This window comes from Phycodurus eques, chromosome 17 (assembly GCF_024500275.1).
Source record: "Phycodurus eques isolate BA_2022a chromosome 17, UOR_Pequ_1.1, whole genome shotgun sequence".
NCBI classification, from domain to species: domain Eukaryota; kingdom Metazoa; phylum Chordata; class Actinopteri; order Syngnathiformes; family Syngnathidae; genus Phycodurus; species Phycodurus eques.
The window spans coordinates 15868578-15989903 of NC_084541.1; the positions used below are offsets into that span (position 1 = coordinate 15868578).

The window sequence follows — 121326 nt, forward strand, 5'->3', positions numbered from 1 at the left end:
GCGTTGATAAATAACATTCCCTCCATTAACGTTCCTGCCTCATTGCATTATAGGAACGTCCTCTCAGATGCTCAAATGGGCTCAAAGTGGTTTGGCGCCAAGAAAATGCTGAATGCTTATCTTCTAGCCATGCATTCTATGGATTGACGTTGCACCTGTACCAAAATGGCATCCCTTAACACATCAGGAAGTGTCCGACTCGGGATCTACTGAGTAAGTGATACACAGTAGTTGGATATTGTAGCATTGAGACAGACATACGTTCCAGCCCCACAAAAAACAAAAATGTTTGTAATGTGTTTTTTGTTTTTTTTTTAAATAAGAAAAAATAAGCCCTCCACAGTATTGTACTTTATTAAAACATACATAAAATGTAACAAAAACCATTTGTGCAGCATGATTTCATGCTTCAATGCCTATTGACGTCCTCCTTCTGGTGTGTGGATCTTGGCCACCTGGGGGCAGTATAATACTTAGATAATAAATACTTGAAAAAGATGGCCTCTTCTAAACTTAGTAGGCTGCAATAATATTAGTAATTTTTGCAGAGGATAAAGAATATACACCTGTGATTGTCGTTATACTGTCTGGCCATGTGTATTGCGGCACTGTTTGTGTTCAAATATCCGTTGCTATGTTATCTTAAGATTCCCACTTTATTTCCCCGAAAATAGCCATCTTTTTAATGCTTACGGCATTTAGTGGTAAACATGGTAGTTAAGTGGTGTTAGGATTATGAGGGAATCCTTGAAAAATAAATTCCCATCTAAGAGGTCCCTGGCCTGAAAAGGTTTAGAGCCCCTGCTTTAGAGTGTAGAGCTATAATGCTATTGTGTTTTTATAACAGCTTTGGCTTGATAACACCAAGTGATGGACACGCATGTGGTAAACGGATTTGCACTCAGCTCTCACTAATCTGCATGCAAATGTGGTACATATGGCAGCATCACTGGAGCAAACTACGCTGTGTGTGGCTATCCATCCATCCATCCATCCATCCATCCCTTTTCTGTAGTGCTTATCCTCATTAGCCTCGCTGGTGAGCTGCAGCTTATCCCAACTGACAGGGTAAGAGATGGGCTACACCCTGAATGGGTTGCCAGCCAATCGCAGGGCACATATAGACAAGGAACCATTTACATTGACTTCCAATGGACAATTTAAAGTCTCCAATGAACCTTACATGCATGCTTTTGTAATGTGGGAGGAAGCCAGAGTACCTGGAGAATACAAACGCACGCACGAGGAGAGCATGGAAACTCCGCACAAGAAGGCAACAGAAGTTGTCTCGGGGCACATTCCACATGGATTATTGGTCATCCCACTCTTGATTTAATTAAGGCATGCCCAAAGGTTGCTTAACTGATTAGTTTGCTCAGGTTTCATAGCTAGGTCGAGTTGTGTGTCATCAGCAAAGCAGTGGAGGTTGGTAGTGTTTTTGATAATGCCACCTACCCAAGGGAAGCATGGAAAGACTAAATAGTACTGGTCTAAGTACGGACCGTAGCTAACTTTTATACGCATTGAGTCTTTGTTATTGATATTTACAAACTGTAAGCGATATGACAAGTATGATTTAAACCAACACAATCCCGCACACACACAATCTCTGTATGTAAATGTCAGTGAGCTGGCCAAGTGACTCTCATTTGAATGAGAGGTCACCTTGATGACACATTTGATTGATGGTTTCAGTATCTTCCACTTTCTGCTTGTAAAACCCTCATTAGAAGTGAAAGTTAACTTTCTTCCTTTACACAGTACTGAGTCGTACACACTCTTCTTCTCCTCCTTTCTCCTTCTTGACTGCAGCATTAGTGGCTTCGAGGATTGCAAATCTTTTGTGGCTTCGAGGATTGCAAATCTGCAGGCGGTTCCTATATCGACATGCACGCACATTGTTGTCCTATCAGTGCATGTGTATCTTTGTGTGTGTGTGTGTGTGTGTGTGTGTGTCTATGTGCTCCTGATGTCAAACCATACAAAGGAGGCGCTGTGAAGCTCTAGGCCATAATCTTGATATTCCTTCCACGCTCACACACACACGCACACACACAAACACACATACACGTGGCTTCTTTCCCAGCAAGTCTCTGTCAGCACAATTTCAAATTAATTGCAGAAAAGCCTGTTTAGCACACCGGTATTTATGCACACACGCAAACACACACAGCATTATACTTTCATTACCACACAAATGGCTTTTTGGAAGCAATGAATGGGGCATGCAGAGAGGGGAAAATTCTGCACAAATGTATTGTATTTCTTAATAACTCTGTCGTCAAGGATTAGTGTGCCTGTTTGTGTGTGTGTGTGTGTGTGTATTACAATGATTTCTTATTTATTTATTGTTATTTTTGTGAGAATGGAACCAATTAATGGCCTTTCCATTAATTCCAATGGGGAAAGTTGATTTAAGATACGTGTTTTCAGTTATGAATTTTAGTCACGGAAAATGTTTTACTCTTAAGTCAAGGCACAGTTGTTTTTAAAAACAATCACCCTTAATGATTGATAACAAATGTAGTACACACATATGGCGACGGAATCTTTTGGAGTAACTGTGATAGAAACATTGATCCCACAAATGATCATGTACGGTATTAATAAACATTCGTTTGATGGATGCGGCATTCCTTTTTTACACATTTAGTTTAGGCTCTTGTTAACAGTAGGTTTACTGTGGCCGGCTCTGCAAAGTAGCAGCACATCATAATATTGCTTTTCTTCACAATGTCAAGTGCATCAGATAGCGTGTGAGGAGCGGACGGCGTCTAAAAATTATATGCGAAAGAAAGCTGCAACGCACATAAATATGCTTTGGCAGAGCCGCAGTGCAAACACAGCCTGGCGAGTCGACTCACTTCCAGTATAATAAACACAGCTGCGCTTTGACCGGGACTCATTTCACATCTTCAGTTTACATAGAAAATGAAATGATCACTTTCGTTTTCTAAGTTTGACACAGGTGTTTCTAGCCCATTTTGAGGGGTACTGATGAACCCCTAAAATGAATCCTAGCACCCCCCAAAAAATGGGGGAAAAAAGCCAGAATCTATGCAGACTGTCGTTTGTTTCTATTGTTAAACCTCCAATTTTACGTAATCCTGGTTTCTACTATTGATCTTGTTCTCCATGATTGGAGGGCAGAGCATCAACCCTCAGGCACAGTGATGCGATCATCATCATCATCAGACACACGCATACACACAAGTTCACATGACACATAAGTTGATGTGAACAAAAGGCCACACGTGATCGCACCCACACGGGCTGAACAATGCTGTTCCTAAGCAACTGATCCTGGCTGTGTGGGTTTTGTGTGTGGAGGAACTGTGGAACGCTGCGGGGATCCCACTCAACGCAGCTGTGGAAGCAAAAAAATCTCCAAAAAGCCCCGCTGTGAACTGTGATCAAGGCTGGTTAGGAGATTTGGGAGGAACGCACAGCAAGACATTATTGCTTTTAAACAGGACGCTTGGGAGAGCTTCATCTTGATTCGGGTAAAGTATTGTAACAAGGCAAGTCGAGATCTGGCTACTGGGTTTACTTGTAGTTTCTTAAGCCACTGAACACTGTGTTGGGATTTGTGCTCTCGCATGCCCTTTTTCGTGGCAAATCCTCAAAATGAGCATAAAACGCTGACACTGTGCTCCGTCCGCATTAAATGGCATAGGCAGAAAAGCTTTAGAATTTAACATTGACCATCTGTCTAGGATAAATGCTTCCGATTGAGGTCCATTTGGGAGAAGATCACTGCTTCAAACCAAAATAGATGACTTCCTGTTGAATTTTGGGCATGGGTCCTTGAGACTTTTCCATGCGCCCTCCTATGATAGACGTCCACCCAATTTCTTGTTGAAAGTGGTGTGGCAGGGCTCTTTTTTTCTAACTTTCCAGGCCACTTTTTCATTGAGTTTTTTTTGTCCAAAATGGCTGCTTCAAACCAACATGGCTGAAACCATGGCTTGTTCAATTTTGGGTATGGGTCCTTGAGACTTTTTTGTGACATGCCCACCAAATTTCATGTCGATCAGCGAAACCTGTGTCGGGGGACTAATTATTTCTTATTTTCAAGGCTCCTTTTTCATGGAATCCCCCCCCCAAAAAAAAAAAAGTCTGCCTCAAACCATCCATCCATTTTCTGTACTGCTTATCCTCACTAGGGTCGCAGGTGTGCTGGAGCCTATCCCAGCTCGAGACCAATTCCTATTCAATTTCATACATGTTCCTCAAGACTTTTTTTGTGCAACCTATTATTACAGACAGGTTAACCAAATTTCAAGTTAGTCGGTGAAACTGGTCTTAGGAGGATTCCTTTGTTCCCACTTTCCAGGCCCCTTTTTCACAGTTCTGCCCCTAAAATGGCTGCTGCAAACCAAAATGATTAACTTCCTGTTCGATTTTGGGTATAGCTCCTTGAGTCTCTTTCGTGCATCCACGTAGAATTAATCATGTGCGCCCAATTTCATGTTGATCACTGAAACTGATGTCGAGGGCTAATTTCTTTTAAACTTTCCAGGCCTCGTTTTCATGGAGTCCACATATCTTTTCCCCGATAAGTGTTTGTTATTGATGTTTTTCTAACTACCCGTGACATCACATGATGAAGTACCGAAGACTGCCTGCTTTTAGAGGTTATTTTCAGCCAAGCAGCAGATGCAATTTAACTCTTGACTGATCTTCAATGCTGTCATGTTAACACTTTAAAGTCTGCTGGAGTGGCTGGTCTCAAGGTACACCAGTGCCACCTACAGGAAAAGTCAAAGGTACACACTGTGGTGCCTGCTCCTTTTAGTTAGGCACCCTCATTTTCATCTGTCGATCTGTTTTCCATAGCGGTTGACCTCATTAGGTCGGGAAAGTCGGGAAAAACATGCAAACTCCACACAGGAGAGTTGAATTTCAAATCCAGAACTGTGAGAAATGATAACCACTAACCGTGCTGGTACCATTATTATTATTATTATTTTTTTTTTAATACATTTCCCCCTTTTTATTTAGATTGTTTATTTTCATAGAGGACATGCTTGTAAGGAAAAGACAAATACCGCAAAGTAAATGCGTAAGCATTATTCCACCTGTGGAGGGCGCTCACGTACCCCCACAGTTTGGGAACGTTTTGATGTCGCTGCTGCTTCCAAACCAAATTCATTCAAGCATACGTTTTAGTTCAAAGAATGTGTGCCAACATTTGATGATAGCTCATTACGCAAGCGAAAATATCACCTCATTATACCAGTATCATTCAATACCAAAACTTGAGTGGCAGGTTGTGCATTTGGCACCTGCACCTTAATGAGGACTAACCTGATTTAATCGAATCCTCAATAACTACCAATGATGATTTGAGATACAAGTGTTTTGGGTTATGAACTTGGTCACGCAGGCACTATTGTATTTATCTAATAACATGACAAAACAATTAAAATCAATAAACTACATCATACTCGCCAGAGATGCTGATAATGAAATGTAGTCTTTAAATTTTTGCAGATAGCTACAGATGTGTTTTGCTAGTTGAAGTTGGCAGTAACAGTTTTGCTCTGATCAACCAATCAATGGATGGAGAAATTCTGATATTATTGTGGGCCAGCTAGAATTTGAAATGTGATTAGTTAAAGAAACAGTCTCATTGCTAATATAGTTTATGTTATATGTACCAGCCCTACTGATTCTGAAGGCCTTGGGCAGGTTAGATTGACATGGCAACATATAGAGGCTGAAATCTGGTTGGACAAAAAAATAAAATAATCATTTAACATCCACATACACTTACTTGAAGGAGTGCAACCAAGTGAAAGCCTATGGAATGAAGAGATCAAACTGTTGGGAATAACGTGACACAATTGCACTGAATAAATATTTGAATTTAGGTTGTAAAATTAGCCCAGAGCTGCTTTTGATTGTGTTTAGGCCACCAGAGAAGCTGCAACACCTTATATGCACAATATCGATATTTGGATCAATCTTCCCAACCACGTCAATCTTAAAGTATTCATCTCTCCTTTTGAACTGCATGAAACTGGTTGGCAGGTGATTTTTGACAGTGAGCAGCTGTCTTATCTGAGTGGAAAACTACAGGTGAGGCACCCTTGACGGGACTAATGGAGACGTCTCTGGCTGGGTAGTGTGGGAACAAGGAGGGGGGGGGGTCTGTTCGGTTAGTGGTTGGGTTGGATGACGTTTCACGTTAAAGGCAACATGGGGGTCGGTGCTCTTAAAGCTGTCACCGTACCAGCATGACGACGTGACATCCCCCCAACAACAATAACGCTCATACTGTCACTTTCTTCCAATGTGACCTTTACTGGTGACATATTATGTATTTTCCCCCACAATTTAAAACAGTTCCCATGTTTCTTCATAACATATCAGTGACATGCTTTTGTCAAACTAGCCCTGAAATGCTGTAATCAGCACCATGGATAATTTAGACTCGGCAGCGAACCGAATATCTACCGTGGTTAACTTTTTTTCAATACTTGTATATGATAAGCGGAAGAAAATGGATGGATGGATGACAGTTAAAAATGGTACAATGTTGATTTAAAACATCGCCTGTACAGAATAGAAAGGATTATGAAAGTTTGAGAACAGATTTCTTTCCCCTGTTGTTTCTCATAGGAAAAATTGCTTCTGAATATAAACAAAGACCAAATAGCATCCCCCAAAGTGGATTGTGTCCAACCTCAGAGGTTCCGGCTCACAATTTACTACGAGAAGAGTCTCATCCTGACCCCAAAATATTTTAATTTTTAATTTTTAAAATTTGTTTTAATAAACATGTTCCATTCTATTGGTTTATAAAAGGAACTTAGGTACTAGCAGCGCCTTGAATTAAATGTAAAATAATTTATATTCTGAATATTCCAATAGTGGTGGTTTCAGTTTGTGAGGTTACTGCAAGTCTCAACAACTCGAATGCGTATGCGTATGCGTATGCGTGTGTGTGTGTGTGTGTGTGTGTGTGTGTGTGTGTGTGTGTGAGATACATGCAAATGTAGGCCTGCCAGCCATCAGCCTGGCAGTTAGCAGGTCAACCACACACATTACAATTCTCTACCTGCCCTCCAGGGATCCTCCAGTTTTACAGCAGGATTCTATTCATGATGTAGTACAAACTAGCCATCTTTATACACACTTACTGAAGTGATTACTAACATTTTCTTAAATTTATGACACCAATTCCTTACAACAAAGCAGTGAAATTATGGGGTTAATTGAAATTAAAATTTATGTGTGCGTGTGTGTGCACGCGGGTTGTTGCATAAACAACATAGTTATGTGATCTTGGCTTGACAGCTGGACTGACACAAATTCTTTAATGTAAAGACAAATAAACAAAAGTATAGTTGCTGTAATGTATTTCAAACGTGCTACCTTATAGCACTTTAAATCCATCTAACTTGCATTTACAGCCAATTAAAGGGCGTGGAACCAGTATTTGGTAACTTAATGTAAAGTCAATCATCAAGAAAGTTAATACTCACTGGAAACAAGTGCAAGCTATTACACCAGTATATCATGATTATAAAGTGTTTTTCTTTATCTTTTAATGTACCTAATACATAGTCTTTCCTGGGTTTAATAGCATAAGATTATTACACGCTAGGCTTGATTTTGAGGCTGCTACTCGTTGCTAACTTCCAACCCTGATTTGTGACAGATTTGTTGAATTCTCGAGAAGTATTTAGACTTCGAAACCCAACGCAGTGGAACTCGAGCAATGCTAATAGCGAGAATGCTAACAACGAGGATGCAAACAATCTTTGGGAACATGCCTCATTGGATATGTACTAAAAACCCTGCTGAGATAGGTTGAAGGCTGACATGCTAACAGTCTGTGTGCTAACATATAACAAGATAGCAACCTGAATAAAGTTTCCATCATGCCCTTTTGATGGGTTCCATCTCCAATCATATTTGATCAAATGCTAACATGTTCACAAATATCAAGACAGAAACCTGAGTACAGAAAGGACTGTGGCAGTTTGTGAAGGATTTTACATCATGAATCAAGTACTGTTTAACATGCTAATAGTTGGTATGCTAACATAACAAAATTATTGTTTGCAAATACCACCCTAAGTGCAGAAACCACTTGGCCTACGCCAGATCGATAAGGAATTGATCAAGCGCAAACATGCTAACTGTAGTTAGGCCTGTGCTAACATGTTACAATATTTGTTGCTCGTGTTTTTTCACGTTTGCATCCATCTTTAGTTTCTGGAGGACTGTACACTCCATGTACTATAAAACGCTTAAGTGAAATTAAGTGAGTCGTAACGCAGGACACCAGTGTGGACCTCAGGGGGTCCTCCAAGGCGCAGCGAGCACATGCGGGCTATAAACAGAGGGCACACTCTGCCGATTGTGTTGTAAACACTTGTCGTCTCTCGGCCGTATTGATCTGCTGATCGTATCAGCGCGTCTGCGTGTGCCGCCTATTTACGCACACATCCACATCAATGGAATGACGTGATGGCTAAACACATGGCGTGCAGACACGCACACCCACATAGAGCCCCGTGGCGGCGCACACCCACATAGAGGCCTGTGGCGGCACACACCAAAAGTGGGATGCGGATTCAAAGGGGGCACTATCAGGACCCTATCCAAAACCCCACAATCACTATCACGATCATGACAGGCCGCATCATTGTGTGAGTGCTGTCAAACACCAAGCATTCACATTCAAGTAATGTCTTGTCAAAGTGCATTGATGGTGTGAAGATAGTGTTCAAACTGGGGTTCTCGAACTTTTTGGGTCTAGGGGGAAAACATTTTTCCAAGGACCCCTCATAATCCTAACACCAATTAAACGTCACGTGTAAGCCTAAATCCCGGTGGGACCTTCGGGGAACTGAAGCCTATTCCAGTTGTGTCAATATCACTATAATGTGCCTTTGGTGTCTTCATCAGAATCATGAAAATGTAGCAGAATAATGCAACTCTGAGGTATTATTATAAATGGTCAAACAAGTCTTGCGTTTCCTTCATTTAATACCATTTTCTTCATCACATGTACATGATTTATAAATAGCCGACTAGTTCCACACTAGTCGGCTATTTATAGTGTCTTTAATTAAGTGGTAATAAAGCTTTTTTAAAGTCTGCTTTGAAACCAGTCGCGTAAAGTTGTAGTTTAACATTCAGTGGAAATCTGTAACATGGATTGTCATCATATCATCAAAAAAAAATTTAAGTCTGGCATTTTGTCCTCACCTCCAATCAAAAGACAATGTCAAACATTTCACATTCCACAACTAGAAAATGACCCCAAAAAATACCATTACAGAAATAATTGTGAGTCATTTACAGTGCAGTTGTTCACTCCCCACTCTGTGACAGAATGAATATGAGTTAATTACCGCGATATTGCAAGAAATTCCAGGTGGAAAATTATACTATCCTTAGCCAAATAGCATAATTGCTTAAGTTATTTTTCATTTACTGTTACCAAATCAATAAAAAGTACTAGTGTTTGCTAAAAATGTAGTTTTCTTGTTTTACAACATTGTTCAATTATGACTTGGCCAACTACGTTATTATTGTATATTTACCAGAAAAATCTGCAATATAGTGGGGGATTACTGTATTCATTGAACAATATGTGGGCAGCCATGAGATTATTGCGGTGGCACTTCATCGTACTGAGAGCTGTTCCTATTATTATTACTATGGACTTTGTAATCCTAAAAATGCATATATTGTAAACTAGTTGTAGTCTGTTTACATTTGGAAATGAATGATTGGAGAACACATTATTTATTTTATTTATTTTTATTCCAAACAAAATTTCACATGCAGTTTTTAACTTATAAAATACATTAAAAAAACAACAATAATAAATAGCTATTAGCACAGTGGCACACATTTTAAGGCATCAAATGGATGTTAGTGTATCTGCTTGATAACTAATGAGTCAAGGGGCAGCTCCTCCATGAGGCCCCCCAAGAGGTGAGCCTGGAAGGGGTCCAACTGCGGTGGTTGCTCCTCGTGGAACTCCAGCAGAGAAGCGCACGTGGTCTCCAGGTCAGTGTAGAGCGACGACGGCGAGAAGGGAGGATGGCTTAATTGAGAAGAGGGGAAGAACACGGCAGGAGCAAATGAAGGAGGAGAAGGAAAGGAGCTACAGGCCTCCCACTGAGGCACCACGGCTCCTGGCGAGTAGACAAACCCCTGAGAAGGAAGAGCAGGAGGAAGCAGGGAGGACTCATCTGGGACCTGCATGCACACGGAAGACTGAGGGGAGATACGCTGGTCTGACAGGGCAGGAAACTCCGAGCTGCAATGCATGTTGGGACATTTGGGGCTGGGCTCAGACGAGGAGTCAGACGAGGAGTTGCGACATTTCTTGGCGGATGTCAAGGTGTCGGTTTTCCTCTTCCTCTTGCGGCAGAAGTTGCCATTGTCAAACATCTTGTCGCAGTTCGGGTCCAGAGTCCAGAAGTTTCCTTTACCTGCAGCATGAAAGATGAAGGTAAAGAGTGGGGTTGCAAAAAGTTGGGAAACCAGGAATTTACAAAACTGGGTTGGCTCTTGGTAGGGAACTTCAAAATAGTTCTAGTGCAGTAGTCCCTTGACTTCCAAGTGCCCTCAAGTTTTTCGAGTATGTGTTGTGAGCCAAAATTTGAGGTACAAAGTAAGATTTGGATACGACGCTGATTTGAGTGAAGCAGCAGAATACATTTCTATTAAATTACCCTTAATTCCCAGTTCATTCCCCAAAATTCCCATAATTCCCTGCTTGTGGTGGTGCGACCGCTGGTGGCCATCAGGATCCCTCTCTCAGGATCAGGATGTCCCTCTCAAGATCTGGATCGCTCTCTGAGGCTCAAACTCAAAACGTTCAGGTTGGGAGTTGACCACTACCAGCTGAGCCATGCTGTGGCTGTTATTGTCCCCATTGCTCTCATCCCTCAAACAGTCTATCCTGTTTTATCTGTATCTACCCTCTGCCCATCTACTCTTTCTTAATCTCAACCGTACAGGTTGAGTACTGGAAACTCTCCACCATTTTGCAAGCCTTGTTCAGAGACGCACAACATCACATCACCTCAACTCACCAGGATTGTTCTCCTCCCGTGGAACCTTGCGGAAGCAGTCATTGAGCGACAGGTTGTGCCGGATGGAGTTCTGCCAGCCTGCTTTGTTGCGGCTGTAGAAGGGGAAGTGCTCCGAGACGTACTGGTAGATCTGGCTCAGCGTCAGCCGCTGCGAGGGTGAGGTCTGTATGGCCATGGCGATGAGGGCCGAGTAGGAGTACGGCGGACGGGCCAGGCCCAGCATCCCGTCCGCAGAGTACCAAGGCCCGCCGGGGAGGAAAGGACTATGGTGGTTGTAGAAGGCGGCTCCAAAGTTGGGGTGTTCTCCTACAGGCCCGGAGAACAGGCCGAGGTCTGGTGGGAGGCACGCCAGTGAAGAGTGTCTGGGCTCGGGTGGAGGTGGAGGGCTGTAAAGGCTGAAGTCAGAGGGATCCACGCCCAGAGACGGAAGGTCCTGCTGGGGAAGGCCGCAAAGAGGCACAAAGGACGCAGTGGTGGACATGATGATCCTATTGAAAAAACACACACACACAACACTACACACCTACACTTGCACTTATACTCGGCTGCACCGCCCACATGCAAGCTGATTGGCTGCTGGTACACACGCACATACACACACTTATTGGTTGTTTTCAGTAAGGGCATCTTGAATTCCTGCCCTGGGCCAGATGACAATGACTGATTGAATCTCTTTTTACGGTTTCAATCGTTGCTCATCACCTTAAAATTACAGATTTTTTTTTTTTAACACTTTGAACGCCCTATCATTAATATATCATTCATTTCACATGTAAATCACATTTTTGATAAATTCTTTACGAATGTGACAGAACTACTATCACTGTTATCTTGCTCACTTTTTGGTATTTCATATATTTTCTGGTGTAAAGTTTCCTAAAGTATTTTCAAAGTAAATAAAGTGTTATTCTTACTGTTTTTTTCTTTACTCAAGTGGTACTCTTCTGAATACCAATTCTAGTTTGAAATTACAATTATAAATCCATAAACTAAATATCAATACAATTAACACAGCAGAGGTCAACAGATAACAAATATCTAATTGTAAATTATTCATTTATTTCTGTTTATAAATTTATAAATTGTTGAGGTGACTGGTTAGAGCATCTGCCTCACAGTTCTGAGGACCGGGGTTCAATCTCCGGCCCCGCCTGTGTGGAGTTTACATGTTCTCCCCGTGCCTGCCTGGGTTTTCTCCGAGCAATTGTCAATTTAGAGTTGTCAATTAACCTACTGGGCACTCTGGTAGGTTAATTGACAACTCTAAATTGCCTGCAGGTGTGAATGTGAGTGTGAATAGTTGTTTGTTTGTACGTGCCCTGCAATTGGCTGGCAACCAGTTCAGGGTGTGCCCCGCCTCCTGCCCGATGATAGCTGGATAGGCTCCAGCACGCCCGCGACCCTCAATTTAGAGTCTCCAATTAATGCATGGTTTTGGGATGTGGGAGGAAACCGGAGTGCCCGGAGAAAACCCACGCAGGCACGTAGAGAACATGCAAACTCCACACAGGCGGGGAGAACATGCAAACTCTACACAGGCGGGACCGGGGATTGAACCCCGGTGCTCAGAACTCAGGCTGACGCTCTAACCAGTCGGCCACCGTGCCACCTAAATCCGTTCCTCCCCCCCAAAAGAAAAAAACAAAAATGTAACTTTTTTTTTTTGAAAGAAGGAAAATAGCACTACAATGTTGTACACACATAACGTATAGTAGTAATGTAATTAATTGGATACAAAGAATTAAACAGTTTTTGCATCATAATTCATTGTGACTCTTCGGCTCCTTCTTTTTTGTGCACTTTGGCTACCTGGCGCAATATATTAGACTAATACAGACAAATGTATATTCATTACACAGAGATGTTCCTCAGTAAGCTGCAGTTAAATCAGTCGCTTTTAGGAAACTATGAAGAATATATGCCCGCCATTGTTGTTATATTGTCTGTCTCTCCACCGTTTGTGTTGAAATGTGCGTCACTTAAAGCGTTACCACCACAAAGATGCCATTTGTTTGCCTGTCTATGGTGTTTCCAATTATGTGTTAGCATTAAGATAGCGGACTTTAATGCAGTTATGTGATTGCTAGAGAATGTTTAATTCTCTTTATTTTCTTTAGTTTGACGTTAAACTTCAACCGGGAGTTGCATTAAACAGCTTGAAGCCGCTTTTGGGAATAATTGGTTGCTGTCTGCTAATCTACTGCTTGTTGTGAAGTTGAGTTCTCTGGGTCATAGCAGCGATTGACAAATATAATACTTATTACTACTTTTTAGAAATTACATTAAAATGGTAGCAATAGTAGTAGTGAGCAAGATAATACAATAGTTAATAAAACTCAACTCTGATCAGTCGACCTACTAAAAAAAGCAGTCGCAATGTGGTCTGTGATCAAAGAGCGTATAAGGTTTGATTTCTCCGACTGGCGTGAAGAGATGCACTCCCCAACACACACACACACAGTTTCCCAACTAAGGTGACCTACTTTTAATGTATTGAATTTTTGTCTAAAATGTAAATTAACATTCTCATGCAGATGATTACAAACGGACAAATCCACAAAGTCACGAAAGAACGAGTCGCAGAGAAACAACAATGACTGTATTGATAATAAAACAGAACATTTCACATTCTGATCTTGATATGAGAGCAACATTTTGGACTAGCCCCTAAATCTGTGAGCACTGACGCGTGACCGGTGCTGAACTGTAATCCTGCAGACAAAACCGATGCTTCGCCTTCTTATCAGTTCATATTCACACCTGCGTCATTGGAGGGGACTGTCTCACACTCCTTTTCGGGGACCCTTAAGAGCCAACGACATCGTGCGTCAGTTGGCGACAGCGTCGAATCTGCAGCCGACGCAGACAAAACAAGACGGGCTGAGCTGTAACTGATGACTGGGATTATACGGGTGGCAACAATGTGGGTGTGTGTGTGTGTGTGTGTGTGTGTGAGTGAGAGTGAAATTTATGAGTAACCACTAGACTAGAAGTAAAAACTACATTTATATCCACCACCGCTGCTACTACTACATAACAGTTCTAAAACAACATTTTGTATTCATGTTTTTGAATTGTTTTAAAACTGCAATTACGTTACATTTGTCAAAAAAAAATTAAACCCATTGGTGCCTTGAGATATGAGGTTAATTTGTTCCTTGACCACGCTCGATTGTACTTTATAAAAACATGGCAGTAATATTAGTCATTCTTCACTGAGAATAAAGAATATCTGACAGTGAGTATTGTTGTTTTATCTGTCTACATGTGTTGCTGCAGCGTTTGTGCTCCGCTATCAGGTGTTATAACACACGCCACTTTGATGCTAATTGTTAGCAATAAACAGCTTGGAGCCCCTTTTTCGATGAATATTTACTGATTATATCTGCCAAACTGCCGCTTGTTGTGAAGTGCTCGTATCACAAGTTTGCCCTCGCGAGTCAGAGCAAAAAAAAATAATTTAAAAAAAATCTGCCGATTGACGTCTTGTATCTCGAAAAACTCGAAGGTCAAGTCACCCGTATGTCAAGGCACCACTCTCCAATCTTGACTCTTAAGCGCTTGGACGAAAGGGGGCCAACAAATTCAAGGGAAAAAAATCTACATGGACAACAACTAAACCAGTTTGAACCAGAATGGGTCTAAACTGTTTTACTCCAATATTGTAAGGTCTCAGTGGGATCCAGTCATGTAAATCCCTGCTGGCTCTGACAGCAGACACTGGTTCTGCTGGCCCAAACAGCGCTTCTTGGCGTCGATGAGGAGCAGATGACACTGGGAGTGGTATTTGATCATATCACACACTGAGGGAAAGGACTACACAGACACACATACACACAGGTGGCACTTTAATTCTTTAGACAATAATTTAGAGCATCAACTGTGCTTTTCGGTGTAATTACCTCTTGGGCCTTGAGTCCGGTTCCGAGTTGGAACTGCTGGTCCTCATGGCGGATCTGGATGTTGTAAACTTTGTTCTGGTGGAGGACCATAAGTGTGTACGGCTGGTTGGAGTGCTGGCGGGAGCTGTCCCGCACTAGGTACGCCCCGTCCTGTACGCACAAACACAGACACAGACGTCATTTCTGTGGGCTCAAGCATAGCAGATAAAACAATTTCGAAGCTGTGTTCAGGTGAAATATGGGAAATATGAGTACAAAAAAATGGAGGCCTTTGTGTGAGTGTGTGTGTTACCTTGCTGACTTGTTTCAAGTAACCTTCTGCTTGACCCCTGGTCACTTTACCAACATACCAGCGAGGGTCCATTCCCTACACATGCACACACACACACACTTTCTATGTGTAACATCATAGATGGATTGTCACAAAAAAAGGTTATTTAAATATTTACATTGATTTTTAAAATGGGACAACTTTACCCACAACACAAGGGTTAAACCTAATTGTACATTCATTCATTATTGTGGAGAGAAACAACCATTCACACTCACATTCTCACCTATGGCATATTTAGAGTCTTCGCTGACACTAGCATGAATACTTGGTGAATGTGGAAGGAATTCAGAGTACCCGGAGAAAACACACAAGCGCGGAAGAGAACATGTAAATACAATGAAACCAAAAAATTAAATGTGATATTAAGGTAAATGTTACCTGTTTGGATGGAGATTTCTGTGGTGGAGGACGAAAGCGGTCTGATCCAGCAAAGTTGCTCCTGTTATCCGCATGGGCTGCGCGCGCGCGCACACACACACACACACACACACACACACACACACACACACACACACAACATTCACACAAAGATGACACTTTGTCGTAATGTCCGAAATAGTTTTCTGTCACTAAGCCAACGCAGTAGTGAAGTTATAATTAAATATTTAATCACAAGTAGGCCATAAATATTTAAGAATCCAATGGGGTGGAAAAAAGAAGTACAGCGGTAACTGAGCGTTTCAAAGCAGTTCACTGCGCGTCTGATAAATTGTTCTCATGGAAAAGGTTGCCCCCTGGTGGCCGTAGCAGCAAATGAGCAAAAAAAAGTGGTGATACCCTGTTGAAATTCCTTTTTGTAACTTCTAAATATTTGTAAATATATTGTATAAATATTGTTGTTTTCTTACCAGGATGATTTTTAAGCGGGAGTGAACTGACAGAAGTAGCATAAGGAGGCAAACTGTTTGGTAACAAAAAAGAAACAGTTTAATACTGCATATATAAAATTGTTAGTGGTTGTAAAAGGTCTACACACCCCTGTTCAAATGCCAAGTTTATATATATCCATCCATTGTCTGAGCTCCATATCCTCACAAGGGTCGCGGGAGTGCTGGAGCCTATCCCAGCTAACTTCGGGCAGGAGGCGGTGTACACCCTGAACTGGTTGACACACATAAACAAACAACCATTCACACTCACATTCACACCTACGGGTAATTTAGAGTGTTCAATTGACCTACCATGCAGGTTTTTGGGATGTGGGAGGAAACCGGACTACCCGGAGAAAACTCGCGCAGGCACGTGGAGAACATGCAAACTCCACAGGCGGGGCCGGGATTTGAACCCCGGTCCTCAGAACTGTGAGGCAGTTGCCCTAACCAGTTGATCACCGTGCCGCCGGTTTATATATAAATATATATTAAAAAACGAATTTGAAATAATATGCTGTTTTTGAATAAAAGGGTGGAAATGCAAAAATGCATCAATTCATCAAAAAAAAATTAATCGATTATTAAAATAATCGTTAGATGAATCCTTACTTAATTCTGAACATGGCCACATCACCAGTTATGAGGGTGTGCACACTTGTGCAACCACATTATTTCAGTTAAATGAGGTATCTTGGTGTAATTCTTTTTCATAACACAAAAACCTGGCATTTGAACAAGTGTGTGTAGACTTTTTATAGATACCATAAGTGACTTTCTACCTGTCTCCATGGCGACCATGGGGTGCTGGCCGAGGGGCCAGATTGTTATGAAGGGGAAAGGTTTTGCGTTTGGGCGTTAATAAAATGTCTTGAAGATTGAATGGAAGTTTCTCACCATCACTGTGTATTTGCTAGAAGGAAAAAAATAAGATACTTTCTTGCAAAGAAAATATATTTATTAAAAGTTTGAACTTACCTCCCTCATTCCGTCAAACCTGTAACACCGAGCCAGCAAGAAATGATTAGATTATCATCCAATAACTGTTGAATTACGAGTGAAGGGTTTTTGGACCTACCTGCTGGGAGGAGGAGGCCCGACGGAGGAGTTGCTCCTGTCGACGGAGGCCGACGAACAAGGAGCGGGGCCAGGAGGTTTGGACCTGGCGGGGGGATCCGGGTCGTCCACCTGAGGCCTGAAGAACAACACGCTCGTCAACAAAACACAACAAGTTCGTAACTCTATTCACTCATTTTAAGTTTCCGATGACAGGATTTCCAGTCAAGATGAATGAAGTCTTATCACATGCTCACAGTGACAGTTTTTACAAGCACAAATGTAACTTTTTGCGTGTGTCTTACCTTCGAGAGTGTGCAAGTGGCTGTAACATACAGAAATTAAATTATAGGATGAGAGAGGATAATTAAGAAAAACAAAAACATTTTGAGCAAGCTGCTTTAGGTTTTTTTACAAGGCACTAATTTAAATTCCAAGCTGTAACAATTCATTTCAGTATAATTGTGTAAAAAAGAGGCTTCAAGCTTTTTATTGCCACTCCCAGTTAAAGTTTACTGTCAAACTAAACATAAAACAAAGAGAATTATGTTGCGTATTTAAAAACCACATAACTTAGCCTCAATAAAATCCTTTTAGTTTAATGCTAACAATTATTGCAAAACATTATAAATGAACTAATAACTAGCACCTATTTAGTGTTATAAACATTTGCACAACGGAGGAGCAACAAATATAGACAGACAATATAAAGATTATTATTATTATTATTATTATTGCAAGACTCGCAAGCTTAAATTATTTGTCCTTTGTACAAAATGATGCATATTACTGCAGCTTACTGAGTCAGTTTTGAAACTCTTCTTCATGTGTGTCTGTCTGCATTATACTGCCCCCTGGTGGCCAAAGCATACACGCCAGAAGGAGCAGCACAATGTCCATTGAATTGAAGTTAAAAAAAAAAAGCCAAAAACAATTTCATTCTTTACATCCTACTGTATGTTTTCATAAAATACAATATTATAAAGTTGTATTTTTATTGTACCCTATGAAGGGTTAGCACAAATGACACTGAGATTAATACTAATTTGCCAAAATGTCCTGTTCATGTCTTTAAACGAAAGAAAGAAAAACAAACAAAAAACAACCACCCACCCTCTCTTCTGTGTTGTGACCTAGAGACAAAAAAATAAAACAACAAATGATGTTCAACACAGTAACATGTTACTTTACCTGAGCAATGTATACAGTATTCTGGCTACTCAATACCTCGAATGGGAGACGAATTTCGGCCTGGTTTGTTGCAACGGAAAATCTGCGGTGGCCCAGGAAGCACTGAAGAACAATAGCGGAGTGGAACATTAATGAGATTTATGGTAAACTGATCATTTGAATAAAGTGATTCAAATCGTGTATCAACAGTGACGGCTCACAGCAATTGTTACTCACATTTCCCTGGAAGTGGTTGTCCGGCACAGCGCGGGGAGTGATCTCGACCGGACAATGACTCACCCAACTACAAAATACACAATAAATATCATACATAAAACAGCATCCTGTTGTACTGCATATACTCAGCAGGATGAACATGACTGTGGAGTTTTTGAGTATGAAAGTTCAAGACTCACTAAGCGGGGCGACAGAGGTGGAAGCGAAGAGACCGGCGGGCGAAGACTAACTGGCGGTGGCGGACCTCTCAAGGACACATGTTTATCAATGTTATCTGCGGGAGGAGGTACATAAATCACAATTAATTTCAGAACAACACTTTGAGCAGATGTTGAAAATCATCAAATAATCCCAAAGTACTGGTTACAATGGACATTTTTAATTGAGTCCTCTCTTGAATGGCAGCCTGTGCCAGAACCCTCCGCCCCCACCCCAAATACATCATTTACAGACTATTTCAGTCTTTTTTTTCTTTTTTTTTTTGAGGCGTGTTGCTGACCATCGCCCTGTGCGCCCACGCATATTGCACATGCCATGTTCAACCACTGCTAATAGCGAAAATCTGCGAGTAATTCACAGCCACTTCCCTAAACAGGTTTATAATTGCCAAGAAATATCAAAAGCTAATGGAAAAGCTCTATTTTTGTCTAAATGAAACTACTGAATTTACTTCTACATAGGTCCTTGACAGCTAAGATGGCACAAGATTACAATTAAGCAATACTTTTTTTTTTTCTTTGCCTGCTTTGACCGGAGCATAAAAAAGTGAATGTGTGAGTTTAGAGCTGTGACAAAAAAAAGAAAGAAAAAATAACAGCTAACGCAACCATAGAAATTATTCATTCATTCATTCATCTTCCGTTCCGCTTATCCTCACTAGGGTTGTGGGCGTGCTGGAGGTAGGTCCCTGCAATCTTCGGGCGAGAGGCGGGGCACACCCTGAACTGGTTGCCAGCCAAGCGCAGGGCACATACAAACAAACAACCGTTCGCGCTTTAAAACACTATTACATGTGTCATATACATGTAACATGATATATGAGGGAACTGAATGGTAGTTAGCGGTTTTTACCTCAAATGTCATGCTAATCGCGAATGCTAATCGTTTAGCAAAGGCTAATTTTGTTGTCACAAATTATGTACAGAGTTTATAGTGGACACTCACTAATAACATGCAGTTTAAGTCTTTTTTTTATTGGGGGGGGGGGGGGGGGGGTGACATTACTCGAGTACAAAGGTTCCCCCCCAAAAAAATCAGCAAATTTGGAATGCCAAACGGTGAATATGTGGGTGGGTTCACTTTCTAGGAAATGTGCCGTGACACCAAAATGCTAAAAGATGGCAGCAAAGCACCACTTTTGTTTCAATGGAACTCTTCAACATAGCGCATTGGCACCTAGAAGCCACAAGATGGTGGCAAAGCACTACTTTTGTTAAATGAAACTCCTCAACTTACCTCCGCATAGTTCCATGGAATGCAAGATGCCACAAGATGTTGCCAAATCGCTACTTTTTTTCTAAATGAAACTCCTCAACATAGTTCCTTGGCACCAAGATACCACAAGATGGCAATACTTTGTTGGGTTTTTCAACAAATCAGAGGATGAAAAAAACAACAACAAAAAACACACAAATAGTTTGCCGAAGCACAAATATGCTGGAGTTCACTATAGAGCCCAGAACACAGAGATCATGTCATTTATTCTTCAATTTTAAATCCATTAAATCTACTTTAAGCATCCTACCGATGTAATCGGCATCTCCGCTGGGCAGGGCGGGGTACAGCCTGTGACTTGGCGCCTCCGAGGGTTCCGTAGGAGGCGGTTCGTAATTGTCGGCCCAGTCCGTGTCGTTTGACGCGTCGTCGTCATCGGCGCCCTTGCCGCTGTCCTCGCCGCTGCTGTTTGGATTCTCGTAATCAGCATCTTCGTCATCCTGAAACATTCAAGGTAGAAGTACAAATACTTCATTAGTGTACGCAGTGTGGAGTTTTCAGGTGTCTGTATTTTAATTGAGTATTTATTGTACTCACAAACTCGTCATCATCCCAGCCTTCAACATCGGGAGCTGTTGGCGAAGAAACCAGCTTGTTTGACAGCACGTAGATGTAAAGTGATGCTTGCGATCATACACAATTTGCAACTTCTTCATGAAAATTTTCTTAATGTGTTCATCCATCCATCCAATTTCTACCGCTTATCCGAGGTCGGGTCGCGGGGGCAGTAGCTTTAGCAGGAGAGCTTTTGCCTCTCCCCAGCCACTTCATCCATCTCTTCCAGGGGGATCCCGAGGCGTTCCCAGGCCAGCCGAAGGATGTAGTCTCTCCAGCTTTGTCCTGGGTCGTCCCCGGGGTCTCCTCCCGGTGGGACGTGCCCGGAACACCTCACCAGGGAGGCGTCCGCGAGGCATCCGAATCAGATGCCCCATCCATCTCATCTGGCTCCTCTCCTTGTGAAGGAGCAGCGGCTCTACTCTGAGATCCTCCCGGATGACCGAGCTTCTCACCCTATCTCTAAGGGAGAGCCCGGACACCCTGCGGAGGAAACTCATTTCGGCCGCTTGTATCCTGGATCTTGTTCTTTCGGTCACGACCCACAGCTCGTGACCATAGGTGAGGGTAGGAACGTAGATCGACCGGTAAATCGAGAGCTTCGCCTTTCGGCTTAGCTCCTCCTTTACCACAACGGATCGATACAAAGTCCGCATCACTCCAGACGCTGCACCGATCCGCCTGTCGATCTCCCGTTCCATTCTTCCCCCACTCGTGAACAAGACCCCAAGATACTTGAACTCCTCCACTTGGGGCAGGATCTCATCCCCGACCTGGAGAGGGCACGCCACCCTTTTCCGACTGATGACCATGGTCTCAGATTTGAAGGTGCTGATTCTCATCCCAGCCGCTTGACACTCGGCTGCGAACTGCTCCAGTGAGAGTTGGAGGTCACGGCTTGATGAAGCCAACAGAACCACATCATCTGCAAAAAGCAGAGATGCAATACTGAGGCCACCAAACCGGACCCCCTCTACGCCTCGGCTGTGCCTAGAAATTCTGTCCATAAAAGTTATGAACAGAATCGGTGACAAAGGGCAGCCTTGGCGGAGTCCAACCCTCACCGGAAACGAGTCCGACTTACTGCCGGATATGCGCACCAAACTCTGACTCAGGTCGTACAGGGACCGAACAGCCCGTATTAATGTGTTTTTAATTTAAAAAAATAGCACTCTAAAATATTTTAATTTATGAAAACAATGAACAATAGAATCATTTCAATTTCACTTCAATAGATTCATAAACAAAATACACACATTTTAATTATACCTTAAAATACCGTTCAGAATCCTGGGTTCCCTTGCAAGTAACTATATAAATCAAAGCCATAATTATGATTTTTTTTTCTTTTAATTGGTACTGAATGACTTCTAATAAACTATTCTTACCAGAAGAGACATTGAGAGGCAGTGGCCTGACGGAAGTGGCGCCAGGAGGCAAACTGTCGAATAACAAAAAGAACACAATTAATTTATTCATTTAATACTGACAGTCTGAACCTTAAGTGGCATATTGTGACTTTCTACCTGTCTCCATGGCGGGTGTGGGGTGTCGGCCGGAAGGGCAGAGCCTTGTGGAGGAGGGAGAACGTGCTGGGTTTGGGTGCTGGAAGAAAATAGAAAACTTTTCATATTTAATTTGAAAAACAAATCACCTGGCTCGGTTGGATTGAATGAAAATGAACTCACCATCATTGTGTGTATGCTAGAAGGGAAAAATAAGATGATAAGATGCTTGTAACGCAGAGATAATAAAACAGGAGTAAAAATCCAACTTACCTCCCTTATGCCATCAATCCTGGAACAACAAACCATGCCGAAATTATTAGACTCCAACAACTGACCGATTAGGAGTGAAGGGAGGCCAACCTACATGCTGGGCGGAGGAGGAGGCCTGACGGAGGAGGCCGAGGAGGGAGGAGGCGGAGCGAGAGTTTTGGACCTGGTCAGACAATCCGGGACGTCCGCCTGAGACCTCCAAACAAACATAAGAGAATATTAACCAATGCATGAAGAAACACAGTAACACAGTTTTTGTGTTTATGCGTGCGTTTACCTTCGAGAGGGTAAGCCTCGCTGTAACACGTGAAAAATATCATTAGGCATTCAAACTTTTAATACAACAGGTAGTTGTCGCTGTTAAGCCATAAGACTCATTACGCGATGTTTGACATATTCTAAATTATTATTAATACCTATTTATTTAATATAGAAATATACATTATTACATTACATTTAATATATACAGTTGTTCAAATATAAATAACACATACTGCACAGTATATACACTGTGTGTATATATCGATGGTTTGGAATTATTATTCATTGATAAATATACACTGATTATACAAATATATAAAAATAGCACAGATGATACCTGGACCAAATTAATAGAGGGGGGAAAAAATCATTGTGTTAATGTGTTTAAGATTATTCAAAAATATGTATACTCACCCTCTCTGCCACATGAGGACCTGTGAAGAATTTAGTTTTGGCTTCATTATGATGATTGAAAGAGAAAGTATGTCATTAAATTATTCAACACATTTTGAAGTTTTCCCATACAGTTGGGAAATATCAGAGGTTCCTTGAACGCAGCGCAACATCGGGGTATACCTCGAATGGGAGATGAATTCCGGCCCGGTTTGTTGCGACGGACGATCTGCGGCGGTCCTGGAAGCACTAAAAATCACGACATAATGACACCCCTGAGAACGACCAATCACAGCACAGCCAAAGCTGAACCTCTTGACTAAGATTAGGATTTTTTTTTTTTTTTATACTCACACTTCTCTGATGCTCGTCTACTAGAGTGTGGCGAGTGATCTTGACCGGACTCAACTGGCTGCGGAAACAAAAAAAACCCAAAAAATAAATCTATAATCAATATTTGTGACTGACTGCTTTAATAAAAAGTTCAAGGAAAAGCTGAACTTTTTGGGGTCAAATGGGGACGCCTCAAAGGCACCTTATGGTGATAATGACTTTAAAATGACGTCAAAACATTAAAGGCTCACTACCCGAGGCGACGGTGCAGGACGTGATGCCACAGGTGGTCGAGGGCAAACAGCAGTCGGCGGACCTCTGGATGACGTGCGTTTATCCCTGGTATCTGCAGGGACACATTCAAGTCAAAGGTCATGCTGGTCCCCATGGTGGCAGATTGAAATTCACACATATAATATGCAGCGACAGCAAAAACGCATCAACCTGAATTCATATTACCAATGTATTTGTTGTCTCCGTGGTGTACAGCGCTGCGCAGCTTGTGCGTCAAGTCCGTCCGAGTGTTCTGAGGGTGGAAGTTCGTAATGCTCCGCTTCGGCCGCGTCGTCGTTGGGTTGTTCGTAGTCACTGTGGCTGCTCTCCTCGCTACCGCTGTTGGGACTCTCGTAATCGTTGACATCGTCGTCGTCCTGAGATACAACGTCCGCAAAACGTTCTTGAAAGATTAGCCGGTGAGGATGGATAAACTGGTTCAATGCATATTATTCATCCAGGAAAAACATGAACTTACAGAATGATTGTCACTTGAACCTTTAACATCACAAACTGTCAAAGATAGAAGAAGATATCACATTATTAGCAGCTTTAAAAAGTCACCAACATGTAGAAAAAAATTGGAAATGCCAGGAAAAAGAGGCCTCTAAAATCGCACAAAACCTCAGCTAACTGTTAGCCTGTCAATGGTGTTTTGCATTGCTTGTTAGCATTAAGCTAAGCAGACTTTCCTAAGGCAAAGCTTCTCTGTGGTTGTTTTAAATACACAATGGGTAATTCTCTTTGTTTTATGTTTAGTTTAACAGTAAACATCAACTGGGAGTGGCATGAAACATTTTGAAGCTTCTTTTTTGAAGAATTGTTCTATATTTGTCAAACTGCTGCTTCTTGTGAAGTGAGCGGAATTGAGTTCACACGACTTCTTCACATGCCGTTCGGCATTTACTCCATGAACGGCATATTTTTCAAAGTCTCATTTGTTTTTACACTTAAACTAGACAATTCAGTATGTTTTTGATTGAAAATTAGCAGGACTGGAACTAGAAACGTGGACTATTAAAAGAGTTAACATATTACATCCCCATGCAGCAATTCGGAATTTTGGAAACATTTTCAGAAAGAAATACACCTTTACAATCACATAAACGTAGGAGTCATGACTGATTTGACTATTAAAAGTGGTTCACTTCTATATTCACTATTAAGACAATTCTTGTTTCAAGAATTCAGCTCAATTTTTTCGCCAAAGTCAAATTATTTGTATTATTAATTAATGATTTTTTTTTATTTCAATGGTTCCACTGTACTATGCAAAGATGTCCCTAATGGCTGTGAGAAGTATGAGTATGACGTCGTCACACCAGGGCATCATTACCTATTGTGGAACATAAAAATGAGTTAGTTCTAGTTACGAGAAGATTTTACCTGGTTCATGAAATTTAGGTGTCATGCTTCTGTGATGGAAAGACATTCAGTTAATCAGCTTTCTTTGTAAAAACAAAATAATGTCATGACAGTAACATTAGCAATATTCACAACTACAGTGGTGCCTTGATTTACGAGTTTCATTCATTCTGTGACCATGGTCCCAACTCAAAACGCTTGCATCTCAAGTCATCTTTCCCTGTGGATATTAATGGAAATGCCATTAATCTGTACCAGCGTCCCCCAAAAACACACACACAAAAAGAATTTGTAACATAAAGAAAAATAGCAATCTTATACTAATCTTATACTTTATAAAAAAAAAAAGTAATAAGATAATGAAAAAGAAGGTAACGTATTAAACAGTTTGTGCTGATTGTGCGGCTTATTCTAGTGTGTGCACGTTGACCATTAGGGGACGGTATAATAAATGCAGACATTTTACAAGTAGATTTGAAAAATTGTTCACTATCTGCCAAACTGCTGCTTGTTGTGAAGTACGCCGCCGCCATAGCTAGCGGTCATAACTCAATTTTTTGCTTGCAACTCAAGACAAAATAATCGGCCGAGAAACGGCTCGTATCTCGGAAAACCCGCAAGCCAGGTCACTTGTAAGTCGAGGTACCACTGTATGTTTCTGAATCGTATGAGAAGACAATTTATTTCTGTTTTACATGTTGACCGAAACAGGAACCCACTTTTTACAAAAGAGGCTTCGTTTTTCTTCCTTCTTGCTGATGTCAGCACTCATCTTTGAAATAATCCTGTGAGGACACACAAACACAAAACGCCAGGTAATAGGCACATACTTGATTGATCAGTTAAGTTGTCACATACACACAGCGTAGTGTATGAAGTACTGCTTCCTTGAGTGCAAATCCTAATATTGTTTATAGGTGCGTTTGCAGTCAAATAAAAAAAAATCTTACGGGGTAAGAAGTTTGGGGAATTTCTGCAGGTCGTTCTCACTCAGGTTCTGTAAACGGAAAACCGACGTTACCATGTTTACAGCTATTAAAACAATGTCATCATCGGTTTTTCCCAGCTGCCTTTGAATCCAACATCAACTGTCGCCACGGAGCCGATCAATCGCATGCACAGCAGATGAGACAAATTGCCCGCTGGCCGTGGCGAGAAGCAACAAATAAATAAACTTGCACACGTTTTTCTCAACAAGCAGTGTAAGTTGAGTAAAACTGTTGGTAATGTTGCCAATTTATGACAAATTCAGAGGTAACATGAATGTTAACGAGCCAAGGGGTTGTGCATCTCCTTGTCTGCAGAAGAAACTCACCACAAATCGCTTCCCATTGATGGAGTTCTTCAACACAGTTCTGTCACAGTCGGTCAGATTCATCTGGAACACATACAAACACGCACACGTGGGGCAAATCTCCCAACCTTTAAATCACACTTTCCTTAACTTTTGTCATCGGGTCAAAGAGATGAAAAGGTGCTCCATTTAGAAACGATCAAACAATAACAAAGTTAAAACAATGAAAGTAAATTAATAAATAAAGGGCAGAGTCTACAGTTGTGTTAAAAGCAAAGGAATAAAAATGGGGTTTGAGGCGGTTTTTAAAGGGGAGCTAAATCCAAGATGTGAAAACTTTTGTTATATTTTAAATGTGCTTATCTTCTTTATCTGATGATGTTTACTTTAAATCTACGAGGTATTTATTCTTAAAAATACATTTCAAACATTGCATTTACCCACCTCCGGGGGCCGCCATTCTTACGTCGTTACATGCGCGAAGTCCCGGCCGGGAATGTGACGTGTGAGAGTGGTAGGCTGCCGACAGCTTTTCAAAGACACTTTAATTGGCGAAAACGAATCTGCACACGTACTTTTGATGCCGACAGCCTGACACAGTTGCAGTCCCTACCGATCCAATTTCAACAAACCAGACTCAAATGTGTCGTAAACAAAGCAACGAGGTAACTGTACTGGCTGACTCCAAAGTAAAGATCGTTGCAGTAATCCAACAGATATGTGAAGACGACAATGAATGTGAGTTTTGGCAAGCGTGGTTGCACGTAATTGACTTTCTAGCTTTTCAGTTTTAAAAAGTGAGTCTGACCTTCCTCAAGTGGTCGGCGAGCTGCTGAGGGCTCCACTCCACGACCTCTGACCGGGATGGCACTCGGCCGCCGCTCATCCTGCGTGGTCTGCCTCGCCGCAGAAGACTTCACAGTACCGTAAGTTGTTTTGAAGGGGCCTCGGAATCGAGCTCCTGTGGTCGCTCTTTTCAGATGCGCCCTCTGTAACAATCTAAACTTCACTTTCATCCAGTGGTTGGACTTCCTAACTGAAAAGTCAGTGAAAACTGATCTCAAGGTTTCCCGTCGTCGCCTAGGCCGACATGTCAAAGTGGAACCAAGATGGCTTCCTTCGTGCTTCCTGTCGCCTTTACTTGGTGTGTTTGTCAGTCTCACTCTCTCTCTTCCTTAACCTCAGAGGAAGTGACTATGCAGACGGGAGGACGAGGGGAGATGAAGACAGCATCTCCCTCCCCCCGAGTCACAAAGCGGAACAGCCGGTGGTGACTTTGACGGCACTGAGTCAGCGGCCGAGACCCATCACATGGCACATTTTAGCTTCATTTCCACTTAAAGTTTCGGCAACTTTTAGTTCTTTGTACCATTGTGTCAACATACTGTATATTATTATTGGAACCTATCCTCCATTGTTAGCTAAAAATATCATCTATTCACTACTCAGGCCAATGCAATAGATTTATTAATTTGGTGCCATCTGGTGGAATACCGGTGTTGTTGTTAGATCTAAATCAGTTTTTGTTTTCTTTTTTTTGTCTCCGTTTGACATATCCTGTTTTGTTGGCTAGTATGTTTCTCTCCCGATGCAGCTACTAATAGCCTGTGTCGTCTACTTTGTAGTTACAAGTTGCTTCCATTCCCCAACATTTACTATTGTGTGGAAATCCCAAACGGCTCAATACCTTTTGTGTAAAGTGCATGTGCAAATATTTGGTTGCCCTTTAACTACACAATTCACAAAAAGTTAGGAATATTGGGCTTTCCTGTGAAATTTCAGGATGAACCTAAAATTTACTGAAATTGTTACAGGTCAACATAATTTGACTTTACATAAACTTTTGAGTCCAACTAAATCCCGCAGTAATTTTCCGAGGACATCCAATTTCATGACTTTCTGTGGCTCTTCCAGTCTCTTTGTTGCAACCTGCTGATGACACTGTGCATTCAAAGGTTTAGAGGTCAAATTAGTACATCTACAAAGGGTACAGTGCATTTTGGATTCATCCTGAAATTTCACCTGAAAGCACAATATCCCAAGGTTTTTGTGCATAGTGCCACGTATATTTAGACAATAGTCCAAGTTCCTAGATCTGGGATAAAGTTCCTGCAGTGGAAAAAGCAACACTTGTCCATTAAGTTTGACTGATATGTATATCATTTTTAGTTTCATGTCTGCTTGTTTCGTTCATTCTAGAAGAATCAATCCAACTTAGGCTATTATTAAATATTTTTCAATATTATTCAGATTAATTTGTTACAAATGGTAACCTCTCATTGCTCACTGACTGTCCGTGCTATGTTTTTATGACGTAAAAGTATATTTTGTCAGTGGCTGTCTGTTGTCGTACTAGAGTGGCTCCAACTATCAGAGACAAATTCCTTGTGTTTTTTTTACTTACTTAGCAAATAAAGATGATTCTGATCAAATAATTTAATGTATTTATTAGTAGTAGAAGTGTTATTAAATTAACCATTTTTGTATTTAAATGTTGGTCTACTTTTACTCGAGTCAGACTCAACGACATCCTGAAGTGAGAGGAAATATACCCCCCACCCAAAAAATCTCAAGAATTAAATAGTACAGTATACTGAATTGAATTGCTTGCGGCTATGTTGTTTCCCACCGGTGTTTGAACTTGCGATTGTGTTGTGAGTCATGGGTGTCATTGTCAAAAAAAAAAGATGACTTGAACTTTTTTGCTTCGTTTACACTGAAAGGCACAACCAGTATAGACATTCAAAATGAGTTGAGCTTGACTACATAAAATAAACACGCAGCCTAGCTTCCTTGCTCTTAGTGTTATTTCTAATCGTCTGGAGTCCATTTTCTGTACTAAAGTCGCAATTGGCAGTAGCACCCTACTAAAACGGTGGTTGATGGAAATTTCCAGGGAAAGTCAAAAAGTACTGTATTGACAAGTCATGTCATTGAGTCAACAACTAATTTAAAAAAAAAAAATATATCTTGTTTATTAAAATTAAAAAAATTGCTTGAAGCAGAAGAAAACCTGACAATATACAGCAAATAAGTTTTTCTTGATGACAAATGAATTTTGTATTTACTGACATCCATGTTTGCAGCATTATGAAGATAAATACTGTATGAACAAGGTACTTGGTGAGAATGACTTCTTATGAAGGACAAAAATAAATTCCAATAATTTATAGAATGTTGGCCTATTTCTGTTAAACTTGAGGAGCTGCCCCTACAAATGAACAGTGTGTTCAGCTTTGAGCTAAAAAATTTTCAAAATAACAAGAAAATTCATTATGATGGATCAAACCAGCAGAACAAGGAAATATAAAATATTTGGAATCTGAACATTATGGAGACTACTAACTGCCATCTGTGCAACAGGACTCTATTGCCGCCCTTCATCTCGCGCCTGCCTTCTTCAGGCAGGGCTCTCCTCCCTTGACAGGTATTACCAGATGTGCTGACTCAACAGCGGTGATGTACTCGAGCCGTCAATGACTCTTTTTAGATGACCCGAACCCAGAAAAACCCATGACGGCCGCCATTTCGTCGTCATCCTCGAAGTCGCCGTCATCCTCGGCCCGACGCTTCCTCTCTTTCTGTTTCTCCTTCTTGTAGGCTTTTGCCTTCTCCTCCTGAACATACACACACAATTATGTTATACTTAACTATAATAATATATAACTATAATCCATTTTCTATGCCTGCATATCTTTGTTAGATTTGTGGGTGAGCTGGAGCCTATCCCAGCTGACTTTGGGTCAGAGATGGGTAGCTGTTAGCTGTCACACGTTACGGGTGACTTCATCCTCTCCTGACCTCTTCTCGCAGCTCCTTCATGCGCTCCTCAAAGTCGTACTCTTTCTGCTTCTCTTCCATTTTCTTCTTGTTCACCTCGAAGCGCTTCTTCACTTGATCCAGGGACGACCGTTCAACCCTCATAGACATGCCGAGGTTTCTCTGATCTGCACACACATATATACGCATGTTTGCAGATGGTTTACAAATATAAGCTTGAATAGATTTTTGCAGTATGCTGGCTCACGGAGGTGCCAAGTAACCCTTCGTTACTGTACTTAAGTGGATTTTTCAGATATCTGTACTCAACTCGAGTATTTATTATTGTGAGGACTTTTTTTTTTTTTATATATACATAATGCATCAGAAATTCCACTTATATTTATTTTATTTTTTTTAACAAAGGGGCTTCTATTTAAGTACAAATTGATAGTACCTCAGCTGACTTGTGTGTGAAAGGTACTCACGTTTCTTGCCATTGATGTGATCCAGGAAGTTGATGGAGTCTTTCACCACGCAGTCACACACGTTGCAGTAGTAGCTGAAAGAAGAGGAGATTGCAACGGTATCAAGAAAACAGCAGGATTACGTATTTTACCAGGACCAAATCATAAATGTGTAAATCCGTTCTTCAATGAGGTGATTTAACTCGACGTACCCGCCCATCTCTGCCTGGGGGGTCGTCTTGGTGATAACGATGGTCTTCCCCAGTTTGGACTCCAGGTCCACTTTGTAGTCTCGATGCCGGAGATTCTCCCGCTTAACCGGCGGCACGATTTTCCCTAAGACGCATGATGAGTTTGTACAATTTTGATGATTCAACAGCAGTGTCCGACTCTGAACGCGGCAGGATTCTCTGCAAATAAGTTGGGGAAAAAAAACAACTCACCATCTCTGCTTTCCTTTTCTCGCTCCTCGGCGAGACGCTTCTGAGCAAGATTCTCATACTCGTCTTTGTCCCACTTCCGACGGAAGTCATTCTTACTCGGCTGAAAGAACAACATGAGCCTCAGTTATAAGAAGGTAGGCACAAGACCCCCCCACCACCAAACTCCCCATAAAAACGCCATTGATTGACATTTTCATGTATTCTGGCTCACTGAACACTACTGTCCACCGGAGCGTAACTGTTCGGTATTTACATTTACAAATACATATTATACAGACGTTATACCATTACATAGGAGAAAACAATTTCACATAGCAATTTTGTGTTACGTTTGGGAAACCTGAACACACGAGATGAATGAATGCCAAATTTGGCAGTTATTTTACATAATTTAAGCTGCAGGCACGTGAAGCAAAAGTCCCTATCCTCTTCTCGTGATAATAAATATTGTTGGTGTGGAGACTCACTGAGCACAAACTGAAATGGTTGATTGTCCGTATTGTAGAGCGATTCATTCCACACACACAAACAGATTCAGCAAGTACACACGATGCAACTAAAGTTAGCGACTGTCCTAAATTGTATACATAGCGACAAACTGCAGCTACTAGCGGAAAACATTTTTATTTCGATATTGAGTGTTATTGTTTCTGTGGGGGCTAACGCTATTTTGCTGTCGGCAGAACACGTTTCGAGACTCAAATTGAGAGAGAAACATCTCACCAAAACTCGTAAACAAAGGCAAATGGTGTCATTATTAAAAAATGACTAGTTAGCCTATTAACAATACAAAGAAAGCAGTATAAAAAATACTTACCCCGCTGCCAGACGCCATGTTTGCGATAATTTCCGGTATGGCGAGGTCAAGTGTTTACATTTGAGAGCACAGCGCCATCTAGTGCATTGGAGAAGCGGTAGAAAAAGATAGCATGTCAACAAGATTGAAAGCAGCTCCTCCGGTGCAAACGTACGTAAATTATAGAAAATAAAATGAGTAGAAAAAATACAGAATATGAGGTATTTACAACATAAGATCAGTAGCAATGCAAGAAGATAATGAATAGAATTGTGGTATAAATAGTAGCATTTCACAGTATGGATTATTATTAACACAGACACATTGAATATTGCACAGTATTGTTTTAAAGACCTTTGAATATTGCAGAGTAGGTGAATAAAGGACACCTGGGGGTCAGGGTTTAGACTCTAGTGTCAGTGTGAGTGGCTTTGAGGGCAACAGCTATAACTTCTGGGGTGAGAGCTGTCCTTAATGTTGTTTGCTTTGCTGAGGCAACGTGAGGTGTAAATGTCCAATTGCGTGGTGCATGTTTCTTAGGATTACTGTGCACAGGGGTCCTGGGTTTACGACTCAGTATATACAATGGCAACGTAGGTCAAATTTGTACCTAAGTCGGAAGGCACCATTGTCTATCACTGACCCACGCTAACGGAGTAGTAAAGCCATATTTACAGTAAATATTTACACTATATGAAAAACACTCTAAGGTCATGACTATAAAAAAATCAAATGAAAAACTAAATAAGATGTGAACTGAGTGTGAAGTCTAAACAATCAAATGGGCTACATGACAATGTATTCTTACGCCACTCCGCCATTTGTTGGGATTGTTGTAATTCAGGGTGTCCTCGCCCTGCGTTGATTATTTAATTGCTACAGAATGTGAAAAAAAACTATAAATAGGATAAACTCATATAATTAGGGGAATGAAATAGAAGTTGGAAAATTGTGGGAGAATTGTTTTTTTAAATAAGTAAATAATTGTCCATCCATCCATTTTCTGAGCCGCTTCTCCTCACTCGGGTCGCGGGCGTGCTGGAGCCTACCCCAGCTATCATCGGGCAGGAGGCAGGGTACACGCTGAACTGGTTGCCAGCCAATCGCAGGGCACATATAAACAAACAACCATTTGCACTCACATTCACACCTACAGGCAATTTAGAGTTGTCCATTAACCTATCATGCATGCTTTTGGGACGTGGGAGGAAACCGGAGTGCCCGGATAAAACCCACACAGGCACGGGGAGAACATGCAAATAACTCCAAACAGGCGGGGCCGGGGATTGAACCCCGGTCCTCAGAACTGTGAGGCAGACACTCTAACCAGTCGTCCACTGTGCTGCCATTAAATAATTGTAAAATTAGAAAATGTAAGTCATAATTTACAAATCAAGGTCCTATTCAAAATGATTCAAAAAGAATACTATTTATTTGTTTTTGTTTCTTTGACTATTTATGCACTAACATAACATTAGTTTGTCTTCTTTCCAGAGCATAGGCTAACAGCTAGCCTTGCTTCTAATTGTATTACTTCTTCTTAGTATTTTTCGTCAGTCTGGTTTGGTTTCCAATTGGCACCATGCTGCCCCTCACAGGTCACTCTTGGTACTACTACAAACAGCACACATGATTTTCGTGTGTTGGGTCTCTCATATTTAAAAATAAAATCTTTAAGATGTTAAAAATTGTTGTGAGAGTACGTCGCTTAAGATATTTATAGTTTATCTTTTTTAAAGGTGCATTTTTACAACTACAGTAGGCCACACCCCTTGCAAGGTGCGTCTCATTAAAGACGCCACTAAAATGGAACATGGCGTCTGTTCGTCCAAAGCGAAGGCGCCAGATTCAAAAGTGGCGACATGTCACGCAGCGGAGTGGAAACTGCAGCCCACAGCCCGCTCCTCTCCTCCAGGTCGGTAACGCACTTATATCAATTATATTATATAGCGCTCTCTTTGCTTATGTCTTCCACTAACACAGCTAGGATAACCCGGAAATGTCAGCAAAGCTAGCGCTTAAGTCGCCGTGCGCCACTGACACACGGCAGTTGAGACTCTCAATTTCAGACGTGAAATCCCCTTAAAAATACTTTAACGGGTACTTAATAATGTTCTTTTTAAAAAAAATAATAAGTAGTTTTTCAGGTTAGGCTGTTGTGACGACGGCGCGCGAGCTCGAAAGGCATTTGTGAGCAAGACTAATATGACGACTTGCGCTTCCGCTCCTGTGCGCTGTCTTTTAATGTGAAATCCTCCGGGAAGTCCTCTGACGCGACAGGCGACAAAGCTTTTAATCACATTCAAGGGCTGACTAGGGAACTTGTTGGACGCTCAATGTAAAGCAAAACCTGTTACAGTGCACATGTATGGATAAGTTGTCACATTTGAAGTTGACCACTTTGATGGGGGAAAAAATGTTGATGCAAGTGTGCCTCTGGTTGGTCTTTGCAAAATGAAGCATGAGCGGTTTTGATATTAAAGCAAAAGTTGCATTTATGTATATTTTTCTCTCAACTTTTTGGGAAATTGCAGTTTATTCCTAACACACTAAATGTGCATTTCCAGTTTGGGGGTTTGCCATTTCTTTGTAGTTTTGACATCTGTGCAGCTAGTCTGACTCGAGTTCTGTTCTCAGTTTCTGTTTTAGCCCACGGTCATGCGTTTGTGCGAAGGGCTGGTCGACAGCCATGTGGAATGGCCTCCCCGAGCCGCTTCTGGCTGCTGCTGCTGGATGCTCTACACCTGAGCCTTGGCTCCTACCTGGCTGCAGCTCTGTTTTTGACAGCCTTGTCAGGTTGGTCATGTACATTGGTACCTTTGCTTTGTCCGTGACCAAGCTCCAAACTCGACTCACCCGTATATGAACTCCAGTTTCCCCATTGAAATGCAGTTAATCTGTATGTTCTGGTGTGTTTTAATGAAGAAAAATAGCACTGTAGCCTATCTTAAAGGGCACATCCATCAATTTTCTCTACCGCTTGTCCTTACTAGGCTTGCGGGTGTACTGCAAAAGTGACTTCAATTGCTTGTATAGTATCGGCGGCTGTTCAAGAACTTGCCAACTCAATATTTTCTATGGAACCTAATTTTCTGAAAAACTCAGCTATTTTGTGCTTTCTCTAATGAAAGTGCATATAAATGTGTGGTTAAATTAGCTATTGACCATGTATAGCCTTTTAGAGTTGACCCTCCTTGTCCTGGTTGCAGTAATGTTTCTCCGATCCCGATGTCACCAACAGCAATCGGCCCGCGAGGAGGGGAGAGATCTGCCACCAACAAACCACGCAGGTTTAATTGGGTTTTGAGCTTCAGGACTGCTGCTGTATAGCTTTTCAAAGTATATTAAATGTTATTTTTTTTGGGTGCAGGACATCCATCTTGGAGCGTTGCATCCTTAAAGTGTCGACCAGCAGCGTCGCTGTGGGAACCGAAGATCTGGACAAGAGGTGTGATAACACAGCGGCTTCCTGCGCCCTTAATTGCTTATTATACCCACTGTCTAATAAGCCAACTTTATCTCAGCAGGGCTTCGCTCGCTCGCTGCTTCCCTCGCATCCCAGACCCGAACAACACTGAGACAAACGCTGCGGTTCTCAAGCGCAGACAGAAGCAGATCCTGTACGGCAAGACTACGAGCGGCTACCAGAACTACCTGCAACAAGTCCCAAAGTACGTGAGCAGTGGTGCCAGGATGAGTTCTCAGCCAATGATTCCACCTGCTTGACCACAACAAAAAGCTTTCTGATGGCTCTAAATGGTGCATTGGCAAATCCAATTCTCACATAGTCCTCAGCTTCCATCACTTATTGTGGTGGATAAATTGGATGACTTCAAAAGTTCTGAATCCGATCTGCTTGGATAATTGTGTACTAATGGAGGTTTATTCATGATGGATATTGGAGAAAGTCCGACTGCGATTGGAGTCCTAATTAAGCGGGGTACAGGCATACCGATAATCGGGCCAAATTTGAGCATTTTTCCAACGTTCCGATCGAAGTCTGCAGTGGCACGATTTATCGGCTGTCTTAAAGATTATAGCGTAATGTGGAGTTTGTTCTGGGTCTGGGCTGTCAGTGGGGAATTAAGTGACCAATCCAACCCTAAATACCACTGCTATCATGCTGCAATTTTACAAAATATAAAAAACACTACAGTATAACAATGTGGATGGAGCATTACAGCGAGAACTTGGCTACATGGCATATTTCACTACTTGTGTGCAGCACTTCAGATTGTCTCTCTTATTTTGAAACTCCAAATTGCAGCACTTCCGGTGGCGGACTCCAACTTGGCGATCACCACACGCTAGTAGGTTTCACTGATTGTCACACAAAAACTGCAAAGAGCTGAGTTTTCAGAAGATTGGTTTCCCCCCCCCCCCCCAAAAAAAATTTTTAAGTTTGCTGATGCTGAACAGCAAATATGCAGGGGAGGGGGTACTTTTTTTAAAAGACGGGGCCCAGATTTCACGCAACTTGTTTGGTGCTTTGGGTTGTTTTTCCTCATGTAGCACGTATGCTGCGGCTCAAATGCCAACAAAAGAAACTCTAAAGATGAAGTCTTTGTCACGCTGTCAAAACTCCCCTCAGACACTTGAGAGACCCAAAGCTCCACCCGTCCACCCCCAACAAGTACAGGAAGTACAGCAGGCGCTCCTGGGACATGCAAGTCCGTCTGTGGCGACGAGCGCTGCACCAGTGGGACCCGCCGAGCGACGCCCCCGACCTCGCTCTCGACCCCGTGGAGCAACTGTAGGTGGCTCTCACCTTTTAGATTCTGAGCACCACACTGACGTCATCATTGAAGTGGTATACGTTGTGCTTGTCAGTGCTTTTTATCTCGGTCTGTGAAATGACATTTTGGCAGGCAGAACCAGCTGGCAAAGATGACCTCTGACTTGTGTGACGATGGAGGAGCGAAGCAGAGAGAGAAGGAGACCCTGGCGGCCCCGAAGGCCTCCTCTGTGTCCCCCCTGTCGGCCGACATGTCGCCGGAGCTACCTGACGCCTGGAACGTTCCACTGTCACCGGTAACGTCATGCGCTTATTCCTTGCGCTACTCGCAAAAAGTAGGGGAAATTTCATGGACATAAATTGCGCAAAGATTTACAGGAGAACTTAATTTGACCTTTTCTGAACTATTGAATGCACATGTTTAAGTAATCTTTGCACAACTGGCTGTTCTCTGACAAGGACCTGAATGGCAAAATTCAAAACAGGTGTTTGATCCACAAATGGACCAATACATTCCCTTGTTCAACTAGAACTAGAATTAAACAGTCCATCACTCTGTCCAGTTTGACATGAGAACAAGGCAAAGCCTAACGATTGAGCAACAGTGCCTCGCCATTGCAAGCCGGATGTTCTGAGGAAATTGGCCACTGAGCACAGACTGTCATCAGCTGGTTGCTACAGAGAGACTGGAAGAGTGACAGAAAGGCATAGAACTGGATATTAAGGACCTCTTTGTTGGAGAATTAAAAAAAAAGTACTGAAACTTTGAACAGTTGGGCATGGGCACTCAAATGTTTCGAGAAGGTCCAATTAAGATCACCTAAAAGTTGTAGTGCAATTTAAGTTCATCTGGAAATTGCATCCCTAACATTTTGTGAGCAGTCTATTTAACCTGGTTCTTACAATTTCCCCACTAGGAGCCCGAGAGGAGCCGCCGACCACCTCGGGCCCCTCCTGGCCTCAGCTGCTCATTCAGGATTCAGCTGACCAACAACAACATGGCCGACTGGCTCCACCTCCAGCTGGAGGACGAGCATACAGGGGGTGAGGGCACGAAAACACTTCTTACTCTTATCAGTAGTATGCACTTTTATCGTGATGGGGGAAGCAAAACAAGTTCCCCCATTCCCAATACACTGTTTTACAGCAATAGTTTACCATGCGTATAATTTCGTGTGTACCTGTGGCTAAAAAGTGAACTATGGAGTCTGTTTCTGAAATGCACAAGCGCTTTCACAACAAAAACTGTTTCCGGGAATAAAGAGAGATCTGGCTACCTCCAATCAGTGTGTATGTGTAGCGCTGGCTTAATAGTATAATCGCCCGAGCCTTTTTTTAACTTTCTGTCACAAAATCTAAATGCCTATGTGCTTGCTTAAAAAATAAAAACTTTAGGTAATTAGGCTAATGTGCTATATATATTGGGTTTTACAGTTCTTTACTACTAATTTATAATGAATCTGTGCCTGAAAAGTGAAGCGTGGAGAGTCTGTCGTTGAAATACACAAACTCGGTCAATAAATGAGGAGATTGTTGCCAACAACCTCAAATTTATTTATTTTTCGCAATTCCTCTTTGTATTATAATATATAGCTAAAGTGGCCAGGGAATCCACTTCTTCCTTGACAATCCGTTATATGTGCAACTACTTCCGCATTCGTCAAAGCAGGTCGAAACGATTCCTCGAGTGAAGGGGATTTTGGCAAAGCACCCGTAGAAACTTAAAACGTCTGCCATGCCTTTTTATTTAACACAAGAGGTCACCAAATAGGACAATAGCTGGTGTTTAGGCATTATTCGCGTTTACTTATATTTGCATAAATACAGGATATGCATTTGTTTGTCCAAAGCTGTCAAAACATTTTAAACATTTGCTTGATAAAAGAGTGGTGCAAATCAGATTAGTTGATTTCAAATGGCTCAATCATAAGCGTGAGGTTTTTAACCTGGATTTAAAAACATTCAATAGTATACTGCATGTGGAGCCACAATATTTTCAATCATTTAGATTTTAATTTTCATTTTATTTCCAATACAATCAGGGCCTGCAGTTTTTGCATTGCATCTGTGTGTGCTGGTCAATCGGCAGATGTGATTCACCAAATGCATTTTGTTTGCAATTGTTCACTTTGCTCAGTGTGTGGTAGGTCTTTCGTGCATCCTATTGGGGGAAATGTCCCTTTTGTCAAAACATGCATGGAAACACGGTCCTGAATAAATTTACATCTTAATGTTCAACAATTTGGTTGCAAGTCGGATTAGTAAATTAACGCAGCGACAAAATTGCCATATTTGCAACACTGACTGATTTTGTAAACTCCGTTCTCATCCATGTTGGTGTGTAAACTGAAGGCTCCATCTGAGACCTTTGTTCAAACAGCTACCTCTTTGCGTCTCGTTTCCTTGTAGATTTCGGTGCCGATGACCAACAGGTCCCAATGGTTTCGGACCAGTACTTATGGAATCCCTACTGATCGACCCTCGCTGCAACTAGCCTGGTTCAGTCATCACTGAGCAATGTCATCATCAAGATGCTGGATTACGTCGTCTGCACTTAAATCTTTGTGTGTGTTTCCGGTATATTTGGCTTTTTAAGAACACTGAGGATTTGAAATGAGCGAGGGGACGATGTGATATATTTTTTTTTTTTTTTGGGGTCCTTGAGCTTCTTTGCTGTTGTTGTACCCAGGAGGGAATTGATGAGGTTTCCCAGCTGCTCTTAAAGGTATCCCAGTGTTTAACAGACAGAGGTCGACTTGGCACTTTGACCCGAGCATGTTTCTATCATTTGCACTCTTGTGTTAACCGCACTTTGTCACCTGCGCCGTGTTCTCAATGTCCACAAAACGTTCGTACTTAAAGTCACCATGTGTTTTTTTTGTTGTTTTTTTTCTTTTCTCTGTCACTTTCTGGTCTCTGTAGAGGCTGTTTTGTTTCGTTTTTGTCCATGTTCACCTCTGTTCTGATAAGGCTGCTTCCACCATCTTTTCCTTTTTTTATTTGTTACATAATGTGTGCTGCTTTGAATATTGAAAGCGTAGCTGAAATTAATAAAGATGTAAATAAAGTGTTAAAGCTTGTATTTATTTATTTATACTGTATAGCCATCCGTTTTATGCTGTGGGCACACAAGGAGGAGCAGCACAATGGCCATTCGATTGATGCAGTGTGACAACTCTAATGCTGTCATAACTGTTTTTATAAAGTACAATATTAAGGAGTGCAATTTTTCCTCATTAAAATACACCCTTGGGGGGGACGTGGGGCTGGAACAGATGAATGGCATTGTCATTATTTTCAATGGGAAAAGATCGTTTGCGATGTGTTTTGACCACCGTGGTCACGGGATTAAACTCTTATCTTAAGGCACTGCCATTTTATTTTTATTCTTTTATTTATATATATATATATATATATATATATATATATATAAAAGAAGCTACGTCAGTATGTTTTGTGCTCCAGTACCCGAGGGGCTTAAGCACCAGGGACCAAATTCCTTGTTTTGACATACTTGCCCAATAAAGATGATTCTGAAAGACATTTTCTTGAGTGGTTCACATGACTTTTCAATGTTGGTTTTTAAATCTAAAATTGGCTCAAAAAAATGTAAATGGCAGGTGCTGGTACTGAGGAAGGGGGGGTGTAGTCCCTCCCCTCCTCCCCTGCCCTCCCTCCTCGCTGCCACCGTAAATGTTATTTATGAATGCCTCGCCGCTCGTGTGCACGTACAAATCCGTATCATTATGTTTTAAATAATCGGACGACACCGGTTATCGATCGTACCGCACGCCTGTGCCACGCGTGCACCGACGGTAATTGATTGCGGTGGCTGCCTTTTGGATGCTGAGCTCGGCGGCGGTGGTGGCTGACTCCTGAATCACACTGGGTCAGTACGCCGAGTAACCGGGGGCTGACCGAGGCACCGGGAAAGGGGGGCCGTCCGACGAGGTAAGCCTGCCAGCCATCCATCCGTCTATGCGTCCGCGAGTGTGCAACGTGCCCGCTTGTTTTGCGGTTCCGTCTGGGGGTGAGAGGAGGGTGGAGGCGGTGGCGATGGAGGGGAGGGGGAGCTAACAAGCCCGGACACATCCATCCCGCAGCATCCCACCGTGTTGTTCTCCTCCCTCCAGCGTTCATTTTGAACCCAATATACGAGAAATAACACTAAGGGCGCGACGCTAATTGGGAATATTTGGCGTTTCTTGACACATAAAAACGCAGAACTCTCTGACGGGTGAACGGGAACAGCCCCGTCGGATATTTACAATTTTGGCTAAGCACTTGCTAGCTCGGTGCGGGGCTCGCACTGGTTAGCGGCGGGTTCAGCTGCATTGCTAGCCCCGCAGTGCAGCGGCCGGCCGGCCGGCCGGGGCGTGTTGTGGCAGTCAGGCCGGGAACAAGTCGAAGCTCGTCGGCTTGTTTTTCCAAGAGCTTCGCGGGCGAATATAACCCAGCGTCGACCTTGAAAGTTATAACGAGATGACATGTTATTTATAGCTAGTGGACTGCTCGGCTGTGTATTTGTGAGTAGTACAAACGTCAAATGAAACCAATGAAATGATCTCAATTAGGAACCGTCATCTCCCGTCAAGCTTGTATGAAAAAGCCCAAAATGACAGCGTCGCGTTGACGCTCCTCTTGAACAACAACTGGCAAGCGGTAGCCTCCTCCATTGAAAACAATGGGAAGCGTTAGCATCGAGCTAGCTGTGGCGGCCTCAATGGGGCGGCCTCAATTACACCCCAGCAAAAAAACACACACTGTGTTTGACAATATTTGGGTAGGCGTCAACATCCTACACTGATTTTATGTTCTTGTGTGACCAAATAAGGCAGCGCGGATGATTAGTGGTTAGCGCATCTGCCTCACAGTCCTGAGGTTTGGGGTTCGAATCTCATTTGGATGTTCTCCCGGTGCTTGTGTGCGTTTTCCAATGGCTTCTTCTCACATTCCAAAAACATTCTTGGAGACTAATTTATCCATAGGTGTGAATGTGAGCATACTGTAAATTGTTTGTCTATATGCCTGCGATGGGCCGGCCGAGTGGTTCTTAACCTTGTTGGAGGTACTGTACCGCGCAAGTTTCATACATGCATTCACAGAACCCTTCGTAATTGCAAAAAATAAAATCTGCTTTATGTCAAATTCAAAACGGGTATAGATCTTATTTGTGCACAAAATCAGCCTTCAACCAACAAAACATGAATTTCACACAAATATTTCAATTCAATGAAAATTTACTGTCAATCAATGTGAAATTTGCTATTGCCTTTCACCTTGGCAAGCGCCACCTTAATATCATTTTCACAACAAAGTCTGATCCTTAGTTTTTGTGTCTACAGTCCTCGAAACGATTGTTGGCTGAGATACGCTTGGTGCAAGCTTGCCTATATTTGGAAGTGGTTGAAGTAGCACGGATGCTTTTCCTACTTGTCGGTCTATTGCTATCTTAGATATGAACAAACGGTAGATTCAACTCGCCCTTTAGAGCCGCGTGCCTACAGCGACGCTAAGCTAGTAGAGGCAAAGTGTCAGCGTGCCTCCGCATTGTGCTGCATGCGCTTTCACACAACGCCGTACAATCCCAACAAGGGCACTGTGAATAACCTTTCATCGGTAAGAATCTTTTTGGCGCCCTTTTTTCCAAATGTTCTCTATTAACAGAACATGCTTTGACGTTGACAAAAAACTTGAACCTCATGAAAATCGGTTGAGAAATGAGCAAGCTCATATTTATTTCCAATGTCCATGCATTGCCTTGGATGGGAACGTTGCCCTCACCACGTAGGCACTGAGCCATGCTGCTACAGCGCGCTGTAGTATGTAGGCTTCTATTCATGCCTGGAATCATTCACGCATTCCCTACTCCTACTAGTGAAGTGCGAGATCAGGGGTTTCAGACTCATTTTTGTCACGGGCCACATTTGTTGTTATGGTTTCCCTCAGAGGACCGTTATGACTGTGAAACCGTAAACAGTAAATTTTTCATTGTCTCATCATAGTATTACACACAACAAATAAATTGGATAACTAGTTTTGAAATCAGAAGTCAAAGATAATTGTTTGTTCAGCTATTGTTCAAGTTACTGTAAAAAGAGGTAGGGAGATACTTTATTCATCCCATAAGGGATGAATATGAATATGAGGATTTGAAATTTTGGTACACATTTTAACAAGAATCATGGAAGTTGACACATGATTTGGTTTCGCGGGCCACATAAAATAATGTGGCGAGCCGAATGTGGCCCGCCGGCCTTGGGTTTGACACCAGAGTGCTAGATGTTAACTCGTAGAATTTTATGATGTAGTACTTTTGATGTAGTAATTTTATGATGTAGTATTTAGCATGCAGTTGCAACTAGTGCTCTCGCTAGTAATGTAGTCGTTCTACTAGTGCGCAGAAATGTCATACAAGAGTGGAAGACAGTAGTGGGGGAAAAAAAATCACAAATAAGACATAGTCGTTCTACTTATATGCAGAAATATGCAGAAGTGGAAGGCAGTAGTAGAAAAAAACATCAATACTAAGACACATAGTAGTCGTTCTACAAGCGCACCTTAGTCATTCTACTAGTGTGCCTTAGTTGTTCTACTGGTGCACCTAAGTCGTCCTACTAATGAACAGAAATGTCAAACATGAATAGAAGGCAGCTGCAGGAGTGGAAAAAAATGTCACAAGTAAGAAATCGTTCGACTGGTGTGCTGTGAAGGTTTGTATAAACGTGACGATTTCCTCCTCGCAGGCAGGTTCCTGAGGCCGCCGACGGACGAGACCCGGCCATGTTGTCCTCGTGAGGGTGGGCGGGGCAACCTGGCCCGCAGGTGCAAGGAGGAGGAGTCTGCAGCTCTTAGCCCCTGCCCTTTTCTGAGACAAGATACACACAAGCGGGCGTGTCCCACGCCTCCCTCCTCTTTCTCTCCCTCCTCCCCTCCTCCTCCTCCGCCACCATGACGTGGTCGCCTTGCTGGTGGAGAACGTGAGAAAGTCTGGAAGGCGACCCTGCTCAGCCGGGGGACTCGGACCTGGTAAGTGGACGTGGGGGCGGTGTCATCCAAACGCCACGACACACCTAAACCCTTCTCTACTGGCCTAAATGCTATCGAAATTATAATATTTGTTCCACTAAGTTGTAATGATTTATTCCCAACGGTCTACTCTCTTCATCTTGTATTATTTATGTTGGCTACACTACTTCCAGTTCTGTAAGTGGATGTTTTTTTTTTTTTTTTTTTTGTCCAATCAGATTTCACCCTTTATCTGCTGCCATGTCAATCTGTCCAGGGCCTTCAGCAGTGTTGGCCGATGTAACTTGAACTATAGTAGCAATGGGATGGCATCTGATTTCAAGTTGGTTCTCATTGGGCCATAAAGCTGGCCCTCAATGATATCCGCATTATTCCTTCCTCCTCCTCCTTCCTTTGAGGGGAGCCATGATTTTTTTCCACACAAGGCCCAGGTAGCTTTGAATATTCCCCCCCCCCTAAAAGCCCAGTAAACTCACCCAAAAAATGATGGCAGAAAAACTGTAGCCCGAATAACACATAACACATCAGGGAGATTTATTTTTTGAGTTATAAGCAAAGTTTGATGGCTAACTGCATTCTGTAGTGATAGAACTAGATCGTTCTTGTGAAGAACGAAGTGTGAATTATGCCGAATAGCCACTGCATAGAAAAAGAGCGCTTGGTAATTATATATGGTAGCTATATATTTTATTCATTTTTACTTACATGATAAACAGACTCCCAGAGTTCTATAATAAATCTAAGACGCTTAACTGAATAATTGTCACATATTTAAAAACAAAGCTGCGTGTTTCAAAAGGAGAACAAAATCAAAACATCGTCGTCTTCCCCCCCGTCATCAGTCTTCATGGCAGTCAACAAAAATGAAAGCCCACAAGGAGTGACCTTTGATCGCCGTAACATTTGAAAAACATAAATGGATTTAAATAGGACTCTTAGACTTTCAACATAGTTCTCGAGCGACATTTCCAGTTGTTGCGCTCCAGTACAAAGGTGATGTCCTAAGAGGAGCTCAATGTGGGGTGTTATGGTGATGAAAAAGCATTTACAAAACAGAGCATGTTATATTACTCATTCATTTCCTTTTTTTTAAATTTTTTAATTTTTTTTTGTGTGTGTGCGTCTCTTAGTCCCTGCTGGACCCGAAAACCCTCGCAGCGTGCTGGTCCCCAGATGGCTTGATGCCTGGTGAGTCTGCTCAATGAACAAAGCTCTCAAATTCCCTAAATAATGATGTCAGTGTTACAAAGTGGTATTCAGGCCTGGCTAAAAAGAGGAAATTGAAATTATACAAAGAGAATAATATCGTAATCTGAAATGAATTCAATTGTATTTTATTTATTTATTTTATTTTTTTAAAGTCATAAAATGAAGCGAACAAAGCAGTATTTTTATCTTTTTTTGTAATGTTATGAGAATGTAGTCATACTCTTAAGAGAATTGTTGCATTCTTTTGAGGGTTTTTTTGTCTGAGGAAAAAGTTGTGATTTAATATTAGGTTTTTGTCTAGAAATATTTTGTTTATTTTCTGGGAAAAAAAATAACAAGGGAATACATTTTGTATTTTGGGGGAGAAATGTTGTAATCTTAAAAGAATAAAGTAATTGTGTTCAGATCGCAGTCATAGTTTTTTTTAATGAAAAAAGTTCTCAAGAGAATAACATTGCATTTTTAAAGAACAAAGTCATAATGTTTAGGAAGAATTTGTCCTATTTTTCATAAATGTGATGTTGTTCATGAAAAGGTCTAATTTTTCAAGAAAAAAGCCATACTTTTGAAGAAAAAAAAATCATATTTTTTAAGAGAAAGCCCTATTTAAAAAAAAAAATAATTCAAGAAAATTTTTCAAGTGAAAAGAGACTAGTTGGGTGTCGATTCTTGAAAGTAATCTTATAAGAGTGCAAATTTTTTTTCTTGTAATCTTCTTCATCTTCTAATGTTTCTTTGTAATATAAATACTCCATGGTAAGAAGTAATATGAGCTGTATGTAAATGCTGTGTGTGCACGTGTGTGTCCTCAGAGAGCAGCTACTGGCAGCTCTGCCCTCCCTCTAAGTCCAGCCTGCAGGGGGGGTTGCTGAGCTCTAGTTTCCCTCCCGGCCCCGTTCCCCTCGTGCCGCCCGATGCCCACCTTCAGGACGGGGGCGACCCCCTGGACGGCCCCCACTCTCAGCCGCAGCAGCACCGGCCTCTGGCACCCAGCACCTCGGCGTCCGAGCTCTCCCTCCCCGGGGCGGCGGCCCCTCCCGGCCCGGCCCCGCCTCCCCCTCCTCCCCCGCCGCCCAAACGCCACTGTCGCTCTCTGTCGGTCCCGGAAGACCTGTCGCGCTGCCGCTACACTTGGCGGCCCAGCGCCTCGAGGGTTTGGACTCCCGTCAGTCGCCAGCAGTGCCACGGAGGAGTGGGCGCCGCCGGGGCTGCAGGCGCGGCGGCGGCAGGCGGCACCTGCCCGCTGCGCGCACCGAGCTCCTCCCTGAACTCGTCTCTGCACTCTTCGTCCAGCCCCACCTTCTTCAGCCTGGCGCTTTCCCCCGACTCGCCGCTGCCCTGGAACTTCCCCTGGGACCCCAGCGAGGCGGCGGCGGGGGGCGGCGCCTGTTGCTGTTTCTTCCCCTCGCCGTCCTCTTGCTCCTCGTCACCCTCGCCGCTCCACCCGCCGCCGCCTCCCCAGCGGCGTTTCTCCCTCTCTCCCGTGCTCATCAGAGACTCGGCGGCCGCCGCCTTCCTGCCCCCGCCGCCCGTTCCCAGCCAAGCGGCGGCGCCTCCGCCAGGCTGCTGTGCGGCCGGCGGTGCGGCGGCGGGGGCCCCGGTGCCCGCCTCGCCCTCCTCTGCGTGCAGCACGCCGTCGTCCCTGCGCCGCAGCCTGCCTCCGCAGCTACCGCGGTGCCACTCGCAGCCCTGTGACCTGCTGCTGCTCAAGCCTGGGCTGAAGAGGCGGCGCGACCCCGACCGCCCCTGCGCCCGCCCCGTCCTCGACTTCACCAAGATGACTCAGGTTCGTGTGCCGCTCATGATCACTTGCCCCTTTCGCACGGACACCAGCTCTTTACTTATGATAAGTTGTACAGGTGAGGCAAGGCGACCTCGCCAAAATATCGGCGAGTTGATATTGGCTTGGCTGGTCCATACTAAAAAATCCTTCCTGTGAAATACAGCTTTGTTTAAAAGGAAATGCCGGCAACACCCGACACATTTCCCGTCCCGTTGTGTTGAAAGCACGGCTTCTTATCATATCTTTTGTTACAGCTGTGACGCAGCAATTTTGCCGGATGTCTGTGTGAAAAAGTTGCTTGTTCTCTGTCCCGCCCCGCAGACCCGCAGCATCGACCCGCAGTATTTTGAGCGCGGCGGCAGGCTGGCCTGCGGCGGCGACCTCTTCATCGGCATGGAGTCCTTCATGTCCGACTTCCGGGGCTCCTGCTCGCCCGCCGAGTGTCTGGGCAGGTCCAGCATCGGCCCGCTGAGCGAAAGCGACGAGGAGTGCCGCGAGGACGACGACGACGACGGCGAGGAAGACGAGGACGAGGACGCGGACGAGCGCGAGGCGGCGCAGCAGCAGGCCGTCTTCGAGAGGGATTGTACAGAACTGGACTTGAATTTAATCGAAGAAAACTGATGTGTTTGTAAATGGAAGGCCGACCTTGTTTTTTTTTTTATTTCATTTTATTTTTAGATCAGATTGCTTTGTTATTAAAATTAGAACAATCCCCCCCCCCCCCCCCCCCCCCTCCCCCGAAACCCCCACCGTGCAGCCACTCAGCAAGGCTTTCAGGAACACCTCCCATTGGACGAGCCGGAGTAAGTCACAGCGGATTGACGATGATGGTGATGATGCGACTACTTGCTGGAAAGACTCATCCCCTGCTGTCGGAAAACCTTCAAAGTGAGGACGAGCCGGTCGCCGGCGGTCTGTCGCCAGATTTTGACCGTCCGGTGTCATCCGCGTCCCCACGTCTTCCGCAGCTGCCGAGTCTCCCGACAGGCCGCTCGCTTGACACGCTGCGGCGTCCACCTGAAACACCGCCAGGCCGCTGTCACGCTTGCTACATACCGACAGAGCGGCCGTCCGTTGTTCCTCAAGGCTCAGGTCAGACAAATTAGAAGAAACTTGCTTAAATGCTGCATTCAAGTCTGCTTGGCAGTAGGAAATCTCATGCAGCGCTTACTTGGTGTCACCTCAGAGAACTAATATTACTGCAAGTCACTTTGACATTTTTCACAGTTTGAACCTTAACACTGTGCCCAAGTGTAGGAAAACTGTACTAAAAAGTTATATACAACGGAACTGTACTTGGACAGTGATTCTTTTTTACATACCACTCGAGTGAGCCCGTGCACCACACTTTAATAATCTGATCTAGAACAAATCAAGTCTTCATTAAAGCGCTTCACCACGCAAGATGGTCTCTTTATGACAGGTGGTGTAATTCTTTAAAAAAAAAAAAATTACGCCAAGTACCACCTAGGAAATACTTAGATCTCCGGGTATTGCGACGCTTAACTTGACTTGCATGGTCGGCCTAAATATTAATCAAAAACGAGACAGAGGTTTTACTCCTTAAAAGTACACTTATTGTAAGGCACTGTAATCGTATGGACAGTTGAAATACTGAAAATATATATATTTTTAAAAAAACTACTTAGTGATTCGGTTCAAATGTATTCCACATAAAAGTTAAAAACTGCCCTGAAATGAATTTTTAAAAAACGGTTATTAAAGTTGTAATGCAAACGTATGGAATGTAAAAGTTAAATATAATTGAACTGTACTCACGACAGGGACTACCACTAGAGGGAGCCCACTCACCACACTTTGGAATCACTGGTCCACTAAATCTGTTGAGCGCAATATGTACAGTATTTGATGAAGGTAAACATACAGAAATTACATCTGGCATTGCACTTTACATAGATCGGAAGTCTTAAAGTTATCAGTTGTCGACGATGCAGCTTCTGAAATGCGATATTATGCCTAAACTGTGTCTAAATGCAGTCGAGATTGCAGCACATTTGCTCTAGTTTATCTTAACTGAGCCTCCAAGTAGTTCATTCAAGGAAGTTCAGAACATGTTTGCACTGATAACCACATATTCAAAAAATAATAATAATAATAATCAGCAGCAGCAGTTGACCCATATGGGTGTGGCGATGTGTTCGGGTGCACCACGGAGCTGTGTCGGCGTCGTCCTGTCCCTTCCCAGTAGCCACTGATGCTGTCGTGTACCTGAGTGTTCGCACTTTCCTGTCACCTTCACTGTGTGTGTGTGTGTGTGTGTGTGTGTGTGTGTGTGTGTGTGTGTGTGTGTGTGTGTGTGTGTGTGTGCGTGTGCGCGTGTGTAAGGACAATCATAAAGATAAATTGTTGGGAATATCTTGGTATGACTGTATCTTCTTCTTTTCCTTTGGGCTTGTCCCTTTAGGGGTCGCCACAGCGCGTCATCCTTTTCCATGTAAGCCTATCTCCTGCATCCTCCTCGCGAACACCAACTGCCATCATGTCTTCCCTCACGACATCCATCAACCTTCTCTTTGGTCTTCCTCGAGCTCTCTTGCCTGGCAGCTCCATCCTCATCATCCTTCTACCAATTTACTCACGATTTCTCCTCTGGACGTGTCCAAACCATCGAAGTCTGTTCTCTCTAACTTTGTCTCCAAAAGATCGAACCTCGGTTGTCGCTCTGATGAGCTCATTTCTAATTTGATCCAACCTGGTCACCCCGAGAGCGAACCTCAACATCTGCAATTCCGCCACCTCCAGCTCTGCGTCCTGTTGTCTCTTCAGTGCCACTGTCTCTAATCCGTACATCATGGCTGGCCTCACCACTGTTCTATAAACTTTGCCCTTCAGCCTATTAGAGGCTCTTCTGTTACATAACACACCTGACACCTTCCTCCACCCATTCCAACCTGCTTGGACCCATTTCTTCACTTCCTGACCACACTCACCATTGCTCTGGACGGTTGACCCCAAGTATTAAAAGTCCTCCACCCTCGCTATCTCTTCTCCCTGTAGCCTCACTCTTCCCCCACCACCCTTCTCATTCATGCACATATATTCTGTCTTACTTCGGCTAATCTTCATTCCTCTGCTTTCCAGTGCATGCCTCCGTCTTTCTAACTGTTCCTCCACCTGCTCCCTGCTTTCACTGCAGATCACAATGTCATCTGCAAACATCATGGTCCACGGGGATTGCAGTCTAAGATCATCTGTCAGCCTATCCATCACCACTGCAAACAGGAAGGGGCTCAGAGCTGATCCCTGATGCAGTCCCACCTCCACCTTAAATTCCTCTGTCACACCTACAGCACACCTCACCGCTGTTCTGCTGTCCTCGTACATGTCCTGTATTATTCTAACATACTTCTCTGCCACTCCAGACTTCCACATGCAGTACCACAGTTCCTCTAGGTGTACTCTGTCATAGGCTTTCTCTAGATCTACATAGACACAATGTATCTCCTTCTGACCTTCTGTAGTTTTCCATCAACATCCTCAAGGCAAATAATGCATCTGTGGTACTCTTTCTAGGCATGAAACCATACTGTTGCTCGCAAATACTCACTTCTGTCCTGAGTCTAGCCTCCACTACTCTTTCCCATAACTTCATTGTGTGGCTCATCAACTTTATTCCTCTATAGTTCCCACAGCTCTGCACATCACGCTTGTTCTTAAAAATGGGCACCAGCACACTTTTCCTCCATTCCTCAGGCATCTTCTCACACGCTAGAATTCTACTGAACAAGCTGGTCAAAAACTCCACAGCCACCTCTCCTAGATGCTTCCATACCTCCACAGGAATGTCATCAAGACCAACTGCCTTTCCATTTTTCATCCTCTTTAATGCCTTTCTAACTTCCCCCTTACTAATCATGGCCACTTCCTGGTCCCTGGTTCCTCTTCGACTCTCCTTTCTCTCTCATTTTCCTCATTCATCAACTCCTCGAAGTATTCTTTCCATCTATCTAGCACACTACTGGCACCAGTCAACATATTTCCATCTCTATCCTTAATCACCCTAACCTGCTGCACATCCTTCCCATCTCTATCCCTATGTCTAGTCAGCCTGTATAGATCATTTTCTCCTTCTTTAGTGTCCAACCTGGCATACATGTCATCATATGCCTCTTGTTTGGCCTTTGCCACCTCTACCTTTGCCCTATGTCGGATCTCAATGTATTCCTTTCACCTCTCCTCGGTCCTCTCAGTGTCCCACTTCTTCTTAGCTAACCCTTTTCCTTGTATGATTTCCTGTACTGTGAGGTTCCACCACCAAGTCTCCTTCTCTCCTTTCCTGCCATACACCAAGTACTCTCCTGCCTGCCTCTCTGATCACCTTGGCTGCAGTGGTCCTGTCTTCTGGAAGCTCCTCCTGTCCACCGAGAGCCTGTCTCACCTCTTCCCGAAAAGCTGCACAACACTCGTCCTGTCTCAGCTTCCACCACATGGTTCTCTGCTCTGCCTTTGTCTTCCTAATCTTCCTCCCCACCACCAGAGTCATTTTACACACCACCATCCTATGCTGTCTAGCCACACTCTCTCCTACCACTACTTTACAGTCGGTAATCTCCTTCAGATTACATCGTCTGCACAAGATGTAATCCACCTGCGTGCTTCTACCTCCGCTCTTGTAGGTCACCCTATGTTCCTGCCTCTTCTGCAAAAAAAGTGTTCACTACAGCCATTTACATCCTATTTGCAAAGTCTACCACCATCTGTTCCTCCAAGTTCCTTTCCTGGATGTCGTACTTACCCATCACTTCTTCATCACCCCTATTTCCTTCACCAACATGTCCATTACAATCTGCACCAATCACGACTCTCTCTCTGTCTGGGATGCTCAGAACTACTTCGTCTAGCTCCTTCCAGAATTTCTCTTTCACCTCTAGGTCACATCCTACCTGTAGGGCATAGCCACTAATTACACACACATTATGCATAACACCGGGTGTTTCTCTTCCCATCTACAACATGGTAAAATAATTTCAACCCTGCCCCTAAACTTCTAGCCTTACTGCCTTTCCACCTGGTCTCCTGGACACATGATATATCAACCTTTCTCCTAATCATCATGTCGACCAACTCCCGAGATTTTCCTGTCATAGTCCCAACATTCAGTTCTAGGCTCTGTGCTTTCCTCTTCTCTTTCTGCCGAAGAACCCACTTTCCACTTCTTCGACCCACAGTAGCTGAATTTCCACCGGCGCTCTGCAGGTTGAAGGCGCCGGTGGCGGACGTTGTTAACCCGGGCCACGACCGATCCGGTACGGAATTCTTTGGATGAACGCTCATATTTGTTTGGCAAAGTTTTAAGCCGGATGCCCTTCCTGACTTACTAGTACTTTGTATGACTGTATAAGAGAGGCTAATTTAGTAATACATTATTGTTGTTACTGTGTGGCTTTTGATTCTAGATTTTCAGTTTTTGGGAAAGTACTAAAACGTGCACAGAATGTTCAGTAACACACACACACACCACGCGCGCACGCGAAGCTTTCCACTTCTCTCCTTTCAGTCAGTTGCTCTGCAATGCCCAACGTGAGCCTTAACAAAACATTCTGTAAATCAAAATGTGAAAATGGAGGGGGGGGGGTGGAAAAGAAAAGGAAGCGTGTTTCCGTAGCTGTCCAAATTTCCTCTAGTCCTTAAGTTGATTTCAGACGTTTTGTTTGGTTTTATTCATATTTCTCATCGGGCATATGAGGTCGTCAACATCAAAATGGGACGCTTGAGCACGATGGACAATGAGCTGTTATGAACAAGTGAGACGAGAACACGTCTTTTATTATTATTATCATTATTGTTATTATTGTATGTGTTTAAAAGAAAAAAAAAGAAATGGCAATTTGAAAAGCAGTTTGTGAATAAATTATTGAGAATTATTTTACAACGAACATTGGTGTCGTGTTTATTGTCATCGGTAAATGACGATTCAATGGGGGGGGAATATGTTTGAATGGTTTTAATAAATTTCTATACAAAATATATGTAGATAAAATATATGTAATATTTTATGAATACAGTGGTGACTTGACACATGAGTTTAATTTGTGATGCTCGTAACTCAAAACACTCAATCTTTCACTATTGAAATGAATGTGAATGCAATTAATCTGTTCCAGGCTAACAAAATTAAAAAATAATATTTTCCAATGTTTTGAATGAGAATACCAGTACTCTTTAATATATTTTATAAAAACATACAGTAATGACAAATTGAATACATTTTTGTCACTCTGCTTCAATGCACCTTGTGCTGCTCATTCTGGGTTGTGCACCTTGGCCACCTCGGGGCAGTTTAAGACAGATGCGGATATAATTTACCAGAGACTCAGCTTCTGTCTCGGCTTCTCAGTACAGCTGTAGTATTAGTCATTATTCACAGAAGAGAAATAATATATGCCTGCGAGTGCTGTTATATGGTCTGTCTACATGTGTCGCAGCACCGTTTGTGTTCAGATATCCATAGCTTTAAAAAGTAACAACACCGCAGGATTGATGCTAATTATTAGCTCCTGTGCCAATGGAGTTTACCATTGTATGTTAGCATTCAGGTAGCGGAAGCTGTGTTGTTGCTTTAAATACACAACGTGTAATTCTCTTTATTTTACGTTTAGTTTGACTGTAACCTTCAGCTGAGAGTGGCAATAAACGGCTTGAAGCCTCTTTTTTGAAGAATGTTTACAAAATCTAACACTGCCACTCATTGTGAAGTGAGTTGAGTCACCAGCCACCGTACGGTGTTCGTATGTGCTCTCAAGTCAAGGCAAAAAAAAATAAAAATCGGCGGATCAATAAGTTGGGTCACTCATATCTCAAGGCACAGAAAATGATTTGAAATGTCAGTGAATTATAAAATTCTTAGTGTGGTGTTTCGAAAAGACAAGAACATAATCCAGAACAATAGAAAGCACTTTTATTGTGCTACTGAGCCCACACTTCAAAATAACTTGACAGTGCTGTGGCATGCCTAAAAAGAATGTTCTCGGCGATTGCTGGAAATAGAATGTGACTCGGTGCTATTTTCTTTTTTTTTTTTTTTTTAATTGTTGACATGATTCATAATTCTTGGCTAAAACATCAGAAAATAAAAAGCTTGTTCCGAAGCATGTTCTGTCCGTGAGATTATGCAAACTGCAGAGATTGCGTGCATCAGTTCTCTGCGGAAGAGGGGCCGTTGACCTCGGAGGACGATGGCGGAGGCCGCCTCGACGGCCGGCGTCGAGGCGACGTCGATGGGCACCACTCGCTCCTTCCCGTCCCCGGCCGCTTTCTCCCGCGGCGCCTGGATCTGCAGCCGCCCCCCAACGAGCGAGCAGCTGACCGTCTCGGGGTCCACGCCGTCCGGCAGGTCCAACTCCTGCCTGAACTCCTGACACCTGTACGAGTAGGAGCCTTTCCCGTCTTCCTGCTTCTTCTCCGTCTTTCCGCTCACCCTCAGCTTCCGGCCCACCTGCTTGACGGACAGCTCCTCCGGGGAGAACTCTTGGGTCTCCAGGCTGAGCGCAAAGCTGCCTCCGTCGGGTCTCAGCTGGTGGAAGGCGATGGGCCTGAAGGTGGCCGTCGCCGGGGTCTGGTCGATTTCCTCGAAGATCTTCTGGTGCAGCCTCTCCATGTACTCCATGTTCTGCCTCATCTCCTGCACGTGGCGCAGCATCTCTTGCTCGATGTGGTAGAAGAGAGGCCTGGTCTCGGGCCACAGGCTGCGGACGGGCCAGCGAGCGTCCATGAAGGGCCTCAGGGCGGCGGACGGCTGGAAGACGCTGGGGCACAACATCCTGCTTCCTCTTGTTTGTTGATCGTCACAGCTTGGGGTCTGCAGTGTCTGATATTGGGACGTCCCTGCTGCTTATATACACCCGCCCGAAAGTTCCAGCAGCATTCCGGCGTGAGTGTGTGTTTGTGTGTCACAGTCTAAATGCAGCACAGACGGCTGTCGCATGCCGACATGTTGCTGCTTTGTTCTATTTCCGAGACCGGACTCTGTCATAGGCTTGATTAAGCAGCAGCGGAGAGTTAGTAATGAAGTAGTTTAATACTGTACTTAAGTATAAGACAGACAAATATAATGTTCATCGAGACATTTAAACTCATTTCGGCTCATCAGTACAGTTTTGTAGACTGTACAGTACACTTTATTAAACAGCTTGCTCAGAGCTGATATAACACTGAAGGAATAATCTGCTCGCACGTGTGACAGGACTTCATAGAGGGGGATTAGCTCAAATGGTAGAGCGCTCGCTTAGCATGCGAGAGGTAGTGGGATCGATGCCCGCATCCTCCAAGTTTTCTTCATTGTTTTTATTTTCTATTTTAACATTTGTGCATACAACACTCTCTAATCTAAGTAGTTCAAGTTATGTTTTTCGCGACAAGTACTTTCATTTTGTCCAATGGGGTTAAACTGGAGTCATCGTATTCCCCCCCTCCCCTCCGAGTTGTCATCCAGAGGGGAGGAGTCTCCTTACTGGGTCAGGCTACTGAACGGAAAAACCCATATATGGGCCGAGGAAGTGATGACGTTGTAACGAGGGGCAAAAATCCGAGTTGTTGATTTGATCTGTCACTTCCGGCCATGGAAACCATAGACACACGTATCTATATATATATATATATATATATGTATATAAATATAACGAAATATTTTTTATTTTTGCATCACTTCTGTTTATGGTCGCCTCCGAAATGGGTGGAAACCTAGTAGCCAAGGTCGCGCGCCATTTTACAAAATAGAAAATAAAGCTCATACCCGGAAGTCTGCTGGCAGCTCAACAGGAAAGTCCCAGCTGTGCCCATGTATGGGCTTCCGTCCTGCCTAATTTGGTAATCTACGTCACGACACGAGTCTTTATGAAGCGAGCCTCACTGAGGAATCCTGTCGGAGCTCATGCTTCAGTCACCGTCCGCAACAAGTGAAAACACCAACCGGAAACAAGCACTGTTATCCCCTCATTTACGAAAATTATCACTTTAGCCGTCCGCCGGGACTCTCTTTGGGCTCCCGGACCAGACCCAATCCCGCGTTGGCTTCTTCCGAGGGTCCGAGCCCCGCGAAGAAGCAAGCCCCGTCCTCCCATACGGTCCGCGGGCAACAGCGGAGCCAGAGTGCCGGTGCCCCGGAGCCCCAGGAGCGGCCGAGCCCCAGAGAAATGGCCGCGACCAAAGCGGAGCTGCTGCTCTCGGCCCTGCAGATCTCCGAGCCCCTGGCCGGATTTCCTCCCGTGCTGTCCCCGTTGGACGGCTACCCGAAGCTGGAGGAATTGCAGCTGCTTCTGCAGAACGCCGCCGAGGGTGGAGGTCTGCTGAGCGGGGAGACCGGGGACTACGGAGGTGGGTGGCTCTGACACATAATTGCCCATTAAAAACCACGGGTAATGTTTCATTGAATGCGCAACACCATTTACTGTAGTGAAGGAAATGTCTTTAGAACACGGAATACTGACATTATTAACCATGCAAATTAAAGCAAAATATTCATCACACATATGACATTGGGTGTGGGCCAAATGCAGTATTTTCTAAAGCAGTCAATCCCAACCACTGTGCTGTGCCATGAGAAATCGGTGCAGTGGAAGATTATCCAATTTTACAATCGGTCCAACAATTATTTCATGTATCTTTGTTTCTCCATCGATGCCAGCGACTTATCGTGACAGGTAGAACAATATAATGCTCTTCAACTAGATGGCAGAAAGTGCGATTAACCTGCGTATCTGCCTGTTGTCATTCATAAAACAGAATAATATCATAATTTTGTGTTCAACTAAGCAAACGCAGATTTCACACCGAATAAGTAAATCGAGACAAGATCACAATTATTTCAGTATATTTACGGTTCGAGACATTTTTGTATGCCGTTTACTGAATGCAGATATGCCCACATCACGCACCACCACACCGGGCCCCGCCTCTTAAAGGCACATATTTAACACAGCGACACTATTTTAATGTACGGTATTTCCTATAAATTTTATGATTAACATTTTTTTTGTTGTTCAAATGTTTACAGCGCGTTGGAAAAAGTGAGTTTTAAATCGGTTAAATATGTTTAAAACACTGCGATTGGCTGGCGACCAGTTCAGGGTGTACCCCGCCTCCCGCCCGAAGATAGCTGGGATAGGCTCCAGCATGCCTGCGACCCTAGTGAGGATAAGTTAATTGTTAATTGATTAATCGACAACTAATCAATCATCAAATAAATCGACTAGTTTGATAATCGATTAATTGTTTAGAAACATTGATTAACTTCAAATTCCAAACCCTTTGAATTTCAGCCTCTTGACAGCAAATATTTATACATACAGATTTGTGCCTATTTTTTCAAATGTATTTTGCCCGTTTGCTCCTAATGGCTCAATTGGAGTCGCACGGCGCGATGGTCCAGTGTTGTGATCTTCTCTTCTGTTACGTTTCAGACCTCCTGTCGGAACTGGCTGACCTGCAGGGCCTCCCCCCGCTGACCCCTCGCGTCCCCCCTCTGGCGTACAGCGGCCGCTTCACCTTCGAGCCGTCTCCCGCGCCCGCCGGCGGCGGCCTGTGGCCGGAGCCTCTCCTCAGCCTCTTTAGCGGTTTGGTCAGCGTCGCAGCTCCTTCAGCTCCCCCCTCTTCTTTGTCGGTGACGTCCACCCCGAGCCAGTCGCGCTTCGGCTGCGTCTCCGCCGATGTCGCCTCCGTCTTTTCCGTGGCACCGACGTTCGCCGCCGTCGACTCTCTGGACCCCCAGCCGACACCCTTCCTGTCGCAGAGGCCGCCCCCGGCCTACCCTTCCTCTCGGCTGCCCATGCTCCCGGACTACATCCTGCCTCAGTCGCAGGATGCCGAGCTCCACCTAAACCGGGAGCGGAAGCCCGTGATGTCACAAGGTGGGAATCCCCCACAACCACCGCTCACGCCACTCTCCACCATAAAGGCCTTCTCCTCCTCGCACTTGCCCAAACAGCCCCTCACCGCGCCCACCTGCCAGCTCACTAAACCGTGCAGGAGGAAACTGCAGGGCAAAGCGTCCCCACACGAGCGTCCCTACATGTGCCCGGCGGACGGCTGCGACCGCCGCTTCTCCCGCTCAGACGAGTTGGCCCGCCACGTGCGCGTGCATACGGGCCAGAAACCCTTCCAGTGTCGCATTTGCATGCGCAGCTTCAGCCGCAGCGACCACCTGACCACCCACATCCGCACCCACACGGGCGAGAAACCCTTCGCCTGCGGCGAGTGCGGACGCAAGTTCGCCCGCAGCGACGAGCGCAAACGGCACACCAAGATCCACCAGCGGCACCGGGACCGGAACGCCATCCCCGCCCCTCCCGCCTCCTCCTCAGCTTGCTCACCCGCTCACAGCTCCTCCTCGCCCGCGCCTCCCGTCTTTAGCCCTTCCTCCTTTCCGAGCTACCCCAACCTCTACTCCTCTTCCAGCTGCTCCTCATCCCCTCGTTCGGAGCGGCCGCCCAGCATTTCTTCACTTCACAACATCTGCTAACGGGAAGTTGGACCTCTGAGCGTTCAGATGGTTCGCTGAGGACACACATCACGAGTAAAACATGAGAGCTGCGAGCAGGGGTGAACGGGCCCTCGCGCCTCCTTTTGCAGACTTGAAACCATTATCAAACTGTTAAACCCTGGGATCCACCCACAATGGCTGCTTCAAAGCAAAATGACAAACTTCCTGTACAATTTCCAGTATGGGTCCTTGAGATATTTTCATGCGTCCTGTCACGATAGACGTGTCCACCCAATTTGACGATTCCGAGAGGTGCAAAGAACTCGAACCCACAGCAATGACAATAAACTATAAAAAGTTCATTAAACAAATTAAACAATTGCCCCAATCAAACACAGTTTGTGAACTGAATGTAAAAAAATTTGTAATGTGTGTATATATATATATATATATATATATATATATATGAATATTTTTGTACATATATATATTATTTTTACCTACCATGTAGGTTTGAATGTTCACATGCATTTGACACCTAATGTTTTCCTCTTAACGGAACAAGAATAAAAATGTTGACTGCAAATAAATGCATCACGTGGTCTTCTTTGATTCTCTGTAACATAAGAAAGGAGACATAGTCGGTACACACAACACAAAAGCAGACACGATTAGTCCACGAAGCAAAAGTCATCATAATAATAATAACCGTGTGTGTGTGTGATTGCACTTTGTCCTTCCAGCCCGTTGCGGTTAAAAACAAAACAAAACAATCCCTTCAACCCATATAAAGAGTTTCCTCCCGCTGCGGCGGATATCCTCATGCCCAAATAAGGAGCTTCCTGCTTGGCTGGTGACGGTTGCATTGCGCGAGTGTGCGCATGCGTGCAACACACCCAGATTACATCGGCTTCATTCCGTAGCAATAATACTCGCTGCCGTGATTCGAATTTCTGGGAAATTAATGAAAAACGTGTGGCACGCGCATGCATGCGCTTGATGTGACGTCATAAACCGGGCATACGAGTTGGACCGGACTATTCTTAAGATTTCTCCACTGCGGTTTGATTTCCCGACGGGGAGTAATTGTGTTCAGTTCAAAAGGGATGTCGTATATACCTAGTTTTATATATGGCAGCAGTCGTCAAATAAAATCTGGCGATGGGGAAGTTTTTTTTTTTTAGTGTCTTTGAACGCATCGTTACAAAAACGCCGCATTACGTTTTATCACGTGACTTCTCTGGACCGCCGCAAAAGTCAGGGAAACTCATATGTGAGTGCTTTTATGATAAATTGCTTCAATTACAGTGATTCTAATTTAGTCATATTAAACTTGAAGTATAATACATTATTGGTAATTCACAGTTTGTAAAATAAACGCCCCTGACTGCACTGGGCGAATATAAAAGCATTTGATTTTGATAATTTGAATAGTCTTTGAAGGCATCGTCGCAGACGCTACCTGACGTTGCTCTGACGTCACTACGCGGACCGAAACAAACATGGCGCCGCGAAAGTGAGGGAAAACTCCGACGTGAGCGCCTTTAAACTCCATTTCTTCCCATGTAGTGTTTATTCCTTTGTAACAATTGAACGACGAACACCACTAATCGCTAATGTACAATTTGAAAGCTGCATATTCGTGATGTTTGCCTCTAGCAAAACGTGTGGCTCTCGTGTCCTGTCATGTAGCTACAATGTAGCAAGCGCTGTAGTGTCGCTTGAATTTTGTCTGTCACGGTCGAATTCACACTTTTGTGTGTTTTTAAGATGCGTTTTCTCGTTTAATGTTACAATTTATGGACTAGAAAATGTATGATGATAATTGAAACGGAAAAAAATAAGCCACAAGTGACATTTGACTGCTACAAGATTTTGTTGTGAAGAAAGTACATTTTATTTATGGAGAACGTTTCACAGAGAGGACTCATAAATTGCTTTCCATATTGAAGAATACAGTCATTCATAAAGCTCTGGAAAAAGTAAGAGACTAAAATCGTTTGACCCCTTTGTCAATTTGACCGTTTTTCTGCAAATAAATGTGCCTCTACAACTTGATTTGTACACCAAGTACCAGCTCCCAAAAAAACCGAGCAACCAACATTAACCAACCCAGGTTATAATACAGTAGCTAGTAGACCTACGTGTTCATCAAAAACAAGAAAATAAAAGGAGGCAAGGGTTTTATTCCTTAAAATTAATTATAAATATGAGTAAAAAACAGTCACATTATGCACATAACCTTTGAACATCAACTCCGCTTAAAAAGAGGAAAATCAAAAGTGCACTTCATGATAACATTAAAATGTTTTGCAAATGTGTCGCACATGTCGTTAAACAGTAATTGCACCTAAATGAAGCAATTAAAACAAGCAGCGCAATGCAAATGTTTTGACCTTAAAAGTGAATAACAGTTGAACTCAATTGTCTTTATATAAAATACGGAAACAACTTTTACATTTAACTAGCAATAAAAAAATCAAAAAAAATCGAACAATTCGAAATATCCACTAAAAAGGCGACTCTTAGCTAAAAAAGAAGCGCATTTGACAATTTGGGGGCAATGGACTGGAAGGCTTATTTTATTTACATTCAAGTAAAGGCAGTCAAAAAGCAGGAATGCATTACACTTTTGATATCTTAATTAAAAACATGGCCTGACGGATCGTGACCCCACAAGTGATTTTATGTCGGGTCGTGCGTGTGTCAAAAGTCTTTGTCCAGCCGAGCAGGATGCCTCTGAGGAAGCAACGCAAGAGAGATGGACCCCCTGAAAGCCAGTCGTTGGACCAGAACACAAAGGCGGATGAAGCTCTCAATGAAGGCGAGGAACAGGTAGAGACAGAATCGAACAAGTTGCACTTGAGCAGAGAAGTACGCACGCTTCATACTCGAGTAACATTTTATAGTCGCTGTCAATGCCATACGTTTTTTTTTTTTTTTGCTGTAACATTATAACACACTGCAATGTAGCTGGAAATGAAAACACGTTTGTATAGATTGTCAACATTAATCGATCAATTGACAGCTCATCAATCATGAAATTAATCAACAACTGTTCTGATAATCAATTAATTGTCAAGGCCGATTGTTTTAACTTTAAATCGTGCAATATTGATTGGACTCTGTTTTAGCCTTTAAGATTTTTTTAGTCGTCCATAAAAGCAGACTGATTACGTTTTGTGTTTAATAAAAATAATAGATTTGCAAACTTCTTCTTTTACTTTGACAAACAATGATCAAAAATGTTCCCTATTATCTGACACATTCAGGACTAAACCAGCAACTGAATCCTAATCAATTTGTGGTATATATATAACAAAAAAAATCAGTTAAATCTATTAAGACAATCTTTATTTTCAGCAATAGTGTGAATATTTTGCCACTTACATGTAGTTGAACCCGAAGCAGCCTCAGAATCGAAAATTAAACTAGTAGCCTTTCGCATTGATCAGTACCCAAGAAGTAGCTCTCACTTTCAAAAATGTGTACTTGGTTTTGTTTAATCATTAAATAATACCAAATAAGCAACAGTAATCAGTTAGTAACTGGTAATAAGAAAAAAAAAGATACGATTACAATAAACTTGAATGGAAAATACATTTTTATTTTTTATTTTTGGGTGGAATAATCTATAGAATAATCGATTCTAAAACGATTCAATGATGACACCCCTTGTTAACATCAGCGTGTGTCTTTGTTCTTTCAGGGCGAGTGCTCCGCTTCGCTTCTGCCGGCGTTCTTGTCGGACCGAGAAAAACAGTGGAGAGACAGAAAACACAAAGCCGAAGGTAGAGAATGTCTCAGCTCAATGATAAACGCGCTACGGCAAGCCCAACATTTATTCAGTACCCTTGATATCCAGCTGAGGGTCCATGTAGTAGTGTGCTCTTTGTCCTCATTAGTCAGACAATTTAGCGCACTAGTGGGATATTGAATAAATGCTCAAACGACTTTGCGTAAACACGGGGAACAGTGCAGCTCTGATTAGTTTGAAACTATGTGGAGGGGGGGGGGGGGGAAAAACACTAATCAACTTCCTGTTTCTTCCTCAGACATGACAGAGGAAGAGATGATGGCCTTGGCCCTGCATCTGAGCGCGCAGGAAGCCAGCGTCAGCGCGCACCAAGTGCAGCAGGAAGAAGCGGCCGTCATGAAAGCGATCAAAGACAGCGTGAGTACAGTAAAATGAAAGCTGCTGTGAAGGACATTTTGTGCTTGTGTTGTTGTCGCCTTACCAAAATTTTGACTTCAATTTTATACCTAGATAAAGCACTTTGATACCTACAGTGAAACGACACCACGGCAAAAACTTAAAAATAAGTCAAAAGCTGATTAAAATACTTTTGGTAGCATTTAAAAAAAAAAAAAAAAAAAAAAAAACACTTTTTGAACATTTTCAAACAAAACATTTTACCTTTTCAAACACTACTAGAAAAAAAATTACTATCTGCTCCCTAATTCAGATCGACAAACTTACTATTCAGATCGACAGAAACTTACTATCTGCTCCCTAATTCAGATCGACAGATCGACAGTACTCTCTTGGTACCAAAATGCCACAAGATGGTGCAAAAGCAATACTTCTGTATCACAACAGGTTATTTTTCCGCAAATAACCGATTAGTGTTGTCACGATACCAAAGTTCTGTCCTCAATACTATACCTAAATACTAAGTACCTAAATAGCGAAGTTGGAGAACCGCTCGCTATCTGATACTCCAGTATTGTTTAATTTTTGACGGCGAGGTATCGCGGTACTTTTCTAGTATGGTTATTTTGTGCAACTCTTTAACAGAGGATATTTTCCAGACGAAAAAAAAACAGTGAGCACTGGGTTCGTCAATCACAGCAAGGTTCTACACTACAGGTTTTTTTTTTTCTCGTGTTTCTTCCAAGAGGTTTTATTATTTTTACCCTCCTAGATGTTCGGCCAGACACAAGAACCCTCTCAGAGTCAGAGCCTGCTGACTGAAGCGGACACCTCCTGCTCGCGACGCAGCCGTTCGTACCCGAAGGCCGGGGCCGAATCGAGCGACGTCTGCACGAGCCTGAGCCGAGGTGACTCACGAATGAAAATCGGTACACGTGGTCCTCTGCTCTGTTTTTAACGGTACCGACGTGCGACGTTTCGAGGTTACGACCCCAATGAACTCCGGTGGTACCTTGACTTGAGAATTTAAATCCGTTTGGTGACCAAATGCGTTCCGGCCCCCCCCCCAAAAAACATTGGCAGCTTTTTTTCCCGTTACATTATTTTTAATAAAGAAAAAAGCACTAGATTGTAAAATATGAATATACACTACCGGTCAAAAGTTTTAGAGCACCAATTTTTTAAAAGTTGAAATTTATGCTGTTCAATTGCTCGCTTTACTCTGAAATGAAAAGACAGTACAAATAAACTGTTCAAGTTACAAAAGAAATCATGGCATTGGTCTACAAACACAAATGTATTCTAAACCTTTGACTCATTAAAGTAGTCACCTTGGTCAGATATCACATCTGAACACACTTGTGGCATTATCTCTAAAATATTCATCAGAAAGTTCTTAACTCTGTCGTGGTAGTTTCCATAACTGTGTGGCTATTTATTAGACTTGAACTACTTGACTTTCAATTAAAAAAAAAAAAAAAAAAAAAAGTTTATTTTTTTTCTTTTAGTTTTTTTTCAACCTCTGGCCATTCGCCACTTACCTTAGTTTGTACTACTTCAAGCTACTCATTGGACTTGAACTATTTGACTTTTAATAAAAAAAAAACAAAAACTGGAGCAAAATTGGTGTGCTGCAAGTCGAGCACCACTGTAGATCGCGTGGGGGCGTAAAATACAGTGCTGCGAAAAAATATTTGCACCCTTCTCAATCATTTTTTTGCATAGTTATAATGATCAATTTGGTACGTTCAGTTAATGCCATATTTACGGCTTTTGATTGATTTGATTTAGTGTTTTTCATACAAATATTTTCTGTAATTATGACTTTGCTGCTATGTTAGTGTTGTTTTACGGGACGTTCCAACTCAAATTTCGGTTTGCGTCACCGTCACAGGAGCGGAACTCCGTCATAAACCGAGGTTTCCCTGCACTTGGTTCGTTCGGTCAACAACTTGCTGGAGAACCTGTGATTGTGTAAAGAATAAAGCACAAAAGACACGGTACCACAGCGTCAACCCTGCTCCTGACTGCTTACAATGTATGTGTGCTGTTGTAATTGTAGAGGGCAAAGGAAAAGGGGAAACTAACCAAGATCAGAAGTGCAAAACGAAGGAAGCTCCTGTGCCGGACTTGTCGCAGAGCCACGACGTCTGCACTCAGGCGTTGCCCAGTAGCTCCGAGTCAGCGCTTGAATTTTTGGACTCGCCACAGGTGACAAACAGACACTGACGGTTTGCACGTCTGCTTTTCAGTTCGGAGGTTGCTCAGTTCAAATCTTGGCTGCGGCCTTCCTGCGTGGAGTTTGCTAGTTGTCCCGGTGCTTGGTTGGGACCTCCCAAAAACATGCATGTCACGTCCATTGAAGACTGTCTTGTTAAATAAAAAAAATAATAATAAAAAAATAAAAATATTTGAAAATAGATTCAAACATTTGAAAATAAAATGTAATACATGAAATATTTTCAAAAATGAAATATTAAAAAAATATTACTAAAATGGAATAAAATATTTTTAAACTAAATATTTTAAAATATCACATACATTGCTCATACGTTGACATGTTTGTTTTCTTTACCAGAGCTGCGATTCCACGCAGATCGATCCGCTCCGTAAATCCCCCGTCTCCCTCACGAGCGGTCGTAGAGCCACGGTGGCCTTCCCCCGGCTGAGTCAGGACCTGCTGGAGACCTGCAAGACCTCCGGCTTCGTGCTTTGCTCACAGCTCTCGCCCGAGAGCGTCCCTTTTTCGGCACGCCGCAAAAGTCCCGTCTTCTCCGAGTCGGAGACGGGAGACGATGGCGCTGAGTATCTAAAAAGCCCCGTGTTTGGGGATGAAGCTCGACGTGACAGCTCTCGGGATGTCAAAGCGGGAAGTCCGGACGGACCAAACTTGGACTTCAGATTCTCTACTCAGGAGAGCTTAAGCCCGTCTGTGAGGCCTTCTTCCTGTCCGCCCATGAGCCCGGTTTTCCCAATGAGCCCGGCACCCTCAAAGAACTCGCCCCTCTCAAAAAGTAGTCCCGTCTTCTCGGGGTCAGATGGGAAGCGCTCCCAAGATGTCCACTCAACAAACGCGGACCGTCGATCCGTTCCCGGTTTCGCCGATGACTCATCTGAAACGGAGCTGATCAGCGACGTGACGCTTCGCTGGTCTGACGACGATGCGGATGACACGGTATGTTACGCCGCATTGGAACAGAGTTTTGTTTGGGTATAAAAAAAAAAAAAATCTGCCTCTAAAAACACTTGCACTGATCAATATTGGGTGGTCCTGTCCAGCACAACAGAACGCATGAAAAAGTGGCATTTACCCACCCCTCAAATTGAACAGAAAGTCGGCAATTTTGGTTTGAAGCTGCCATTTCGGGCGAGAAAATCTGACCAAATGAGCCCTGAAAAATCTTGCTTTTTGGGAGTCTCAACATGCCCGAAAGCTAGAAATATCAGCTCTCAATACCAGTTTCACCGATCAACATACGAGGGTAAATTGAACAGGTAGTGTTCCATTTCATTTTGAAGTAGCCATTTTGGGCAAATTCCAGGGCTCATACTTGACTCATACTCGTACTGATGAACTCCCCAAGAGAATTCGCCTTAATGAGCCTTGATCAGAAGCAGGTATGCTAGACAGATTAGCGAGACTAAATGGCAAAGCTTTTTTGCCTATCCAGTCCAATGATGGCAGAGCATGACATTAACGTGATTATTTTGAGGTTTCGCCATGAAAAAAGGGGCTTTGAGTACCCATTCATCGTTGCTCACAGCTTTGACTAATGTGTCTTTGATATATTCTATAACAGCTCATATTGGCCCCCAGGCATCTTTTTTCCAGATAGTCTGGGTTTTACGCTGCAATTTGTACCATTCCACTGTAGATAAATTGATTGTCTTTTAACCTTCCCTGTGTTACAGCTGGTGAGCTCACCCAGTCCAGTCTTCCCGGAGGAGAAGGGTTTCCAACAGGCCGAATCACAGACGGCCCATTTGAACCCCGTAACGGAAACGGGCCCGGAGACAAGCGCTTCGAGCTGCAAGTGGGTATATGTGTGCCCTGCTTTAACCAAAAGCAAAACCACGTTAAACGGATCACATCTTTGTGTTTCCAGCCTGAACACTCAGCAGTGTGTCTCCACCCAGCCAACGGTTCATTATTACTGGGGGGTCCCCTTCTGTCCACGCGGACTGGACGCAGACGCCTACACACAGGTAGTCACCTCCACGTAATTGCGCAGAGTGGAGCAGTTCTGGAAATGTCTCGCTGTAACTTTATCAAGTTTAACCTTACAGGTGATCGTGGCCCAGATGGAGGTGTACGAAAAGAGTCTAAAGGAGGCTCAGAGGTGTCTGTTGAGGAAGGCCGAGTGGGGGGACGCCATCCTGCCGCAGTCGGAGGTACTGAGTTCAGCTCACGCACGTAGCATTGACGATCACAAACAATTGCAACTAGCCTTAAAAAACAACAACAGCGGAACCACCAAAATCGTACGCAAGCAGTTCCAAGACTCTTAACCTTTTGTTCTCTTATTCAAAACAACATTTCCCACAGAAGATAATGTAAAATTATGTAACTCATTTCAAGGACAAAACGCCACCATCATAAAAAAGGAACTAAAAAAATTATCAGACCCATCCACCTATTTGCTGTTTTTGTGCTCAGGCTAAAGAAACGAGATTTTTATTATTATTATTATTATTATTTTTTTTTTGCATCATGGTGTCAAGGAACTATGTTGTGCAACTTCTTTTAGGCTAAACTAGTTATTTGCCGCCATCTTGTGGCATATTGCTCCCAAGGAACTATGTTGACGTGAGGAGGGGAGCTTCAATTAGACAGAAGTAGTACTTTGCCCCCATCTTGTGGCATCAATGTTGAGTTGAGGAGCTTCATTTAGACAGAAGTAGTAATTTGCCCTCTATCTTCTTACATCTATAGGGAATTATAAACCTATTTTGATTGCGTGTCAATTTTCTACTATTATTACTTTTTTCCAGCATATTTTCCATGTGATTTCCCAAAATGGAATTGCGTCTATATAGGCTAATTAAACAAAATAATAATTTTGATTATGTATCGATTTTTTACTTGAACCTGATTTGTGAGTGATTATTGCTTTGTTTTGTTCCAGAAATCCCCGTTACCGGAGTCTTCCCACACGGAAGGTCCTCGCAGGTAAAAACCTGCCTACATCTTCTTTACGCATTTTCGCTTTAAAAATGACGCACAGGAAGTAGTCCGGCTCACGTCTGCCTCACTTTTTACCTTGCCAAAACCTTATTTCCATCTCACATTTGTAGGCGTGGCCTCAGACGGAAATACAAAAAGCTCTTTAGTCAGGATGTGGACAACCTTCTGGTGGAGACGGAGGAGGAGGAAGAGGGGGAACAGCAGCAGCAGGAGGAGGAGGAAGTAAGGGAAAAGGAGGAGGAAGAGGAGAAAGAGGGGATGGAGGAGGAAGGGACTGCATGGAAAGAGGGAGAGCAGATGGACACTGACGACTACGTGATTTGTCCAGGTACGGAAACGCTTTCAAAGGTTGGATTCATGATGCATGGTAAAAAAAACAAAAAACATAAAACATCAGTGCAAGCTTGAAGTCATCTGAATACAATGATCAATTACACATACACAAATAAACTCTTATGCCTTTAATTTGTTCCTTGACCACGCTCCGCAACTTTAAGCACTTGTATCGCAAATCAATGGAAATGCCATCTATTCCAGTGTAAATGTAGCCTAAGTATACTTGACCACTCTTTTAAACCAGTTTACTCTGTCTTTTTACCAACAGAGACCCAAATGAGTGGGCAAGATCACACGGATCTAGCTAAGGTAACTGCCGCATTTGCAATGGAACTTTATTTCCTAAACTTGACCTCACTATCATCTGTTCTGTTGTCTTCCCCTGTAGCCTAACAGCCCGGAGTGTCCGGAAACGGCGCAGAGAGGCGATGATTCGGTCGTCGATGAACTCGAGGATGAGGAGGCGACGATGGAGGGTGAGGTTCTGTCTCATGCTAATTCTGAGTAGAGTGTCCCTACTGCAAATGAATGGCGCTTGCACGAAGCCACCGCTGGCTGATTTACGTGGGTTTTGCTCGCTCAAATTGACATGTGCGCGTATGCCGCTCCCTACGTGCTTTATTGTTCTAGAAAAGAAAAGGAAGACGTTTTTATTGAGTCGTATACAGTGGTGCCTTGAGTTGCGAGTTTAATATGTTCCATGACCATGCTCGTAACTCAAAAACACTCGTATCGCTAATCTTTTCTCTTGAATCAAACCAAATAGCCCTTTACTGAATTGTGCTTTATAAAAAAAAAAAAAATACAGTAATAACATGCATCATGATTAATTTATTGTGGAGCTCCTTCTGGCGCGTGTGCCTGGGCCACCAGGAGGCAGTATACTATATAGATACAGATACAGATATGAACAAAGAAGATGGTCACAACTCCTTAATAAGCTGCAGTAATATCAGTCGTTTTTCGGAGAGGATAAAGCCTTTTGAGCATTGTTTTATTGTTTGTCTACATGTGTTGCTACGCAGTTTGTGTTCAAATAGGCTTTGCTTAAAAAGTTATAACATTGAGTTTTGTATCATGTTAGCTTTAAGCTTGCGGACTTTCGTATAAGGCAAACTTTATATGGTGGTTTAGACTGCACATGCAATTCTCTTTGTTTTATGCTTCGTTTGACAGTAAACTTCAACTGGGAGTTGCAATAAAATAATTTTACATGCAAGAAAAACCCTATTCTGTCATCTTTGGTGACGCTGTCAAGCTGAAAAAAAAATACATTTAACTTGATTGCCGCCTCAGCCAACGGAGAGACTCAGACAAACCACCTCATCAGCGGCGACATTGGAACGAAACCTGCTCCGACGAATGAGGAAGAAGAAAGAGTGCTTCGAAGGTCCTGTTCGCCCGAGCTGGATCCCGTCGGCCTGGAAGCCGCCGTGGAGTGTCCCATGTGCCAGGGAACGTTCCCCATGGGAAAGATCGAGAGGCACGCGGCGTACTGCGACGGCAAGGCAGAGCCCGCAGATGCGGATGAATGTTTGCAAGGTTGGAGAAAGACGTCCGAAAATTCATAGTGATTGTTCTGCCTTTTCACCACTTGATGTCAGCGTCCGACTTGATACTGCAGTGCCCTTGAATCCCAGAAGGAAGAGAAAAAGGTGGGCAGCAGACGAAGAAGGCGATGCCTCCTCCACTGACAAGTATGTTGCCTAGCAAATCCTTTTTTTGTTTTGTGGTCATTTATATACAGATACATCCCAGTAAATGAGAATGTCATAGGAAGGTGGCTGGCAACCAGTTCAGGGTGTACCCCGCCTCCTGCCCGATGACAGTTGGGATAGGCTCCAGCACGCCCGCGACCCCAGTGAGGAGCAGCGGCTCAGAAAATGGATGGATGGATTAGTTGTAAACTATAATCATCCAAATTATTCAAATACAAGATAAAATCAGGAAGTGCATAGCTCTGTTTGCAGTGACGCTAAATACAGTAATGTATAATAATATATTGTTTTAAAGTTTTCCGTGATATTCCAATTTATTGAAATGCATTTGTGCATTATATACTGTCGATATTTTACCCTTTAATTATATTTATATTTAAATATATTCACTTTTATACATATTTCTTAATTTATTATTTTTTTAAAGATTTTTTGTAACCCTCCTGTTATATTGTGGGTCAAAATGACCCATTCTAAAGTTTCTCAATATATATATATATGCAACGTAAAAAAAAAAGAAATATTTTTTTCATTATTTTTTGTTCATCCTTTTTATGGTTTTGTTTTTAAACCACCTGAATTTTCTTCATCTTTCTTTTTAAATGAGTCACATTTTGCATGGCCCAATGAAACAACCTAGCCGGAATGTAATGGTGGTATTTCCCCCACAGCATCCAGGAGAAGTGTTACATCTGCCAGAAGGCTGTGGCCCTGCGAGAGTACGCCACCCACACCGAGCTCTGCATCCAGCGGCGGGCAACAAAGACGCCCGGGGTACTAAGATGGGAACATGCTGAACTATTTTTTTTTTTTTACACATTTATTTAGATGTGTGTCACATGAATAATTTGGATTGTTTTTTTTTTTTTTAACCATCCAGAAGGGAAATCTGTTGGCAGCTCTGGAGAATATAGAAAGCAGGCATACGGGTAAGCCCAATGTGACAGTTACCATCCGCTCGTGTCAAAGCGAAACTACAAGCACAGCTGATATCGACGATGAGTAACATTTGGGAACTTTTATATTTAACCTCGTTGACAGGAGCCGGTCCGTCCAGGTGCAGACTCCAGCAAGGGTAAGTTGTCACCTCTGAATTCTGACGTCGTGATGGTTTGACAGTTTATAGCCATAACGCTGCTGTGAATACTAACCTGACTTGTTGCCACACAGTTAACCTTTTTGTAGCCAGGATGGCCTTAAAAGCTTGAACAGGGCCAATTGCTTTTGTAGCATGAGTTTCAGGGGCCTTTTTAGTGATCCATGTCTGCTGATTACTTATTGACGGATGGATCACAATATGTTTAGAAATATGGTAAAAAAAAAAAAAAAAAATCAATTTTAGCTGATGATTAAATGTAATAAGGAATGGTTCATTCAACTACTAAGTAGATTGTACAGCTTTTAGTACATATACAGTGGATATAAAAAGACACCCCTGTTCAAATGACATTTTTCTTTGGGATGTATACAATTGGTTGATTTAAATAATCACTTAATTGATTTATTGTAGCTAATTAAATTAATGGTAAAATAAGAAAATCGAATACATTTTCTTTCTTTGGATGTATTTTAGTAAATAATTTTAATTATAAGTACAATTTTAAAAATTCATAAACTTTTATAATACATTTAACATTTTCTTATTTTTGTAAATGTTTTTTAATTTATTGTAACTAATGAACTTTATAGTGAATTTCTGTAATAATATTAAATATGTTATATTAACATAGATTATTATAAGTACAGTTTTAAAAGTTGACAATTTTACAGTACATTTACCATGTATTATGTTTTAAACAATTGAATAATTGTAACTAATTAAATTAATAGTAAAATAAAAACAATTACAATGCATTCAAAATCTTTATTTTTATTTTATTAAATAATTGATCAGTTATTACAATTTCAAATATTTATGATAAACAACTTGACAATGTATTTAATTTTCCTGATTCAGGTTATTCATTAAATTGTTCTTTATCAACGTTAATGTTTTATGGTAAAATAATTATAAATATTTTTTTAATTAATTGGTTAATTACAATCAATTAATTCTGAGTAATATAAATGTTATTAATTAGGTAACTCATTTTAATAAAATTGTTGAATTGTAAAATAAAGAGTTTTATAATACATTTGACAGTTTCTTTTTAAATTAAGTTATTGATTATAAATAATAGGTTTAAAACAAGAATACATTTTATTTTTTATTACCATTTTACATACACATTTAAACTTGGTCAACCTTTTTCTCTTTGGCATGACAAAAAAAATAAAAAATTGCATCAATGTCGACTTGTTCACGTTCAGCGATATCATCGATCTGCGGGATGACAATGAGGAAGAGGTGGCGGGCGGTTCCATGTTGGGAATCAGCAACTCGCCAATTAAGTCTTTCATTCCCATCTCGGAGGCCACCGACTGTCTCGTCGACTTCAAGCGGCAGCAAAGACTAAAGAAACCGAGCCACAAACGAAGGTGAAGAAAAAAAAAAAAAAAGCCCAGCGAACCTTAACGAAGACGGAGTGGCCGACGTCACCACGCCTTTGGACTGATGTCTATTACGAATAATTTATGCAACACACTTGAATGTTAAGTGCTGAGGAGTCCTTGTTCTGTATGTTCATGTTCATGGCTTTCGGACTCTCAGCCGTACTGTACTGGAACATTTCCTTTTTTAATTTAAATGTGCCTTTGAATTGACTTAAATACAACAGCGGAGCTCAGTACATTTATTTGTTTCCCCCCGACATCAACATTTGATTTGAGATTTGAACAATTTAACTGTGGTTTAAATAACGTTTAAAGCAGGAGTGGGCAACGTATCGCGCACACTGCCACACACTATTTAATCTGGTCCACTGAGCATTTACATTATCAAGAGTCCTCCTTATATTGGTCAATTATTAAAAATTATATTTTTTATTCACTTACCTCAATAAATTATTGATTTTTGTAAACATTAGTCAAATGCTTTTTTATTTTATTTTTTTGTATTGAATTGGTTATATTCAATTATAAATGAGCTGCTAAGAGCTACAATGGGCATACTCCATAATTTTTTTTTTTTTGGTCCTTTTCCAGGAGAGTTTATTTAAAGGTTTGTGGTTGTAATCGACGGCATTTATATCTTAATGATGTCTTTTGGATATTTGTTTTTTCAGAAATTGTGGTTTTTCTTGAGATTTTAGCATTTTGCCAAATATGCTTTTGGACTTAGACTTGAATATACAGTGCCAGGAAGAAGTATTTGCCTCCTCCTCAAATTATGTATTGTATGTTTCCCCACGTTAACGTATAAGATCGTCAGACAAATAAATTGTCTCATAATAATTGTAAATTATCAGGCAAAGATAAATCAAGTAAACATAAAATGCTGTTTTTACATTTTTTATTTATTAAAGGGGGGGTGGGGGGGAGGGGAGAAAACTTTCCCTGTCTGAAAAAATAATTCCTTCCCTTGTTAAATTAGGAATTAACTATGGCTAATCATATTTTTTGGAAAGCTGAGTTTGTTTTCACTGACCACACCCAAGCCTGATTACCTCTAGACCTTGTTCTATCAATAAATCACTTTAATAAAACCTGTCTGACATGAAGACGGCCATAACAGCAAAATGTCACAATCCAAAGAAATTAAAGAACAGATGAGAAAGTTTGACGTCTATCAGTCTAAAAGGGTTACAAAGCCATTTCTAAAGTGTTAAGACTCAAACGAACCACGGTGAGAACCATTTTAGGACTCCAGCAAATCATGGTGAGAGCCATTATCCGCAAATGGTGAAAACGTGGAACAGCGGTGAACTTTCCCAGCACTGGGGGGGAACATTCTGAATGATTCCTAAGACTTTTGGGAGAATATTCTTTGGACTGACTAGATGGAAGTTGGACTTTTTGGAAGGTGTGTGTCCATCTGGTGTAATACCGCCCCGTGCAGGCCCTCACAATGGAGACACTTCAGGGAAAGAACGGTTTATTACGTTCGCTAACTCCCGAGCCAACTGGCTAGCAAGCAAACGAGGCAGCGAGCTCGCCACTCGGCGTCAGGATTTGTGTCGTGTGTGTCCACATAACAGCGGCGCTTCATAGAAAGTTTACTGTTTAGTAGGCAGTGACAATCAGACACGTAGGTACTTGTTTGACAGCTGAAGTGGAAGACTCATCGGACACGCCCACACAGTCCTGCGGCTGAAGGGCGGGCTCTATTTTTCATACTTTGGGAGCTTTACTTTACATACATGTGGATTTAAAAAAAAAAATAAATATTCGTTTGAATTTGGCACACTAGTTAACAACACTTTTCTCTGTCTTGTGTCAAATTTACAAGACATTTTTTGGTCGGTTTATTGGGCCTTCAACTATAACAAATATGCTGGAGTTTTCTGTCAGTACAAAACCAACCAAACTTTAACAAGTGTTTCCATTTTTCATGTAACTTTAAGCACCCCTTTTAATGGACATTTTTGTTATTTGATCAGGTTGGAGCTTTTATGTTTCCTGACCAAGTGTGTGCGTGACACATTGAGTCACACTTGTGTTTTCTAAATGTCTCAATGCCCAGTTACGCCCAGTTAATGCTGCCCCCTTCGTGTGCCTGCTTGTTTTTTTTTTTTTAATATTTATTTATTTTTTTCCCCTCCAAGTGAAATGTCACTGGTTTCCTCTGCCTAGAAGTTGATGTCTGAGCTCACTCAGTTTGTGAGAGGACACAGTAGGTGAGTAGCGTCTTTTACATTCTTTTTTTTTTAATTTTTTTATTTTATTTTTTTATTTCGTGACTTACAGTCTGTGGTTTTGGGTCAAATTGCACCTGAACACAACTTATTTACCATTTATGACAGCATCGCAAAAACAAAGGGTTTTCTTCCTATAGTAAGTGGAGCTTATTCATTGTTCACACGTTATATACATATACTGTCGCTTACATTGTAATTTTCCAATCATGGAGTACATCTTTAAGGCTTTGAAACTTGTTTTACCTGATTGACTGACGGTGTTGGGTTGTTTGAATTCTTCCAGTTTGTCATTCTATCTGCCTTGTCGTTTTTGCTCTCAGCATGCACACGACTACTCCTTAAAAGTCTCGCACTAACAGAAATGTTCCTTGTGTTTCTTAACAGATTGTGTGATATAGAAAATACTTCTGGGAATTCCGGCGTGCTTGAACGACTCCAGTGAGCGTGTTCTTGAGGCAGGTAAGGACAAGGCGCTGTCATGTGTGAGGTTTATGTTGCAATACGAGTATTTAATGTAAACCACACCTGAAAAACAAGTATCCTCAGGCTTAATCTCACCTCATTCATTGTTCGCAGTCTGTTGACATTGTATTTTGTTTGTTTGTTTGTTGTGTTTAATTCATAGTTAACAGTTCATCTAAGGGTATATGTTCCACTACCACCCACGATAGGTGAAAATCTGCAATATAGAGAGACCATATAACAAACATTTTGTTTTAGTTTTACCCCTCCCACATGCTTTAAACATTTAAATTTACAAAAATTGACTTTTTTACGTATTTCTCAGTGCCTGTTCTCACGCTCTTGCTGACAAGACAAGGGAGGGGGAATTTGTATAACATCACTTTGAGGAAATGATGACTCGCTCGCGCAGTTCTCCAAGTAAGCGGCAAAGCGTGCTTGCTTCAAGCTGGTTGTTACTCCCCGTTAAGGTTGACTGTAAAATTGACACATAAAACAAGAGAGAATGGTATATTTGAACACCAAACAGTATAGCAAACATCTAATTTTGTCTTAACAAAAGTCTGATAGCTTAATGCTAACATATGATGCAAAATGCCATAGATAGGCTAACGTAAAATGGCTCTGATGTTACGGTAATTACAAAGAACTGCCACTTTAGCAGACTTGGAGCAGGAACACATATAAATACTGAACACAGCAATATTCAAAACCATATATTCTCTCTGCTCTGTGGGATCAACGACTACTGCTGGAGTTTAGTTGGGGACCTTTTCTGCCTCAGTGCCCAGTGCTGCCTGGCATGTTTTGACACACCATAGAATGATTCACTGTATTAATTTAGTTTCATAATATTTTGTTTATGTTTACTACTTCAATCTCTGTACAGGTGAATAACGGACGCAAGGACAAGAAAAAAAATGAACGGCGACATCTACAGCATCCACGTTGACGGCATCCCTCTGGACACGCTCAGTAAGGTGCATGTTAGCCCTGCCTCGTGCCTTTCAGTACATCTCAACCAGGAAGTACGGTGGCCTTTAAGGGACAAAAGGCATTTTGCGAAAAGCCGTATATATTGTCTCAGTCGTAGAACTGTGTAAAGGACCCCCAGATGGTACGTTTAATGACCGTGTGCACTTTCACGCGTACTAACTGATGGTGTTTGTGTCCGCTGCATGCGCCACATTCAGATCCACTGCACTAACTAAAGTGCAATCCGGCGGCTTGGTGATGAAGTGCCGCCCGCGTGAGTGAAAATACAACCCGTGCTTTTACTGACTTTACGGCGGCTCGGGCGCGCTTTTCAGTTCCGCCGCTAGTTGCCATGGTAACAAAGGTTACGCCACACACACACACACACACACTGCAGTGCTGCCTCCACGAGTGAAAATGCTTTTGTTGTATTTACGGCTCACCTGCTGTCAATGTAGCGCCAGTGTTCTGCCCCGGGTAAACATGGTAACGAAACTCATTAGCATGAGACAAGGCTAATTTCAGTGAGTATTTTGAGAATTTCACAGCCATGCTGTTAAGGCCGCTAGGAACTGTTTTAAATGTATTTAACAAATGCATAATATGTCTATTTTAAGACTGATAATGTCATTCAGTTGTAGTTTTTAAAGCATATCACCAAATGTAACCTCCACAAAGTCTACTGGGCTGTTCGTGGCTGCTACTTTTTGTTTAGTTTTTTTGTTTAACAGCTTCGGAGTCATGATGGAGGAATGAAGTCATGTAGCGACAAGTCTTGCAGAGAGCGGGAGGCCGGATTAGAATCAGATCCAAATGTCGAAATGAGGCGTGAGCCGACATGCCTGTTGGAAAATGACTGGAAAATGATGACAAACTGGCCCAATTTAGCTTCACGGTTACACAAAGCCTACTAGTAGAATAGTAGAAAAGACAACGGAGAGGACGTGATCATTTGAGACTTAAAAACAGTGGCAAGCTGCTGCCAAGGAAGTTCGCCAACAGTCGCAGGACGTGATGAAATTGGCCCTGTATTGCGATGTACACACGCCCCCCTTCTATACTTTTTGCAGGCTTGTGTGTTTGTATCAGAGCTTTTATTGCAAAAGGCAAATGAGTCGTTGTTTCCACACCTGCAGTGCATCTGTAAAGTATTCACAAGGCTTCACTCTTTCCACCTTTTGTGTTGCAGCTTTTTTCCAAAATGGATTAAATTTTAAAATGATTCCTCAAAAATTGACATAAAGGACCCCATGAAGACAATTTAAAAAAAAATTTGTTTTTTGAAAATGGTATTTATTTATTTATTTATTTATTAAAGGTAAAAAAATAAAAAATAAAAGTCCAGCATGCTGGTGGCATCAGGATCATGTCTTTTTCTCCCAGATGGACAGGGTGCTTCGTCAGTCAACGTTAGCGAAAGATCTTTTAATTTTCTGCTCGAGAGGAACAAAAATGTCAGGAAAAGCCTACTAGAATAGCTGGGGTTAATCGGAAGAGCTTTAACGGCTCACTGCCATTTAACATGAGTTGGAATGCACTTGCAGAACCACAGTATCTTGTTTAGTTTTACTTCCCCTCTCTAAAACCTTTACATATTTTTTCAATTGAAACCTGGCATTTGAAGACAATTTTTAAATCCACTGTGCTTCAGTGTTTGCTGTGCCCATGGTTGATCGCAGTATAATGGTGGGCGTTTTGAACAGCTCTAAAGGGAAACAGGAAAACGGGAATTGTTGTCGTCTCCAGATGATCGTAAGCGTCCACGTTTTCCTGCCGAAATGACGCCTCCTCTACATGCCAACATTTGTAGCACACCAGCACATTTAGTATGTACTAACTGCGCATACATATATGTCACACACACATTACTTTATTCAGCTTTGTCCATTTAATAGTGGTACTGTAATAATAATAGTTCATTTGTTAACATCATGACAACATAATGTCAATTGATAGATGGTGTAGACAGATATTTACTTAGTTTCTTGGACTTTTCTATTGGTCTGAGTATTGGTTGATTCATTGCCAACAACTATGGATAGATTGCCTTCTTTTTTTTTTATTTTTATTTTTTTAAGGTTTCTCCTTTTCCTCCCAATGCAGGTTCATACCTACCTGAAGCCGTTCACGCTGACCCTGGAGGTCCTTCAGCAAGTTTCCACGCGACTGGAGCGCGATCTGAGGCGAGGCCTTGGGAAACACTCGCACCACAGGGCCGCCGTCCAGATGCTGCCCACCTTCGTCACGGCCACGCCGGACGGGACGGGTAACTCGACGACCGCAGTTCCCAAACAAATCGCATCATCACGCATCGAAGCGATCTCCATTCTATATAAATAATACATATACACTCCAGTGGCAGCATAAGATGACGTTAAATTTTTATTTAACGCTTGTTCAGTGGTGCTATTTAGCCAGAAAAAAAAACAAGCGGGGAATTAATACTACAGATATTTTATTGTTTTATTTTATTCCTCGACAAACAATTTGGTGCACCCCGCAGAAAAAGGCGACTTCCTGGCTTTGGACCTCGGCGGGACAAACTTCCGGGTGCTCCACGTGCGAGTGTTGGAGGAAGAGCAGAGGATGGTGAAGATGGACAGTCAGATCTGCGCCATCCCGAAAGAGATGATGCGGGGACCCGGAGAAGAGGTGCAAGATTGATAATAATGATAATCACGAGAAGCCTTATTATAATTATGTGTTTGGAGACCATACAACTGTACTGCATCATAGCAAGCGCTTTCTTACCTATTTATGCTTTTAAATTGAAATCAATTCTCATATTTTATCCCATCATGTATCTAAATCAGATCAGCGAAATTCAGATCTAACAGATGTACGCAATGTTATCTGCACAGAGTGTATGTTTTCGATTGTACTTTAAAAGTGCCGTTGGCTCTGGCTAATTTCAGTTGTTCAACCACATTGCCGCCTGTCTGGGGGATTTTCTCAAGTCGCAGAATCTGCAGGGGAAAATTCTCCCCCTGGGCTTCACCTTTTCCTTTCCATGCCATCAGAAGGAAATTGACAAGGTCTCACACACACACGCCCACGCAATAAAAACAGATGGTTAATTATTTGGAAATAGGCTTTTAAATAAGAAACAATAGCTATTTTAAAATTTTTATTTATTCAGCTTTGAAATTAAGAAAATAAACATTGAAAAGGTTTTGCTTTTGAAAGTGAGCTTTTACATTGAAAAAAATATTTCAAACTATAAAATATATTATAAAAATATAATAATTACTATTTTATTAAGCTTAAGAATTGCTTTTCATTACTTTTTTAACATACGCTATAAAATTGAAAGAACAAATGAAAATACACCTTTGAATAATTTTTTAAAATGAGTTCTTAAATTCCAGCCTTCCCAGTTAACATGGATATTTGACTTCTAAAGCCGTCAATGGCAGTGAATGTGGTAAATAAAAAATGGAAAAATAAATGAACACAGCTTTTTAATGTTAAAGAAAAGCCAAATTATTTTTAATTATTTTGAGACTGAAAAAAGTGTTTTAATTATACATACAGAAAATAAATGATATAAGAATACAAAATATAAGCTTTATAATTACTTAAAAATATATATTTCAGTTAAGTAAATTAGGAAAAACGTTATTTTAAAATAAGCTTTTAAAAATATATTTTTTAGGAAAATGTATTTTTAAATTGATTAAATTGAAAAAGACAGTGACTTGAAAATAAGATTATTTAAAAATAAATTTTAAATAAACAATAAGGTTTTGATTGGAAAAACAATAACCATTTTTTGTTTAGGTTTTAAAAAAGCACAATGAGAAAATTGCTTTTACAGTACTTTTTAAAATACACTTTTAAATTGGAAAAAGAATAAAAGAAAAAATACGTGTATAGTAAGTTATGAAAAATAAAAAAATTAAAACAGCTTTTTAATTTGGTCGAACATTTTTTGAAAGATCTACTTTTAACAAGAAAAAAAACTATATATGTTACTCTTGAAAAGAACCTTTTAGATCAAATATTGAGTAAAAATGCTTTTTAATTAATACATTTATTTTGGGGAACAACAATTACTTACAATAAACTTCTTAAAAAATAGTTTATTGTTAAGTTTATTATTTATTAAGCCTTATTTATTTTAAATTTATTTTTAAATGACACACTTGCTCTCTCTCTCTCTCTCTCTCTCTCTCTCTCTCTCTCTGTCTCTCTCTCTCTCTGTGTCTCTGTCTCTGTCTGTCTCTGTCTCTGTCTCTGTCTCTCTCTCTCTCTCTCTCTCTCTCTCTCTCTCTCTCTCTCTCTCGGTTTGTGTCCGCCGCAGAGCATCTTAATCCGCTGGACTAAAGGCTTCCAGTGCTCCGGAGTGGAGGGAGAAGATGTGGTGAAGCTCTTGCGAGAGGCCATTCACAGACGAGGGGTGAGTTGCATTCGTCGTAGACCGCTACATATTGAAACTACCCACGAGTCGCCACTCGACCTTTATCGTCCAGGATTACAACATCGGCTCCATCGCCATGGTCAACGACACTGTGGGCACCATGATGAGCTGCGGCTACAAGGACCAAAGCTGCGAGATCGGCATGATCATCGGTGAACATACGACACGCCACGTGCAACAAGGCAACTCCGCCTTAGGTGACCGTCTGTCTCCATGCTGCAGGCACGGGTACCAACGCGTGCTACATGGAGGAGATGAAGAACGTGAAGCGCGTGGAGAGCGACCACGGACGCATGTGCATCAACACTGAGTGGGGCGGCTTCGGCGACAACGGCTCGCTCAGCGACATCCAGACAGAGTTCGACGTCCAGGTGGACAAGACGTCCATCAACCCCGGCATTCACACGTACGTCGTCTGACAATCCTGCGCCGTATTTCTGAAAATAGCCGCTACTTCCGCATTCTGCAACACGGGTAAAGGCGTTTCCTCCTCGCTCGAGTGAATAGTGAAGGGGACCGTGACATCGCACTCGTGGGAACTTTAAACGTCTACAATGTCATTTTTTTTTCAACACAGGATGTCACTACAGAGCCACAAAAGATGACAATAGCCCATGTTTAGGTTTTGTTCGTGTTTACATATATCGTATTTGTACAAATAAATAATCATACATGTATTTAACTTTTGTCCGAAGACACCAACCATAAACAAATTTTTTTTTTAGCAAGTTCGGCTTAAAGACATGATCTCTTCTTGCGCAGCTTTGAGAAGATGATCAGTGGCATGTATCTGGGCGAGATCGTGCGCTTCCTGCTGGTGAGGATGACAAAGGACGGGTTGCTGTTCAACGGACAGGCGTCGGAGGCGCTGCTGTCGCCGGGCGGATTTGAGACCAAGTACATCTCTGATATTGAAGAGTGAGTGCTATTTTCCCAAATAATCACAATTCACATCGCAACTCTAAATGAATCATTTTTAATTAGACACTCATCCTCAATTCGTCTCACATCAGTTGATCAATAATAAGATCATATTTTTATTTCAATACGGATGACCATACAGAGTTTTAAGGCATCCCGTCTGGCACTCTGTCGAACTTTGCTTCCTTCTGGTGGTCATTTAAGAGCGGTACACAAAAAGAGACACTGTAATCTCAAAATAACGTTCAAAACATTTCTTTCAAGCTTACTTTCCAAAGTTACTAATACCCTTTTTTGTGTGTGTTTTATTTAAATGGTGTGTTTTATTTAAATGGATAAAAAAAAGTAATTTAAAAGGTATTTTTCAGTTGTTTTCAATTTATAATCTTATTTTCAAAATAAAAAAGTTAGGGTTCATATTAAATGAAATGCTTTTCATATTTTAATTTAAAACATTTAGTTTTCTTCTTCAAGGCTTGTTTTCAAATTAAAAAGCACCCACGATGTTAATTTGATCGAAAAGCTCCCTTTTTAAAGAAAAATCTAAACAGCTATACAAACTTGGAACAAAGTTACACTCCATTTTTTGCAATTTCTTTTTTCAATTCAAAAGCTTATTTTTCAAACTGCAATGCCAATGTTTTCTAATAAAAGATTATTTAAAGGTAATACAAGTCTTTATTTTTTTGTTTAAAAGCTTATTTCTAAACAAATTAAAATATTTTGTATTTGTGTATTTTTAAAATCTTATTTTATAATAAAAAAATGTAAAATAAAGGATGATTTTCCAAACTAATTGAAAACTTGTGTATTTTTATCTTTTTTTTTAATTTAAAAGCTTATTTTTCAAAATGATTAAAAAGTACATTTCTAATGAAAAGCTTATTTTCAAGTATCTCTATTTGTATTTTTTTCATCTTGAAAGCTTATCTTCCAAACTAATTAAAAACATGTGTTACGTGTATTTTTTCCAAATTATTTTTTTTCTGAAGTAATTAAAAGCATTTTTTTTAATTGAAAAGCTTATTTCAAAAAAATCCAAATGCTTGTTTCCCCAAAATAATTAAAAGGCTATCATTTATTTGTGTGTTCCTGTTTCCCCCCCAATTTACAAGGTTATTCTCGAAACCCTGAAGGGGGAAAACAACATTTTCAATTGAATAAAACACACTGACATTAGCAAAGCGAGGCACAAGTGGATGGCTTCTGACTATAATTACGTATTATAGATATAGCAGCATGTAGTTCAGTGAATTACTTGGACAACGATTTGACTTTGAAAGTCTACGTTGTATTTCCTCCCTTCAAGGGAGGCCGTCGGTCTGGAGAACGGCAGGAAAATGCTGAGCGACATGGGTCTGACGTTTGACCCGGTGGACGTGCGCGTGGTGCGTATGGTCTGCGACACGGTGTCATCGCGGTCCGCTCGCCTCTGCGCCGCCGCCCTGGCCACCATCGCCACTCGCATCCGGGTCAGTCGCGGCCTGGACCACCTGAAAACCACGGTGGGGGTGGACGGCTCGGTGTACAGGAAACACCCAAAGTAAGACACCGGTTTCGTCTGGAAAATTGTACCGACCAATTAAATCCAATGAGCTGCCTGTTTCCAAAAAATTGTCTGTGAATGTGGGCTGTTTTTTTATGACAAAGCACTGCCCCATCAAAACTGAAAGTGTGCTGTAATTAGTGATCTTATGTCATTAAGACACATGTGAACTGTATTACATTGTGGAAAAAAAAAATGCATAAATAGTCTGTTGATATGCAAACACTAAACAAATGCAAAGTCATTTTCCAAATGTTGTATTTCCCCCCCGCAGCTTCAGCGCCGAGCTCCAGGCCACGGTGCGCCGGCTGGCCCCCGACTGCGACGTCACCTACCTGCTCTCGGAAGACGGCAGCGGCAAAGGCGCCGCCATGGTAACAGCAGTGGCGGAGCGGCTGGCCCGCCATTCCCGCCTGCTGGAGGACAGCGACGGCGAGGACAGCGACGACGAAGACCAGTGAGGGTGCGGATGGGGGAAAGCCCTGACAACAACGCACATCGCTCGATTTATTTAATGACCTTTTTCCACATTTTTACATGTTACGGCCTTGTATTTTAAAATGGGTTAAATGAATTTTTTTCCCCCTGAAAATTCTAAAAGTGCTGTGAATACTTTCCGGATGCACATATACTGTATTCACAGCGCCTTCACGTTTTCCACATTTTGATGTGTTATATCCTTATTCCAAATTTGATTAAAGGTTCCATATTTTGGCTATTTAGACCCCCATTGAGTGACTCCCTAACGTGGACTTAGTATAAAAGTGTCAATTTCATTTCCAAAAAACACCTCGGTTTTGTCATATGAGTATCCAGAAAACACCCCTCTGACAGCTACTTCTGTTTGACCCAGTTTTGGATCCACTTTGTCCTTATTTGGCTAAGACTACCCCCTTTCCTCTGATTGGTTCCCTCCGTGTAGAAGAGCCACGTTTGAGAGCACAAGTGTTTATGTTGACAGCGCTGGCTCAGGAGTGGAGAGATTGACGGAGATCTTCGCTAGTGATGTAGATAAGCTCAAGAAAGTCGAATGACTCGGCAGAAAAACGTCTCTAAGGCAGGATTGCGTGGATGATTTTAATTCATATTTCTCATGTTTACTGATGCACCGCAAAGGCAATATCCTTCCACTTTCTGAGCCGCTTCTCCTCACTAGGGTCGCGGGCATGCTGGAGCCTATCCCAGCTATCCCACCGTGCCGCCCCAAATCCAATATAACATCCCAAATAGGGGATTGGTTGGTAAGGTTGTTTTAGTGAAATATGAGCCTAAAATTTTTTTTTCTTCTCAAAATTCTAGCCAGAACACCCCATAATGACGAGATGAAAATATATAGAAATGTGTTTTGCAAATGTATTTAAAAAAACAACAACTTTTACATAGTCTGCTTCAGGAAGGTATTCACAGCCCCTTCTATTTTCCCCCAAATTTTTGTTACAGCGTTTTTCCAAAATTGATGTATTCATTTTTTTCTCGAAATTCTACACACCTTGTAATGACAACATGAAACTGTTTTTTTTTTCTTATTTTGCTAATTTATGAAAAATGTGAAAGAAATCACAACAGTTCAGTGCATCAGGGAAGTATTTACAGCCCCCTTCATTTTTCTATATTTTGTTAAACTTATTCCACAATGAACTCAGTTCCATTTTTTTTCATCAAAATATGGAAAAAGTGAAGCTCTCTAAATACTTTCCGCATGCAGTGTCCTGGTTTTCTAATTCGAGTGAGAAATAGTATTTGTCCTCGAAATTCAAAATCCCCATTGTCAACTCACTCCTATTTCTTCCATTCATAGTCACTTTGATGTTTTATTCTGTCATGATAACACTTAATGCATTTATGTCTTTTAAAGATGACACCTTAACTAGGCTATGTGGTGTTTCATGGAGGTCATCGGGTCAAAAAAAGAAAAGAGGAAGCAGTTTATAACAGACATAGAGGTGTTACACAAAAGTAGCAGGTCAACAAGCCGCCATTCACGTAATCATTACATGGACTTACCTTCTGATGCACAATGGATTGTTGACCTGTTTGCCTAAAATCAGAGTTTATTAGAAAAATGAACATCACCTTTCTGCTTCATTCATGGTTTTGTTTTGTTTTTGTTTTTTGCAATTTTTTTTTGCAAGCGTGTGTATCCATCCTGCTGAAAACGTATGTATTTTAGGGCTCCCCAACACAGCCCACTGCCCGAAACTTACTCAGTCACGCCACCTGGAAAGTAAGGGGAAAAAAAAGCAGTCCGGAACCCCAGTTTCACCTACTGACATGAAATTAAAGGTATCTTTTGGGGGGAAAAATGTATGTATTTTCAAAGTGGAAATGTGGCTATACATTACAAAAATAAGGCTGTGTATTTTGGAGGAAAAATATGTCATTTTACTTTTTTTTACTACTTTTACTACTAAAAAAAATTATACACATATTATATTTTCAAGATTAAAGTTCTAATATGAGAATAAAGTGGTGTATTTTTTCAAAGTGAAAATGTGGATATATATTACGGAAATATGGCTGTATATTTTTTTGAGGAAAAACATGTCATTTTACTTATACCTATATTTTATATTATCAAGATGAAAAAATGATAGTCAAGATAATTTGTGTATATTTGTTTTAATTAAAGTTGCATTATGAGAATAAAATTGCATAATTTTTTTAGATTAAAGCCATGAGAATAATGTTCCATATTTTCTACATAAAAACTTGAAATTTATATATTTCAATAATTTTTAAAAAAATTCATCCGAAACTCAAGTAGTACATTTTTGATATTTTTTTTTAATATTTTCAAAGAAAAAAGCTGAATATCTTTTATATTAAAATTTTATTTTTGGGAGGAATAAAGTCGTATATTTTCAAGGAAAGAAATCATAATATTAAAAGAATAATATTGTATATATATGAGATAAAGAGTTGTTTATTTTCCGAGATTAAAGGCAAAATATGTGAAAAGATTTAAGATTTAAAATATATATTTTTTAAAGTTTTATATCTGCTAGTGAGGATAAAGCGGTACAGAAAATGGATGGATAGATCTGCAGCGCCCCCTAGAACGTTTACACGAAATGGGGTGGGCACGTCATAACAAGACGCACGAAAAAGTAGCAAGGACCCATGCGCAAAATTTGACAGGAAGTCAGCCATTTTGTGTGGTAATTCTCCCAAAAGAGCCGCAATTGCCAAGAGCTATCCTAAGTGCAAAGCTTTTTGGCCTACACCATATATATATATATATATATATATATATATATATACACACACAATTTGAAGTGAATTTGATCACCCATTTGTTTATCAATTAAGAAATAATATTTATATTATGATAATTGCACTCTGGGAAGGGGGGTTTAGATTTCAAAGCCTTCCGCTTCCTGAATGCAGTTGACCCAATTCTCTGCAAATATGCTGCCCCCTTGTGGTCTGTTCATGCATTCCACACTGCAAGGCTTTTTTTCTTTCTTTTTTTTTTTCCACAAAATTGCATATTTTAGAGAAAAACGTTGTATATTTATGAGATTATAATATAGCTCGACAAAAATGTTCAGATCGTAATATTATGAAAATAGTTACCGGTATACTCTCTCTCTCTCTCGTTCTAATTATGACTTTAATCCCAAAAACATCTTGAAAATTGTCAACATTTTGTCGAAAATATCCAACTTTTCATGTCGAAGCTATCCAACTTTTATTTTTCAACTTTTTAGACTTTTTAGCTATAAAATCAATATGCTACTATTCCCATAAAGTCATTTTCTTTTTTTTTTTTTTACATTACGCCTCAAACCACTTTTTCTTTTCGAAAATATTTTTATTATTATTTATTAATATTTTATTATTTTATAATATCCTCACAAATACTAGACTTTTTCCCCCCTCAAAAATATATGACTTTATTCTGGTAAAATGTACAACTTTAATCTAATATATATATATTTTTCTCGAATATATATGACTGACCTCATAGTATATATATATAGAAATATATATATATTTTTTTATCTTTTCAGTGTAGCCCTAATACTCTTTTGTGTATAAATGCACATTTTATATAACAGTATGTCCACTACCACATATGGACTTTCATGACAGTCCTTATTAGTTGATCCTTCTAAAAAAAAATACATGACAGCCTGGTGGAGGAAGAGTTAAATGTTTCTTTTCTGCAGACTGCATCCTTATAAAACTCTGCTAATGAATCTCGCCTGAATTTGGATGACATCCAAGCATTACTTAACCCCCCCCAAAAAAATGTTTGTGCGTGTTGCTATTCACCTTCATTTTCATCTGGGCTATCAGAAAATGGCAGGCTGCATATTTCCAGACACATGAACAATGGATGCTGTCATTACAGCCTCCATTCAATGCTCAACCCCCGCAAAACTACACCCATATAGTGCTTAATACTACCACATAAGATTAATGATCATAATAGCAATTTATATTTTTTAATAATAAAAGTCATACTATCATCATCTAACTCCACGACGACATTTTCTTTCATATATATATTCAGCTCTGCTTTTTTTTTTTTTTTTTTTTTTCTTGCAGGCTTTCAAGCTTTACGACCACTGGAAATCATCGCCATGCGTTCAGCCTCGCGCATGCGCACTGAACAAACACACGTAACTGAAACACACACACACACAAAAAGAGAGAGAGAGGGAGAGAGAGGCAGCTCTGGGATCAGCTCAACTATTTTTTGTTTTGTTTTGTTTTTAATTTCCAAATGTAACGCGACAATATTACCCACCCGGCTGCCCTTATGGTTCCCATAGCAGGACACTCCATTGAATTTCTTTCATGTTTCATTTTTAAGTCCAACCAAGGCGGATTTATCGAATAGCTCGCTCATCCGTAGAGGAAATATTTTTCTTTCGGTATTTAACATTTTAAGTTCGCAAACTTTGGCCACACCTAGATCCTGCCCTATTTAAATCCTAAAAAAAAAAGGAATTTTTTTTTTTTCTCTCACTGGCTTGATGGTGGTGCGTTTGTTTGTGTGACGGCGAGTCCCGGCGGTGTGTAACCGGAGAGGGGCCTCACAGAGGGAATGCAGGACTGCAATGGAGCACAATGCAATACAGGTAAAAAAAAAAAAAAAAAAAAAAAAATTAATATAATTTTTTAATTTTTTTTGGTAATAAATGCACTTATATGTATTACCCGGCATTCTCGCTGCTCACCGCCTTGATGAAATTAACCGTCGATAAATTAGGCCTCAGTTTTGGGAGTTTTATTTCATTTAGTTTGACCATATCGCATTGATTGCCCCCCCCTTTCATTCTCCCCCCCACACACACACATAGAGTTGCTGTGACTCACAATTCCAACTTTTATTACAACTGCCCCCCCCTCCCCGACCCACCACCTCAAACGTGGCATTATATGTATAATATTGTATTATTTGGTTATTTTTCCTTCCCGTTAAGCGTTCGACCGTGACACCGAACTAGAGACAGACTTCCCCCCTCATCTCCCCCCCCAACGGCAGCATGTTCAAAATCCGCCTGAAATAATTTCTTGATATTTCCCGTCGTGTTTAATGATTAATTTCTTTGTGTGGTCGTGTCGACATTAGCCCCCCCCACCCCCCGGTTTCTCGACTAAGCTAACCGACCACCCCCCCAACCCACCCACGGTGAAGCACATATCACCGAAATAAAATAACATTCATCGTTTAAAAAAAAATGAGAAAAAAAAATCAGGAAACTTTTAAAGCTAGCCGCCTCCTCCTCTCTCTTTTTTTTTTAAATAGCCTAGCCAGCTAGCTAGTTTAACCTAGCCGCAAGCTAGCGAGCGTTATAATTTTAAAATAAACTCGATATTATTTTTTTATTTAAAAATGTTGGACTAGTTCGACCGGGGCGAGGTTGGCCTGTTCCGTCGTTGTTAAACAGGGAGTGTAATGATATTTTTATCAAGCTCCGACATTTTTCCTCTCGTCTGTAATTACCACAGTTTAAGGAGGAATGTTAATATTGAGGCAGAAATGTGTTGACTTTTTGTTAGTTGGATTTAAAATCCACACACAGAGAACAGAGAGCTCATAAAATCAATTTATTTCAACATACACATTCCACAAATATATGTAATGCTATTGTCTAATGTTCACATTTAAAAAAAAAAAAATTCTCTGCTCTTTTCCTTCGCTATGGTGTTGAATAACAGGATATAGCCAAGGTCAATACTTGTTTCCCCCCCCACCCCCCCACCCGAAGATTTATTTATATATTATAGAGCATGCTCATATTAATATCCAATGGGAGCTTTCTCAAAACTGTCAACAGATATGTCTTCTTTTTTATTTCCCAGAAAATATCACGAGCACTGACGCAAACAGATTAAGGGTTTCCATCTAAAACTCCCTGTGTGTGTGTTCACATTTTGAGACTGGCCTCTCAGATTATATTATGTGGCTTTTATTTTCCTGCCTCATTTTCACCACTAGGCTGAGTTGAGATCTGTTCTTCTTTAGCCACCTCCCCTCAGGCCCTGGAAGAGGGAGAGCGAGGAGGGGAGGGAAAAAAAAAAAAGTCCAGAAAGACTGAAGACCTCTGCATGAAATCCTTGTAATGGATAATAGTATGTTTATCATACGCTCTTGTTGCTATTCATCACATGGCCTCGCTGTAATTAAGTTAAATACAAGTAGAATGTACATTCTGGTGTGCTGGTGGTGGCTGCTAAAGTGAACGAGGGTTTTGTTCTTGCTTGTTTTCCTGCTCTTTTGGACTGATAAATGGTTCAAAAGTGCTGTCCGCTGTAACGTTATGCACAGTTTGAACATTTAATACTGCACTCAAATATAGGAAAATAAACGGTATTACTTGAATAATGATTCAATTAAAATGTACAACACATCAAGGGAATAAGAATTGTACCTAAATGTTTGAAAACAAGAGTAATGCAAATGTATTTTTCTTAAAAGTGAAATATAACGTAACTCTACTTAACAAATGTGGTGTACTGAATTCAAGAAAGGTTTAAGCCTTTGTAACATGAACACTTAGAACATTTAATTCAGTGATTCCTTCATGTGCCACGAGAGGGAGCCTGCGTACCACCAGTGGTACTTGTACCACACTTTGATAACAATGGTCTATTGCATTGTATACCGTGTTGTGACTCATACATTGTTAGCCCAATAGCAGAGTTGCCTAAGTCATATTTAAATGTTTACAGAAAACAAGAAGAAACTATAAAATCACCTAACAAGAAGAGTCCAATTGCCTTGATGCAACCTTCATGGATTAGCATGACCTGAATAACTGAGAATTGACACAGACGGAAAGAAAACCCCTTTTAACGAGCGCATTTTTTTTTTATAGACATTTTGACAGCAAGTTAAAAATGACAGGCAGTTATGCCATTGGTTAATGGTATGGCAAAATTGTTTAAAAATCAACAAATCTATTTGTAGCGCGGCAGCAACAAATATGGCTAAAAAGTCTGTCAAGACAACACAAAGTAGGATTTTTCTACTGTTGTATTTATTGTCCATCGTGATAAATATATTTGTAGCTCCGTTCAGTTTAAACTTTAATTTGTTCAACCTCTTTTATAGAAACAACAAAAAGCAGAACAAGGTAATCCGTGTTCATTGCAGGAATTACGCTCCAGGCCCACCCGCGATACGTGAAAAACTGCAATACAGAGACCATATAAAGAATAAAAATGTTTTGGGTAGTTTATGACTTCAAATACCATTTGCACATACTTTAAACACATTTAAACCTTTTAAAATCACACTTTTTAAACACATTGTAATCATAGTGGAACAAATATTTTGTGCATGTATAAAATATATAGAAAATATGTGATACTAATGGAATAAACAAATAAAAAAAAAATCTTTAGTTCAACAGCGCAGTTGCCCAACTAATATTTAAGTTTTCAGAAAACAAGAAAACCCCCCACAATTTTTAAGCATATTTGGTATTTTTTCATTAATTTGGTAACAGTAAATTAAAAATGACATAGGCAGTTATGCTCACAATTTGCTTTATTGTTTCAGGCTTAGAATACCTCTGCCACATGCTGTAACCACATTGAAACTTAATTTAAAGACACCTTCTAACACATTGTGACCATATTTCAACACCATTTTTCCCCCCATGTTTAAAAGAAAAACCTGTGCATTCACTGAACTGCTCCCTACCAGCGGATTACTGTAGTTTGCCAAGACAACACAATGTTGGATTTGTCAATTGTATTGTGGGAATAATGTATATTTGTATGTCCGCACAGGTTCATTTATTTAGCTTCTTTCATACAAACAACAACAAAAAAGCAGTACAGTTTGTCAAGGTAGCACAATGTTGGATTTGTCTGTCGTGACTAATATGATATATTTGTAGTTTAAGTGGTTGGTTGAATTTATTTCGCTTCTTTCATACTAACAACGACAATTGGCAGCAAACAGCCATATGTTTTTGCCAAGCAACACAATGTATTAATTTGTGCATTGTATTGTCCTTAGTGACACATTTAATGTTTGTAGCTCTGTTCAGGTTCTGTTCATTGTTACAAAGAACAACAAAAAGCAGTACAATTTGTGTAGACAACACAATGTTGGATTTATTCGTCTATTGTAAAATTGTCTGTTTAGTGAGAAATACATTTGGAGCTTCCCTTTATTTGCATAGTTTCTTTCATATAAGCGACAAGCAAGTTAACAAACACTACATTTTGAAACAGCTTTTTTTCATATGATTGAGTAATGTGATTTTTATTATTTTTTTTAATCACAGTTGTCCCACATTGTTTCAATCAAACAATGTTGTTTTTTAGTGCTCTGTCTTCAAGTTCCTAATCATTTTAAACTATATAATCGTATTTAGTTCATGTTTTTCTTATATTATGAACTGAGATAATCTCATATTATTCCTGCTTACTGTTATGGTTATATGGCATCCCTTTTGTCAAGTAAATGTGTTTATGAAAATGGCTTTCTGCATGTCGCGCTCTATGAATTTAATATGTTAATATATTCTGTTTCTTGTTGCTTTTCCTATCTATTTATTTATACCACATAATTCACCTTTTTGTTTTTGAGGCTCCCTTTTGCTGTTTTATGCAAATTTCTATCAACACAGTGTTGTAGTAGGCAATGGTATTCATTGCTATTGTTGATACTACACTTAAACTATCATTTTTCTTTTAGAAAATGATACCTATGGTGGCAATATCCTTATATTGGCTTGACTTTGGGCGATTTTGATTTTGCCTTTTTCTGCCATTCCTATTCCTTTGAGTATTTATTAGCTCACTTTGCTTTTTTTGGGTTTGTTTTTATTGTACACCCGCTTTCTCAGTGTGCCATTATAATATCGCTGCAGTCTTCCCACACATATTTTTATTCTTGCTTCTGTAATTTCAGCCGCATTTCCATGTTTGCTGTCCACCGTTGACCTCGCCTTTTAACGTCGGGGGAGATTGATATCATGTTAAGACTGAAAAGATGGAGACTTTGTTGTGGTCTGGGAGTTTTTTATTTTTTTATTTTTTATTTTTGTGTATGTGTAGTTTTCCCACTGGGCCTCCGTCACGTGTGGCTTCCTTTTTACCCGCTGCTAATGAGGCGCTGCGACTCCACCACGTCACCACTCTGCATGTTCTTTTTTTTTTCTTTCTTCCAAATGTCTGTTTTTGCTGTGACTTTTAAAAAAAATGAATTTATAAATTAATCCTGTGCCTGCTGCAGCTTGTCTGCAGAACTATGGCGCGTGGGGGGAGGGTGGGGGTTAGGGAGGAGAAGGAAGGGTGGTTATGCGGTGGGGGAGGGGGTGCGCGTCGTGGTGGGTGTTTTTTGAGGGTGGGGGGGGGGTACTGATTGTGGTTGATCAGCACAAGAGTGAGAATTTGAGAATATTCTGCATTTAGGGAGGCAGGGAAGTGGGTAGGCAGACATCACAATGACGAGCCAAACAGGAACGACTGGTTGTCGTAATGTACACACGCACTCTTTGGGCTATACAGGAAATGCAGAATAAGCACTTTATTCGGGTGAATCTTCAAGTCCGACCTTTTTTGGTAGGAGTAAATGAGGAGCAGCTGCACATACGACCCCACCCATACACGCAGGCACACACGCCACATTGATTATTTCGTCTCAAAAACACATATTTCACTCGACTATGATCTGAAAATCTAATTTCTTGAACATACGAATGAATAATTCACCTTTTTTTATGAGTAAGCCTGAAACATTTTTTAACTGTTGAGAATATCATATAATTATTGCATAATTTGAATATTTTCTATCTTAGAAGATATGATTTTTTTTGGGGGGGTGGGGTGGTTCTGAAGCTTACATTTATTTATTTTTTTATTTTGGTCGTATCTGACATTGATTACTTTTTTGAAGTCAATTTTCTAAAATAAAGTTTCAAAAAGCAATCTGATTTAAAAAGAGGGACGGAAAAAAAATAATTGAAAAATAAAAATGGAGCAGTTGAGGCAAAATTAAGTGCGACGCTCCGCTCCCCCTGCGGAGGCCCTGTTGAGTCAATCTCACCTAGTTTGCGGTCCAAACAACAAAACATTTTTGTGCTATTTCTTACATAGTTTTTCATGTGTAATTATTAAAACTGATGTGAAAAAATATTATTCTTGAAATGTCAACAAATGAAATATTCTGCCATCTAAAATGTATTTTAAAATGTCTTAAAAATATTCATAGTTTTCCACATGTAAATAATAATGATAATAGCTTAGATTTTTAGAGCACCTTTTAATGGACCGAAGACATTATTTAATAGTTGTAAAATGAAAAAAAAAATAGCTTCTTGAATAAAAACATGTTGAATAGTATTAAAAAAAAATTTAAGTAAAAATAATCGATCAAGGACATTTAGTAGTCAAATGTCTATTCCTATTCATTTGTTTTGTTTGTCTTTTTTTAATCAAATGAATTAATGAGACTTTTAAAGTGATTTAAACAAAATTACTTGCATACTTTTTGAATGAATCACAGTGGATAGACTGAGTATTCATTAAAGTCAAGTCAAATTTATTAATTTAAGCACATTTAAAACCACAGATGTGTACCAAAGGTAAAGATAACTACATAAAATCAAACAATGAATACCGTAATCAAATGATACATTAATGAAACATACAGGAGACAAGTAAAATGTAAAACGCCATGGAATAACATATTGTGATCCAATAAAAAGGATGTGCCTTCAAACATTTTATTTTACTGAAAAAAAAAAAAAAAAAAACTTGAAAATGCATGTTTTTTCTTTTCTTTGTACAGTTCATTATTCAAATCCAATGGTTTAATATCAGGTTAGAGTGACACATCATCAATTGTAAAGCCAATTATTCACAGTTTCAAGAAAGGCTTGTGATTTTATTTTCATGCTAATATAATCTGCCTTCTTCATTACATTTACAAAACATGAGGGTTTAAAAGCGATGCGAGGGAATGGGGAAACAAGCAGCCCACTCAATGACTAATGCATCATTTAATCATTCAAATATGTATGTTTGGATCCGCAGTGTGATTAAAAAGCGTCATATTGAAAGGTGAGCGCCCTTTTCGTTTGTCACCTGAACAAAGAAATATTTGGTGTTGTTTGCAGCTCGCAGGCGGCAGCTGGGAGTCCGCGTATTGTGTTTCACGTAAAGCTGCTGTAATTCGGTCTTTTTTTAATGCCTCCAGCTCCGAACTGGAATCACAGAGGAGCCTGATGGAGTCAATATTGGGAGGGCCGCATTTCCGTCGCCACCATGTCTAGTAGTGGGTGGGCCTGTAATAAAAACAACAAAAAACACAACCTCGGGTCTGCAGTGATAGACTCACTACACTGTTAATGTATATAGTGGATTTAAAAAGTTTACACACCCCTGTTCAAATGCTATTTTTTGGGATTTGAAAAAAAATAAGACCAAGGTAAATAATTCACCCCAAATTTTCCACCATTAATGTGAGTTTATAACCTGTACAATTCCATTGGGGGGGGGGGGGGTATTTTTTTTCAAGAGGGGAACAATAGAGATCTTGTGGTTGCACAAGTGTGCACACCCTTTTATAACTGGTAATAAACAAACAGTTCCAAATACCAGTCAGTGTAAACACAAGACTTTCAGGCTCCTGCTAGAAAGCAAAAAAATAACAATAAAATCGGAGGGCAAGCCTACTAGAACATCTGAATTGTAATTGGGGTTAATCAGAGACACTTTAAAGCTATAATCCACAACAATTTTTGTTAAAAAATGTAATTTTCACCCACCACAAGAGTAGATGACAGAATGCTGATTAAGCGAACTAGCTTCTGACACATCTTGCTAGATTTTTCAATATTTATGTTTTTATATTTAGTGGCTATCCTATACATGCCCGTGCTGGATAACTTGGTGGCACTCATAAATTATGTAGCAGAAATGGAATATTTCACTTACGAACGGGCAGGTCCATATATGGACAGTGCGCAGGTCAACTGAGCCTTAGCGAAAGGAGAACGCATGTGGGGTGGGAAGGAGGAGGCCGGACAAGCATTTAGCCTACGTCATGTCGAAGCTACGAAGGCTTTGTTGTGATGCTGAATTCCAGCGTTAGGGGGCGCCAATCGCGGATTATAGCTTTAACTGCTGACTCCCATTTCACATGAGTCTGCACACAGTCACATCATCAGTTATAAGAGTGTGCACACTTGTGCAACCACATTATCTCATTACTTTATTTTTACCTGCCCTCTCCCAAACAAAATTCAGTTTAGTTGTACAGCGTAGTTATTTTTTTAAATGGAAAAACTGTGGTCTCATTTTTTTTAGATCACAAAACCTAGCATATGAACAGGGGTGTGTCGACTTTTTTTTTTGACTCCACACTGTGTCATATATCAGTGGGGACATTAGTTGAACATCACACTGCATTTTAGGAGGCGTTAGGCACCTATAAGTGTTACAAAAGATCGTCCCATGAAGATGTCGGAACACTCAATAAGCGATTACAGAATAAGCAAATCCCTTATGTCGCTGCAAATTGTGCAACAGCTGCTGTTTTGTGTGCTTAAAACAACAAGCTGCTATCAAATTACTCTAATGACAAACAGGAACTACTGTATCTCTATCTGGATTTTTTTTTTTTTTTTTAGCTTTCCAATGTTCCCTACTATATCATGGTTCACTTAATGTCACCTCATATTGCAGAATGTGGATTGGATCTACTTTTCTTTCGCAAAAATCTGCTGTTGTAGGAATCTTTTTTTTTTTTTTTTTTTTTTTTAAACAGCCTTTTACCTTAATGTACTGTAGATAGTATACAGCAGTGATTCTCAAAGTGTGGTACGCTGGGTCCACCTAGTGGTTTGTGAAAGAGTAATTGCCAAAGCAATTCACTTGTATTTAACTTTTAGTACAATACAATTTCATTTCATTTTGAATAACTGTAACTAAACTAACTTTGTTTTTAAATTTTTATTTCGATAGTTTCTCCTTAACCTACGTGCAATACATTTAAATCGAATGATATTTTGATGAGTTTAATTTCCTATTTTTAAGTGCAGTGTTAATGTTCATAAAGTTACAATACACCAGCAATAATTAAACTTTTTCTGAATAAAGCCTTTGTCTCTTAGGCCTACGATGTACTGTATTTCAATCTTGTTTATGATTCTGGTACTTGGAAAGCTAAATATTTTTTTTAGGTGGTACTTAGTGTAAAAGGTTTGAGAACCATTGCCGTTACAGTATTGAAAATATAAATGATTAAAATGCAGTAAATCAGTATGTATTGCAAATAATGAATATTTAACAGTCTCGCGGGATATTTATGCTGTATTCTGAGTTAACAGCACACATTCTCAGATAGAATACTTTTAATTTGGTTTTAAGACTCCTGGTAGAGATGAAGATCCTGAATATTCAGGAAAGGATTTAACTCACAAATATACTTTGGGAAGGCGGGCCTTAGGCATTACTCCCATTTTTTAAAATGCATTTTATGCTTGCAAAACAGTCTTAGGTGGTCAAATACTGTACATGTACAATATATTGAAATGCGGGAGGGGTCAACCATTTTTTTTCCTTTTATAAAATATTTGTAATATTGTTTATATGGCTAATTTTTACCTCGTGCGGGTGGGTTCGGAACGTATCCCCAGCGATAAACGGGGTTCACTGTAATTCATTTCAGCTAGTTTGTAGCAAAGCTTAAAACCTTCCCGAGTAATAAAACCTCTCGCAGACACAAAATGGCCTCCTTTGATGATTGGTTTCATCGATAGCGTTCTGCCTCAAATTTGAATCTGGTGTTTCTGGCCAGAGGCTGCACACGCATCCTCTTTAAACAAAACAAAAAAATGGCTGCAATTGCTGTTGACTTCCATTTTCACGCCTAGCCTTTGAAGCTGGGCTTCGTTTTTGTCCGATCTCCCACTTGTTTAGAAAAATAGCACAATTTGTCGGAAATTAGCGTTCATCATTGCGTCATGAGTGGGCGCGCTCCTTAAATTTGTACACTAAATGTACAGTATTTCAAAACTCTCTTTTGTTTTTTCTTCCTTAGGATTTCTGTGATAGATCTGGTCCAAAACATGGCAACGTACCAAAAATGAAGAGTGACTCTATTTGCTGAGTCATTTCTTACAAACTACACAGTGGCTCCGCCACCGCAGAGTAGTCGCAGTTTCATTCGGATAATGTTCAAATTTCATGGATTGCAAATTGATTACTTGAGATCTCAATACGTGCCAAAACTCTCATCTTTCTCCTTAGAGTGAATGTTTTTTTTTTTTTTTTTTTCTAATTGGATTGTTTCCTTTGAGGCAGCACGGTGCATTAATGGCGAGCCCATCTGTCTCACAGTTGGGCGAGCCGGGTTTGAATCTCCACCAGTGCGTCTCTCAGATGAAAATTTGATGAAAATTTGCAAGTTCTCCACTTCAACACGGTGATTCCTTTCTATGACCTTTTGAGGACGTCGTCTCTCTGATGCTTATGGTCAGTTGAATTATGTTGTAGGCGGGGTTCATATTAACACATTCACTGCCATTGACGGCTTTAGAAGTCAAATATCCATGTTAACTGGGAAGGCTGGCAGTGAATGAGTTAAGCTGTGTCTCAAAATGTTGCATTTATACATTGGACAAAGCCTCCCTTGCGTTTCGATTTATTTTCAGAATTATTTCTCCTCCCACGTGGCAATGTATTTATTGAAACGTGTCCCATCTGGAAAATATTTGCTCCTCCATCGATTTACGTCACAGCGGCCGATGCATCTCGTACATCGTTTTCTCTAATTGGCTGCACGTAAGTCATTACAAAAGCACCTTCACCTGTGTGTGGAAACCTGCACGTTATTGTCTTATTTGACATAGCCAGACATTTCCACAGACACTCAGACGGTATTTACAGTCTGTATCAGGAGCTGCAGATATGCTGCACTACACGCAGGAGTTAATTTTTAACATTATTTTTGTCTCTGTATCACATTCTTGCCATGTTACAGCGTGGCAGAGATGTCAGTGCAAGAATTGTGGATAAATGTAGCACATTGTTAGCATACTAGCGTAATTGCCTGTCATTTTTCACTTACAATATAAAAAGAAAATTGTAATGGGCTTGTGAAATAGTTTTTTTTCCCCCTTTCTGTCTGTGTAGCTTTCCAGTCATCCAGGTCATGGTAATCCGCAAATCGGTTGAATCGATGACACTGGGCTCTTCTTGTCTGTTTAATTGGTTGTTGTTTTTCTTAATAAATGATTATTTATTTACATGACAAAATTCATTATGAAGTTGTCAAAATTGCACAATATTACAAGAATATTGTCATAATGTTAGCAGAACAAATATGTACTATTGTGGGAATAAAGTCATAATACATGAATAATCTTGTATTTTGTTTCAACAAAAATAGCACAATATTCCAAAAATAATATCATAGTTTTATTTTGTTTCAGCTTTTTTCACCGCACGCAAAAGAAATGCAAAAAATATTTTCTCTGTATGTTATGTACAAAAGATACACTTTAAGGTGATAAAATAAAGGCGTACAGTAATTATTTTTTGTGATGTTAATGATTAGGAATCGATAAGTAAATTTCAATCGCTATGTTGCTGGCGCAAAGAAAAAAGTGGAACTTGGTAGTTTTCCTTGTGATATTTTATTTTATATATTTAGAAATAGTGTGGTAAGTAACGCTATTATCGAGCCAAATGCGTATTCTTCACTAAAATAGTTCAGGTTTTTAAAATGAAGACATTGTATATACTTAACCATCTAAGAATAGAAATTGTAGTCTTCTGACGGCTCCTTTCTGATCAGGAAGGTTTTGACTCAAAAGTTAGGGATTTGTGCAATATAATTGTGTATTTTACTCTACTTTCATGAAAGGAACAAAAATAAATGAAAATTAACTTCCACCACACAATTGAAAGACCGCATGTTTTTATTTTTATTCCCCCCCCCCCCCCCCATGTGTCATTTATTTTAATCCTGGAAATATGGAAACATTTTCCGGAAGCATTGACAATGACGTCAAACGGGACCAGTTGGCGGAGGGCGTACCCGTCCTCACTTGTTGCTCTCTTTCGTCTACCCGCAGTGGTTAGGTGCTCCTTCCTGCCAGAGAGGCAGCTACGCCTTCTACAAGTCGGTCGGCAGCAAGACTCGAGCCGACGGCCCCATGCGGGTGTGGCGGCTGGGCGAGTTTTACTTTGTTCGCTGCGGGCCGGGCGATCCCGTGTGCATCGCTGAGGTGAGTCGGACGCAACACGACTCAAATCGGCTCGCTATAAGCAAAACGTGTTTGGAAATAACTGAGCGGCTCCTTCATTGAATGTTTTATTGAGTCAGCATCCCGTGGTAAATCTAAATTTAGCACGTGAAGGTGTCGTGCTATTCAAGTAACAAGCCACGTGTTAATGGAATTATATTCTTGGGGAAACACATTGGCGTATTTGATATGGACTTTGAAAGAAGACATCGTGCAATTGTGATGAAAATGTGTTGCAGTTTTTATCAGATATTGTTCAGAAACACAAAAACATTTCTCTACACATTGCACTTAAATGTAGCCTATAAGACAAAAGGCATTTGAGTTATGTGGCGTCTCAGTCTGAACACTAGGGTCACTGCAGTCCATAGATAAGAGACGAAGAACGTACAGTAGCCTCCGATGGGGTTACAAGTGGGAATACGGATCCCATGTTGCCTCTGTGCATTAACTACAAAATAACGTGAGGACAAAAAAAAAGGCTTCTTGAGAATAAAAGTGATCAAATAAAACTGACAGGAAAACAGAGGTTATTCGACGTCTCCACCTTGGCTTCGTGACGCAAGCCACAGCAGAAGAGTGAATTCTTCAATGTATCCCACAATGCATCGACAACCTATATTCACTAGAAAAGCGATATATCCCATGATGCATTGCGCTGTTACGGAAAAAGCAACCCATCACAACGCGGGTGGACATAAAGTGCTGTGTTTGTATTAATTGACTGATGAGTGAACTATAGAGTGATTAGGGAGATGGGAAAGAACTCACTCATTCCCTATCTCCTAATCACTACATAAGGATTTTGAGTGAACTATATTGTATAATTTAATATATTTATTTTGCTGCGTTCATAAGTCTTTGGGACTTTAATTTGATGCCTCGTTGGACAAATACTGTTTGAATTGAAACAAAGTCGTAATATCATCTTTTGTGACGTTTGTGCGCAGGTGACCTTACTATGGGAAGACCAGACGCAGCGCCACCTCCTGGCCAGCGCCAGACTCTATTTCCTGCCTGAAGACACGCCGAAGGGTCGAACCAGGGAGCACGGAGAGGTAGGGTCAAAGGTCTTGGGGAATTGGGGGGAGGGGGCAGCTCCACTGGTTCATTCAATACCGGCATTGTGTTCATGGGCTCAGGTGATGGTTTTTATTTTGCAAATACGTCATTTTTGTTGTTGTTCATTTTAAAAAGAAAATAGGTCTTTCAATTAATTATTCATTTTAAAATCATTTAATATATTTTGGGTTATATTTGGAAAAAAAAGTCATGTAAACTTTTAAAGATGAAACAAAATAGCGTAGAATCACATCTCGTTTTAGCCATTTAAAGTACACATTCAGAGTCTGCTTAAAGGTGTGATGGAGAAGTCATGTGATCACCCGCAGCCACAACAAAAAAAACAGTTGCGTGTCGGAACGCGAGGCAGATTTGAGATCAGAAAGCGTTTAGCCAGGCATGGAAATCTCATTCCTGCACGCCGGCTAACGAGTCGACCGCCATCTTAATAGAATCAGGGGGAGTGCTTCAAGGACGTCTTTTAATGACCTTGTCACAGGAACGTGGCCTCTGAAGGTGTTTTGGGAGGAAGCGAAACAATTTGAACCCTGAAGTTTGCTTGAGAAAAGCTCAGTGTTTGTCTTCAGTTGGCAATTGTAGCTCCCCAAAAAAGTCTCCATTTACCTCCTGAAGCCTGTTTTTTTGTTTTTTTCATTTCAGCATTTTTATTTGTATTTATTTTTTATTTTTAGAGATGTTCTCTTTCCATTGTTTGAATTACAAGCAGCAGCTTCCACCTCACCTCGCATGCAGCAGAAACAAGTCTTGCACATCGCGGGCCACAAATCAGCCCAACTTTCCACATAAACGTATAAGAGTAAAGCTTCATTTTTCACTCCCCGCTGATCCTCCTTTTTTTTTTGTGTACAAACCCCCTCCTTTTCCTCGCCCCCTTCCTGCTGGCCTCACGGTGTGTTAATGAGCTCACACCTGGCTACTGTGGGGGGCAGGAATGCGGGAACTCCCACCTGGAAGCGGCCCAGGGGAGGTGGAATACGTAGGGATTGGGCTGCAGACGAGCTGGAAACTTACATTCGTATCCACCTTAAACTGTCTGGACCGTGACTCCCTCTTAACATGCTATTTATTCACAGATGACCTTTAAAAATCGCCAGCTGACGTGACAAAATCCCAAAAGAAAGTATCTTCTGGTGCCGAGTCTTGAATGTCACAGAACGGGGGCGGCCGCTAGCGTTCACGTCACAACTGGGATTCGAAAAATGTATTATGCAGGGTTTATTTTATTTCCCTATTAAAATGTATCAAGTGGAACACTTCCAACTTGTTCCGATTCCCAAACGGTTTTCCCCATTTGAAATGAATTGAAATACAATTACAGGTTATTCAAACTACAGCCGCAAATAACAATTATTTTTGTAATGGATTAAACTGACTATGATTTGTTTTCCCCTCCAGAATTTGATTATGATTCTGTTACTGGATTGTTCCATGTCAGAAAATAGGGAAATATGTTGACCATTGTTTTCCAAAGTAAAAGCAGATGCTTGCAAATATGTCTTATTTTGATTTTGTCTGCTTTCATGGTGGACTACAGAAATCAGAAAATATTTACTGTTGAGTGCCAGAAATCAGAGGATTCTGACAATTTAAAGTTAAACAATGGCTCTAACCGAATATCAAAATAGTTGTCGATTAATTTGATAATCGATTACCGGTAGGCGGCACGGTGGCCGACTGGTTAGAGCGTCAGCCTCACAGTTCTGAGGACCGGGGTTCGATCCCCGGCCCCGCCTGTGTGCAGTTTGCATGTTCTTCCCGTCCCTGCGTGGGTTTTCTCCGGGCACTCCGGTTTCCTCCCACATCCCAAAAACATGCATTAATTGGAAACTCTAAATTGCCTGTAGGTGTGAATGTGAGTGCGAATGGTTGTTTGTTTGTATGTGCCCTGCGATTGGCTGGCAACCAGTTCAGGGTGTGCCCCGCCTCCTGCCCGATGATAGCTGGGATAGGCTCCAGCACGCCCGCGACCCGAGTGAGGAGAAGCGGCTCAGAAAATGGATGGATGGATGGATTACCGATAGTTGTTGATTAATCGATTGATTGTCAATGACACTTCTATGAACCAGTGTTTAACAAAACGAAATAAAACTAGAATAAAGTAAAACAACTCACCCTTTCAAGATTCCTAACAGACACAAAATAAAGTTATGATTGACTTTTGAGGTGTGTTTTTCCAGAGCGTTTTGGGACAAACTTTCAAATTACACCACTTTTGGGATCGTCGACTGATGGTTCGCTACGTGTTTTTGTAGGACGAGGTTCTCGCCGTGTCTCGAAAGATGGTGCTGCGGGTGGAGGACCTGGTGAGGTGGTCGTGCGCCGAGCCGGCAGAGTGGAGCTCCAAACCCAAGGCGGCGCCCTGCATCGCCAACGGGCTCCACAAACCCGCACAGAGCGGCGACACCGACGGCAACACGACAGACTACAAGCCTCTGAAGGACAAGAGCGAAAGTAAGAAACTCAAAATCCATCCATCCATTTTCTATAGCGCTTGTCCTTATTAGGGTCATGGGTGAGTTCGTGAATTCATTTTTTTTTTGGTGGTCATTTGTCTCACTAAATAATTAGTTAATTTATTGTAGATATTACAAAGGTATTAGTAAAAAAAATCATAAACATTTAACCTTGTTTAAATAGTCCGCATTTAGATTATCAAGAGTATAGCAATATTTGTTGGATTAATTTGACAGTTTTCCCTTAAATTGGTGAACAAAAATGTTTAATTCTTTGTATTCATTTATCTAAGCAAATAATCTATTAAATACTTTTTGTAAATAATAAAATCTAAATATTAGTAACATAAAAAGAATACACAGATATTTAACATTAAATTATCTTTAATTAAATATTTACTTTAAATGTAAGCAACTTTTTGTAATTAGTTGGTTAATTTACTGTAAAAACGAAAAAATATTTAAAATAATTCATATACTTCATATATTTTTAATTAATTTAAATAAAATAAATAAATAAATACATAATAAATAAATAAATAAATGGTATGGTAAAATCATAAATACATATACATTTTCTTATTTGATTAAATAATTGGTTAATTATAATTAAGTGAATTATAAAAAATACAATTTCAAAATGAGAATAATTAGTTTTATGATTGAAACCTTTTTTGTACCTCATCTACAAATGACATGATCTGTCCGTTTTAAAGATCAAATATGGCCCTTGAGCGATTAAGTTTGTCCACCCTTAGTTTATTAGAGTCTTCAACGAAGCTGACAAACATGATTGTGAAACGTGGGAGAAAGCCGGAAAACACGCGAACCGTCCTGCTTTTTTACGTCCTCTAGATGGCGTGGCCGAATGCCAGAGTGTCAAAGTCCTCAGCTACCCGCAGTACTGCCGCTACCGCTCGCTGCAGAGGCGCATCCAGGACGGCGCCCGAGGCCCGACGCTCCAGGACGCCCACCTGTTGGCTCTGGGCGGCGTCAGGGTGACGCCCAGCACCCGCTTGATGTACTGCAGGGACACCTTCAACCACCCCACGCTGGAAAGCAGCGTCAGCTTCTCCTGGCAGTTCCGTAAGTGCCCCAGCAAAAATCTGAAAAATTACTGACCAATATTGCTATTTTTCATTACAATTTTTTATTTTTTATTTTTTTGCTGCAGGGTGCCCATCTCTTAGCCTCCGAGGACGACCTCGCAAGAGGCGAGGCCGCGACGGCAGAGAAGGCCCGACCGCTGGTCAGTCGGAATCCTGGATTGAAAGGATGAAGGTTTGCTTCTTTTTACGGATCAGATAGCAGACAAATATCATTAGTGGAGTCTTCCTCCCTCTTTTTTGAAAGTACTAAATCTCTAAGAGGAAGCGGCAAATTTTATTCTGCTTTTCCATCCCCAAAAACTGACCAGACATCTTGTAGCTACTTTAAAATATTAAGTTACCTTTATAAAAAAAAAAAAAAAGAGCCATTTGGAGATTAAAGGGGGATTTACAGTATGTCCAGTAAATGGCTCTGCTTTTGATTAAATACATTTTGTGGTGACTGATCTGGAGACACCGATATGAAAACGCCTACTTTTACTGCTACTTTCTGTTACTTTGAGTCACAAACAATTTTCCAATCAGTGTGTTAACATGCACTGAACATCTTAACTACTGCAATAAATCCATTGAAACCATTCTTTTAAAATAAATGTAAACACTTTAATATGACCATGTTTGACTTTTAGTTTTGTTTTTTAAATTGGATTAACACCCCCAGACAATTCGATTGGAAACCAAATTCCAAGCTTTCCTTCTGCAAATGCTCCAGCCACTGTGGTAGACTGTAAACATTTAATTCGTAAGAGAAGAGGAGGAAGCCGGTTGTCTTCGGCTCAAAGACGTCAGATATAGCTATATAGAAATATAGAAAAAATATACCGTCGTTTTTCAGTCCGCCATCCCGTCCAAATTCCGCTTGATAAGCTTTTTCTGCTTGTGTACTACGACAATCTGCTTTTTAGGAGAACGTGATGGGCAGCGTGGAGGCGGGCGGCGAGGGCGGCTGGCTCCCCCACCCCGAAGAGCAGCTGTTCCTGGATGAGCTCTTCGCCTTCATGGAGCGGCAAGGCTCGCCCATCCACAAAGTGCCCAACCTCGGTTTCAAGAAGAGTGAGTTTGGGTCAAATCTGATCTCTGTTTCTTCACTGGGGAGGTTTTTACCAGATTTGTTTCCGTCTCTGTCCCGATGCCCTCAGTCGACCTCTTCCTCATGTACTCGGTGGTCAGACGTCTCGGAGGCTACGAAAAGGTGACGCGCATGTTTGTCTTTTTTTAATCTGTGGCTGTGTGTCTTGAGTACAAAAGTACAAAGATGGCTTCAGTGCAGCAGCTGAGTCGAGGGGACAGACGCAGTTTTGTCTTCCCGTTCTGTTGACTACTGTGCATATTTACTGTAAAGCTTCTTTTGTTTTGCTCATTTACGATATCCCGTTTAAATTGATATGAATGAACGCTGTGATAAATGTTGCGTTTTGTGTGCCAGGTAACGTCAGAGCGCATGTGGAAGGTGGTTTACAACGAGCTGGGCGGATGTCCCGGCAGCACCAGCGCTGCAACCTGCACAAGGAGACACTACGAAAGGTCCGACTCAAGCACTTTTTAAGTATAACTCTTTTTGGTTACATAAATGTTTATCGATAAAAAACACGTTGGCAAGACCCCACCCTATCTTGGCTCTGTGCTCACCGTGCATACCACCACCCGCACTCTCCGTTCCAGCAGTTTTGTTAACCTCTTCGTTCCCAACAGCCGAACTACTTTTCTTCGTTCCAATTTTTTGCCCCAATACGACTCGAACACTGCAACAAATAATACAACTGACCTCATTCATGCCAATATCATTGTTTAAAAAGTTAGTGAGGGACACTGATCATGATCACTGCACCTGGTTTTAGCCCGTTTTGAACCTTTTATTCATCACGTGAATATGTAATAATGTAATGTATTATGTAAATGTTTACCTATATATCACACTGTACAGTTTGATGTTTTTATTTGGCTTTGTTTTACTTTGCTGTCTGTAGCCAGGTTGGCATCGGTTGGCAAGCTGTTCTCAATGGCCTTACCTGGATAAATAAACGTAAAAAAAGTATATATTTTTAAAAACATGACACTATAATTGTCTTTTTCTCTCAGGCTGATGCTCCCCTACGAAGAGCACCTGATAGCTGGAGGCATGGAAATCAAAATCCCACAATGCACCCTGCCCATGAAGCCCAGAGGCATCCGAGGGAGGAAGCCGCTCCCACGGGGCCGAAAACCCGGACCCAAAGTCAAAGCCAAGATGGCGGCCACCCCCCCGAGCGCCGTAAGAACAAACGCATACCTTATTTCTTCAAATATCTGCAACCCCTTTAATAGACACAGTGCCACCATTAATCTCTGGATGGGGCAACCCCTTCTCATATCGTAATCTATTATAATCTTAAATAGTCGAGATGTATCACTGCAACATACTTCCTTGACGCCAATTACTACTATTAACCGGGGCTTTGGCGCCATCTCGTGGCATATAGGCCATTATGGAAAGAATCCAAAATCTGCATCGATCAGGTGAGAATTTCAGCAAATGGGTTTGACAGAAAAACAACGCAAATTGAATCCATGAATAATGAACCGGCATGTTTTTTTGTTGTTGTTGTTTTAAAGCCCCCTTAACATCAGACCTCCAATAACTCCATTGTTGCGTTGATATTCCTGTGTGCGCAGATCACCACCGCTGACGGCGCCGCGGTGTTAGTGAAGCGAGGGCGAGGCCGGCCGCCTGGCAAGCGCAACAAGGCCACGCTGCTCGCTCAGGCCAAACTGCTGGCTCAGCAACAAGCCAAAGTCAAAGCGGAGTCTCTGAAGCCTCTCCTTCCGGCCCGGGGCAGCGGTGGAGTGCCGCCAAACAGCAGCAGCACGCAGCAGGTACAAGCTTGAATGTGCTACATTCAGTACCAGGCTTGAACTCTACTTCTTCTTACATGATTCAACGTATAAGAGAAGGCTTTTTTTTTTTTTTTTTTTTTTTTTCAAAATTTATAACCATTCCCCAAAAATTCCCCAAGGGTCAAGAATTAGAGCCACTTTACACCCTGCTTCTTGTCCTGCTGAAATTAGACCACTTGAAGTGAGTGTTCTGGCGAGCCAGACCTCACCCCGCCCCATACACTGCTGGGCCTTTGGGAGTCCGGCTTTCGTCACCATGACGACCGGCGCGGCTTGACTTGAAAGGTTTCTCGGGCTGCCTCTCGTCTTTTCGCCGGCAAGCGTATGCGTAACTGCGCGCGTACTTGGCTCTGGATCTTCACCTAGCGTAGCCGATCATGTCGTGGGCGGAGAAACTGTGCGATGGTGGCGCCTATGTAAATGAGCACCACTGTTACGGAACAGTGGGGGAGTGCAGAAAGGCTCGCTCCCAGACCCGTTTTTGAAAATGGTGAGCTGACAAAAGATTTTTTAAAAAATCACCCTTGATGGGTGGGCAGGCACTCCAGACCAACTATTTGGGTACAAGCCAGGAAAAAGTCAATTTTCCATAAGTTGGTGACCCTGTAACTTCTCTCCGCTCTCCAGGTGTCGCAGCGTCTCCCTTCTCCCTCCCTGCAGCCCATCCAGCCGGCCCTCCTCCCCGTCAACATGCCCCCCACCCCGGACCTCTCCCCCATGTCCACCCCCTTCCTCCCCTTCCCGCCCAAGCCAAAGGAGCCCAAGGATCGGGCCGGGGAGTCCGCAGCTTTGGCTCCGGGCGTCCTCATCTCCGCGCTGCCTCGCCACTTTGTGGGCGGATCGCTGGGCGGATTCAGTCCCATCAAAGGTCTGTGTCCCCTGGACGTGCTGAGGAACTGCGTGGGCTTCCAGAAGGTCCTGGAGAGCCCAGCCCTGACGCCCCAAGAGCCGAGTCAGCCGCATACTACGATCTACGCCCTCCAGCCTAAACACAGAAGCCCGGATACCCCCGTGCCGAGCGGAGACCAGCCGCCGGCCCCGGCCCTCCCAATTCAACAGCACCGGAACCCGTTGCCGGGGCGCAACGTGGACGAGGACGGCCAGAGGGGAGGGGCTCGGGATGCCAGGAACCGTCACCCTTTGCCCCCGCTCCGGGTTCTACCTTTGGACCTGGACTGTAGTGTACAAGTGCGACAGCTGATGAGGACTCGTCTGGGCTCGACTCAGTTCCAAACCTTCACCCGCCGGTTGTCCGAGGCCCTCTCCCAGGACCTGAGCGCCAAGCCGCCCTGCTCGCCCATCACGCCGCCGCCCGAGCAGGCCCTGCCCCTTAACCTCAGCAAGCGCTTTACTCTCAAGAGACCCGGGACGGACCCGGTCGAGCTCGGTCGAGCGACCACTAACGGAACCGCCGACGAGCCGTCTCTCAAGAAAGTCAAAGCAGACTGCCTGGAGCGTGCTGAGGACTTCAGCCCGGGCGGGGGCGGCGGCGGCGCCGGGCGCCGCGATTCGGGGTCCACTGGCCGCGAGGGCCAAGAACTGGGACACAAGAACCAGGAGGAACCGGCAGACCTGAGCTCGCCTAGCAGGATCAGGGCTTTCCTGCTCGGCCTGCCGCCATTCCAGGTGAAACTGGACGAGGATCTGAACGGGATGAAGTTTGGCAAAGTCCTTCCGTCGGGCTCCGGCGTGGAAAGCCAGAGGACCGTGACAGTTTTGAAAGACGCCGAAGCGGCGATAACGGAGACAAGCGACCACAAGTCAGAGTCTGTAACCAAACAGGTAGGAAATGTCGAAATGCTTAACGTGGACGTCAAGGACGAAGGGAACGCTTCGGTGGACAAAATGGAGGACTTCGGCGATCAGATGATAGCCAGTGTGCAAAAGTGTGATGTGGAGACCTCCCAGGGCCACCCGAGCCCCGTTCTGCCCCAGACCAGCGCTCTGGTCCTGGCCCAGCAGAGCTGAAGAACATCCACCCACAAAACTATGAGCCACATTTATTTGGTTTGCTTTTTAGCATAAGCGTCCCAGCCTGGTTGGGAGGGAGGGGCCAACATCTGAGCTCATTAACTTTTGTTTTTGTGGGGTTTGATCACATTCTTACAGTCTCACAGACAATCACAAACCATTTCTTTCTTTCCAGTGAAGTAAGAAGCAGAGACTCTTGAACAAACACTGCCACGTAGCCCTAACCCTTCTCATCCATTATTCAAAAGAAATATTGAATAAGAGCTATAAATAAATAAAAGCTAAGTCTATTACGCATATGGGTGATGCTATGCATCGAGGCGTCATAATGAGCATCTGTACTGTATTCCGGTAGCTTAAAATTTGAAATTGTACTCTACTTCTGTCGAGAGAAAGTTATTTTCTGATATAAAAAGAAAAGAAAAAAAAACGACAACAAATGTTCCTCGGGAGTCTTCGCATATATCTCGTTGCGTGAGGCGCTCCCGTAGTCGTGCTCGTTAGTTAGCTAGGTGTTATATAAAGTGTACTATTCATTTGCTTTTCCGACACGTACGTGCCTTAAGGGGCCCGCGGTCATCGCCGGCTTCACTTCGCTTTAAAGAGATACCTTGACGTCGGGTCATTTGGCGAGAGAGATTGGATCCATTGTGGGGCCGTGTTGATATAGGACAGTGTTTCGCAACCTTTATTGAGCTGAGGCACATACACCGCTCATCGGATTCTGGTTGAAATTGAAAGATGAATTTTAAAGTCACTATAACCTTTTGTTGGTGAACTTCACGTTGACCGTCGCGAAACTTTCGAACGCACGTCCAACTGTTCAATCTTTCTTTTTCATCATTTGGGAAATTGGATAATTTGATTGGGAATCGCTGACACAGCCCTATTCAAAATATTCACAAATGCATGAAAATTTTCCCCACATTGGATGCTGCCAAGATAAAAAAAAGTGAGACTTCACATGTCAAGGTGTCCCTTTCGTCTCTGCCTTTTTCCTTTTGAAATCATCCGTTTAACTTTATGGTTCAAAATTTGCACACCTCCATATTTATATGCCTGTCATGCTTTTCTTTTTCTCTCTTGAGCAGCGGAAGCCTCGGCAACTAATGTTCAGCCTTCACGGTTACCTGGTGCTGTTTGTTTCTCGTCATACAGCGGTTGCCATATTGTTGCTGCGCCAAAGCGAATATAATATCCAACACTCAAACCTCCACAAACACTACAAACGACAACCCAAAATCTTTCACATGCGTTGTCTATCACAAGATAGTGGAATACTTCCCATTTGTCTTTTTTTTTTTTTTTTTTTTTTTTCACTCCCCATTACCTTTGGCTACGCATTCATATTTAATGTCGCCCTGCGTCTGATCATTTTACGCAGGGATAAATATGGATGATTCTTTCTGCAGTTTAATTTTGTATTTATTTAGAGTGAAGAGTTAAGGCGGCGCGTGGCTACTATTGCTGAGCTGAGAATAAACTTGTAACATTACGTGAAAAGTAAAGAAAAAAAGTTGCAATGCTACGCAAAAAAATGGGAAAGAACACGTTACAAGAATAAAGTAATATTACGAAGAAAAACTTTGAATTACATTTTATGAGAATTTTATGAGATGAAAAATATAATATGTTGTAATGTTAGGAAGAAAAAAATAAAATCTAAGAGAATAACGTCACATTAGCAGAAAAAAAAACCAATAAATTTACTAGAATAAAGTCATATTTACGAGATTAGTTCTAATGTTAAAATAACCAGTAATATACACCCCAAAATACAGGAAAAAAGATATATATATATAAAAATATATTACGAGAATAGTGTAATAACGTTGGGAGAAAAAAGTCATAATGCTATGAGAATAAAGTTTTAATATTATGAGATATGTAAGTTTAAAAGGGGAAAATTTGTCAGAGAAAAACAAATTTTATTACAGGAATAAAGTTGTAAATTTACGGCAATAAAAACGTCATTTTATAAGAAACATTATTACAAGAATAAAGTCGTAATTTTCTGAGCAAAAAAGGTGTCAATTTACAAGAGAATATTACAGGGAAAAGATTTTACGAGATCATACTACTAAGTCGTAGTGTTTGGAAGAAAACGTTTATATATTCGTGAAAAAAATAGTCATACTTTAATTACAAAAAAAGTAGTCATTTTAGGAGCAAAAAGTTAAAATGTTACACAATTCTTAAAAATATTACAAGAACATTGTTGTAATATGAGACAAAATATTGAATTCTACTAGAATTAAGTTGGAATTTTATGGGAAAATGATATTTAAAAATGTTGGAATGTTGTAACACTACAAGAATGGAGAAGAGACGAACTCGCGAGAAAAAAAGGCGCAACTTTTGCTCGCTTTACAATAGAAAAAGTCGTATTGAGAAAAAAGTGTCATCATTTTCATAAGCAATACTCAAGTTTATTTACCCTTACCTGTTATGATTGTGCGGGAATTTTGGACCACATTACTATGTAACTAAATATTCTCATAGCCATTGTTGTTTTTCTTGTAATATTACAAATTTATCCCCGTAACATTGAGAGGTAGAAGTATTTTTTCTTGTAATATTACAAATTTATTCCGAGAACAGTAAGAGGTCTTTTTTTTTATTTGTTTTTTTTTTTGGTACTAATATTACCAAAATGTAATATTGCCAAACTTTATTCGGGTAACAAATTATAATTGTAGTTTATTTTTTCCTCTTTAAAAACATGCAACTTTATTCTCCTCTTCCTTCTTCCATACGGGACCTAATTGTCTAAAGTGGCGTTTTTTTGTGCTTTGAGAAAGAAACATAACAGCCACTTTAATACGCGCGTGCCATTTTCATTTTGTCTTGTCGCTACAGCAAAAACATTTTGTTGCATCACGTTCACTCTTCAAGCTACTTTGTTGCTTTGACATTGTCGCAGCAGCTCACTGGGTGCCAGTTGGTTTATTTTTTGTTTTTGTTTTTAACATTCTTGCATGTTTTATGTTGGACGATATGCCACTGAGGCTGAACGCCTGCTGGGGGGGGGGGGGGGTCTTCTAATCTAAAGAGCATGTTTTAAAAAAAAAAAAAAGAAAAAAAAAAGTGTTTTTGTTTCGTCTTTATTTAAGCTTATGTTAGGTTATGATTTTTTTTCTTCTTACAGATTTCACTGTTTACATTTTTTGTTGAATGCATGTTCAGAGTTGTTGATGTACTATATCGGGTGTTTTTGCACACTACCACAGCATCGATAGGGTTTCTCGAACGGCACTGTACTTAACATTAAGTGCCTGATTACTTTGGAACCAACTTGGACGTTTAAAAAAATATGTATATGTTGGTTGACTTGAACACAATCCCTTGTGACTGTTTATGGAACGCAAAGGTTGGAAATGATAAGGATAGAAACCAAACTGGACATTCAGTACTCATCCACCATTTGGAAACGTTAACGGGGGTTTGATTGACGTGAGTGATCTTCATCCAGTTCGACTGATGAATTTAAAGGTACTGCATCATAAAAAAAATAAATTAAAAAACAATCAGCTTTGAAGAAAACTGTCTGAAAGATGGAGAAATGATGACAATTGGCTTCACATTTGTTGGAAAAGTGTGGAAAATGGGAACATTTCATGATTTGTTGTTTTGTTTTGATCTGTAAATATTATATTAGATATAAAAAGGAAATGTACATATAAATGTGTATAATTGAAAAGCCCTAAAACAGTGGTCAAATATACATTTTTCATGATTTTTCTTTTATTTGAAGCTGAAAAACAATAATTTTCATGTTAGACATTTTAAAAATAAATTCCAAATTTGTAGACTCATGCTTTTTCTTGAGCAACTAGCTTGGAATTTCTTGGGAAAGTGAGAGGGGAAAAATGAAAATCCACAATTTGTTTTTTTTGTTTTTATCTGAAAATTTTGTCCTGTTAAATTTAGAAAGAAAATGTTAGGATTAAGACTTTCTATGGACAAGCGCCATAATACAAACGGTAGTAAAACAAATGTTTGTGACTTTTTATTTTTTAGCATAAAAACAACAAAATACATTTTCTTTGTTACAGATTGAAAAAAAAAATACAAATGTTTTATTTTTTCTTGAACGGCTAGCTAGGCAAAACTAAACTACGTTTCGAGATGTTTGTTTCGTTTGTTTTTAATCTGGAAAATTGGTCATGTTGAATTTAAATAGAAAATGTTTATTAAGACTTCTTATTGCAAAGCGCTACAATTCTAACAGCGGAAAAGCATCAATCAAATGCAAGTTTTCATTTTTAGCCAATACATTAGTTGGAGATGCATGTTTTCTTGAACAGCTAGCTAGACAGCTAGCTCTTGAACAGGTGGCTAGCATTTGTTGGAAAAGTGCGGGAATAAAACTAAAATACAAAAAATGTTGGTTTTGGAAGAATTTTGGTCAAATTTGATTAGATTAAAAATATATATATTTCTTCATGTTACAGACTGTTTCGAAAGGCGAAAAGAAACTCGCGACATGGCTACGTTGTAGAATGTAATGAAAATGGTTCAAATGGCTGTTTTTGCAATTTGAAAGGTTTTAGTTACGGGCAACGCAGTGTATTAGTGGTTTGCAGGACCGCCTCACAGTCAGGACATCAGTGTTCCAATCTCTGTTGGAACGTCTCTGTATGGTCAGACTGACTGGCTAACAATCCAACATGGATGCAGCGCCTTTAAACTGTCGAATGATGAGTCCCGATCAATGTCTCCGTCACGTCACCCTGCTTCTCTGACCTCCCTTTATTTTTGTATCTCCTGACACCAAAATGTAGATCAACAAGAAGGTATCTCGTCATCATCGACTTTGACGCCACTGCGGCATTTAATGATTTATTTTTTCTCCATGAATTTGTGTCATTAGATGATTGCAGCACAAGCTTGGTTACAGTTTGTTTTTCCTAATAGCGTTAAAAAAACGAATGGCAGTGTCGGGTACCATTCCATATTAACACACTGTATATTTATAATAAAAGTATTCTGATAATAAAAAGGTCTTTTTTAAATTGTATTTTATTGTTAAGCCAGCTGTTTTGTGTTGATGCAGAGAGACTGCACTAGAACTACAATTCTCCACAGGTTTGTCACAGTTAAAGGTGAGTACACTACACACCATTGTTTTTCCATTACGATACAGTGGTGACCACATTTAGCAGATCTAGCCAGACTTAATGTAGTTTACTTTTTTTTTTTTTTTTTTTTTAAACAAAGCTTTATTAAATTGAGCAATACCCAAAACAACACTAGATGTCAGTATTGCTCTGGAAACGCTTGTGTGACAGGCAAAAATGCTATTTTTAAAATACCTGTAGTTACTTAAGGTTTCATTTTAAATTGAATTTACAATCAATTACAAGGATAGGTAATTTTACTTTTATTACAGTGGATAAATACACTAGCTCTTTTTTCAACTGTATGACCGTTAAAAATGTTAGGATGTCACTTTTTGCATTGCAAGCAACCATTTTGGTTACTAGATAGTGAACAATAATAATAACAAAAAAAGCCGTTTATTGGCATTCTGAGTTGAGTTTAAACATAAAACAAAGACATTTACACATTGTATATTTTGTATATATATATATATATATATATATATATTGTGTATATATACGAAGCAATTATTTAACACAGTCAAGAGGAAACAGTGTGTCAGATGAAGCATTAACATCACAAGCAGGTAAGTCGCATCCATATAGTATATATTATTAATTCAGACGCATGTATATTATCATATTATCGTGTCGAGTTGTTTTCAGCCGCACGACTCATGGTAATTGTAATCAACGCAGAGTTCTCAGCGCTTCCTGCTTCCCGTCCCGCGGTGTGCATGCTCATGTGTCTGAGCACGTGTCTCTTGTCCGAGAACTTGCGGCCGCACACCGAGCACGGGAAGGGCTTCTCGCCCGTGTGCGTCCTCATGTGCACCCCGATGTAACGCTTGTCCGAGAACCTCCTGCCGCACACGTCGCAGCGGTAGGGTTTGTCGGCGCTGTGGGTCCGCGCGTGCCGCAGAAGGTTGCCGTTCTGCGTGAAGCCCTTGCCGCACAAGGCGCAGGCGAACGGCTTCTCGCCCGTCGAGTTGACCCTCCGCTTGAATGTTTTCCGCCCTGAGGGTTTGTCGGCCGTGTGGCTGCGCATGTGCCGGCTCAAATTGACCTTCCTCGTGAAGCTTTTGTGGCAGACGTCGCAGTCGAACGGTCGGGCGCGGGATTTTTTAAACCTCTTGCCCGTTACGGTCTTCAACGCTTCTTTAGTCGCAGAAGTCTCCGACATGGAGACGGTGCTCGGTTGCGAGCCTCGGTCGGCTCGCGCCGTCGCTTCGACGTCTTCACTTTTGACGAGGACAAGAGTCAGCGGGATCTCTTCTCGACCGGTGGTCCACACTTCCTCCTCTTCCTCCTTCACATCCGGGGGCTCATTAGCTGCAGGACACGAGGGGAACAATCAGGAAAATGATATGGGAATTGGTAGAATTATTTGAGCCGCTGAGAACTACAATGAGCCAACTCCTTTTTTTTGGGTCATTTTTAAGTGCAGAAATGAGTTGAGAAAAGGCGTATCTTTTAGACCACAGGTGCCAAACTGGTGGCCCGGGGGCCAGATCCGGCCCGCCACATCATTTTATGTGGCCCACGAAAGCAAACCAAAATCGCTAATTGTGTTCTGGTGTAATACTATTGAGATATTTTTATCTTTTTATTTGAATAGAAATGTAATAGTTGAAAAACATGTATTTATAGGCTTCTGATTTCAAAACTGGTTATTCATCAATGTGTTGTGTATACTGTAACTACAGTATATGAGGTAATCTTTCAATTATGTGGGTCCACAGTCGTAGCAGCCCTCCGAGGGAAGTCATAACTGTGATGTGGCCAGAGACCAAAAAAATGAGTTTGACACCCCTGTTTTAGACTGTCTAAATCAAGGTTTAATTAAAATTGACACCTATAGGGAGGGGCCAGTCCTTCTGAGCACTCAGCACTTTTTCCTGATTCATCAGCTCAACATCGGGCCACGATGAAACCCGGCTTCACCTCCCGCAAAAACTTCCAGACTCAAAAAGTGTCTTAGTCTGGGTGCCAGTGCAGCTGATGTTTGGAATTAGACCACTATTGCACTAAACATTTTTTTCTAACCCTACTTTCTTCTTTTGTATGTTAGTATACATTGTTATTTGTCATCTTTAATAAGTATGAATATATTTCCCAGATGTTTGGACTTCAACCACTATTGCACGAAACTTTTTCTAAACCCAGTTTATTTTGTATGTTAGAATAAGTCAATGTTATCGCCTTTCGTGAACTCTTGATAGAGTTATCGTTTGGTTTTACTTTTGGACCACTACTCCATTTACACCACCACCACCCCATTTCTAATTTCTGTTTGTTTCTTGTATTCCAGGTAAACTACATGACACTGACCACGACCCAAACTATGACACTGAAGCTGATCACAGTACCTCAACTGTGGATACAAATGCAAGTAATGAGCCACTTTACTTGACTTGAGCCCTGCTATGATTAGCGAATATCCGTCCAAAAAGGTGTGTACTTACTGTTACTGCCTATAGAAGCCAAAGGATGGCAGCAAAGGACTACTTTTGTCTAACTGAAGCTCCGCAACTCACTTCAACAGTTCCTTGGCACCAAGATGGCACCTGATGGCAAAGCAATAGTTATTGCTTTAGCCCTCAACACAAAAAGAGCAACTCGATGAGTTTTTCAGCGGGTAACGGAGCTTGGGTTCCCCCAAAATTATGCAAATCCGCAAATGCCATACTGATGATATCCAGGGGTTGACTGTAGTACATTGGTGTTGTTAAACTACGTTGAAGTGATACATCGCACTTAGGACACAAACGTTGTATGTCGGGGAGGAGCTAAGTTTAGCCTGGGTTGTTAATGCAAGAAGTTACGGGAGAGTCTGCACTTCTGTCAGGTGCTTTTTTTCTCAAAATCAAATCATCTGAACATACTATACTTGCATGATATATTTTTTCCCCCAGAAATATCGTCATAATATTTTTTGGGGACGAGTAAATGACAAAGATCCCACGTACTTGAACGCAACAGTCGGCTAGTGAAGGCTGGACATAATACGTGAGATGAATTGATGTTCAATGTGATCCATATAAATAAAGAGAGCAGGTTAACATGTACAAGAGGAAAATAAAAAACAAACCAGCAACGTCTTGTGGTGGCAGTTGACGTTCGTAATCTTGCATTCTTCGAGAAAGTTCCTCGTCGTATTCTGCAAGGGCTCGTTCGAACAGCACGAATATCTCGTCGGCGGCCATTGTCAACCGCTGCTCCACCAACGTCCTCAGCATTTGAATTTTACACATTTTCTTTGACAATAAATATGAATACTGCCGAATGTCAAATTAGAGAGCAAATATGCTAATTTTGTACCACTGGCTTTTCTTTTGGTTTTTTTACAGTGTGAACTCTTCTTCACTGGCAATGGCTCCGACTCATACATACTGCCACCTACTGCACCGGAGAATTTCTGTACCGTTAATATTATTTTTTTCACACCATTTTAGATTAGTTTTTTGTAGCTAGTCCACAATAAAATAGCTATATATTTTTTTCCTATCTCTATAAATAATTATTAATAGTGAATTTAAAAAATAAGTAATTTTGTTTATTTCCGGTTCGGGTTCGACGTGAGGGGCTGGATTGGCGTTTCCGGTCCTGACCAGATTGAGCCACTAGATGGCAGCATTGTAAATATGTATAGGAGGGGGACAAAATAAAATAAAATAGGGATGGATAGAGGGGTAAAATCACATTCAGAATTAATGATCGAGACAAATCTAGACAGACAGACAAAGGAGGAAAGTGATTTCCTGGTCTTTTGTTGCGTTGCCGTGTGTCCATCTGTCTTCCCCCTTCACAGATGTGCCACTATAGGCACAGATCAATACATCAGTCAATAGCAGCACTCCAAAGGGGCACAAAAACAGATTGGGAGCAAGTACCGAACTGTGTGTGAGAAGGGAAACGCGACCATAGTTTTGGCCTAATCCCACAAACCAGTAGTCAAACCAAAAATGTGCAAAAACAAAACATTTCAAATGACAAAATACAGGAAGTACATAAATCAAGCCATAATATAATGAGAATACTATAATGTCATATTGGGTACCCCGCCCCTCCCCCCCAAAAAAAAATAAAAAAATAAAAGTATGTTTGACAAATGTCATGATGACATAACATTTTTTTACAAGAATTATGTCTTTTTTCTTTTAGAAAATTTAGTGTGGAAAATGTAGTGTGGAAAAACTAAAAAAAAAAAAAATTGCATTACTTGAATAAAGTCATAATATTACAAGAATGATGTCAAATTATTATATTTTTTAAAAAGTTATACTATTCAGTCGGAAAAGTCCAATTATTTAGGTAAAAGTGTAATTATATTTAGTCAAAAAAGTCAAATTATTTGTAATAATGAATGTACTTAAAGTTGTAGTATTATAAGAATCATTTTATTTTATTTTTTTGTTTTGTTTAGTTGAGAAAAAAGTTGTATAATATTCATTGGAAAACATTTGAATTATTTAAAAAAAAAACAATTAAGGTTGTAATATTACAAGAATAATGTCATATTTTGGAAGTAAAAAAAGTCATGATACTCAGTGGAAGTCAAATTATTTCCAGAAAAGTAATATGACTTCATTAAAGTCATAATATTAAAAGAATAATGTCACATTTTAAAAAAGTTAATTCAGCAGATTATGTTTTAATATTATGATGAAATCAAGTTATGGGGATAAAGTCAGACTCATAATATTATCAGTATATTTCTATTTTTAAGTCAAACATTTTCAGTAAAAAAGGAAAGTTTTTATTTATTTATTTTTATTTTTTTACCAAAAAAATGTAATGTTACTTGACCTTGAAGTTTTAGTATTGGGTATCATGTCATATATATTTTCTAAAGTCTATCACACTCCAAATATTTTGAGGAAAAAGTCATAATACAAGTAGAACGTCATGTTCTTCTGGAGAAATAGTCATATTAATCTATTTTTTTGCCTAATCCTGCAAATCCACAGCCAAACATGTATATTACCGCTCCATCTGAGAAGATACACAAGTTTGGGGAAAATCCTAAAATGTAACTAAGCTTTTTTTTTTTTTTTTTTTTTCCCCCCCCATCTTTAGCAGAAGCTTTGACCTCAATCTGAGGATTTACAAGTGCTCTTGGTGGCCATTTGCCGGATTAAAGTCACCCATATTTTAAAGTGTTATTTATTTCTTCACGAAGCAGAGTGCGCGTTAATCTGTACCGTTTGCTAATTTGGTCTGTCACGCTCAGGGACCGACGGAAAGGTAACAGTTTCGCAGTCGCTGACGCGGCATAGCTCGGGACCAGAATAGGCCCGATTCCCCTAAGAAGGACAGGATGTTTTTGTATGATTTCTATCCAGGTGACACACCCTCGCTCGCACTGGCTATCAAAACAGTGCCCAAGGAACACAGCAGACCTCCAAGGTAACAAGAATTCATCCGATCAGCGTTATCTATCATCTTTCGTGAACGATTGTTAAGATTTGGACTTGGACCATTATTTCCCTAAACATTTCGTGGCGGCCATTTGTCTGCAGCCATAAAACGTCCTCGTGAAAAAAAAAAGACCAACAAAATTGAGTTAGCCCTCAATAGTTGTCAGTGTTTGAATGAACATTCGCAGGTCGATCTGGAGCACCTATAACTAACAATTAATTAATACATAATAAATCACCCTTTTAAAGAGAAAGCGACAGTAAGGTGCTATGAAATGACAAAGTTGGAAGTAGAGCTTCATTTAGACCAGTATTCATTTGAAAGATACGCCTTTCTCCCATTCATTTTATGTACCTAACTTAAAAATAACAAAAACTGAGTTAGCCCACTCTTGTTCTCAGAGGCGCCATTATCTAGTGTAATGCTAATTTAATGATTAAATCAAGCAGTCCATGATTGCACTTTTTAGGCTCCGTGCCAGTGCAAGAGCATGTTAGTGAAAGTTATTTATATTTTTCATGAATTATTCATCGATTTTGGACTTGGACCACTATTGCACAATTGCAGGCCAATCTTGAGCACCTACAACTAACAAGAATGAATCCATAATAAGTCACTTTTTGAAAAAAAGAAAGGGCAGTTTCATTTAATCATGAAATGAGTATTATAGCGTTTAATTAATCAAATGAGAATTAGAGTGGGCTAACTCAATTTGTGTCATTTTGAAGCTAAGTGCAGAAATTAATAGAGAAAAGACGCATCTTCCAGGTGAATACGGGTCAAAACAAGGTTTAGTTCCAATTTTTACATATGCGGGTTAGTTCATTATTGCACCTTTTTTTAGTTTGGATGCCAGTGCATCGTAAGTGAACATTACATTGATTGACGGATGTTTGGACTTCGACCACTATTGCACTCAATTTTGAGTTGCAGCCAATCAGAAGTGCCTACAACCTAGATCTGACTTAGCTTTCCTGTGCTAGCTCCAAGCTAATCAAGAGCATTCCTAGGCTAATCATTCTTGCAGTGTTTCAAAGTGCTAGAATCCAAACTTTATGGCATTTATTTGACATCCGAGCAGTGTGCTGAAAATATGAATGAAAACTAGTGAGCCGCTAAGTTAATTTAATTTAAAAAGGAAAAAAAAGAAGAGTTTTCTAAATTGAACGCAACATTTCTGGACGTGTCAATCCAGGCCCCCACTGCGTCCTCCATTATACTGCAACCTCAATGATGAAGGTATGTGGGCTCGGAGCCAACCCCCACCCCACCCCCGAGGTCTGTGGGAGAAAAACACCCCCCCCCCGTGTAGGGTTGGACGCTGCGAGGCAAGCGGGTTACCGCGGCAACCCACCCACCGCCGCCGCCACCGGCCAATGCAGGAAACCTCTCGAATAAATGTTTCCGGGAAATGAGGGGGGAAGAGCCCCGATTTCCAGTTGGTGAAGACCTCACACAAAAGAATGATTTACTCCATCAACGGCTTTGAATGTGTTTATTTTTCAAAATGGTCACGAGATGTCGAGCAACTCTAATAATTCCCATTCACTTTGGCAGAGAAGATTTGTTCGTTTCCATTGTAAAGGGTCACAAAAGTGCCCGGTACAATTCCGTTCACTTCCGATCAGTATGTATTTTATGGCATTCCCAATTTTGTAAAGCGGGTCGCTGTACAGTGTTGCCTCGACTTTCGAGTGATCCGACTTACAAGTTTTTTCTTAGATGCGAGCTGTCGCTCGACCGAGAAGTATTTTTTTTTGTTTTGAGTTGCGAGCGAAAATCACAGTTACAACTTACTTTGTCTTATGGAAGTCTGCTAGCTTAATGCTAACACGCAATGTTAAAGGCTACAGACGGGTTAAGGAAACTCGCACGGTCATCATAACTCTTACTAAACTACTTACATTCGAACACAAGCTGTACCAACACATACAGGAATATTCGAATATATGTATTGTAATTCATTGAGATGACAAATTGAAATAAATTGTGCAACAGAAGCCTGCAGATGACTATGGATGTGTCGCCTGAAGCCTCACACAGTTCTACTACAAATTGGAGAACAATAAATCTTAGATAAACAT

The 121326-nt window shown here is 41.2% G+C and overlaps 12 protein-coding genes, 1 long non-coding RNA gene and 1 other non-coding gene across 19 annotated transcripts; 9 read left to right on the forward strand and 5 right to left on the reverse strand.

The window, feature by feature from the left end:
• Nucleotides 1–9795: 9795 nt before the first annotated feature.
• On the reverse strand, nucleotides 9796–12210 carry foxi3a (forkhead box I3a). The gene is made up of 2 exons (XM_061702648.1): nucleotides 11073–12210; nucleotides 9796–10466 (listed from the first exon to the last, which is right to left on the reverse strand). The coding sequence occupies exons 1-2, from the start codon at nucleotides 11551–11553 to the stop codon at nucleotides 9901–9903; spliced, it is 1047 nt and encodes a 348-aa protein (XP_061558632.1). The 5' UTR covers nucleotides 11554–12210; the 3' UTR covers nucleotides 9796–9900.
• A 1439-nt stretch (nucleotides 12211–13649) lies between these two features.
• lcp2a (lymphocyte cytosolic protein 2a) lies at nucleotides 13650–25877 on the reverse strand. Of its 3 annotated transcripts, none has more exons than XM_061702510.1 (29): nucleotides 25812–25873; nucleotides 25114–25142; nucleotides 24206–24240; nucleotides 23914–24104; nucleotides 23709–23800; nucleotides 23476–23533; nucleotides 23305–23370; nucleotides 23143–23162; nucleotides 22745–22764; nucleotides 22562–22630; nucleotides 22468–22486; nucleotides 22378–22393; nucleotides 22216–22294; nucleotides 22078–22130; nucleotides 20672–20706; nucleotides 20385–20574; nucleotides 18820–18914; nucleotides 18641–18707; nucleotides 18461–18526; nucleotides 18347–18366; nucleotides 17539–17558; nucleotides 17256–17372; nucleotides 17156–17174; nucleotides 16960–17090; nucleotides 16157–16209; nucleotides 15687–15763; nucleotides 15267–15341; nucleotides 14975–15124; nucleotides 13650–14888 (listed from the first exon to the last, which is right to left on the reverse strand). In XM_061702510.1, exons 2-29 carry the CDS (start codon nucleotides 25120–25122, stop codon nucleotides 14745–14747), a joined length of 1986 nt encoding a protein of 661 aa, XP_061558494.1. In that variant the 5' UTR covers nucleotides 25123–25142; nucleotides 25812–25873; the 3' UTR covers nucleotides 13650–14744. The 3 variants fall into 3 exon arrangements, with proteins under 3 accessions (XP_061558494.1, XP_061558493.1, XP_061558495.1); XM_061702509.1 differs by having other exon boundaries at nucleotides 22562–22663; XM_061702511.1 differs by lacking the exon at nucleotides 25114–25142 and having other exon boundaries at nucleotides 22562–22663; nucleotides 24206–24225; nucleotides 25812–25877.
• Nucleotides 25878–26602: 725 nt separating this feature from the next.
• On the forward strand, nucleotides 26603–27546 carry LOC133415951 (uncharacterized). Its single transcript, XR_009770196.1, has 3 exons — nucleotides 26603–27124; nucleotides 27205–27312; nucleotides 27407–27546. It is a non-coding gene; the product is annotated as an uncharacterized LOC133415951 (long non-coding RNA).
• Nucleotides 27547–29335: 1789 nt separating this feature from the next.
• Nucleotides 29336–31912, reverse strand: zmat2 (zinc finger, matrin-type 2). Its single transcript, XM_061702641.1, has 6 exons — nucleotides 31873–31912; nucleotides 31056–31155; nucleotides 30825–30948; nucleotides 30634–30707; nucleotides 30188–30333; nucleotides 29336–30003 (listed from the first exon to the last, which is right to left on the reverse strand). Exons 1-6 carry the CDS (start codon nucleotides 31888–31890, stop codon nucleotides 29860–29862), a joined length of 606 nt encoding a protein of 201 aa, XP_061558625.1. The 5' UTR covers nucleotides 31891–31912; the 3' UTR covers nucleotides 29336–29859.
• Nucleotides 31913–33658: 1746 nt separating this feature from the next.
• On the forward strand, nucleotides 33659–39134 carry slbp2 (stem-loop binding protein 2). The gene is made up of 9 exons (XM_061702997.1): nucleotides 33659–33766; nucleotides 34489–34647; nucleotides 35061–35141; nucleotides 35222–35299; nucleotides 35379–35522; nucleotides 36443–36604; nucleotides 36720–36882; nucleotides 37504–37630; nucleotides 38996–39134. Exons 1-9 carry the CDS (start codon nucleotides 33714–33716, stop codon nucleotides 39058–39060), a joined length of 1032 nt encoding a protein of 343 aa, XP_061558981.1. The 5' UTR covers nucleotides 33659–33713; the 3' UTR covers nucleotides 39061–39134.
• A 1182-nt stretch (nucleotides 39135–40316) lies between these two features.
• On the forward strand, nucleotides 40317–47243 carry fam53c (family with sequence similarity 53 member C). 4 transcript variants are annotated; one of them, XM_061702589.1, is made up of 5 exons: nucleotides 40317–40537; nucleotides 43333–43615; nucleotides 44746–44803; nucleotides 45637–46610; nucleotides 46929–47243. In XM_061702589.1, exons 3-5 carry the CDS (start codon nucleotides 44797–44799, stop codon nucleotides 47229–47231), a joined length of 1284 nt encoding a protein of 427 aa, XP_061558573.1. In that variant the 5' UTR covers nucleotides 40317–40537; nucleotides 43333–43615; nucleotides 44746–44796; the 3' UTR covers nucleotides 47232–47243. The 4 variants fall into 4 exon arrangements, with proteins under 4 accessions (XP_061558573.1, XP_061558574.1, XP_061558576.1 ...); XM_061702590.1 differs by lacking the exon at nucleotides 40317–40537 and adding an exon at nucleotides 40664–43267; XM_061702592.1 differs by lacking the exon at nucleotides 40317–40537 and adding an exon at nucleotides 40664–41112.
• A 112-nt stretch (nucleotides 47244–47355) lies between these two features.
• On the forward strand, nucleotides 47356–52481 carry LOC133416441 (uncharacterized). Its single transcript, XM_061703329.1, has 2 exons — nucleotides 47356–47702; nucleotides 49036–52481. The coding sequence occupies exons 1-2, from the start codon at nucleotides 47435–47437 to the stop codon at nucleotides 49410–49412; spliced, it is 645 nt and encodes a 214-aa protein (XP_061559313.1). The 5' UTR covers nucleotides 47356–47434; the 3' UTR covers nucleotides 49413–52481.
• Nucleotides 52482–53509: 1028 nt separating this feature from the next.
• hspb9l (heat shock protein, alpha-crystallin-related, b9-like) lies at nucleotides 53510–54435 on the reverse strand. The gene is given in 2 exon segments (XM_061702653.1): nucleotides 53510–53807; nucleotides 53809–54435. Coding segments are annotated over 2 exon segments (624 nt in total). The 5' UTR covers nucleotides 54391–54435; the 3' UTR covers nucleotides 53510–53765.
• A 389-nt stretch (nucleotides 54436–54824) lies between these two features.
• On the forward strand, nucleotides 54825–54897 carry trnaa-agc (transfer RNA alanine (anticodon AGC)). The gene has a single exon. It is a non-coding gene; the product is annotated as a tRNA-Ala (tRNA).
• A 605-nt stretch (nucleotides 54898–55502) lies between these two features.
• Nucleotides 55503–58621, forward strand: LOC133415937 (early growth response protein 1-B-like). The gene is made up of 2 exons (XM_061702493.1): nucleotides 55503–55943; nucleotides 57029–58621. Exons 1-2 carry the CDS (start codon nucleotides 55763–55765, stop codon nucleotides 58084–58086), a joined length of 1239 nt encoding a protein of 412 aa, XP_061558477.1. The 5' UTR covers nucleotides 55503–55762; the 3' UTR covers nucleotides 58087–58621.
• Nucleotides 58622–59378: 757 nt separating this feature from the next.
• uimc1 (ubiquitin interaction motif containing 1) lies at nucleotides 59379–72796 on the forward strand. Its single transcript, XM_061701716.1, has 20 exons — nucleotides 59379–59581; nucleotides 60761–60882; nucleotides 61757–61838; nucleotides 62103–62221; nucleotides 62973–63108; nucleotides 64263–64411; nucleotides 64779–65375; nucleotides 66113–66234; nucleotides 66307–66406; nucleotides 66488–66592; nucleotides 67327–67370; nucleotides 67496–67713; nucleotides 67990–68030; nucleotides 68110–68197; nucleotides 69018–69263; nucleotides 69346–69418; nucleotides 70111–70213; nucleotides 70320–70368; nucleotides 70481–70514; nucleotides 71750–72796. The coding sequence occupies exons 2-20, from the start codon at nucleotides 60781–60783 to the stop codon at nucleotides 71919–71921; spliced, it is 2580 nt and encodes an 859-aa protein (XP_061557700.1). The 5' UTR covers nucleotides 59379–59581; nucleotides 60761–60780; the 3' UTR covers nucleotides 71922–72796.
• Nucleotides 72797–74129: 1333 nt separating this feature from the next.
• On the forward strand, nucleotides 74130–84965 carry LOC133415586 (hexokinase-2-like). Its single transcript, XM_061701717.1, has 12 exons — nucleotides 74130–74154; nucleotides 74560–74634; nucleotides 75527–75617; nucleotides 77716–77878; nucleotides 78116–78264; nucleotides 78528–78647; nucleotides 79916–80011; nucleotides 80085–80184; nucleotides 80255–80438; nucleotides 80795–80950; nucleotides 82263–82496; nucleotides 82774–84965. The coding sequence occupies exons 3-12, from the start codon at nucleotides 75558–75560 to the stop codon at nucleotides 82958–82960; spliced, it is 1449 nt and encodes a 482-aa protein (XP_061557701.1). The 5' UTR covers nucleotides 74130–74154; nucleotides 74560–74634; nucleotides 75527–75557; the 3' UTR covers nucleotides 82961–84965.
• A 2127-nt stretch (nucleotides 84966–87092) lies between these two features.
• Nucleotides 87093–111742, forward strand: zgc:77151 (uncharacterized protein LOC337153 homolog). The gene is made up of 12 exons (XM_061702727.1): nucleotides 87093–87589; nucleotides 99059–99211; nucleotides 100180–100287; nucleotides 102565–102763; nucleotides 103621–103851; nucleotides 103940–104046; nucleotides 104780–104927; nucleotides 105014–105066; nucleotides 105301–105398; nucleotides 105954–106125; nucleotides 106527–106727; nucleotides 107376–111742. Exons 1-12 carry the CDS (start codon nucleotides 87569–87571, stop codon nucleotides 108714–108716), a joined length of 2832 nt encoding a protein of 943 aa, XP_061558711.1. The 5' UTR covers nucleotides 87093–87568; the 3' UTR covers nucleotides 108717–111742.
• A 2482-nt stretch (nucleotides 111743–114224) lies between these two features.
• Nucleotides 114225–117189, reverse strand: LOC133416081 (gastrula zinc finger protein XlCGF8.2DB-like). The gene is made up of 2 exons (XM_061702728.1): nucleotides 116913–117189; nucleotides 114225–115153 (listed from the first exon to the last, which is right to left on the reverse strand). The coding sequence occupies exons 1-2, from the start codon at nucleotides 117073–117075 to the stop codon at nucleotides 114465–114467; spliced, it is 852 nt and encodes a 283-aa protein (XP_061558712.1). The 5' UTR covers nucleotides 117076–117189; the 3' UTR covers nucleotides 114225–114464.
• Between the last annotated feature and the right edge of the window lie 4137 nt (nucleotides 117190–121326).

Coding starts and splice junctions, on each gene's coding strand:
- foxi3a (XM_061702648.1), bottom strand. CDS start 11,553: ATGTCCACCACTGCGTCCTTTGTGCCTCTTTGCGGCCTTCCCCAGCAG. Junction 10,467..11,072: donor ACGGGAGGAGAACAATCCTG/GTGAGTTGAGGT, acceptor TTCATGCTGCAG/GTAAAGGAAACTTCTGGACT.
- lcp2a (XM_061702509.1), bottom strand. Junction 17,559..18,346: donor GTCACAACACAGAAGAGAGG/GTGGGTGGTTGT, acceptor TGTATGTTACAG/CCACTTGCACACTCTCGAAG. Junction 16,210..16,959: donor CATGGTCGCCATGGAGACAG/GTAGAAAGTCAC, acceptor GTTACCAAACAG/TTTGCCTCCTTATGCTACTT.
- zmat2 (XM_061702641.1), bottom strand. Junction 30,949..31,055: donor AGAAAAGGAAAGCAGAGATG/GTGAGTTGTTTT, acceptor CATGCGTCTTAG/GGAAAATCGTGCCGCCGGTT. Junction 30,334..30,633: donor TCACATCAATGGCAAGAAAC/GTGAGTACCTTT, acceptor ATGTGTGTGCAG/ATCAGAGAAACCTCGGCATG.
- slbp2 (XM_061702997.1), top strand. CDS start 33,714: ATGTCACGCAGCGGAGTGGAAACTGCAGCCCACAGCCCGCTCCTCTCC. Junction 33,767..34,488: donor AGCCCGCTCCTCTCCTCCAG/GTCGGTAACGCA, acceptor TTCTGTTCTCAG/TTTCTGTTTTAGCCCACGGT. Junction 35,142..35,221: donor GCCACCAACAAACCACGCAG/GTTTAATTGGGT, acceptor TTTTGGGTGCAG/GACATCCATCTTGGAGCGTT.
- fam53c (XM_061702589.1), top strand. Junction 46,611..46,928: donor ACTTCACCAAGATGACTCAG/GTTCGTGTGCCG, acceptor CCCGCCCCGCAG/ACCCGCAGCATCGACCCGCA.
- LOC133416441 (XM_061703329.1), top strand. CDS start 47,435: ATGATGGTGATGATGCGACTACTTGCTGGAAAGACTCATCCCCTGCTG. Junction 47,703..49,035: donor CGTTGTTCCTCAAGGCTCAG/GTCAGACAAATT, acceptor TTGTCCCTTTAG/GGGTCGCCACAGCGCGTCAT.
- LOC133415937 (XM_061702493.1), top strand. CDS start 55,763: ATGGCCGCGACCAAAGCGGAGCTGCTGCTCTCGGCCCTGCAGATCTCC. Junction 55,944..57,028: donor GGAGACCGGGGACTACGGAG/GTGGGTGGCTCT, acceptor GTTACGTTTCAG/ACCTCCTGTCGGAACTGGCT.
- uimc1 (XM_061701716.1), top strand. CDS start 60,781: ATGCCTCTGAGGAAGCAACGCAAGAGAGATGGACCCCCTGAAAGCCAG. Junction 62,222..62,972: donor TGAAAGCGATCAAAGACAGC/GTGAGTACAGTA, acceptor TTACCCTCCTAG/ATGTTCGGCCAGACACAAGA. Junction 66,235..66,306: donor ACAAGCGCTTCGAGCTGCAA/GTGGGTATATGT, acceptor TTGTGTTTCCAG/CCTGAACACTCAGCAGTGTG.
- LOC133415586 (XM_061701717.1), top strand. CDS start 75,558: ATGAACGGCGACATCTACAGCATCCACGTTGACGGCATCCCTCTGGAC. Junction 78,265..78,527: donor TGCGGGGACCCGGAGAAGAG/GTGCAAGATTGA, acceptor GGCTAATTTCAG/TTGTTCAACCACATTGCCGC. Junction 80,012..80,084: donor AGGCCATTCACAGACGAGGG/GTGAGTTGCATT, acceptor TTTATCGTCCAG/GATTACAACATCGGCTCCAT.
- zgc:77151 (XM_061702727.1), top strand. CDS start 87,569: ATGGAGCACAATGCAATACAG. Junction 99,212..100,179: donor ATCCCGTGTGCATCGCTGAG/GTGAGTCGGACG, acceptor GTTTGTGCGCAG/GTGACCTTACTATGGGAAGA. Junction 105,399..105,953: donor ACAAGGAGACACTACGAAAG/GTCCGACTCAAG, acceptor TTTTTCTCTCAG/GCTGATGCTCCCCTACGAAG.
- LOC133416081 (XM_061702728.1), bottom strand. CDS start 117,075: ATGTGTAAAATTCAAATGCTGAGGACGTTGGTGGAGCAGCGGTTGACA. Junction 115,154..116,912: donor GCCACCACAAGACGTTGCTG/GTTTGTTTTTTA, acceptor CGTGTCCTGCAG/CTAATGAGCCCCCGGATGTG.